The 137,810-nt window shown below is 53.8% G+C and overlaps 6 protein-coding genes and 1 long non-coding RNA gene across 12 annotated transcripts; 3 read left to right on the top strand and 4 right to left on the bottom strand.

Moving 5' to 3' along the window:
• Positions 1–8,020: 8,020 nt before the first annotated feature.
• ZC3H12A (zinc finger CCCH-type containing 12A) lies at positions 8,021–17,018 on the top strand. The gene is made up of 6 exons (XM_075773765.1): positions 8,021–8,159; positions 8,361–8,897; positions 12,082–12,221; positions 13,010–13,244; positions 13,795–13,901; positions 14,015–17,018. Exons 2-6 carry the CDS (start codon positions 8,404–8,406, stop codon positions 15,037–15,039), a joined length of 2,001 nt encoding a protein of 666 aa, XP_075629880.1. The 5' UTR covers positions 8,021–8,159; positions 8,361–8,403; the 3' UTR covers positions 15,040–17,018.
• A 10,076-nt stretch (positions 17,019–27,094) lies between these two features.
• Positions 27,095–34,454, bottom strand: MEAF6 (MYST/Esa1 associated factor 6). 4 transcript variants are annotated; one of them, XR_012838630.1, is made up of 8 exons: positions 34,295–34,454; positions 34,015–34,130; positions 33,856–33,943; positions 33,322–33,367; positions 32,447–32,639; positions 29,055–29,112; positions 28,386–28,419; positions 27,095–27,900 (listed from the first exon to the last, which is right to left on the bottom strand). XR_012838630.1 is itself a non-coding variant. In XM_075773808.1 (8 exons), the coding sequence occupies exons 1-8, from the start codon at positions 34,388–34,390 to the stop codon at positions 27,892–27,894; spliced, it is 612 nt and encodes a 203-aa protein (XP_075629923.1). In that variant the 5' UTR covers positions 34,391–34,454; the 3' UTR covers positions 27,095–27,891. The 4 variants fall into 4 exon arrangements, 3 of the variants coding, with proteins under 3 accessions (XP_075629923.1, XP_075629925.1, XP_075629926.1); XM_075773808.1 differs by lacking the exon at positions 29,055–29,112 and adding an exon at positions 29,216–29,245; XM_075773810.1 differs by lacking the exon at positions 29,055–29,112.
• An 800-nt stretch (positions 34,455–35,254) lies between these two features.
• Positions 35,255–39,035, bottom strand: SNIP1 (Smad nuclear interacting protein 1). Its single transcript, XM_075773835.1, has 4 exons — positions 38,809–39,035; positions 38,633–38,729; positions 37,503–38,092; positions 35,255–36,847 (listed from the first exon to the last, which is right to left on the bottom strand). Exons 1-4 carry the CDS (start codon positions 38,973–38,975, stop codon positions 36,583–36,585), a joined length of 1,119 nt encoding a protein of 372 aa, XP_075629950.1. The 5' UTR covers positions 38,976–39,035; the 3' UTR covers positions 35,255–36,582.
• Positions 39,036–39,126: 91 nt separating this feature from the next.
• Positions 39,127–42,972, top strand: DNALI1 (dynein axonemal light intermediate chain 1). The gene is made up of 6 exons (XM_075773721.1): positions 39,127–39,249; positions 39,324–39,460; positions 39,540–39,709; positions 40,412–40,590; positions 40,869–41,033; positions 42,550–42,972. The coding sequence occupies exons 1-6, from the start codon at positions 39,169–39,171 to the stop codon at positions 42,583–42,585; spliced, it is 768 nt and encodes a 255-aa protein (XP_075629836.1). The 5' UTR covers positions 39,127–39,168; the 3' UTR covers positions 42,586–42,972.
• A 535-nt stretch (positions 42,973–43,507) lies between these two features.
• On the bottom strand, positions 43,508–55,721 carry GNL2 (G protein nucleolar 2). Of its 2 annotated transcripts, XM_075773718.1 has the most exons (16): positions 55,527–55,721; positions 55,358–55,442; positions 54,054–54,148; positions 53,417–53,556; positions 52,121–52,305; positions 51,568–51,634; positions 49,846–50,004; positions 49,167–49,280; positions 48,254–48,382; positions 47,444–47,548; positions 47,175–47,333; positions 46,920–47,027; positions 46,143–46,573; positions 45,381–45,460; positions 44,562–44,662; positions 43,508–43,688 (listed from the first exon to the last, which is right to left on the bottom strand). In XM_075773718.1, the coding sequence occupies exons 1-16, from the start codon at positions 55,588–55,590 to the stop codon at positions 43,539–43,541; spliced, it is 2,172 nt and encodes a 723-aa protein (XP_075629833.1). In that variant the 5' UTR covers positions 55,591–55,721; the 3' UTR covers positions 43,508–43,538. The 2 variants fall into 2 exon arrangements, with proteins under 2 accessions (XP_075629833.1, XP_075629835.1); XM_075773720.1 differs by lacking the exon at positions 49,167–49,280.
• Positions 55,722–55,878: 157 nt separating this feature from the next.
• LOC142604838 (uncharacterized) lies at positions 55,879–58,042 on the top strand. Of its 2 annotated transcripts, XR_012838685.1 has the most exons (3): positions 55,879–55,999; positions 56,306–56,400; positions 57,789–58,042. It is a non-coding gene; the product is annotated as an uncharacterized LOC142604838 (long non-coding RNA). The 2 variants fall into 2 exon arrangements; XR_012838684.1 differs by having other exon boundaries at positions 56,306–58,042.
• Positions 58,043–62,297: 4,255 nt separating this feature from the next.
• RSPO1 (R-spondin 1) lies at positions 62,298–77,484 on the bottom strand. The gene is made up of 6 exons (XM_075773826.1): positions 77,153–77,484; positions 68,266–68,659; positions 65,849–66,040; positions 64,499–64,648; positions 63,891–64,079; positions 62,298–63,074 (listed from the first exon to the last, which is right to left on the bottom strand). Exons 2-6 carry the CDS (start codon positions 68,357–68,359, stop codon positions 62,917–62,919), a joined length of 783 nt encoding a protein of 260 aa, XP_075629941.1. The 5' UTR covers positions 68,360–68,659; positions 77,153–77,484; the 3' UTR covers positions 62,298–62,916.
• Between the last annotated feature and the right edge of the window lie 60,326 nt (positions 77,485–137,810).

Genomic DNA, 137,810 nt, shown 5'->3' with positions numbered 1-137,810 from the left:
CGGCTCTGCCGGCTGCCACGCTGACACAGGCTGAGTCATATCAGATCGGCAAACGGAGCAGCTCCTGCTGCCACTGACATCATGGGAGCCGCGAGGGGAGTCTGTTTGTCTTTCTGCGCCGGTGACACACATCCGTCTCATGGGAGGGCTTTGGGGCAGCCAGCGCTGTCCCACATTGCGCAGGCACGCTGGCAGCGGCACAGCCCCGATGGTGACGCCCAGCCTCCCTGTCTGGGGTCTGCGCTGACCCCGCCGTCCTGGCTGGGAGAAGGAGGAAATGAGAGTTTCCTGACCGGCAATGTGTGCTCAGCTCGGTGCCTGGCAAGCCGGGAATCCCATTTCACGCAGCTTTAAGAGGAGCACTGGGGAGACCCAGCCTGTGTCCGGAGGGGCTCACAATGAGCCCACTTAGCACAAGAGGTCCCAAAGCTGCTGTCAAGGAGTTGACCCCTTGGGCTCCTGGACTTCAGCGGGGCTTGTAAGGGAGGGACTGCGGAGATGTCCTTCCCCGACCTGCTGGGTGCCCAGAGCAGACACTCCAGCCTGGGGACATCTGGAGGTTATTCCCAGATGAACAGTCTTCTTCCCTGTAACACTCCTGCTGCACAGTGGCATCACCAGTGTGTGAAGTGACCAGTCTGTCAGAGAGCGGCTGCTGGCACCGGTGCTCTCGGCTGGGGGAATGAGGGCCCGGGCTGGCATGGCCGGCTGCCCCTCCGCTGCTCCCTCCTGCCGCGGGCACCGAGACCTGCCAGGTGAGAGCACGTCCTCCTGACTGGGAGATGCTCCTGCTCTCAGGGCTGGAAACACAGCAACAAACCACAGAGCAGACAGCACGGGGATGCGTGTCCCTTTGCTCAAGAAGCGTTTGACACTTCTGGCTTTTGCCACACGTCTCTATTCATCCTGGAGACATGCCTACAGATGACTAACAGCTACGAGCCACGACACTGCGCTGTCCCAGCGCCTTGCTGTGAAGCCAGCCTTGCTGACCCGGCTTCCTCCCAGCCCACGTGCCGAGGTGGGGCCCAATGTCACCATGTGCCCGCACGCCGGAGGCTCGCGATGGACACGCTGCCACGAGGCTGTGAGCAGGCACCGGGGGGGTCTCCCTCGGGAGCTGCAGGGATCTCAGCCCTGGGTGGTTTGGGAGGCTTCGTCCTCTGCCCCGACACGTGCAGGGCACAGGGAAGGAGCAAACACATCTCCGTTCTCCCCGCAGAGCGAGAGGCATCCCTGGCCAGCTCTTCTGGGGGCTGGGCTGTCTGCCCTCTGCGCGCCCAGAGCGAGAGCACGGTGAGCTCTGCATCTCCAGCCCCAAGGCGAGGTCCGCTCTGTAGGATTTTCCAGAGGGAAAGAGCAGGAGAGCTCCAGGCACTGCTGCCCTCGGCTCGCTTGTCTCAGGCGTGCTCTGCTTTCAGCTCCTTAGAACAAAACCTCTCTGCTTCCCAGATGGATGTGACTTCTCAAGAGGTATTTGCTCAGCAGTAGGCATAAATCCTCCACTCTTCACATTGCTCTGGATGGGATAAAATATTCTGTGCCTGTCTATTTAAACATCTTATGTTAATAGCATGAAATGTTTGTTCAACTTACATTATTCTTTTAGCTCTGAAGTAGTAAATGCTCCCAGGCATGTCAGAGTACAGCAAATCTGCGGCTACAGATGCTGCATCTAAACAAAACTCGGGCTGAGTGGGCAGGGATGTTTCTGGAGAAGGGAACAGCTGACATTTTCCGGCAGAGGGGCAGTGACTGGGAAGGGCTTAGCAAAACGGTAAATAGCTGTTGTCACAGACACTTGCGTAACTGCTTGGTTTTCCCCACCATTATTTATTAGTTGCGTCTGTTGCTTCTCTCTGCTCTTGATACTGCTGTGGTAAACCCGAGGTTATGCGGTAAGGCAGGAGCGCTGCTTCAGAAAGGAGACGGTGCTGCCTGAGCGCAAATGCTCTGGGTACTTCTGTTAAACACATCTGCTGGGACGAGGTGATCACAGTGAGGAGGAATCATCCAGATATTGAGTCACCGATGCATCCCGGGCAGGGGCAGAGGGACTTGGCTTTGGCGCAGGGATGTGGGAACCTCTTCCCAGGCCCAGCCAAGCCCTTTCCTTGCCGCCAGGATGGTCGGCGACAGGGTTTCTTGGGAGCTATCCTAACACCAGCCGCGGTTTGGCAGTGCCTTGCTGGTGTGCAGTTTTACCTTTCACAGAAGACTTCAGGAGACGCACCCCAAGCTGCACAGCCCTAGGGTGGGACAGATGGGGAGGATTCATTTTGCGGCTCCCTTGCAGGGTACCTGCCTGACCGTCCCTGGCTGGGCAGCCGAGACCTCGCGCAACACCGAATGCTGCTCCTGGGACAGCCCGGGTGACAGTAAGGCTTCTGCTGTCTGTCCCTTCAACTCTCAACAACAACAGATTTATAGTCAAAAAGACCTTGAAAGGATAGCTCTTTTCCTTGATGGAAGTGCAAGAGAAAAAAAATAGTCAGGGTGTGCCCGATCCATCTGTTGCTGAGGAAATAAGCCCGTCCTTCTATAACTTAATGCCATCATTCACTAAGACCAAAGGTAGAGATCAAGGCTGCTTACTCGGAGTAGTACCTAAGGACGTGTCTAGTCAGACAGTTGCAGTGACAGCCAAATAAATTACTCTGGCATGGTCCCTCGGGAGTGTGCGCTCTCCTCCGGAGCAAGCGATTGCCTCCTAAACACCGCTACTCTGCAGGGAGCCCCCGGGTACGCGGGGAGTAAGTTACTCCACAGATCACTTACAAAGATCTCCTTAAAAGCCAGGAAACAAGTTCAAGAGAGAGTATTTCAGAGAAAAATCAGTCTATTTGTCTGCAGCTGCAAAGGAATCCCATACTCATGGGTGAAGGTGGCACTGGGAAGACAGCTAGTAATGTGACAAGTACTTGGGCATACAGGCTCAAAACGGGAGTCAGAAAGTTCTGCAAATCCTTGGTTAGCTTCTCCTCTAGTTCTCCCTTGGTGCATTTGCCTTTGTCCTGAGAAGACTTGAGCCACCTTTTCTCCTCTTGAATCACTACGGCATGTAGCACCAGGGTCGGGAGGCCAGGAGCTCCTGCCCGATGTGTGCACAGGATCGGAGCCAGCCGGCGAGAGGGGAGTGACCTTCCCACTGGTGCCTCCGCTGGGCACGCTTCCAAACTGGAGCAATGCGTCAGCTGATGGGGTCTCACTCTGCAACCAGCGACGATGCTGCCATCAGAGACGTCTTTATTGAAGCAAGCACGAGAAGCAGATGGTCTCTCAGTCAGCATCTCCATAAATGTGAGTGGTTGCAGCTATAAAAGCAAACTGCTATAAAGGGATGTTGCTTTCCTTCTAGCATTATTGCTCGGCTTTCCTTCATGAGGCATGGTGACCCTCTTCCAAAGAAAGGGCATAAATCATCACTTGTTTTTTTCCTTAACTCCTGGATGTGCTGAGTACTGTGTGTAATAAATTATACTGCTCACTGTAGAAGAAAATGCAGGTGCAGCTCTGCCAGCCTTTTGAATCCCTCCGTTGCAGGTGATGGGGAAGATTCGGTTAATCTTCTGGTATTGTTCGTATCACCCAGGAGCACGTCGGTAAATGCTGTGAGAGGAGCCATTAGGTCACTCTGCAGATGAGCAGGGGATTTAGGACGCCAAAGCTGTCAGGAACACGCAGATCCCAAAGCAGCCTGCCCCAGCCCTGTCCCCTCCCAGAGAGGTTGTAGCCACAAGCTCGAACGCTGAGCAGTGTACCTGCCCTTCATTGCTCGGGGCTTGTCCACACAGGACTCTTCAGAAAGTTAAATTGAAGCAACTAATTCTGAAGTGGATTAAAGAGCATTAAAATTCTGCATAAAACTCTCATTCAGAATTAAAATGGCCTTAATTCAGTTTCATTTACTCCCAAATGCTACTAAATAAGGCCATTTAAATTGTCTTTAATTAACATAAGTGGTCCCATATAGGCATTTATAAATGAGGTTTAATTAGCCCATTTTTAAAAGCGAGTTAGCCGCCTTGAGCTTCCGTAGGTAGGCAAGCCAGGTCCACGGCCACTTTTCTGACACGGCTCCTGATTGAGGCTGGTTAGCAAGAGTTTTGTAGCGTTGGCATCTCTTCCCAAGGAACTGGCACGAGGCCAGCCTCTTCCCCGCCAGCAGATAATAAGATCCTTGAATACCACCTATTTTGACTGCGTTAAATGTACGAGTGGGAGATGAAAGGCTTTGCCAGAGGATGAGCTCTTCCTTTAAAATCTGGGACATGGGAGTGGTAATCCCTAGAAAAATCCCTAGAAAAATGTGATGTCAGGATTTTACGAGACTTGTTCATGAGCAAGGAACAGACTGGAGGAAAGCTTACGTTAGGTCAGCAGAGAACTGGAAGGAGAGGGAGCACTGGGAGGGACTGAGCCCATCCCCGGGACAGGGCTCCTGCTGCCACAGGCCACCCCGCTGTCACTACTGCCCCCGGATGCTTTTGTTCCTTTTTTCTTACTAGAAGGCCCAGTTCAGAAAGATAACCCTCCAGCGGCATGAGATGCGCTGCTGGCCGCCCTTGACACCCAGCCTGGTGTGGTTGGGCTCATCCTGTGGTCTCGCATCTGGCCTTGCCTGCCCGCTGCCCCCCCCCCCCACTCTCACAAGTTCCTCCTCAGGAAAGGCCCCGCGCATGGTGCGCTGCTGAGGGGATTTCCAGCCCTTTCCTGCGGGCACAGCTATCTTGCAGCGGGACGGAGGCACGAGCACCCTCGGCAGCCCAGCAACGCCAGCGGACAGCCCATCCCGTGGCAGAAAGGGGATGACGCAGCCGCCTAAGCGCTGACGCAGCGCTGCAGCCTGCTCAGCCCCACTGTCCCCAGCCGAGCCTCCCAAAAAGCCCCGCTGGGTGCCTCAGCCTGGGGACCAGGACCGTGTCCCCTGGCACGCCATCCAACCCTGCCAGCCCAGCAGAAAGAAAGTCAGATCGCTGTGAGATGAGGGCCTGACCTCTGGTGCACAACACAAAATCTGAGCTGTGCAAGGCACCTTTCCCACAACAAAGTGGTGTTTGTTGGTGTCTGGAAGTGGAAGTTGCAAGTGTGCAAGTTGGAAAGCACTCTGCAAAACACCACGGAGGTGCTCAGGACCCCTTACGAAATCCAAGAAATGGTTATTGGCATGTCTCTGGCAGACTTGGTGGCTCCTGGCAGACTATTTAGGCTCCTCTGAATATGGCTCCCTTCCCTCCCCTCAGCCTGATTCCCTGTTCTGCAGCTCCTCTGGCATTCCCCACTGCAGGACAACTCGCTGCTCCAAACTCGATGGCAGTGGGCTGCTGCGGACATGGTTTTGCGCAGGGTACTGTTCCCCAGGCAGTGGCTTTACTGGAGTCCTGCTGGATGTGACACCCTCGGGTGAGCAGAGAGGACAGAGACCTGCGGGAGCGTTTGGAGGAAGAGAACTGCAGCCGGTTCCTGGAAACCACTGGGAAGGCAGGCGGTACAGCAGCAGCCACGCAGCGTGAGGGCCGGGGGACAGCGGAGCAGAGGCGTGACTGTCCCTGAAGACACTCCAGGCTTGTTTGCACAAGGAATTTAACCGCAATACCTCCTCCTCTGTGCCGTGGAGTGGAATGGGTCAATACACTTCCAAATCACACCAATTAAGTGAGAGCCGGTTTCTTGCTTTGGGATGGAGCAGCCAGGAGCCTTTCTCCCCAGCCGGCAGAGGAGGCGGCACGGTGGGACAGCTCTGCTCTTCCAGCCCCTCTCCCGGTGCAGGGGACCCTTCGTACCCCTCAGTCTCCTGCCTTGTACGCGCAGTGAAGGGCCGCGATGCACCGGTGATCCTGGCAGAGGCTTCCTTCTGGAAATCTTCATATCCTCAGAAGCTGCAGCCTCCACAACAGCCCTTGCAATGCCAAACAACTGAAGCACTTTCTCTTCAAAGCAGTTTGCAAATGCGAAAAATAGTTTTGGGGAGCGGCAAGCATATGATCCCTAATGACTGTTAAGGTGGAGAAGCCAGGAGACCCTCTCTCTGTCCTGGCTTCTCTTTTTACCAAATCAAAACAGGCAGCATGCAGTTGCTGTCGCTGCTTTGCATGAATCAGAAGATCCAGCTTTGTGGGTCTTACTTGGGGTATTTCCTATAAAAAGCACATCTGTGGCCATACTTTTTTATGCAATAGACTTTAGCCTGGAAGCAAAATCACACAAACAATGCTGAATTCATGCTGACTGGAGTAGATTCCAAGGGAAAGAAGAGTTGGGAAAGCACCTACTTAAGTACTGACTAAGGATATTATCTCTGATCTGAATCTAGCCTCTGTGTGTGTGTTACTGTTGAGTACACAGTGTGGTTTCAGACATGGCCAGAGACAAGAAAAAATGATTGTTTCAGGGTAACCACAAGGAAGATGAATGCAAATGTATTCCTGTAACTGGGAGAGTTCCCTTGCTCTTAAGTTGGGCTCTGGTACATGGCCTCAGGGAAGCAAATTTGCAACTACCTTCATTAAATTGTTTAGAAATGATTAATCAGAAGTCAAAGACGTAAAATTTTTGCACATTGTGAAATGTTAGTTCAATTCCTGCAGTTACGTACAGCCTGTAAGGGCGGCTTCAGCGAACAGTCAGGGGACAGGTACTGGTGGTTGACAGATGCTTCCTGTCTGCTCTTATCTCCTCTAAAAGCCTGGGTTGATAAGCCTCCAGCGGTTGAATCACAGCCACTCGCATCACATCGGGATCAAAGTGGTGCAAGAGACGTGTGTCAGAGACTCCAACCTCCTGCGTGGTGCACGCCCGGCGTGCAGCCTGTGTGGGCACCCTCGGGCTGGTCACCGCTGGCGCAGGAGAGGCCACCGCGGCAGGAGACACTGCTGGCACTCCTGGCCACGCTCTGCCGTGTCTGTCAGGTCACTTCAGTGCCACCGTATGCTGCAGCCAAGCACCGGCTGCTGGAAGCACAGCTCATACAGAACGTAAAAAAAACCAGAGCACCTTTGCCGATGTGCCCGAAGCTTGTGGCTTTGCATTCAGGCATTCCTTCTGCCTGAAGCTGCCTACAGCTTAGGCTTGCCTTAAACAAGAGTGCTGCATTCTCAGCGACTCCTCGGTGACCGCAGGATTGTCCCTGCACCTGGTACAACCCACCGTCCCCTGCCCCGTTTCCCTCCCTTTCCAGTTTCAGCTTGCGGGTCCCCTCTGCTTTCCAAGTGGGTGTCGAGTGCGCCGGGGCTGGAGCGACGTTCTTCTGAGAGCTCGTAGGCCAAAGCCTGGTCTTTAACATGGCAAGGAGCAGCAGGCTGGTACCATCCCGCAGCCCGTACGGGTCAGGAGACACACTTTCTCAGGATCCAGCATGTTGCAGAGCTCGGGGACTCCTTACCATTTGACATCCACCTCTGATGGGGGGGGGGGGCGGGGGGGTGTAAAAAAGAGCCAGGACTGGAGTTTTAATGTTTTAAACCTCCGAGTAACAAGCTGGAAAACCCTCTGATGAACCAGCTTCTCTACTGCACCGACCTCTTTGATTCAGGATTTCCCTGCCTTTGCTAACTCGGGGTTTCACCCGGCCCTGGCCCCCTCGCACCCGCATGGGCCAGGCTGAGGGGCCGCTGTGCAGCGGGGAGCAGGGGCCGTCCCTGGGGACACCAGGAAGCAGGGGGGAAGCGTTTACCAAACGAGCAGCCTGTCGGGGCAAATCTGCCCTCATTGCAACACGATTTGCATAAAAACCAGGCGTTTGCAGCATGGACCTGTCTCTACATCTGCCGGGGTTATTCCGCAAGGAGGCAACGGCTGGGCTGGAAGTGGACCAAAGGGAACCGTGGGGGCCGGGGACGCGGCTAAGTCCCGGCTCCGCTCTGTTGGCCCGGCGGGGCAGGCCCGAGGCAGGGCCAGAGCTAAGGCCGCACGCCAGAGCCGAGCCGAGCCGAGCCACGCCGAGCCACGCCGAGCCAGGCCAGCTCCCCTCCCATTCCCTCCCCAGGGCAGCGGCCGGGCGGGGCGCGGGGCGGACCAGGAAGCAACCGCCGCTCCGCCCCCGCCCACTCTGCCCTTATGCGTTGGCGCGGCGCTGCCCCGGCCCCGGTATAAAGCGGCGACCTCGCCCGGCCTGCTCTGGCCCCATGGAGACGCCGCGGCGGCCCGTCGGCGGCAGGCCGGTAAGAGGGGGTGCGGACCGGCGGCTTCGGTGGCGGGGGGCCCGGCGCCGCCCGACGCGACATGCGGCGGCCTGGCCTGGCCTGGCCTGGTCTGGCCTGGCGGGGCCCCGCGGAGGCCGGGCCGGGAGCGGAGCGCGGGGGGGCCGGGGGCCGCGCGGAGGCGTGCCGGGGGCCGCTGCTAACGCCCGTCTTGGCCCGCAGGTCCGGGGCGTGAGCGGAGGCCGGGAGTCCCCCGCGGGGAGCCATGATCGCGGGCAGCGTCTCCTCCGTCCCGGGCTGGCCTGAGGCGCTCCCGGCCGCCAGGCCGCCGGCGTCCCGGCCCGGAGAGAGGATGAGCGTCAGAGACCCGTGCGAGAGCCGCTGCCCCGGCCCCGGCGGCCTGCCCGGCGCGGAGCCGCCCGAGGAGGCGGGGGGCCCTGGGCGGGAGCCCTGCGACAGTGCCGAGATGCAGCTGAAGGTGGACTTCTTCCGCAAGCTGGGCTACTCCTCGGAGGAGATCCACGTCGCGCTGCAGAAGCTCGGCCTGAACGCCGACACCAACACCGTGCTGGGGGAGCTGGTGAAGCACGGCCCGGCTGAGCGGGAGAGCGCCGAGGCCCCGCCAGAGGCCAAGGAGGCCCCGCTGGTCCCGAGGGGGGGGGCCACGAACAAGACCCCCGCACCCGTGCCAGCCCCGGAGGAGACGGAGAGTGAGAACCTGAAGCCCATCGTTATCGATGGCAGCAACGTGGCCATGAGGTGTGTTTGGGGCTCTGGGTGGGCACAGCGGTCTCTCTGGGGCTGTCGGTGCCGTGGCCCGGCGAGGTGGTGGCTGTGCGTGACTTCTGGCTGTGGGGTGTGCAGGCGCTAAGACTCTGAAAAACTGGGGGTTTCTCACTGCATACAGCTACCACTGGATGCCCTGGTAGTGGCTGGTAATATTTTCCGAGGCACCTCACCACTATGCGTAGCTCTCATGAGGATGAGCATCATATTTGCAGTCTACCTTGATGGTCTCTCCTGCCCATGGTCCGTGCCAGCTCATAACCAGTGGTCACAGGGCTCTGACGAGAGTGAGTGTGCTTCCTGGGAAACGCAGGCAGTTCCTCTATTTTCTTGCTTATGAGGAGAAGATACATTTTACTCTTGCCTAATGGCTTTATGTAAGTTTCTGTAGCAGGAAGTTGCTCAATAAGTAATTACAGGTTTAATTAGAGAAGGCTTTGTAATATGGAGCTGTCTCCTGCATTGGAGACCAGTCTCCAAATTGCAACTCTTGTATTTTGATTAAATTTTCATACGGTGTAGGGAAAGGATGGGGTGCCAAAGGGGCACTCAGTATATGGTGTCACCAAGGCCGGGCTACAACTCATCCACAGCATCTCGGGTGTTCTGGTGCTGATGGCGCGGGTTCTGTCAGGTACTACAACCAGAGGCTTGGCCTGGAACAGCAACTTGGGAGCGCAGGAGCCCTAATATCCACAGAGCACCCATAATCTCTGCGCTGAATATTTATTGGCCCGATGTCCCTATCTTTGCCCTGGCTTGTGCTCCTGACGATGCCGGGCGTTGCCTGCCCCCACCCGAATCCCCGATGCTGCACTCCTCATCTCTAGGCAGGGGTCTGGGCTCTGTTAACTTAATGCACCAGTATTCTGAATTGGGCTTTGTCGTTGCAGTTCAAAGGCAAGCCTCCTCCACTGTGTTTGAGCTTAATAGATTTTGTAATGTGTGTTTGTGTACAGGCTTTTTTATAAAAAAACAACCAGGAGGGTGCACACACATCTGCTGCATGCATTACTGTAGACTTTGTCTAAGGTGAAAGTGCTGAGTGGAGATATGCTCGCAGGTGTGGTTTTCTAAGCTGTGGTTGACAGCTCTGAGAACAGGACTGAGAAAAGATGGGGTGCAGTCTGCTATGTGATTGATGAACAGAGCCTGTAAGTCCCAGGGCAAAGACAAAATTCTGATGGCAACTGAGCAGGGCTGGAGAGTAAAAGATGTCACCTAGGTGTCTGCAGAAGAGCACAGTCCTGTTGCTGTGGTTCTCCAGCAGCTGTGCGGTCACTTGAGGAAAATGGCCTGTTGTGAAACCTGGGGCTGATAAGTGTGACTCTTGCTGTGAAGTTTACCTTAGATAAGTGCTTGGGCTTAAACATCAGAATTGGTTGTGTTTTGAATGAGGAGCCTCTTGCCTGTGAAAGTTATCCCAAAAAGCACAGGAGAGATCACAGCAAATGTGACTCAGGGCAGGCCAGGCAGCAATAACGTTGCTGATAGGACAGAGTTTGACATGAGAAAAGCAGTCTGGCTTTTTTAAGCAATTTGCTAGAAGGGGAATTCCATTCTGAAACTTCCTGTATTGATGGTGTGATGTTCCCTGCTGATTCATTTGCAGTGTGTACAGCAGCCTCCCTCAACAGCTCTTGACAAACATATGCAAATCATAGTGGAAATTAGCTTTTACTTCCTTCTAAGGGAATTTTTTCTTGGCTGCTGCCAAATCAGATCAGCCCAATTAGCTACCTTCTGTAGATTTGAGATTGGTAGCAGCAACTCAAAAAATCTCTGCTTTTCTCATCTCTAAAGGACTATAGTAACCCGTGTCTGGCTACCTATAGCAAAACCAATCTGACAATGGACACAACTTCTAGAGCATCTTTCTTCTGACTGTTAATGTCAGCCTCTCTCTGGTTTGGGAGTCATAATGAAGATGTGTTAGGTAGCTCTTTAGGTGTTAGTTTTGGTGTGAAATGTATAGTTCTTATAGAACAATTATTTTGGTCCAACTCTTCAATTTTCTTAATAGCTTCAGAGAAGGGTGAGGACAGGAGGAGAAATAAAGTTTCTTTCTTGTGGTATGGTTGTACTACAGTAATAATGCTTCTTAGCGACGCCTCTGCTGGGTATGCTCTTTGGTAATTACTTTATGGAGGAGTTCATTAGCATGCTAAGCGGTGGTGGGAGTTGAAGTGTCATTCAAGTGTAGATGGGAAGAGTAAGACTTGGGGCAGGTGGAGTAGTGCTCACGTGGGGAAAATCTTACTGAATTATGAGACCAGTTATCTTCAGTATAGTACATCTTACCAGAGTGTCATCCTGAAATGCCGGTTATTAGATCCCCAGAATGACAAATTGGGCTGTAATACAGAATTGTTGAAAGTTTGCCAGAACTGTTATCAGCAGAAGAGCTGATTGCACTGTAAATAGTGGCACTTGTAAAACAGGAGTGGTAGTTTCCTCTTAGAGGTTCTGGAAACTTATTGGTCTGACCTAATGAATAATTAAGCAGCAGCTTTTTGCATTGTTATGGAGCTTCTGATGCTGTTGTCAAACTTTGTTCTCAAACTGTCAAGTGCTGTTAAGATGTTCAGCACTGTTCCTGTTAACAGGAGATGTTGCTATTTTGTGAAAATAGTGTGTTTGGAACTGACTTTTTGGGCCATAATATAATGAAGAAGCATCTTTCATCAGTGCTGATGTCCTTGAGTGCATAAATGTCTTGTTTTCCTTAACTTTACAATCAAAACACCTAGTGAGGGTGCTGTTTACTCTGGCAGAGGTTAGCCACTGGTGTTAGCTGGCAGAATAGGACAAAGGGTGTTCAAGAGCACATTGTACTCAGGGCTAAAAATAAAGATGTAGAGTCTAGAGTTGAAGCAAGGGCTGTTTCAGAGCAGCTGCAACAGCTACGGCTGCTTTCTCCCTCCCACTGAGGATTTGGGTATTTATTGGTAAACTGAGGTGCTAAAAGCAATAGTAATTCTGTGTAGAACATCTTAGTGCTGTTATTTACACGAGATGAGCAATGTGTACTGATTGTGCTACTCTAACACTTCTTCACTAAAGGTTGTCTGAATTGCTGGATCTATTTGCTTAGTGTGTTACCTGACTAATCTGTACATAACCTGAATGCTGAAAATCTCAATTTTCTTCTTCGCAGCCATGGAAATAAAGAGGTGTTCTCCTGCCGAGGTATCCTTCTGGCTGTCCAGTGGTTTTGGGACAGGGGACACAAGGATATTACAGTCTTTGTGCCATCTTGGAGGAAGGAGCAGCCACGACCAGATGTACTTATAACAGGTGTGGAAATATGAAGACCAAAAGTAGCTTTTCAGGCTTACTGCTTTGTCAGTTAATGAGCTTGTGAAGTTCTGGCTAGTTAGTAATTAACTTAAGAATGGAAGATCTGAGTAGTAGGAGATCCAGTAAGCTGAGCTGACCAGTGGGAATTAGTCATTAACTTCTCCCCTAAGCAAGTTCTTGCCTGGGTCAGTTGGAATAATTCAGAGAACAGAATGTAGTACACCATGCTTCCTAAATTCTTGGGATTTTATTACTTGCATTTTTTCCCCTTTCAGGGACACATCTTCATGCTGTGTATTTGACTGTAACATATGTGACACTGTAGACTGTACAGAATTTCTACATGCTGAAAGTTAAAGCTTGATGGGAGTTTAGTGAGAATTACTTAAATTGAGGGGAATTTGCTCTGAATTTGCTAACAGCTGAGACTTCTAAGTGACTCTACTCAAATCTGTGTGGAGTATGGCATTACAAAAGCTACTAGCCTGTCAGTCTTAAATGCAAATTGCACATTGCTTACAAAGGATTATGTGGATGGGACTTGCTGTTGTTACATCAACCTCTGTGGTGTGCTCCAAGTGTTCTTGGGTACCACGCAGGCACCAGGGCTAGGGATCCATCTCTGACAGCCTGACGGATGGTGTAAGAAGAGATGAAAACACAGGCTGGGTTGCAAAGAGATGAAATGACTTTATAAATAAACGACAATGTTCATGTAATGTTACTTTATCTGTGGGGAAGGTCTCTGGGCTGTGTAAGTGTGTTCACAGTTGTGTTTGTTTTAGACCAGTACATTCTCCGTGACCTTGAAAAGAAGAAAATTCTGGTCTTCACTCCTTCCAGGCGGGTTGGAGGCAAGCGTGTTGTCTGTTATGATGATCGATTCATTGTGAAACTGGCACATGAGTCTGATGGCATTGTGGTTTCTAATGATACTTATCGAGACCTGCAGAACGAGCGTCCTGAGTGGAAGAAATTCATTGAGGAGCGTCTACTGATGTATTCCTTTGTTAACGACAAGTATGTTCCTAATCTTCCTTTCCTCTTAAAAAAGATCCATGTAAGCTTGCTGCCTTGTTTTAATGAAGCAATGGCAAGTGATGCATGAAAAAAACAAAATGCAGGTACAAAATGCAAAAAAAAATCCTTTAGAGATTTTTTGGTAGAAGGAAGTGTGGTGGGGAGAACTGTCCAACTGTGGTGAGGTACAAAGGCGTAAGGAATTGGAGCTGTCTTAATAGCTGCTCATGGTTTGGAGCTAAGAATTCTGCCATAGCGGAGTTGCTAAGAGAGCTTCAGGACTGGATTTCTTCACAGGACAATCATTACAGGCCCAGCAGCAAGTACTAATTCTGGTCAGCAACAGAGCACAAAACCTTTTGTGCTGGAAGTGAAGCACTTCATGCCAGTATTTACTAGGTGACAGAACAGTTGTCACTGCAGTGAAATAGGGAGGTTTTTTAGGGCTCGGATAGCTTTTAACCTTCAATGAAATCGGAGACTTCTAGAAGAAATGAAACCCTGGCCCAAGAAAGTGAACTGCTGCTGATTGAGATTTATTTTTCTTTAGGTTTATGCCTCCAGATGATCCATTAGGGCGACATGGCCCCAGCCTGGATAACTTTCTCAGAAAGAAACCTGTGGTGCCAGAACACAAGAAGCAGCAGTGCCCTTATGGTAAGACCTGACTTCTAAACATGAAGACTGAGGTGTCTGTGCAAGTGTGCAAGTGTAATTCATGTATTTAGTAAAATCCAGCTGGTCATTCCATGCTCTGTCTTTCCTTGCAGGGAAGAAATGCACTTACGGAATTAAATGTAAATTCTACCACCCTGAAAGGATCAATCAGCCCCAGCGCTCATTAGCTGATGAACTCCGAGCCAATGCAAGGTTGTCTCCTACCAGAAGTACCAGTGCCAAGGAGGAGAAAAAGGGCAGAAGAGGTTCCCAGGCAGAGCTCGTGTGCTCTGTGCCCACAGAGAGTGATAAAAGCTCTTTGCAGAAGGTCCCTGTGGAGAGGAAAAGCTTGACCCACAAAGCAAAGCCCAGTGATGTTCCGCTTCAGGTCAAAGGCTGTGTGTCAGGCAGTGTTCCTCCTAACAGTGGGAGCCACAGGTCCTCTGACAGGTACCAGCAGCCTCATATGGACTCTCTGTCTTATATCTCTCAGGAGCATCTTGACTCAGGCATCGGGTCTCTGGAGAACCAGCTGTCTGACATGTGGCCTTACAGATCTACCAGTCACTGTGACCATTCCCATGCAGATCAGGTGGCAGTCTGCACCTGTGGTAGGCAGAGACCTGTCTACTCGCATTCTCCCAGCTTGGAGCAGAATGGTCTGGTCTCTTACAAGCATGGTTCCCATAAGTCATCTTCCTCTGGTGCTAGCTTCTTGCAGTATAGCCCTGAGATATCTCACTCAGGACCACCTCACTCTTTCTCAGGCTATGGAGTACCTGTACACCCAGCTAATGCTGCGCAATACAGTCTGCCCAATGAGTATAACGCCCCTCCGCCCCATTCTCGTGAGTACTGGTCTGAACCGTACCAGATGGCACCTCCTCAAGTGAGATCTACCAGTGTGCGAGATCCTCGTTCAGTACAGAGAGCCCCAGGGCCAGCGTACGGGGAGTCTTGCCAGTGGGCTGTCTCTGACCAGTTTGCGGAGGAGCGGGCCAATGTGCACGTCAAGCTGTGTGGCATATTCCATCCCCATTTAGTTGATGCTGTGATGAGCCGTTTCCCTCGGCTTCTGGATCCCCAAAGGCTAGCTGCAGAGATACTAACGTACAAGTCTCAGAACCCAGGTATATAGGCAGATGCTGAGGGCAGCCAGGTGTGTGAAAAGCCGGAGGGGCAGTGTTTGCACTCTGTAGCTGCCATAGATGCCTTCTGAGGGCTCCTCCTTACTCCTTGGAAGTACCAGGCTCCAGCTGGAGGCTGGATACCAGATGTGGTATGCTCACAGCAAGTTCTGGTCTAGACATGACTGTGTGCCCCTCTTAAGGGCAGCCTTAGCGTCCTGTCTTCCCCAGGGAATGTTGAAGAGGCTCTGGGTGCTGAACAGGAGAAGAGGCTGCAGCTTCAGAGTAGGGCTCTTCCTTTGGTGTTGTATGGTGGGTCAGGCACACCCTAAATTCCTGCAGTTCAGAACTGAATGTGACCTTATTCTTCCTCTTAGCTTCAGTTTTTGAGATGGCTTAGTGCATTACCAGGCATAGGGAGGGAAGATGCTGGGGGGGCTTCTGAAAGATAAGGGGTACCTTTGCAGTGGTGTGAGACTTACTTGTGAAGACTGAAACGCATTGTCAAGGCTGCTCTTAGCCCTTTACTAAGCCTCTTTACTATATCCTACCATGCAGATCTGTGGAAAATGTTGCATTATAAATCTAGTATGATGCTAGGTTTAGCTGACTTTAATTTGGTTTTATTGGTGCACTTCTTTAATGATCCTTTCCGTGCCCCTCCTGCTTAAGCTTACCTTCCTGAGATGAGGTGATTCTCCAGTATGTGCCATAAGTGCTTAGCAAGCTGCTGAGCTCCAGAAATAAGGGGAGCTAGACTTGCAATACTTTCTCAGGGTGGGAAGCCTGACACTGTTCCAAAGCTACATTTGAGTTGTGTGTTCGGCATTTGCTGGAAAATGCAGTTGTCAGAACATGTGGATGACAACGCTGTTGATGCTGCTCGAAAACATTGACCTTGGCTGGTAACCTGTCTTAGGCTATCTTTGTACAACACTGACGACGGGGATTTATGACGTTGTGCCTTTTGTCTTCAGACAGCAATAGTTTTGAGCATTCAGTAAAACAGCTGTAGTCATGTCTGGACTGCTGCCAGTACTGTTCCTGAGGATTCCTTAATATTTTTCTCTGTAAAGCTGTTGCTTCATCTTCCTTCTTACTAATGTTTTCCTGTCCCCTTCAGCTTTATCAAACTAGCAGTATCCAAAAATGTAGAATAAGACTTATTTGGTAAGACTGTTCCCCTCTCATTCCCTCTTACTCTGTAAGATGTTTTTTACTGTAGATATCGTAGCAGATTTTAAATATGCAAAACCAATTGCTGTAGTAATTGGTTCTGGTCCTGGAATTTCATTGTGCTTAGGATGCAAAGATGTTTCTTGCACTTGCAGGCCAGAAGCAGTTGATTTGTTGATACACATTGTATCTGTGGTTTTGTTATGTTTTTAAATGTCCATCTTGTGGTTAAACCAAGGTCGTTGAGTGGCAAATTATGAAGGTGAGAGTGGAATACAGCTGTTTGAGAACCCTCTTCAGGAAGGGTTTTGTCTATTACTGTTCTTCCCTCTGACTGTCTGAGGCGTGACCTACCCGAATGGCACCATGTGCCGTAAAAACCACAGGGACACAGAAACCTGTATACCTGGTGAATTATGATACATTACAAATTAGTAATGTTTCATGTTAGTAAGCAAAATGCTTCTTAATTTTAAGTAACCTGATACTTTGCATATTTGTAAATTACAGGAAAAATGGTTTTTAATGTTATTGTCCAGCAACTTGCTGCTTGCTGCTGTTTTTAATTAGTACTATTCTCAACTCAGCCATTGTGTTACTTGGCGTGGTGTTTTTTGTTTTTCTGGTGGAATGCTGATATATGCTTCTTCTCTTGCAATCAGAAGATTAACGTTTTATACTCACAAGCTGACATTTTGCTGAACTTTCTGTATCATTATGCAGTATATAGTTTACGTACTGAATGGAGGCAGCCTTGTGAAAGCCATGGCGAAGTACGAACTTGTGTTATATAAATAAAAACTGCTGAGTTGAATTATTTGGTCTCTGGTGGCTTTTTGGAAGACCATTCAACATTTTGTCTGGCTTTCCAGGAAAGTCAGAAAAATTGTCCTTCTTCCCTGGGGTTCCTCTGACAATCTTAGATCTCTGTACGCAGTCCGATGGCAGCAGCAGCCTGATGGCAGGGTATCGGTAGGCTTGTTAATTGATGCAGTGTGGCAGGTCAAAAACAAAAAATCAAACTGCTGTAGCAGATAGCAGCGTGTCCAGTGTTTACTGTTTATTTGGCATTGCCCAGGTTAGCTTGCTCACAGGGCATGCAATGAGGCAGCAGTGTGCTGGCGTGTGGCTCTGCAGTGGAACCGCAGTGGTGTTGGAGGTCTCAGGTGCTAAAGAATGTACACTCCTAATTATTTTGGAATAAATAGTGTGGGCTGTGCTTCAGTTTTTAATGGCCAGTTCCACCGTACAGTCTGGAAATAAATGCGTATTTTACCCAGTTATGTAGCACATCTGTGCCAGATGTAGAGCATGATAATATATGCTAACTGTAACATGTCAAGACTTTGCTCTAAACTTTGTTATGACCTGGGAAGGAAATGCAGTAGGAATATGAATGCTCACATTTCTATGTAAGAATCTTCCCCTCCCACCTGCTGTGCTGCAGTACAGCATGTTCTTATCTGACTTGTTAAATAACTTTATTGTCTTATTCAAATTCGTGCTCTTAATATAGAGCAATGGCTATTTCTGGTTAATCAGAAACAAGGGAGGCAGGTGCTCCTGGAGATAGTGCTTTGTTTCACAAACCAAGTCTGAAGGGTCATTTACTGGCTGTGGGAGAGGAACCTTCCTGAGGGTGTCACCTGAAGTGACAACTCGTGTGGCTCTGTATGTGTATGATGGCTGGGGTCTTGGTGGGGAGGAGGTTAAGTGAAGAGTCTGATTTGATCACAACTTCTAGCCAAGTGAAGACTTTTCTGCTCTTTGTAGTTGAAAAATGCTACAGGATTTTAAGGCTGGTCTTCCAGTAAAATACCTTAATAGATAACTTCTAGTTTTGCAGGATGTGTAGATGTGGTGGTACAGGGATGTTTATTTTTATTTCTGTCAAAGGTAGACTGGTACAACTAAAGAACTTGGTACCATAACGAGGAAGGGGAGAGCTGGTGGCCACCTGCTTTGGTTCTGATAACTTTTGTACTGCAGCAACAGTCCTGGTGGTGCACAGAGCAATTTGAGGGGTCAGTCCCTAACACAAATCTGGTTAAAATTCTTCCTGCAAACTGTGTTGTGTCTGCTGCCATACCACCCAGAAAACCCTGTGGAAATCTAGCTCCTGTTTCTCTGATTTCTCTCATTCTCTTGCACAAGGCTTCTGTGTGAGTGAACCTGCTGACTCCTGCCCCTGGAACATCCTGTGTTTGAATGGAAGTACTGCTTTGTGTGCCCCGCATCCCGGTGACCTGTTCCCTGTGCTGCTCAGGAGCTTGGGAAATGTGGGGAACGCTGATCGGAACTGTCGCTGCAGATTTTTTTTCCCCCTGCACAATCGTCCACACAGAGTTGGAGGAGCTGCCTACCTGCTCACCGGGGACTGCTGCGCTCGGGCAGGCTCTTGCTGTGCTGTTGTGGAATTTTCAGGACGCATCCTGTGGTTTACCACTTCCTCAGGGTGCATCGACAGGGAGGACCTGTCATGATTGCTGTGTGCATGCATTGTGTTTCTTCTCCTTCTAAAATAGGTTAGATCTTCTTGTCTGCTGACTGAGTTAAGGAGGTCACACACAGGCATCCTGTTGAAAGCTGTGTCCTTCTCAACACACTGCACAACACGCAACTGCACAGCAAAAGGACAAACAGGCAGGGGAAGAGCCCTCCTTCAGAAGTCAGTGCTGCAGGATGTCTTGACTTTTGTTTTTTAAAAAGCAGTACTGAAAAGAGAGAAGGAAGAAAGGGGAAGCTGTGCTGTGGCAGAGGTCAGGGTAGAGTGTGCTGGATTCTCATTCCTCCTTCCCCTGGGCAGGGCGGTGACCCAGGAAGCGCCCTGGACAGCAGACGCAGCCCCCCGCTCCCAGCCCAGTGGGGATCGGGGTGTCTTGGGGCCTCAGCCTGCTCTCAGGGCTTGCTGGCCTCTCCCCTGCACCAGCTGCCTTGTGCCCTTCTTGCTTGCTGAACTCTTGTTTGAACCCATCTGGTTCACTCCCATCAGGGGATTTCCAGGATGTGGCTAGCTCAGCTCTAACATTTTAAGGCATTTCCAGAGGCAGGAATCTGACCCAAGGCTTCTGGCTGGGCCGTGGGAAAGGGGCTGCTGTGTAATGGAAGCACATGCGTGTGTGGTGTCACGTGGGGGCTGTGGCAATGCCACCCATCCGGGGCAGGCCACCTTACAAGGAAGCAGGTTTAGCATCAAACTGGTGTTTTGACCCAACTCTGAGGCCGCAGGGCTGTTTCTCTCCTTGCAGAGAGGAAGAGGTGTCCCAAGCACAGCAGCAGCTCTGCACTTTGTGTTTTGGAGGCGGTTTGGGGTATGGTCTTGCTGTAAGACAGAAATGTCAGAAGGGAGTAGTAAATGTTGCACCAAAGGGAACAAAATGTGCAACAGCTGGAGAGGGTCTGGGTCCAGCCAGAGGGAAGGGGAGCAGGCAGAGGTGGGGAGGTTGGGGTGTGCTGGGGGTGGCAGAGTGCAGGCACCCCTTGGTGCTCACCCTCCAGCCACACGTTTTTCAGGTCGCCTGTCACCAGCCTGCCCCAGTGCCTCGGGGTTTAGGCCCTGAATACCCCTGTGCTCCCTAAGGCCAGGGTTTGCCCAGGGAAAGTTTTCCCTTAGGGAGTTGCACAAGGGCAGCAGAAATGCCTTCTTGCTGTCTCAGTTCCTCCTTAAGCAGACTGCCCTGAGCAAAGCCAAACCCCTTGCTGCAGTGGTCCCTCTGGCTGGCAGCAGCCAGCTCAGCTCTCCTGGTGAAGCCGTGGGCCAGGAGCGAGAAGCTGCCCTGAGCTCCCCTGTGGCCCAGCGTGCCTCCCCTGTGGCCCTGAAGGCGTGCATTGCACAAATGCTTTGGAGTTAATACAGCATCTGGTTGAGCAATAGGTCAGGAGGATTTGCATGGTGCGTTGGCCTGGGGGAAAGGTTTCCGCAGCCCGTGAGCTATCGCCTTGTGCGGGGGTGGCGTGGTGAGAGTGCTGCAATGGGGTCTGCCCCCCCACGGGGGCTGTTCCAGTGGCCAGGAAATGCTGGTGAATGCAGCTAATGCTGCGTGATTTTTCACCCTCCACTTCCTGAACTCTGTCCACGGCAGAGGTGTCAAGCCACTGGCAGAGTGGGGCTGACGGGGATTTCCAGCACAGCCCCACGGATGCCTCTGGAGAGCTGAGCTGTGGCTGTAGCAGGGCTGGGACCTGTCACATCGCTGTCACCTGCCATTGCTGGTGCTCCTGGGATGTCTCTGCACGGATGCTGCTGTGATTCCTGTGGGAGAGGGGATGGCCAGTTTGGGGCTGGGGTTTTGCTGCAGCAGGAGTGGCTCATTTACAGGAGCTGATTTATTTTGGTAAAGCGTGGGGATGTCCCACCTCAAACACCACGCAGGAGCCAGGTTGGTGTAGGATGAGTCAGGCTGCTGTTATTTGCATTGCGTCAGTTCCCTGACGGTGTGAGGTGTTGCATGGACACGTTGGGAGGAATGATCCCTGCTCGCTGTAGGAGCCTGTCCCCAGTCTCTGCACCCAGCCAGCTCCCCAGGGTGGGTGCAGAGGCTGCAGTCAGGGCTTTGGGGACAGTTTTCATGTGCTCTCCAGGGCTTTGGGGACAGCAGCAGGCCCAGGGTCATGAACGCTGTTCCACAGCGTTGTGGGGTTAATTCCCAAGCAGCATCAGACAAGTCTGCCTGGTGCTGGCAATAAAACCAGAACAAAAGTATTCCCATAAAAACCTTAGGGCTGGAGGCAGGATGGTGAGGAGCAGGGTCACGGGTGGACCCTCAGCCGTGTGCCATGGGGAGCTCTTAGCACTCACCCTGAGGGAAAACCACAGCCCATAGTGAGCGCCAGCTGGAGAGAAGGCAGGAGAAACTGGAGTTGCCTCTGGCCTGTCCCCCAGGAAGATGCCTGCCTGCGTGGTGGATTGGGGGATCAGCCCTGCTTGGGGAGCAGGGACCCGGTTACGTGCACAAGTTTGTTCAGCGTTTTGTTCCCTGCCTAACACGCAGGCTGGGGCTCGGGGCGTGTGCGTGGTGGTGTCACCGGGCTCGCAGCGACCTGTGCCTGTAGTTTGTGCTGGCAGTGATGGCAGGAGCCTTGTGCAGGTACCCCAGGGTAGCGGCTGCCTTGTCTCAGGGGCAGCTGCAGCTTCTGCAATGGGCCCTTTGCCGGCAGGTAGCTCCATTCCCCCTTTACCTGCTGCTCGTTGGGACTTGTTAAGTGCCAGACACTTGTGGGGTCACCGCTGCCAAGGGTGTAGGTAGCTGACGGTGGCAGACAGCGTGGTGCCAAGGCCTGCGGGGAAGGGCTGTGCACACAGGGCTGGCGAGACATGTTTTGAGCGGTGGGAACAGTGGTGAAGAGAGTTTGTCCATCTCTTGGCAAGGAGCGGCTGGTTTGCATAGCTTTCTCGCAAGGCAGGATTATCTCCCAGGCAGGAAGTGCTGCTGCCACCCGCTCCCTCAGCAGCACCCTTCATGTTTGCAGCAGACACTTCCCTGACTGAATCACCCTTGTGGCACACAGCGCTCTGGGCCAGGCCCTCGGCTGCCATGGTGTGGGACCAGTCCCCTCGCTGCTCCAGCAAGAGCCCGTCTTAGCACCCCATCCCCAAAGAGCTGCGGGACCGGGGTCTTTGCAGCGCGGTGATGGCGCAGCCACGTGCCGTGGAGAGACCAAGCAAACACGACCAAGTGGAAAGTGGCCGCCTGTATTTCACAGCAGCGGAGGGGTGGCTGGCAGCCACAGGGTGGGGGGACCATGGCAGGGTGGGAGCCGCACGCAGCCCCCTGAGGCAGGACCAGGCCGTGGGCACGGGGTGGCCCTTTACCCCTGCGCCTCGTGCAGGAGGCTGAGGCTGATCCTGCTGCCCGTGGCCAGATCTGCTGCTCCTGGGGGTGAGCGGCTTGGAGCCCTCCTCCAGCCCCCAGGCTGCTGCCTCTCCCTTTGCTGGGCCAGGGGCTGATGGACCCAGCTTTGGGGGGAGCAGAGGTGGAGTTCCTCAGGTGTGTCCCAGGCAGTTGGTGCAGCTCAGAGCCTCCTCCACTCGGGACTGGCACTCCTGTGGCACAGCAGCCCTGGCTCAGCCTTTCTCTGGGGATGAGGGCTCCTCGGCCACCCCAGGAGAGCTGGGGGGTGTGTGTGTTTGTGGGTCCCCGGCCAAGTGCTGTCGCAAGGAGCCAGCTAATAATTGCAACATCTGCATGGAGCAGCTGGGGGAGAGGACTTATCCAGCCAACGAGGAAGTAAATGGGGCAGCACTTGAGTTTTGCAATTCATCCGTGGCCCCAGTGTCTCCAGCTTGTGCAAGGTGACTGGGAGCTGGCAGTGACCTTACACCTCGCTCCTGGAAGCTCCCAACAAGTTCCAGTGGATCAGGAAGATGCTTCTTGCCGGGCTCCACCAGAGACAACCTGCCCAGGGTGCAGTCAGCCCTGGGGGGTGGCCCTGGGCAGGGGGAGGCTGTGACCTGCCCTGGGCAGCGCAGGAGGCAGCAGCTCACCCCGAGCTGCCTTCCGGCGGGTTCCTGCTTCTGGGAAATGGCTGCAGCTCTGCTGAACGGGCAGGGCTGGGCCAGGCTGAGCAGGATGGGGCAGGACCCGGCTGGCACTGAGGGATGGAGGCACATACAGGGACACGAGAACAGAGCCGGGACCACGCCATCCTGGTGTGTGTCCTGTGGTGCCTGGGCAGGGAGGGACCTGTGGCTCCTTCCTGTCTCGCCATCACCCTGCTTACACTGTCACATTTTCTGCCTGTCACGGAGCTGCTGGCCCCAGAAGGCTGCTTGGGCATGGGGACGGCTGCCAGGGTGGCTCCATCCACTGGCGTCCTTTAACAGAGCAAACAGGCGAGAGGCAAAGTGATGGCTGGAGCTCTGCTGGGCGGTTGGTCACTGGTGCAGAGGACTGGGAGCTGTGCCGGGGCCATGACCCAGTGCTGGGGCAGCTCAGGGGGCAGCAGCAGACCCCAGGCAGCTGCTCTGTGCAGGGCCAGGAGCTGCCCCCGTGGAATCCCCCATGCTGCTCCTGCCCCAGGGTTGGGCAGCCAGCACCCTGACCCTTCCCCAGCACCCTCCCTTCCCAAGTACCTCCCAGGACAGCCCAGTGCCCACCAGTGCTGCCTCGTGGCCAGGTGGGAGCTGGTGGGCTCCCCATGCTGCTCACTGGCAGAGCTCAGCATGTTGCTCCATCCCTGGTCTGGCTGCAGGCAGCAGGTCCCCCCTCCCTGACCGCTGGCCCCCCCAAGTCCCCAGCTGCTACTTGCCGGGCTCTCTCCCTCGCTCGCACTGGCACTTCGGTCCTCGGCTTCTCCTGGCAGCTCAGGGCTGTCACCGCTGTCCCACCGCCATGGGCGTTCCTGCAGCTGGGATGGGGTGTGAGGGTCCGGGGTACCAGAGCAGACGGCGGGGGGCTGGGGGGGGGCCTTGGGGACTCACCCGCTGGCGAAGGCCTTGCTGCTCCTGCAGCAGCTCCAGGAACCGGCTGCTCCACAGCAGCTTCTCAGCGCCCAGCTCGGTGCAGAGGAAGCGGACATCAGCCTCCAGCGCCTCCAGCCTCTCCAGCACAGCCTCGCTGGCATCATCTCGCCGCTGCGGCTCTGCCACTGCCCTGGCACCAAGCTCTGCTCCTGCCAGTGCCCCACGACACCCGCCCCGCCCCAGGGACACCCCCCCACACACCATGCCAGGGACCCACCTGCCTGCCCTGACTCCAGCGCAGAAGTGGAGTCCCCGTCCTCCTCCTCGCTCCCCTCGCTGCCACTTTCCAGCCTCAACCGCAGCGCCGTGCCGAGCTGAAAGCCACCACGGAGAGCAGGGACTGACCTACATGGGCAGCTGAGCCTGGATGGCCCCTGGCATCGACCCTGACTGGGGAACCCTGCCGTGCCGTGCCCTGGGGACATACAGCCCCACTGGCACTGCAGAGCCACCCAACAGACCACCTCACTGGCCGTGTCCTGGGGGGGTTGGGGTGGGGGGGGTCAGTGCTCTCCACAGCCCCTGTGGCATGGGGAGGGGGGGGGGGCGGGGGGTTACCTCCTCAGTGATGTGGAAGGCACCGTCCCAGCAGCTCTTGTAGCAGATCAGCAGGTACTGGAGGAGAGGACGGGAGCCGCGCAGTGAGAGCGGTGAGCTCAAACCTGCCCCAGGGCTCAAACCCGCCCGAGGAGCGCAGAGCCCTGAGCAATGTCCCCAGGGCTGCTGGTGGGCAGAGCCATACGGTGCCCGGATGACAAGGGGGGGGGGGTGGGGGGGTGTCACACACACACACACACACACCCCCCCCCACACCCACCCCCCCCCCCCCCCCACCCCCCCCCCCCCCCAACCACCCACTGCCCTGGCTGCACCGAGCTGGAGCCCTGGAGCCCTGGCAGCACCCCGACCCCACGCCCTGGCCTCGGACACACGCCATGGCTGGAGCCAACACAAGTGCGTAAAGACCCTTGGGGAAGAGACAACCCCCCCCCCCCCATGGTACCGACCCACGCCAGCCTCCAGAGCCATCGCAGCCCCCGCAGCGCCGTCCCAGAGAGCGACACCAGCCACCAGCACCCGGCACGCAGGAGCTGCCCCCACCTCGGCACCGGCGGGCCGCGCTGCCGGCCCATGAGGAACCTGCAGACCAGGAGGTGGAGAGGTGATGTGCCTGTGCCCCCGGGAGCCGCTGCCTCGTTCACCCGCCATGCTCTGTGCCCCGCAGAGACACGTGGTGCACCACCGCGCGCCGGCATCCACCCCGGCTTGCCGAGTACCAGGCCAGCAAAAGGGAGGGCGAGATTTGCGGGGCCAGATCCCGGCACACGGGACATGCGCTCAAGGGGGACGCCTGCTCCCCCCTCCCCAGCTCTGCCCCTTACCTGGCGATGCACCACGCGCGGACCCCTCCCCGCCGTGGCTGCTGCCCCTCCTGCCCGATGTCAGCGCTCGGCTGCTGCTCGGCCACTTGCTGGGGCTCGATAAACTCCTGCCTAATCCTCTTGGTGACGAGGCTGTGCAGGGGATTAGCGTTTCTCCTGCCCTACCTTTGGTGGCCATAAGGACAGTTGCTGCTCTGCCACCCCTCCTTTGCTCTGCTCAGGATTCATCTTCTGCAAGCAAAGGACTTGTGATTTGTTTTTTAACTGCTAATTTGAATTTTCATTACCATTCAGGTAACAGCCTGTGCAGCTCTACTGGGGATCTTTAGTCACTCAGGCTGTTTAGGAAGAAAAGTAGAAGTCTTCAGAAATAAAAGGTATTTTAGGCAAAACTGCCTGAGTGGGACTCCAGCACCCATCTCACAACACTCTAGTAGGTGATAGTGCAGGGGATCGGAGACTTGCACGCTCTCCTGCCGGTCCTTACAGTAAGACCACGGGGAAGCTGGTGCTGCAGAGCCGTGGCTCTTGTGCTGGGACGAGGAACTGCTCTCTCTGCTGGGCCCGGTGGCCACTCAACCGCCCCGTCCTGCGGCAGCCAGAGGCCAGGCAGGAGAGTAGAGCCGTGGGCCAGCAGAACGGGGTCCTTTCACTGGGAAAGAGCCTTTGCCATTTAGCTTTCTGCTCTGATCAATGTGCTGCTGCCCCAGGGCTGCTGCCATCGGACACTGTCCTCATCAGAACAGGCTGTCCCCTTCCTTCAGTGACAGATGCTGCCGGAGGCCGGAAAGGTCGCATTTTTCCCCTTGTCCCCACAGCACCACTGAAGCGTTATCACAGGAAAAGCGAAGCTGACTGACACTTTGCCACAAAAACCACCTGTACACACAGGACTCCAAGCTGCACGAGCCCTTTGCTGTTTCTCTGCGGGTGAATGTTCTGGCCAGAAAGGCAGAGCAGCTTTCCTCGAGGTCACAGACGTGCAGCAAAGACTTTTACCCTCTGAAGTTCAGATGCTCTTGCCATTCCTGCTTTGGAACAGCAGCGGTAGTGGGAGAAAAGCTGCTTTTGTACCAAGGCCAAGAAATCAAAAACCATCAGCTACGACTTTTTTTTCCCAGAACTACGGAAACGGTCTTTTAGGAGTTTATGCTGTTTCCTAGAAACTCCACCCCCTGTATTTAACCTCTGTAACTTAAACCACAAGAAGTAGGGCAGCTTTGCAGCTCTCCCATTAAGCCGTTACATCCCCACACCCCCTGCGGATAAGCAGCCACCAGCCCCACCGCAGCGTGTAGCCGCTCACTCTGCTGCGGGATGAGCCAGCTCCCACTGCGAACAAACACGGAGCTGCCCTGATCCCTGAGCCAGGCAGCAGAACAAGGGAGAACTTTGCTTCTGCACATTTGCCTTTACTCTTTGGCGCTGCTCTGCACTGACCGGGCTGCCTGGAGGGAGCTGAAAAGACCCGACACCGGGAAAGCAGAGGTGTAAAGGAGACGAGCGCTCGGCTGCAGCAACCGCACGTGCAGGTACTGGGGGCTGTCAGCAATACAACTTCTCCCCCCCCACTCTCTCCCAGTCTGTTTAAGCAGACGCAAACGCATTACGGTGCCGGTAACAAAGGCAGGTTACCGCCTTGAGCAAAGCAAAGCCTGTTTCAACACCAGCACTGATATCTTGACCTGGCTACTGTGAAAAGCACCCAATGCCCGTCCTGCTGCGTCCTCTTCCTGTGGCAATCCAGACTGCTCATCCCTTATCTGCGGGCATCCTGCCAGTACCAGCAAGAACTGACTTACATCCAAGTCCTACCTTGAAGCAGGATTAGTTGAACACAGCTGGAGATTAGTGCCTGGCAATCCTTTCAAGTACTCAATGTTACGTCTACCAGACGGAAAGCAAGTGCAACGGAAACCTTCTAAGGGTCACGAGAGAAGGAGCAGCTACTGTACGAAAGTGGAAGAATTCCAGCAAAGTCCTCATAAAGCAGATGGCAAATAAAAAGCACTAGGAGTCAAATTTTGGACTGAACAAAACATGAGAAGAGAGACAAACATGTTAACTTTTATTGTTTATGTACAAATGACAGAAGTTTGTATTAAAAAGAGAACCCACCCAACCTCAAAGATAGCAAAGAGCAAGATGGCTTTGAGCTCCAGCCTTCCCTGCATCTAAAAGCACTGCCTAAATTTATGGGGATGGTGTCTAAAATCAGAATTAGAGAAAAGGGTCAACCACCTTCTTCTCTGCTTGGGTAAGAATCAAAATGAGCTGTTCCACAAAAATGAAGAACCTTCCACTCTACATGGATTAAAACAAAGAAACCAAAATTCGATTTGTTAACTATACACTTTGGTTTAAAAAAAAACAAACCACAACAAAACCAACAAAAAGAAAACAAAAACAAAACTACAAAGCTAAGTATCAGCAACAGAAGTAATCTAAGTCTTACAACATGGATGGGACATACTGAGTCACACCCCGGTTCCAGTGGAAAAAGAAATACCGCTCCGTGGGTTTGCAGACGACAGAGGTGGCAGCAGCAAGATCAGCCAATTTTAGGAAGTTCCTGACTGAGGTGGAAGCACAGAATAGTCAGGAATTCAGGACTACTACTACTACTACTACACCTTAGTCTTCCTGCAACTCAGGTGATTTAAAAATGATGCAAAGTACATGGTCCAAGATTTTCTCCCCCCATCTAAGTTCTTTAGAGTGAGCCACTCCCGTCTGCAGATGCTTGGCCAGAGAGCTGCCATCGTGCTCATTCAGTCGACTGGCAATTTTCTCAGTGCGGATTCACGTAGACCTAAATCCCAGAAGCATCAGCACTGATGAGTCTAGTAGTCCTGCAGAGAAAGGAAAGGACAGGCACATTAAGACCTTTCTACCTTCAATTCTGCTTCCAGAGCTGGGATTCTCAGTCTTCTCTCATTTCTACAGACCATTAGTTGCAGGCAAAACAGAAAAGAGGTATTTTCCTTGCAGCTAAACATTCAAAAGAAAGGACCCTTCAAAGTCTTAGTTGAAGAACGCATCAACTCAAACCAGATGCTTTTAAAGTTCCAGATCATGACAAGATAACAGGACGCAAAAGAGCTTTTTTCATAGAAAGTGCATAGGACTGAACTGTGACCTAGCTCCATATCAAGCCTACCTGGGCTTATTTACTGCCAAATCCACAAGACAATGCTTATTTCATACCATGATATTCCTCAGCCATGAAAACAAGATCTTAAATTACAGCAGGGGAGGCTTTTTAAGATGAGGAGTCAGTCAGCCACTCAAGTCTACAGACGAGCAATGAAAACAATGACAGAGCACTGATACTTACGGCTCTTGGCTTTTTGTTTAACTTGAGATCAATCCTGTGGTTGGAAAGATAAGAGAAACGTCCATTTCAATACATTAAACCAAGACTAGAGTTCAAAGAACCAGCTACTGCATATGGCACAGGCTACAACAAAGACTATTTGGTTAATTCAATCCACATTCTCAATTCGGCTGAGCCAAATCACTGTCCCAGTATTACTGGACAAGAGAGCAGCAAAGAGACGGAGAGTGGATTCTTTATTATTTGCCAAAATGCATATTTTGTCCACTCAAAAAAAAGGAGTTAATAAAGGTTCATAATAACAATCACAGGGAAGTTATGCAGCATAAAGAAATAAGGTTAAATACGCATGCTCTATGTTAATTTGTTAGATGTGTAACTATGCCACAGGTAATTATTCAGACATAGTGGTGATGGTTATTTCCTTGGAATAGAGATAGGAGTTTAAGATGACAGGGATTATTTGAGCCAAAGGTACTGAGTTTATTACATTTTTTCCAGAAGGAAATATCCAAGTCTACACTAATCTCCTTAAGAAGCAAAGCCAGAAGAATCAGTTTTTAAACTAAGTTTTTAAGTTAAAAAGTTTATCTATTTAAAAATGAAATAGAAAGGTAAAGAAGAGTGAAGTTAATATAATTTTGCTGAAGTTATTAAATAAAATGTTACCTCCATCACGCTTTTCTGTTTTTAAAAAAAACTTCCCAGCCTAACCTAATATACATACCTACAATTAAACAGATAAACTATGGGTTAGAAAGGTCTCAAAAGGCACATTGGTGTCTACACACTAACAACACAGCACAAGTACTAATTCAAGTCAAACTTACTCAAAGTCATAATCAAACATGCCAGACGGGCTGAGGGGCAGCATTTGAAAGGAAGAAAGCAATAGAAATTAATATACTAATGAATTAAATAAATTAGTTGATTAGCCACCCTAGCGAGATTACTAAAAAATAAAATAAAATTAAAAAATAATAAAGCCAGTGTTCAAATGCCATAAAGTTCTTAAGATATCTTAACCAGAACTGGGCACAAAAAGCACTCCAGATCTGGCAATCCAGAGTCCCCCTCCCCAACTGGATTTCTGGGAAAACAAGGTGTTATTGCAGAGCAGAATGGTTTTACGGAGGGAATTTCAGGTGCTGAGGAAGGAAGCTATCAGATACGTGAGAGTGCACACTAGCTCGCAGGCGGAGGGGAAAACTGATGCGCTTGCCAAACCAGAGGAGCGGGTGGTCAGAAAGCAGTGGCTTTGTCTAGATCATTACGGCAAAGCAAAGCTTGTTCAGGCAGAGGTGGAGAGGACACAGAACTAAGTGGCCGACGTTGCACTCGGTATTCCCACAACGCACACACTCGTCCTCTCGCACTCGCTCCCTTTAGCGTTCTAAAAAGAGAACGTGGTCAATTGGCCCAAGCTAACTACGGTTTGGTGACATTCCCCATCACCCCCCCCCCATCTCCGCACTCACACCAGCGCTCTCCAGAAACAGCTCTGCCCCAAAGCTAACAACTGTGTGTTGGAAAGGACTTAGCATCACATCGGCTGTAACTTAGTAGCTTTTCACAAAATTTCTAAGAGGAAACAGTATTGTTTTCTCCTGAAATACTTTTTAGCCATGAAAATTGCTGAGCACACAGAAAATAATCAGCTTGGCCTTCCGGGTGGTCTCTGAGGGAACAGAGGATAGCTTCAATAAAGACACTGTAACTTCCATCTGATTCCCTGCTTTTAACTGCTCCAAGTTAAACTGCCTAGTCACACCAGTTCTGCCCAGTCCGAGTCCAGCTTTCCACCCTGCTCGCGGTGCCAAAGCAGAAAATCCAGCGGAGTCAGTGCACCTCCAGGTGCCTGTTCCCAAAACCTCACTCTCCAGGAACGGCTGAGCAGGACTCAAACGTGTGCTGGCGACTGGAAGAGCTTCTGAACAAAAAGAAACGCCAATATTTCTTCTTCTTGGACTTTTTTTTTTTTTTTTTTCCCCAGTTCCATGACACTGAAGCAACACGCACAGGTCCCTTCCTAAAGAGCGCTCTGGGCTGCCAGCCATTTTAAAGCACTTCACTGTACTTTGAGTAGACTGGGACCGTTTGCTTGTTTGCTTTTTTATCCACCTAGATATACTTGAAAATTGTTTGGTCTTTTCTGCCAAAATTCAGGGGATAGTCAGTAACGGCATTCACAATTTTAACAGGGTTTCTATTACAGACGAACCTACTTATCTTCTTTTAATTATCTATCTGGCCATGTTAAGCATTACAAAATAGTCAATTACTAACTGCAAAAGCCTTTCCACAATGCAGACGTGCCTGACGTATCTCTTAGGATGATAAGAATTGCCATACCAGATCAGACCGGGGCTCCTCATGTCCAACATTCTGTCCCTGGCAGTAGCCAGCATCGGCTGCTTCAGCGGAAGGAATGTAGAAGAAACCCCAAAGCAACGCAACCTGTCAGTAGGGCAGTTTCTTCCTAACTCCTGTCGCTAAAGGTCAGGTTATGTAACGGAGCAAAAGAATTTATATTATTTACATCATTTGTATCACACCCCACTGCGTCTGCAGCGGATGGGTTTGCTGTCCATGTCTTCTTAGGAGTACATTTCATCATTTGTTTGAAATAGCGATTTTCTTAAGCTGTACTTCAGTTTTACAGATTGTTTCTCTGAACTTGTTTACAGATGTAATTTCTTGTGTTACTCCTGAGCTTCTTTCCAATCGTCTACAGGCAAAAAAAGAGTCTTGAACTGCTTTGGCTTCCCAGCTCATGAGGAACCAAAGGGACATCCAGTACTTCAGGATGTTTGCCCAATTAAGACTGCTGCATGAAGACAATTCTGCTCTAAGAATTAAAGACATGCTAATGACTCAAAACCTAATGAAGGAGAAAAAGCAGTTAAACGTTTCTCAAGCTCTATACCTACCTCCATATCTCCCAAACCAATCTTCCCCCAGCAATCTTTGTAAATTTTTGCCACTTTTCTTTAAAACATTTCTCTCTTGTAATTGCATGGGAAAGTCCTTTAACAAGGAAAGCCCATCCACACACAAAGCCAACAAGCTCAAAGTTAGCAGGAACACTTGATTTTTAAAAGCTCCTTTACTTCCAGTAATCTTTAAGCACGGGTTCCAGCAATCACTTTCAGAGAGGTGCAGTTCTGCAGTAAACGTCTCCTCTTTCCAAGAGCATGGATTTCCACGTTTTTTCCCATTAGTGCCTGACTCCAGAGTGCACTGTCATACTCTGTAGAAATCCCTGGGCTAGCTCTGCTGGGCGGCACCAAGACCCAGTTAAGGAGCAGGTTGTGCTGGCCATGGAGAGCAGCACCCTAAGGCAGGGAGTTTTATTTCGGAGCCACCAGCCCGCCACGCTGCATCACGCCTCAGCGGCAAACCTTAAGGGGCAGAACTAGTCATCTGAATTCAACCACAAAGAGTTCAGGAAATCTTTGTTTCACATGAGTTCCAGGTCAGTTTAATAACAAACACTTTTGAGGTTTATGTGACAAACCAACTCTTCTATGCCATAATCAAAAGAGACTCAGTTTGGGACATGTCAGCTGAAAGGGCTTGAAGTGGAAATCTCAGTGAAGATACTAGCAGTGTCCAACCCCCAAAACATTCCAATTTGCTTTTTCAACCTCCTTCTCCAAAGAAAGTGCTGACATTCCTATCTTTCTTGGTTCTGCAGAAACCAAGAAGCAAGCACAGGAGGCCAGGACTTCAGTCCTCCTCTACCGGAAGACAGCTCTATCGTCCTGGACAGACAGGAGAATTGAAAGAGCCTGGTGAAAAGCACGGCTGTACCCAAGCTGGAGTTAGTACCCCGCGCTGCTTGTTTAACTTCTCCAGCATGCTTTCCCCTCCTTGCTACAATGGGGTCCTGATGAATGCCACAGGATGCATACAACCAAAAACCAGAAAAATTACCAAAACAAATGACCTGAGCTGCTTGTTATTCGAACAAGTTACTAGTTCCTTTCACGTAATAAAGCAAATTCAACAACAGCTAACCATTCAGAAGGCATGACAAGAAGGCTGCTGGTACCACTAACCTGTGTCGATTTTTGTTCTTCCGTTTTTTGTGGCTGCTGTGGTGGCTCCCAGAAGAAGTAGAGGAAGCAGCTTTCTGGGGTTTCACCCCCTGCACAGACCCATCCAGCTCTTCAGCATCCTCCTGGCTGGGCTCATTCTCCTGATTGTGAAAGTCTGGAGAAGTGTCACTTTCTGTGCCGCTGCCCGGCTCCCCTAGAGCATGCAAAGACAGGCACAAGCGTTACCTCCCCGCAGCGGGTGACCTCCCCGCAGCTCATATCCCAGGCTGCCCCAGCACTGCCCCGCATGGGAGAAACAACCCCCAGCAACCGCACGTGGGGAAGCAGAGACACGCTGGGCCTTAGAGCACCAGGAAGTAAAGGAAAGAACCTGAGAAATATTTCTGAAGGACAGCAAGCTATCTCCTCAGCAACCAAAGCACATTAGAATTGCATCTGATTTGGTATTGATTACAAAAACATTTTTAAAAATCCTGAACGGACGTGGCTCCTCCCCACATCACTTGCAACAGGCTGGCACGCAAACAGAAACATGTTGCTTCAGCTCTTCTAGCCTCTTTCTCCAAAGAGCACCAAATCCATTTAAGTAAGTTTTATGCACAATAAACCCTTGCTGAGCATAAAAGTTTACTGAAGAAAGGAAGCTCAACTTCACTTCTGTTTCTCACAGTGCCACTTTGCTGACTTGAGTAGCCAGAAGTTGTGGTGGCAGTACGCAGGAGCCCGGCTACGAGGAGCAGCCGCAGGTCCCTGGACGAGGAGCGCTGCAGGGCAGCGACGAGTACAGCACGGATCCAGACAACTGGAGACAGAGCTGAGCTGTGGGGAGTAGTGTGGTTCCTTCCCAATTCCGAGAGAAATGAAGAGAGACTTACGCTTCTCAATGAGCTGGTCCTGAACTCCAGCTAACGCACTGACTGCCTAGAAAACCGAAAGGGGCGTTAATGAAAGTAGTAATTCACTTACCACTTTTCAAATGCTCAAAACCACAGACATCACCTCACAGAGAAAGACACATCAGGCCTTTGCTTGAAAGAGCTTATGACCTAGCACCATCATAGCACAGCAGAAGGGGGTTAGGAGCAAAAAGAAAAAGACACGGATGGCAGCGACCAGCGTGTGGCAGGGGTGGCTCTTGCCTGCTGTTCCCTTTCCTGGGCACAAGGAAAATGGTTTCTGAAAGAGGCTGCGACGGGCCAGTGAAGATGCTTGAGTCAGGGGAGAGAGAGCAGGTGCAGGAGCTTGAATGGAAAACTGGTTCTGCAGCAGCCCTGGCAACCACCATGGGACCAGCTGCTCTGAGGAGCACCAAGGGACAGGGACACGGATGGGGACAGGGACGAGGAGGGGGACAGGGACAGGGCCAGACACGTCTGCTCAGCCCCACCAGGGCCCGGCCCAGTACTCACCGCTGCCGAGGTGACCGAAGACTTGCTGAAGAGCCGCTCGGCCTCCTTGAACTTGCGGTTCCTCCGGTCGTTTTTGCTGTTGGAGTTCCTGAAACAGAGAGAAACAATATTGCGGGGGCCGGGCGGGGCGGGCAGGGCGGGCAGGGCCCCGGCACTCACTTCTGGTTGGTGAGGTAGCGGTCCCAGCCGCGGATGATGTTCCCGTACATCTGCGTGTCCTCCAGGTAGCTGCCCTCGAAGGCGTAGATCTGCCGCTCCAGGTTGGCCAGCGTCTCCTGCCGGGCACAGCGCAGCGCATGGAGCGGGCCCAGCCCCACGCCCGCCCCGCGGACCAGGCCCCGCCGCCCGCCCGGCCCCGCCGCCGCCCGCGGCCTAGGCCCTGCCGCCGCCCGCCCCAACCCCGGCCCCGGCCCCGCCACCGCCCGGCCCCGGCGCTCACCGCCAGCTCCTGCTTGCGCTTCACCAGCTCGGCCAGCTCCCGGCGGGTGTCGGGGATCTGCGGGGGGCCGCCGGCCTTGGCGTGCAGCGCGGCCATGGCGGCGGCGGCGGCCTGCGCGGGCCGAGCGGGGCGGGGCGCGGCGGCGGCTGCGCTGCCGAGAGGGGCCGCCGGGGGCAGCGCCGAGCCCGGCCCGGCCTCGCCGCTCCGCTCCGCCTCGCCCGCCCGGCCCCGCGGGGGGTGTCCGCTCCGCCGCGCCGCAGCATCGCTCGGTCACCCTGAGCCAGCGCCCCGATCGCGAAATCCGGCAACGGGACGGAACAGCGCGGCGAGACCCCACCGAGAGGCCGCACGGCCGCTGCGCCCGGCCGGCCCCGGCCCGCTCCCGCGCCAACCCCTTCCCCGCTGCCAGGCGGCTTGACGGCCGGCGGGGAGCGGGGCCGGCCCCGGGCCGTGGTGCTGCTGCGGGGGCAGCGGGCCGGGGGTGTCCCCCGCACCTCCCCTTCGCGGAAAGCTGGCCCGGGGGCGGCCGTGCCAGCCCGCGCTGGTGTGCCAGCTCTGCGCACCCTGCCTGGCGCGATCAGCTTTAGTCAGCGAGGCTCAAGCTTCTGTTCCATTCCGTTAGGCTAAAGCTCCGGAGCTCAGTGGGACCTGAGGGGCTGTCTGCCCTTCCAGGGACTGATCCTCTCTGGTTTCCACCACAACGCGATTTCCCGTTTCTGAGCACGAACCCGCTCGCTTGAGGGGCGAACAGCCGGGACGCAGAACGGGCACCCGGGGCCTCCGAGCAGAGGGGTGCGGTACGGCCCCCCGTCACAGCCTCTCAAGTATACAAATCATGCAATTTATTTATTTTTTTAAAACTTCATTGGTGTCCTTAAGTACTGAAAGTACATCTATTTCTAGGAACATAAAGAGAAAAAAAAAAAAGGGATACTAGAAAAATATTACATCTAAAAGTAATTAGGGCTAAATTTACAAAGTCTTTATTTAAAAACCCCTAGAGTATGTATAAAGGAGATCCTCCCAGTCAAAACTCATCCTACCTACTGCTTGAAAACCTACATCAATGCCCCATATTTACACCATAAATGTTCTAGCCCGTGTATACAATATGCAACATTTGTATACACAAAGTATATACACAGCAGGTATGAATAAGCTTGTGACCACAGAACAAACATCCAGGCAAATTAGTAAACAGTGTGGAAAATATACATTTCTTATACCATAAAGCAATGGGGAGAAGACATCCAAAAATATGCACGTACTTTCAGTGAGTGGAATTGGTTTGTCTCTTCCTAAAGCATTGTTTTCTTTTGCAGGGGAGAAGACTATATCAAACAAGTGACTTGTACAACTTTTTATAAAAAGAAAACTTAAATAGTGCAAACTCTGGTTAAAACAGGTCACCGCATAGAAGAGATTTATGCGTAATACAGACAAAACCCGGGAGGAGTTACTCGTGGGGTGGTATCAGAAATGAAGGTCCCAGCTTTCCACCCGGACACGCGACATCCAGCGGCAGCTTCAGCATCGTGTGCTGAGACACGTACCGGGCAGACGCTGAGCTAGACCTCGGTCCCTGAGCCGCAGTATCGTCACCTAAAATCCCAGGAACATTTAACTTCTACTTCAAATCACCTTGTAATTCTCTGGTAGCGTATTCCAGTGAAATGCCCGTCCCTGGCAGTTATCACAAGGCAAACTAACTACCCAAACCCTACAAACACAAGAGGGGCTTTGCAACATTTCCACCTTTTCAGTAGCGAGCCTGGTAAATTCTCCTGTCTAGAACTCCTAACAGGCAAAGGAATTTGGCAACCTCTACCAAACAAGACGTGCTACAAAATGCATCGGGTTACTTTCTAACTAATATTTCAGTTAAATAGCATTTCAAAGGGCTATGACAAAACAGTTAACAGAAATAATTTTAAATATGCCAGCTGTGTTTTACATAATTTCCTAGAAGAGGAGAGTCTTTCAACATTTGCTGAGTATTTCCAGCATCAGAGCTTTCACATCCAGGTGCTCTTTCGCTCGTTGGGAGAAAAAAAAAAAAAAAAGAAAAAAGAAAAAAAGCTCTATTTCCTGATATGCAGAACTACCAAAGATGAATAATCAGTGAAGTCCCCCAAAATAAACTACGAGAACAGACCAGCAACAGAAAAAGGACTTTAAGGCAATAAGAGGCATCAGTGCTGCGATGCTCCAATGTTTACATCCCAATGCGTGTTCAATTGCAAAGAATTCCTCTCCCCTGCCCCCACCCCCAATTTCCTCCTTGTCTGTTAACTGTCAGACTCTTCCTCCTTCTCCTCCTCATCATCATCGTCCTTTGTGTTGGCCTCAGATTTATCTGAAGATTCATGGAGAAGAACATATTCCCTGCTACTGAACCCAAACTTCAGCACATCCTTTTCCTTGAGTTCGTAATAACGCTGGGGTTCAATCCGCTGGTTATTGAGGAAAGTGCCGTTCCCAGAGCCCAGGTCGATGATATAGGGCCTTACTCTGCGGCCAACGGTACCATCGGCACGCGTGTACTCCACAAGCCTAGCAAAACAAAACACACAGTTTCAATCACAACAGTGAGGGACAGAAAACACACTCCAAAAGCAGACGGGTTTCCCAACACAAGCCCCGGTGCTGTTAACACTTTTCTGTACTTGCAGACATCTGATCAAGTCTGACGAGAGCAACGAGAAATCGTGCGAGACCGAAGCAGATTCTGACAGGCTGCATCACCTTCTAAAACTTCTGATGATATAATAGAGGAATTCCCACCACAGAACAGATGGCTGTTCCCTAAGAGAGCATCTTTGTCTCCAGCAGCACACAACCCCTGCTGCTTCAGAGGAGATCAGCAGACTTTGTTGTGAAAGACCAAGTGAATAAAACCTCTCCCTGAAAGACTTTTACTGCCAATGACACCTGCCGGTTTGTTCCAATTCAGATACACACAGTTCTGTGTCTGACCCTGCTGTGTTATTTGTCTTACTAAAAGGCTGCTTGCGGTTAAACGAGGGGAATTACAGGTATTTTTGGTTACTGCTAGGATGACAGTCGAACAGAAATCCCATCTCTAACGTACTTACACCAAAGCTGTACCTCTCAGCTCTGCACATCCAGGGTTTTTTTTGTTTGCTTGTTTTTTTCTTCCGAAGTTCCCGAACAATCCTGTTTCGCCAGCAGGCAGCAGAATACTTACCGGTACTGAAACACGGCGTGCTGCTTCGAGCAGGAGGGATGGTCAATTGGAATATCTGCGATCCTGCGGTGCCGGCCCAGAAGATAAGCACTCTGCCTGTGGATGTACATGACTGGGAGAAACTCATCGTTTTTGAAAGGATAGAGGCGCCATCGCTTCTTTGGAATCCGAGCTTCGGGGGGCTCGCTGTACTTAATCACAACACCTCGGAAAGTGTTGGTATCCTCTAGAAGCGCACCAGACAGTTCAAAGCTTGGCTTCTCTTTGTTTACAGCAGCTTTTTCTTTAGGTTTGTTATCGGATTGCCCGAGTTCTGGATTCTGGTCAACACCACTGCCTTCGTTATTTTGTCGATGCTCTCGTCTTCTCTCGTTATAAAACTCCCTCTCTGCTTGCTGCTCACGGATGTTCTGAACATCCCTCTCTCGCTCGTGGCCTCGAGCTCCAGGTCTTTCATTTGAGTTCTTCCTCCTGTCTGAGTGGTCTCGGTGTCTATCTCTGTCACCACTTCTGTCTCTCCTGTGTTCTTGTTCTGATGGGTATCTCTGCTTTCGCTCCTCGTTTCCTCTACGACAATGATCATCTCGCTCCTGTAACAAGGAATTGCGTAGAGTGATGCGTTCAGAATTAGACCGAAAGAGCAGCGAATCTACTTCAGCGTTTAAGAAAATCACAATCCTACGCAAGGAAAATGCGCACCGGGACGTGTGCGCAGGTGTAGCGCAAGGCAAGAAAAACTTCGTGCCTTGCCGAGCCGTTTGGATTCCTACAATTTGCACCGAATAAAGCAAGACGAAGAAACGGCACGACGCGTGACCTGCAGAAGCCGGCGGGGACAGCCTGCGCAAGCGGCCCGGGCCGGGTTCCACGCGTGTGAACGAACGCCCGGTGACTCTCGGTGAAGCCCCGGGTGGGTAGCACGGGCCGTTAGCGTCCCGAGACCCTCCCGTTCCTACCGCCGCGCTGCTCAAGGGCGAGAGGGAAAGAGCTCCAGCCGAGACGTCGCTTTTCGTACCTCGCCCGCCGGGTCTCCCAGGAACAGCTGTCGCTGCCGAGCCAGAGGCGCGTAAGGCCCCGCCAACACCTCCGCGGGCAGGACGGGCCTCGCCGCTACCGACAGCGCGATTTACCTGCTTCACCTTCACGGCGGCGTGGTGCGGGCTGCGGCTCCTCCTGCCGCGCGGGGACCGGCTCCGCCGCCCGGACTTGCTCTTCCTCTTGGGCGATCTTGAAAACAAGGAGAGGAGGGGTGAGCAGCGGAGCCGCGGCCGGGAGCGGGGCCCGCAGACCGCCGTGCCGGCCCTACCTGCTGCTCCTGCCGCGGCTGCCCTGGTGCGGCCCCGGGAGGGCCGGCGGCGACTGGCTGCCCCGCGCCGAGCGGGAGGCGGAGCGCCGGGGACTCCGCTTCTCGGCCTTCACCGCCACCTCTCGCCGCCGCCGCTGCTCCCGCCGCCGCTCGGCCGCCGCCTCCATGGCGCCGCCGGCCGCCACAAAGGGAAGTGCGCGCCGCTTCCGGCCCGCGCGTCCGCCACCCGGAAGCACTTCCGCCGGGACCCCCCCCCCCTACCCCGCCGCGGCGGCCGTCACCGCCCTCGGGCGCTTCTGCGCATGCGCCCTCCGCGCCGCGTCCGTCGCCGTCTCCTTGGCGACACCGGCCGCGTCCGCCATGATCCCGCCGCCGGACTCGCTGCTGCGGTACAACCCGCCGGTGCTCGTCAGCCGCCGCACGGAGAAACGCTCCCCCGGGGTGAGCGGGGCCGGGCGCCCGCGGGCTGCGCGCCGCCCGCCGCCCGCACCTACCGCGCTCCGCTCTCTCCGCAGGCCCGCCCGCTGAAGGGGACCCCGCCGCCGCCCGTCCCGACCGGGCCCGTCCCGCCGCCCCCGCCCCCCCGGACGGCGACCGCCACCGAGGCCGCAAAGCCGCCGCAGGAGCTCCTCAACGCCATCCTGCCGCCGCGGTGAGCGGGGCCGGGGCCGCCCGCGCCTGGCAGCCCCCCGGTCGGGCCCACCCGTAACGCCCGGTGCTTCTCGTGGCAGGGAGTGGGAGCAGGAGAACCAGCGGTGGGTGCAGGAGGTGTCCAGCGCGCCCAGCACCCGCCTGGACGTCGTGCACCTGCAGGAGCAGCTGGACCTGCGGCTGCGGCAGCGACAAGCGCGGGAGACCGGCATCTGCCCGGTGCGCAGGGAGCTCTACGCACAGTGCTTCGGTCAGTGCCCGAACCCGCCGACAGCTCGGCCCTCTCCCCAGCCCCCTGGCCCCAGGGCCGGTGGGGTGGCTCCTCCGGCTGCTGCAGTACTTCTGCCTCCCCCAGCCCTGCAGCGCTCGCAGACCGCAGACCCCCGCGGCTGTTAGAGCAGTTACAGGGGCCTGCTCTGCTCAAAGCCGACGCTCAAAAGGCACATTGTAAAGGTGCGCCTGCACAGACGTAAAAGATGCAAAGGAGCCTCAAATTCTTTTAGTTGTACTTAACCCCAACAGTTAACTCAAAATAACTTAACCCCCCGTATAACCGTTAAGCGCTCTTACACACTCTGATATTGGTCTTCCAAAGGCTGTTGGTTTGAGCACAATTCTTCCGGAGGCTCTTGGCTCTTCTAGAGGCTTCCCAATAACTGCAAAAAATCATTACAAATTTTTAAGTCTTGGCTGTTACAGCTTTAGTGGATGAGTACCACCATTACCATAGTTTCTATACCACCACTCCACTTTCATTTGCTAGCACTTGATGCTATAGCTGTCATGTAACAATAAGAAAAACAAAAAAAGAATTATGACTCTCTCCAGTAAATGCGTGGTGCGGAGAACGGGTAAGAGACAACAAGCTCTGGCTCCTGTGTGTATCCAGCATTCCCAGGTAAACACAGCACAGTAGCTGCTCTAACTAGATCGTTGTACCCTTTCGTTAAAGATGAACTGATCCGTGAAACTACAATTAACTGTGCAGAGCGAGGGCTGTTGCTGCTTCGAGTCAGGGATGAAATCCAAATGACAATTGCGGCTTATCAGACGTTGTACGAGAGCAGTGTTGCGTTTGGCATGCGGAAAGCACTACAAGCTGAGCAAGGCAAATCTGACATGGAAAAAAGGGTAAGTTGGGCTCTTAGCCCCATAATGTAGTTTTCTGCACAAGAATGTTACATATAAATTTCTGTATGAAATCAGTTATTTCTGTTTCCACTGGATGGCAGTAAAGATCATCAAAATACCTGTCTTACTGTTTTCCTAGGGCTTAATTGCACTTCATAAATGATCTACTATTATATCTGGAACACTCTAAAGGCTGTACAATGTACAGCTTTGTCCCATCTTAACTGAAAACTGATTATTAACAAACAAAACTTGGGAGATCTATACTCTTTTCCAAGATTGCAGAGCTGGAAGAGGAAAAGCGGGAGTTGGAAAGACAAGTGAGTGAACAGAAAGCTAAGTGTGAAGCTATTGAAAAACGTGAAAATGAGAAGCGACAGATCGAAGAGAAGAAACACACTGAAGAGGTTCAGTTCTTGAAGAGAACGAATCAACAGCTGAAGGTTAGTAAAAAAACCAAAACAAACCAAAACCAAACGCAATTCCAAACAGGAATGGTAAAATGTCTCAATTTATAATTAGAAAGATATGAAAATAACTTTCTCCTTATAGTTTTAGAAGTGTTACATTTATGATGCATTTGTACTCATGTTCCACTCTCTTTAAATTCTCAATGAAATGGGAAAACAGTGTTTTTGCATTTTCTACTTCCTCGCTCAGTAGTTGGTCATTACTAGTAAACCTGATAACGCAAACAGCAGGTCAGATTAGTTGAATTCTAGTCATATGCACATTTACCAGGGAGAGATCAGAATTTGTTCAGAAAATGATAAATTGTTATAGTCAGCTGGAGAGGAGCAGACGCGTGCAGCTGAGCCCCAACTGCAGAGGCTTCAAGACTTCACTGATATGCAGAAATAGCACCTCTTCCCAACTACTAAACAGAAAATCTAGAGAAGGCAAATTACAATGTTTTGTTTCTTTGCTGTTGGCCATTAAAGTTGACTCCCTGATAACAAGACACACCATTTAACATTAAATATTACCTAATAAAAACAATTGTGTACTTATGCAGAGGGACTGCATAATTGCAGGAGTAATTTTATGCATGCTGCTTTGGTAAAAACAGAGCTTCTGCTCATGACTTTGCTTTGGAAAGGAAAAACACCAACATCTTTTGAGTAAAGAAAAAAATGTTGCCGTAAACAACATTAAATGTAAATTCAGCTGTAGCCAGAAATATTTCCTTTACACTGAGGTGCTTTCCTTCTCTTCACTGTTCCTACAGTTTCTCCCTTCTAAACTATTAATGTCTTCGGGCCATCTTGAAGTGTTTTAGGGCACAAAATGGAATAACCGTTACATCAAACGTGTGTTGCCACTGAATCCGTGTTTCTCCCTTAAAGTACAAGTACTTTTGCAGCTGCGTATATACCACTGCTGTAGTTTATTTTGATGGCTGCTCTAGGAAGAGGACAAGCTGATGGCCCGGGAAGCTTCCTGCTCTACGTGGCCCCTAAGCACGGGTAGCTCTCTGATCAATCTACTAATTGGGCGTCAAGTTGTCTCGGTAACTGAAAAACTCCCTGTTCCCAGCTACTTTTGTCCCAGAGTCAGTTTCTGTTCCAAATGCTCGAGAGCCAAATATTTAATTTAGCTAACACAGTCCAGCCTGAAATCAGAGAATTCAGACCACTGTTTCAACAGCTTTTATTTAATTTCCTCTTCAATACTTTACATTATAAAACAAGTCTTTCATTGTATGGAACCAAGGCCAACTCTTTTCTTCTCAGAATGCAACAAGTGTGTATGCCAAGAATGAAAAGCTAATTTATAAAACATGTAGTAAGGAATGGGATAGCTAGGGAAAAAAAGCCCTGGCCTGCTTCTCTTGAAGTATTGCAGCATCCCTCAGCTCCTCGCTTTGAATATCTAACAGACAATTTATCACTTTACAGCAATGTGGGTTTATTTTTTAGGTTGAATCTAATTTGACTTACTGTCTCATTTGTTTTTCAGGCCCAACTTGAAAGCATCATTGCATCAAATAAGTAGATTTCTTGTTGTCCTCCAGGCAGCATTCAGAAGCGCTGTCAGAGCAAGAAGTTTGCAATTAGTGACAAAGATTTGTCTTCATAAAACAATCTTGAATCTTCACTTACCGGTAACTGAAGGCAGCATAATTGTATTATTTCTTTTTCTCTTGAAGAGTTGAAACTCAAGAGCTTCATTAATTACTTTCAATGCCATCTTAGCATTCAGCTCCCTGATTAGTGAACCTGTCTGGGACTTGCCTGTTGGTAGTGTGCTAGATGACCTTCAAAGCAATAAACTAACAAACATTGTTATATGCAAGCATCTCTAACATTATTACTTTGAAAATGTTGTAGAAAATTCAGAAACAATATACAAAGTGTCTACAATAAATATAAGGCACATTCACTAAGAATCAAATTGCAGGTAATTCTTGGACGAGTGTTTGGAGGGTAGTCCCTTGAGTACGTGCAAGTTGGTGTTAACTGTACATCAAAATCCCTTGTCGGAACCGTTAGCAGTAACCCAGAATGAGCTCTCTACGTGGTTATTTCTAATGAACCATTCCACGCATCACTTCTGAGTGGAAGCAAATGAAACCTTTGAGGTACCTGTGTAACCAGCTGGTCATACACAGCAAGCTGGCATGGGAAAGATAATCCACTGTAGTCATACGAGGAACTCCACAAAGCTAGTTTCCAGAAAAACCCCAACAAACCCCCACTACTGAGTAACACTTCGGGATATGATTTGCCAACCCAGTGTTTACTGGCCTTAGATGGTGATGTGGAAATACCATGATCTCCAGTTGCATAAAGAACTTTCAGATGATGCTGAAACAAAGAGTGAGATGCTACTCCTGGGAACAAGACAGACAAGTCAAACGAGGCTTTGAATGGGAACGACAAGTTTTATATTAAAAAAAGCCACTGCATACTAGAGCTGTTTTATGTAAAATTTAATAGAATAAGCAGTTATTGCTTATGTTTGTATTTTTTGTGCTTTGATCTTTGTCCCTCCAAGCCAGTTATTTTCTTGTTCTTATTCTTATTTTTCACGTTGTGAGTTTCATAATACCGGACTCCAACTTTCTTGGAGCGCTGCTGCCTCTCAGCTCGTCTTCTCTGCAAATACACACAAAACACATTAGCAAATCCACAGTGTCCTTAGCCTGAATTTGTTTGCATTCTTTCAAATGTTGTTCATTTTGCATTCCACATGTCTTAAGTAAAATAAATAATGTCAAACAAAACATTACTGGTGTGAGTATATGGACATCTCTATGGAATCCACCCACTCATGCTCTTAAAATGCTACAAAGGAAGACGCGCTTTCATCTTTACAATAGTAGTAAATGAGGTACAAGAAGCAACCTGACATGCACAGTGACCTAAGAGGTCATTAACAAAAGATGTGACAGAACATTCATAAAACAAATTCAGTTGTCGCTCCCCTCAGCACACAGCAAAGCTCCAAAAAGCCCTTGCTGCACAAGTTTGCTTACGAATCACTTTCAAAGCCCTATGAACAGACCATTTCACTCGGTAATTAAGTTGTTGTAGAACTGTTTAGACTTGACTAACATGAACAGAAAGCAGCAGCAGCTCTCTTTGAAGACAGACTAGGACAGCACTGACCCTTGCCCATCCAGCCCCAAATTCTCCCATCTTGCAGCATTTAGACCCCTGCTCTCAACAGCACCAGTGGGCAAGCTAAGGCTGCAAGCACAACAGTTACCCACAGACACTTCCTGTCGTGGTTACCTGCTGGACCCTGATACGGGTCACGCTCAGCTGTAACATGTCACGTCTGCAGCAAGTCACCCTGCCCTTGCATTCCCCCTACGGCAGCTACTTCCCTGCACTCTCCCCTTCCCACTAGTGCCCACTCTCAAAGCTCTGAAGTGATAATGGGCAATCTATGTATAAAAATGCCAGCTCTATACTCTATACTTTTGTTTCACTTAAAAAAAAAAAAAAAAAAAAAATCACACTTACTTCTTTGGATGTAAGTTTCTTGCAAGGCTGTTTATCCAAATGGTCATCATCCTCATCATCTTCCTCTTCTGCTTTCCGTTTTCTTTTCTTCTCTGTGCTGCCTGCAAACAGCAGAGATCACATACTCGGGCATTTTCCAAACCACCCATGTGTTTGCAGAACTTAAGACTGGGGTCACTGTCCCATCCACTTCAGCAAAGCGTTCCTTTGGCCATACTTTAACAGCTTCTACCAAAACAACATGCACGTTCCGTACCAGAAAATCACTTGCTGTTGCTATGAGGGCTGCTCCTCAGAAGCAGATTGCTTACAGCCCTGTGCAAGTCCAGAAGAATTTCATAGTCTTGTCAGAATAGTGTTCTCCCACATGATTTTGCCTTTAATCAAACTTACTATGCAAACTGAAGCCACAGACTCTGGAAGTCACCACAGTAAAACCTACGGCCTGAAGTAGCTCTGTGCTTTTATAATGTCATAAAACCCTTCCACTCCCTTCTGTGTAATATTACACCATGTGGAATGGAAGTTGCTCACACTGCAATCTGCCCATAGCACCCTTCTTTTGGAAACACAACATTTGTCTCCACTTTATCTTCATTCGCTAGTAGTAGTACGCATCTTACTATAGAGACAGGTGTTCCACAGAAAGGCTACAGCAAGGTGACCAGGCAGCCCTTTCCAGCTACGGAAAGATTTAAGTAGCTTTAGGGGAAAAAGAATTTGCAATCAGGAACTAACGACTGCTTCTCCCCCTAACTCCCTCTCTTTTCTTGCCTACAGGATTTCCAAATGTAGAATAAGAACATCTATCTGTTTTACCTTCGTCTCCAGTTTCTTTGGGTTCTTCAGACTTCTGCATGGATTTTGCAAACACTTTTTCACTCAGCTGCTTAGGGATTCTACAAAAGATAAAATAAGCATTGAGAGAACATCGTAAGACAAAACGTAACCATCTCTGGGAACAGATCAGTCTCCAGTAGATCCCAGTAGCCTTTCAGCAGCAAAGTCACAGCCTTTACACCTAAAAAACATATTACGGTAATCTTGTCTCTCAAGTTACTGGGCATGTGCGCTGCACAAAGAGACAGAATATAACACTTGACCTTGAAATCTCAGTTCTCACAAAGCTGGTGGATGAGCTTTGCTAAAACTGGACTTGCTGTATGAGCTAGGATACTCTTGTACACAGGTGAAGACCCAGCTGGCAGACCCAGGTAGGACATCAGCCTTGGTACTGCTCAAGAAAGAGCCCAACATCAAGGAGAGCTCCAAGGATGCAATATTGCTACCCAGAATACCAACAGATTTGTAGCCCGTAGCTTAAGAGGCAGCTTTCCAAAAGTGAGAACGTTTTTAGTTATGCTGGTAAATAGGACTTCTTGGAATAATCTTTCAAAAACAAACTGCTGCTTAGCCAAAGTTCAAATATTTATGGCTAAGCTAGCCACTCTGTGGCAACTTGTGTGCAGCAACACAGAGTAACCAGTTAAGCAAGTCACGAATGGAGTGAAAGTACAGCAGAATCACATTAACCCTTTTCCCCCCTGCAAAATATTTGAGGCACTAAACAGATTTAGATACCTGATTGCTGAGAATCTCTTGGCTTTGGCTTTATCCAGAAATTTTTTGTATTTTGCAATCTTGTCCTCCAAAGCCTTAAGAACTGCCTTGGAGCTCTCCCTGGCACCCGGTACAGCCAGCTGCGACTCCTCCTCTACTGAACCTTGCTGTTGCTCATTTTCTTCTTTCTCCTCTTCCTGCTCCTCCTCTCCAGAAGAATCACTCTCCTCACCAAAGCCTGGCACATCTACAGGAACCAGGTCTTCTTCTGAGAACTGAGGTGCCACATTAATCCTCCCAAAGTTCTGCCGAACGCGTGACATGAGTTGCTTAATTTCAGTGTCCATATTATTATTCTCTTCTGCTGGCTCCACACTTGATGCTACAGATTCAGAGATTTTTTCCTCATTATTATCTTGGCTTGATGTCACAGCTACTTCCAATGCAGGAGGCTACAAGAAAGAGCGTAAGGGATATATTATCCACAGTCTGGCCCACCAGCTCCAAGAGCAATTTCTGTTTCATCTCTTTTGAAAAAGCGGGAGATGACAGGCTAACGATGTGACAGTTACTGACATTTCTGGTAGTCAGGCGATTGTAAAATGGCCCAGATGTCTCTGTAAAGAACATTGCTACCTGGTCCTCACCAAATGCAAGTGAGTGTCACCTGAAGCAGCAGACTTGGGCAGAGCCCAAGACATGCACTGCCCAAGTTACGTGGCACTCTGCGAAAATCAACAGCGAATATCATTAGGAAAACTGAATATGTAAGAAGAGGCACGAGCATCACATTCTCACCTGGGGACCTGCTTCTGCATTCGGTGGCTTCACAAAGAATGGAATTCTGCCCCTCTGCCAGTCATTGAGAACCATCTTGCTCACAGTTTGCAAGTCAGGCTCACCACCCTGAAAGAACCCAGTAACAATTTATGCCGACATTTGCAGGACATGCCACCTTTCTATTACCTGTCAGCAACAGAAACATTCATATTTCCCATGTTCAGTAACAGGCCACATACTCTTCCCGCCTGCAAATGCAGGAAGTTGTCACACCTTTAGCAGTTTTCCAGTCCTAGAAGCAAGTTTCTCAAGGAAGTCTTCTGTATCCTCCCAGGAATCAATTTTGTATGTCTTTCTTATGTACTCTGGTTTGGCTCTTTCTAGCACGGCACTAATATGATCTTCAGGGCTCTTAATCTTTTCAACTTGAACCTGGAAACGAATGGCAGAATATCAATGCTTTGGAAAGTGTGCATTCATTTCTTTGAAGCCATCATTCTGACAACAGCAAAGATTTTCCAGCATTTAGTGCCGATACATACCACTCCCTTCAGCACAATGTCTGTTTCTGTGTCTCCTGATGGATAAACTACACCCGGGCAGTCGATGAGAAAAATCCGCCGCATCAAGGTAATGTATTGCCATACCTGAAAGAGATTGGTACTTCCCCATGTTACCTCCTTCCACAGACAGCCCTGTCTCCTGCTTTTTAAATGCACAGTTCTAACAAACAGCAGTCATCTTAGGAACTTGGTGTGAACACATAGAAACAGAATCTGACTTGACATAGTCAGCAGCTAGCAAGATGTATTGCACCTTGCTCCTTCTGCATCGGCCTATGCTACCCCTATGGCTTTGCATCAAACTGCTAACTCACAGGACTGAGGCGCGGAAACTATAATCATAACAAACCTCGATATTCTGTGGTTTTCCTCCTCCACGATCCTTAACTTCAGTGATATTTAGAGTAAAAGGAACAGGCTAGCAAAGAAGATTCCTGTTAACTTTGCCTTCTTGTTTACTGTCACATTCTTGAAGAAGGGAGTTAGAAAAACAGTACTAACAGAGCCTGACAGCACAAATATACCCAACCATTTGATTCGGGAAAGCACAGACATTGAGTCGGGGCAGCTGAGCATTCAGATCCAAGTGGGAACTCAGGAACGCGTCCAGCAGCAGTGCTTCAGAGCAATGACTCTCGATCAGCCACCCCTCAGACTCAGGGTCACACAGACTATACCACTCAAGTGCTAGACTTGAAAATGTCATTGAACTCATTTTACATTAATTCTGCCTTTGGCGATGCACTTACATAATTAATTTTTATCTTTAATGTAGGGATCTCTTCTTACCTTTGTTTCACCTGCAATAGGGGCTACATTGCAGACCTTCTTAGACCGTAATGTATTGATCACTGAGCTTTTGCCAACGTTTGGATAACCAATGAAACCCACACTGATCTGTTTCTTGTCAGAGTGTAACTGTTGAGAAATAATACATCTTTTTAACACCTCATAGAGAAAGACAGAATTATTACTACAGTTCTGACCATTTGAGCAGCTACTGTTCTCACTATACTGGAGGGAAAAGGGGAGTCCAAAGTACCAGATCAAAAAACAAGATCAGCTCTTTTCCATCAGGAGAAATGTGTAAGAGTGCAACCAACTTGCCATCCCAGAACTCTGGAGAAAAATATTCGCTACTTCAAAAGGAAGATGAACCCCTTGCGTTCCTGGTTGCTCTAAAATTACTTGTGAACACCTTATTTAGAAACCATTTAGGTTGAGAAACCAAGCCAATACAGACTGTACCTGGAGACAGAATACTGTCCCTTCAAGCCACATCTGTAACTAAAGACAACAGAAAGTGCCTTTCCTGGAAGAATGAAGACACTTGAAAGGGGAATACCCAAGTAGAATAGGCATACAGGCAGGACATGAACAGGTGTGAAATATGTTCTTTTCTTCTACACGTTCACATGAGACCTAGGAGTGTCAATGGGATACTCTGTCTACAAGAAATCTAGGCCAGGGACTGATGGTCAAACCCACTCCTTCCGGATCTCCTCAGTTTGACAAACGCTTTGAACGTATTTGAAGGAATATTTTCAATTTTCTCTCCAGAGAAGGGAGCTTTATTGATGGAGTTGTTTGCTGACAGAATGGCCAGAGGGAAGTGTCCTGAACCCCAAATGCTAACAAAAGACTCCACACTAAGCCCTCCACCTCCCAAACAACAATACAAATCCCCAAAACCGTTCTGTACCTTTCCAAACTGCCTTAAAAGCTGTATGAAAGCACCTTTGCCAAAAGGGTTTGTGAGGCTGGCATGAAAAGCAAGCGTCGGATACTCCTGGGAAAGGACAGCAACCCAGCGCTTCTACAGGGGAAAACATTACTCGGTTAGGGATCCTGTGCCGCGGAGGTGGTGAAAGAGTCTCCTTATGAGCAGAACTATGCAGCATCTTCACTTGGGTCACAGATGCAACTGTCTATGAAAATTGCTATGGAAGAACCTTTGAAGCATTTCACCAACCCAACAGCTAAAAGCACTGAGTATTGTTTTTATAAGAGAAACAATTTCCCAAAAACGCCTTCACTGCTAGCTAAAACTAATTAGTTTAACAATATAAAGCAAACCAGCTGTGGTGGATATGGATCTTAAGCGGACTAACATTTAGCAGACTCTGGAGACATCAGCTGAACTGTTAAATCCAGACAGAGGAAGTAGAGAATTTGTGGCTGGTGAGTGTTGCTCAACTCAGCCAAACTTGGACAGATTTACATCGTAATTGTTACTTTTATAGCAGGCAAGCAGAGAGTTCCCATTGACCCAGTTACATGATGCCCTTTGAGGCCAGCATGAGGACTGGCAACAGAATTAAAGCAGAGGCTACAAAAGGAACAAAGAAGGCCCAAGGAAGAACAGGCAGGACTGTGCTTACAGTAGCCCAGGTAGGAACGAGATCACATTTGTTCAGGACAAAAATGAGATGTTTCCAGTGCTTCTCCTTTTTAAGATAAGATTCCACGTGAGGGGAGCGAGTACCCATGGGATCCCTGGCATCCAGAACTTGAACGACAACATCTGATGAGTCTATCACCTGCCGGGCGGGGGGGAAATCACAGAAAAGGAAAGAATTTCACAAAAAGCAAGACACCTATACCTCCAAAGTGAAAACTAGTCATTTTCTAAACTGCATCATTAATTTTAAAACCTTGTATACTTCACGAACAGCTAGTACTTCCCCATAGACTAGTGAAGGTCAGACTAAAATCCATCGATCCCCCACTCTCTCTTCTCCTAAGTCCCATCCAGATTCAGGCTGGACAGCTGAATAGCTTTTACCTGTTCTTATGCACCAGGAAGATGCCTGCAGCACTTGGAAAAGAAAATACTGCACCTAAACGGGACAATTAACTGCTTCAGTAGACAATGTTTGCCATCCATTCTGCAGCAATTCAATTCTGCCATTTCATAAAGGATCAGAACATAAAGTATGTTTTCTGGATCAATATGAAACACACAACCAAGTAGGAACCTGCTGTTAGTCCACTAAGCATCTACAGCAGGGAGCTGTCATTTTATGACTTGCTTCAAGCCAAGTGAATTTGTTTCACAGCTATTTCCTGCATTTTTGGCAGTGTCTTACTGAAATCTGTTTTGCTCTATCATTCCCAGCACTTTTAGATCTAAATGAAAAGGTTTTAAGCTACATTCAGAAATTCAGAGCAAAAACTAAAGCATTTTCACACCTGACAGTCACTGAGAGCACACAACTGCTCTTACAACCCTAATTCACTCTCAGTCTCCACTCCTCTAGCAGTCAAGGTGACTCACAGGGAGCCGAGGGCCAGAGCCTTACAAAGACGACCCTATCAACAGGTCAGATGCTTTTAGCCTAAAGAACTTAATGGCCCCTGACTGTTTGGTTTGTGGTGAAGCCCCAGGAATCTAAGAGAAGCTAATACCAGTCACTCAGACAGTCCATCTCTAGCTCAAGGAGGGTCGATTTTAAGCTGAAGGAGGGTCGATTTAGATTAGATGTTAGAAAGAAATTCTTTACTGTTAGAGTGGTGAGGTACCGGAACAGGTTGCCCAGAGAAGCTGTGGATGCCCCATCCCTGGAAGTGTTTAAGACCAGGTTGGATGAGGCTTTGGGCAACGTGGTCTAGCGGAGGGTGTCCCTGCCCGCAGCAGGGGGGTTGGAACTAGATGATCTTTAAGGTCCCTTCCAACCCAAACCATTCTATGACTCTATGATCACGTATTTTAAGGACATTTGTTCCAGTGGGACAAGAGCTCAAGAATCAAGCTCACTCAGGCAGAGAACCTCTGCTCTCTTCTACAGCTGGCTTTTTCTGTTCATGGTACCAGAAAAAGGGTGTATGGTTTCAAGTCAGTCAGTTCAACTAGGCTGACAGGAAAGCAGACAAGGGAATGACAAACTCAGGAAAACTCTGCGTGAAGAAATTCACTGTCTTGATGTTTCTAAGAAACTTTACAGCAAATTCAGTTGTATCCAAGCTTCCCTAACAGAGGAATAAATGGTTTTCAGAGCTTTTCTGATTATTGCCGTATAGGATTTTCAATGCTGTGCTGAAGCACCTGCCTTCGTAAAGGCTGAAAGATAGGCATGACTGTTAAAACTATAAACATTGCTTACCTTGTAGAGCTCACCCCAGATTCTTTTGGACTGTCCCTTCTTATATATTTCCTCTTGTGCTTCATCCCTGGAAGTAGATCACCAGAGACATCAGCCACCACAATAACAGGTTACAGCGTTGTCTTCTCTAAAGCCATTCACAGAGAGAAGAGGAGATGAAGCCCAAGAAATAGACAGGTGGGATTTAGCTGTTCTCCCCATCCTCTGCCTTCAGTCTACTCATTTCAGAAAGATCCTACAAACATGCCCTCTTTCAAAAATTCCTACCTGCCCACTGCGCAGTTCCCTATCTAACCCAAAACGTGACTCTGGAGATGTTCTGACATGCAACAGAAAACGAATTATGAATAAAGACAGAGGGGTCTCATAGAAGTAACAGTTTGGTTAAATACATAGGGACAAAACAGGATTAACAAAATCCCAAATTCAGCTAATTTCACTTTCCTTCCTCCTCATACAGTAACAGCATCGATGGATGTACTAGGTACTTCTTTAAAAATAAAGCTGTCTTTTTAGAAATGTAAACAACGAATCATTTCTCCTTTCTATTTACCTTACACCAGTGTCTTCTGTCACCAGGTCTCGGTCCTTGCCCTGATCATAAGCCCCTGATGAGGCTTCAGCATTCTCCACCAGAGACTGCACATCACTTGCAGAAAGATTTGGTCTTTTCCTCTGTGATTTGGGGCCAAATGTTGTTTCAAACGTTTCTGTGTCAAGAATGTGAACTCTGGAGGTCTAAGGAAAAACAGGTTGGTAAAAAAACCACAAACATTGTTTTTTCTATCTCTCATGACACGCAGCAAACAAGACCTCAGTTCAACGCAACTCTGCAACCTGTGACAGGAGTCACAGGCACTTTCCTAACAATGTTTGAGTTTTCCAGCTTAATCTTTGCAAAACGTAAGAATGGATATTTAATAAGCAACAAAACACACTGCACTTGCCAAAGAACTATGCTTCAGTTCTTTCACCATAAATGATGTCAAATGTAATTAAAGATACAATGACGGAAATTTAGCTGCTATCTTTGATCACTTCTTATTTTTCTAACAAGTGCACAAATCTCGCCAAATTTGCAGAGTTTTTGTCAGGGATAATTACAATCAAAACTGTAGATTTTAAAGCCTGTAATGAATGCCAGCTTTTCTTGGACTGGCATACAATTCATTGCTGAAAGAAGTAATTTGGTTTTGTAATGCACATTTTAGTTCCTCATAACTTTTTCCTTAATTTAGGTAACATTTTTATGACATAAACTTGAAACATTTCCACATGAAAAAATAGCAAGAGTCCAAAACGGTAGTTCAGACGTCATGGAAGAAACCTGGTAATAACTAAAACTTGATGTACTAGAAATGAAGGCTGCACACACAAGAATTTCTGACCCAAGATAAAAAGCACACATTTGAGTTCAAACTGATCACATGAGAGTGTTTGCAGGGTGAAGCATCCTTAGAAAAGGTTCCTCTGTCACATGAGCTATTAGAAGCATTAGAACAGAAGGTGGCAAGCTGCTACGGTTATCCTAAGTTGCTACTCCAACCTGGGATATTTTAGGGTAAGTTTCCTATCAGAAAGTGAGAATTTCTAATAAATAATAGATCTTCTCACAAGCTATAGGGAAGTAATACACCGTTTCTTTGCCTTCACTTTCCATGTCCACAGTGAGGGGCTCTCAAAAACGTCCTTCCCCAAGTCATCAGCTCTAATTGCCCCTCCCAACGCTTCTAGAACACAATTCACCAAGCTGATCAGAGACAGCATGATCGCCCGCAGATAAATAACACTCATGACACCTCTGTGCACATAAGCCATCCTTCACCCTGCACAGATGAATCAAACTCACGTGTGGTTTAATCCGATCATAGAAAAGGGACATCGGCAACTTTCTTTGCTTCATGACCACTCTGTAAGGATCCTTCATGACAGTTTCCATCTCTTCTTGAAATTTCTGTAGGGATGATTGCTTGATCACACGAGTATTTCCTGCATATAAAAATAAATATTGCACCTGACCATTCCTCATCTCAACTGCTTCAAAGACCCCAGGTACGCTAACAAAATACGAACGCTCCATCTGGAATCAAAAATACCAGCGGCAAAAGTTACAGGATTTTACTTGAGACGAACCCCAAATTAGCATAAATAAGCCAATCCCTTTCTTTCCCATCATTTAAAGAAAATTTTAAAAGTATCCCCAGGACACTTTATGTACACGGGCTACAACATACATATGCATTGGCAAACCCCAGAAAACAACCAAAAGAGACAAAATAACCACACTTCAGAGGAGTGGGTAGAAAGCAAACAGCCAAAGCACAAGTACATGCAAAATGTGAGCCCACGGTGAGGGTCCTTCACCTCCAGTTCAGTGTCTGTCCCTCACAGCTCCGAGACCACAATTCTGAAATAAACACCCTCCAAACACGCAAAGTTCAACGGTTTTTAAGGTTGCCGAGTCTGAAAGTTGAAAAAACACTCACCAAACCATTTAATATTTGGTTCCACTCTTGCAACTGTGCCTGGTGCCACTGTTGACTGGTACTGTAGAGGCTTAATCACTTTACCGTGTTTGTTTCTAAGTGGAAGATAAGAATACGTGTAAATACACAAGGGCAGCACACACCGCTCCAGCACTTTTGTCCTCTAGACCAGAAGTACATCCACAAAATCCAGAAAGACCCTTCATCTAGAACTGGTGCCCTGAGACTGTTACCAGAGACAGTACTGCCTGTAAAGGGTAATAAACCCAAGCGCTGGAACAGAAGTGACGTCAGCCAGTGCACACGCTAAGTTTCACCCCAACTTGACCAGACTCTTCACTAGGGCTGCTCGTGTCAAAGCAGGAACGGCTGACCAGCGTGCAAAAAGCACCAAAGGACAATCTCCTACTCACCACCACTTCCTTCTCTCACGGGCTCACGTGGAAATTTTTTATCAGCTTTACCCATCAGCTGGTGCAGAACACTCATCGTAAGATAATTTCCAAGTTCAGACTTGGCTTACGTTTAGAAATGTTTAAAAATACATATTCCCCAGTCAGCTCTCAAAACAAAGAGAAAACTGGCAAAACAGAACAAAACTGCTAATCTGAACCAGGATTCTCAGAAACCCCCGCGGCATCTACAACGTGGCAGAGCCGCATGTTTACAAGGTGGAGGCTGCTCCACAGCCAGTCTCAGGCAGATGGACGCGGTGTCTCTCGGTGAAGGAGCCGTGTGGGAGTCATCAGGCATTTTGAGGGGAGTTTTTGAGTCCTGCTGTTGTTGGAAAAAAAAGGAATTCTGGGCATTTTGGGGTTCATGACACACTGGTGAGCTCACTGATCAGCTGTTCTGCATCACATCTTTTCCAGCCCTCTTCCCTGATACCCATGGCGGCCCGTTTGGAGCTCAGGATCAGGCTTCCCAGCTCCTGGTGGCACAGAGACACACCGGGGAGCGGCTCCGCACCGATCAACCGGCGTTTTGCCATCAGACGGAGCGACACCGGCTGCCCTCGGCGCGGCCCCGCTCCGCCACGCAGCTGAAGGCGCCGGCCCCGGAGGCCTCTCTGTTGCTCCGCACCAAGCGCTTCTCACGCCGCAAGGCCCCGGCGAGCCCCGGCAGCGTTACCCACCGCGCGTTTACCGGCGACCGCTCGCTGGCGTGCCCGGCGGGATCCCGGCCCCGCGGGAAACCACCCCAAGGCCTCCGCCCGGGCGGGCGCACGGAGCCGCCGGCGCCCCGCAGCACCGGTAACGGCGGCGCGGCCAGGCCGGGCCCTCCGCTGCCCGAGCCGCGCTCACCTCCGTTCCTTCTGCCGGTACATGTTGAGGCGCCGGATGGTGGCTCGGTCCCGCATGTTGTTTCCTCCCGCGCCCCCCACGCGATCTGCGGAGACAAGACAGCGTCAAGTCGGGCCCGGTACGGTACGGCACGGCCCGGGACAGCCTGGCCTGCGGCCCCCACACGTACCGGGATTGGTGCTGGCGCGGGAGGGGTTGATGGTGCTGCGACCCTTGTAGCGTGGCTTCACCATCCTGCTGAGCGGAGCCCCCTGCGCGGGGCGGGACAGAGCTCACGGCCGGACCGGGGACAGCCGAGAGGCCGCTCCGCCACACGCGCCGCACCGGGCAGGAAACGGCGACACAAGCACTTCCGGCGTGGGGGTCAGCGGCATGACGTATTGCCGGGTGAGTCACTCCTCCGGCTGCGCAGGCGCACCAGGTTCCTGTGACAAGCACGTGTGAGCTGCCTCCGGTCGCCATGGCAACGCGTGGGGCTGGCCCGGCCCCGCCGCCCCGGCCCCTCCACCGCCCACCCACCGCCGGTCCCTCCCGGTCCCTCCCGGTCCCTCCCGGTTCCTCCCGGCCCGCCGTGCCCGCGGGGCTTCGCGGGGCCTCCCCAGCTCGGGGTCACGCCGCGGCGTCCGCCATGACCCGTCCGCGGTGCGCGGCAAGAGGGGCGGCGGCCCGTGGGGCCCACCGGGGCGGGCTGTGCCAGGCCGGGCTTTGCGGGAGGGCTCCTGCCCCGGGGCGCGGCCTGAGGGCGGGCGAAGGGCGGGACGCTGCCGTCCCGGCCGGGGCTGTCGCGCTGGGCGGCGGGGGGACAGCGGGCCATGTGGAGGGAAGAGAAGGCCGAAATAAGGAGGGAGCTGGCAGAGGAGCCCTCATTGTTTGTGCAGCGTTGTTTGTTCACAGGAACATACTGGAATCATTTGGGAGCTTGGCATTAACGCGTATTTCCATTTGTAGATGAATGCGTGCGGTCAGCAAGCGGGCCGGTCGGTGAGGGGTGCTGGTGGAGCCCTGCACAGCACCCTTACGCGCGGTGGGGCAGCGTCGGTGAGGCGTTTCGAGGCACGCAGGGCTGGGCCTGCTGGGTTACTGGCAACGGCTCTTTAAAATTAGAAATAATAACACTGGCCTTTTTATATGAATGTAAAGAATTGCATGGACAGTGCGGAAACTTAAATCAAATTTAGGCAAATTATATGTCTAAAGACTAAGCCTACATTTGTGTTAGTGCCAGATTTTAATAGAAATTGGAAGGATCCTCACCTTGGGGGAATTAAGAAAGCTCCACTGAAACGGTGTTAATTTATACCAGAGGTTGGGCTGGGGCCAAACCGCTCAGCATGTTGGGGAATCATGCCCCAAAACGAAGGTCTGGCCCATCGTTTCTAAATACTCATTAGCAGCAGAGTATTCCCGGCTAGTTCAATTTCCTTCTAGTTCTGCTAATGCTCTTCTAAATCAGAACAATAACAGAGCTGCTGAGATTTTGTTCTTTTAATGATTTTCAACATTTTGCTGTTAGGTAGTGCATAGTCCCTGTTGTACAACAACGTCCTAATGAGTCAAGACTTGTGGGACGTTTTGTAAGATGGCGGTCTCGAATCTTCAGTCTGTTTTGGTTAAGCCTACGATTTCTGTTTCTTCTCTTAATAGAATTATCTATGCCTTGGGCATTTAAAAAATACACATTGATGTGGGTATAAAAAATTAATTCCAAATTGTAGATAATTGTTTAAGCTATCAGACTTGAGGCTCATGCAGAAGAGTTTTCCCAGGACAAGTGTGTTTTCTATTAGAGTTGATATGAATCTGTCAGAAGATCCTTTTGATTTTCAAATTTTTAGACTAAATAGTTGAGTAATACTTGCTCTGTTCTCCCCCACTCTTTCTTCCTTTTCCTTAAGAAAACACTCTTTTTATTGTTAGCAAGATAGCTTGGAGTGCATCCAGAAAATTGCTGTCTCTTTCTGTGAAAGAATAGAAATAGCTAGCTTTAGACATGAGGTTATGTCGTGGAGAACTTTTATTGGTAAAGCCTCCGAGTTAAGTTGTTGAATTCCCACGTTGAAAGCTGTAACGAGTGTCTCAGCACTCTCTCCCCAGCCTTGCTTACAGTGAGCCCTGTTGCCCAAATGGGAGTGGGCTACAATCCTCTATTTTCCATCATAAGAAGAGATTATACTGCTAACATATGGGAATTGCACCCAAACTGGAATAAATTAATCCTTTCAGCTGCGCTCCCCAACCTCAAGTTTTTCCTGACCAAAAGTACATTGCTGGGGCTAACAGTACTTACCTTGCAGTATCTCTCTAGCTGTGGTTGTTGCACTTGTGTATCAACACGTTTTACTCTACTAAACTCATTTTTCATTTGCTATCGATGCATCCTCCTGTTTCAATTTTTAACTTGTTTTTCTTCCTCTTTTTAAATCGGCTGCAGTGGGATGTTGTCCATTCTGCGTACCGGAGGGGAGTGAGAGCTGCCAGGCTGTCGGGTCTGCCAAATGGCCTCAGTTCATGGACACGACTGGCCTGACCATTGCTGAAATGAAATCATTTCAAATTTTATGTGGCCTCTTCCTTGTCAAAATCCCAGTGAATGTGGTTATGTGATGCCATCAGAATGACTCATTGGCGTAATTACATATGTTCTAAGGGGTTATTCCCGTTTTATTAAAAACTAGTGATGTTTGATTTTTGGCAGGGACTGTCTTCCTTGTACAATCTACAGATTTTGTCAATTAAATGAAGGAAAAATAGATTTCCAAGATTTCAGAACAAGACCGGACTTGTACTCAGAGCACTTTTTCAGTGTGGTATTGAGCTACTTTGTTTTATTTAATAGGATAAAAGCCACATCAGCCATCTTTCTCTCCTTGTTGCAGCGGTTCCCTGCAGAGCACAAGGACAGAAGTGGGTTTCGTAGCTAGCCTTCGAAATCATCCCAAGCACTGCCAGAAGATACTGCGGATGGTTTATCACTACAGTAGTTTTCCCAACTCAGTTCCTCAGGAACAGGTTTTCAGGGATACAGCTTACAAGAGTGGGAGGCAGGGCTCCTCGGAAAAGGCTTCAGGTTTGACGGCTCCTTAAGAGAAAAACCAGCAGCGATCCCGATCCCAGATATCAAGGCCTTGGACCCGGAGTTCCCAAAATGGCCACTGAAAGCACTAGGGGGAAGCCGGGGGGGGAGGAGAAAATTGAAGGCTATCAAAAAAGGCAAAAAGGTGAAAAGGGCTTTGAGAGCGCGGGCTGCGCTGTGCCCAGCAGGATGGAGCCCTCAGAGTCAGCGGCGTGCTCGGTCCCGCGCAGTTCTCGCAGGCGTGCAGAGCCTTCTGCTTTACACTTTGAAGTTACGCCAGCGCTGCAGATCTCCCTCGTCGGAATTAAGTGTTTACTAGCAATCTGGAAGCTAAAGCATTTACATAGAAACGTTTTACTTTTGTGATTTGATTTTGATAGTCATGAGAAGTGACTGCTTTTCTGGAAAGCTGCACGTGCTGCACCGTGTGCGTTAGCCTTGCGCGTCGCAGGATTTGCTGTGGCCTTTTGCAGGCTGTTTCGGTGGTGAATGACGAGGTTCTAACCAGGCGTTTTAGCTCGTGCCGTAAGTAACAACATGTTTTCTACCTGCTGCTAACAGATCCTGCTGCTTTTCAAATATCGTGGAGATTCTGGCAAGCAGCTCCATCTAAACTATGGTTTGGCATTCAGTTGGGTGTAATATATTATCGTGTATAAATGCCATTGGCGTGATTTATTTATGGCGACTGGTTAAATGCAGCTGATATTTCTGTCACTTTAATAGAGTTTTTTAAAAAATATTATACCTAACCTCTCTCTGTGAAGTCTATTGATTTAATAAAATCTCTAAATACATATAAAATACCCCTTTTAATGTTCGTAGACAATGTAATCCAAATAATAGTATTTGGGATAACCTGTTTCACCATCCTACTCTATTTCCTTTAATCAAAGCTAAGATTTCTTCTGAGTGAGAAATCATTTTAACATAAACATGAACTAAAAAGTATATACATTGCCTCCATCTCCATGGGGTAGAGAGCTAGTAAATTATTGTTTGAGGAGTATGTGTGCACACATTTAACTTGGCTGTAGCTGACGAAAAATACAGATTTATATTACACAGAGAGGATAAGAACATAATACAACCAACCTGTGTTTGGTGAAATTTGTCTGCTTTAGCTCCTAAATCTCAGCAAATGAGATAGATATTAAACAGTTCCAAACCCACGACTGTAAGCTGTTAATATGTTATTCCTTGCCCTTCGTTCCCCATTACATGGGATGAATTAACCAAAAGCTAAGCAAGCTGCCTGGAAACTGCAGGTTTCGAGTAGAATTCAGTCCAGTGAATAAACCCCAGTTTGTTCACCAGCAAAAATGAAGATGTTTTCTATGCAACGGAGTTTTGGACAAGGGTCTGTCTGTCTATAGGTCTAGCAACTATTTCTCCAGTTCAGCAACTAGGTGATGGAAGTTCAGTGCACAAATACGTGCAGAAGCTGGAGCAGCAACGTTTCCACGCTGTGATCCGCATAGCTACGTTTGGCTTTGGGACGGTAGGCAGAAGTTACTTGGGGGAGGCTCTTTCTTTCTAGACATTTTTGATCCGTTGGGATTTGACTCCAGTTTTGGTGAATAAAGCAAACAAAGCTTGTTCAGCAAACCCATTTATTTGTTTATTTGTTTAAAGAAGCATATTTTACAGTGATGCCACGGAGAACACCACAACAGATTTTATTTGGTGGGCCGAAAGCGTTCATGTGAGTTGAGATGACGTCAGCCTATCTAAGGAAATCTCTGCCTTGGACTGCTGAGCTCAGCGTGCAAATCACGTTGGTCAAACGCAAAATGTTTCTAAATTCATAAATTAACCAGCTCTCTGGGAGTGGGAATAAGCACAATTCTCGAGCTGATTAAAGAAAGAAATTTGATTTGTTTTTTATATTTTCCTCCTAATTTTTCTAAAACAATTTAATTTTAAAATCACTCATACTGAAAAATCTTGGATTTTCTTAATACGCATTTTAAACTTTCCTTTGCCTTTCTCCCTTTTTCTTCCCTTTTTGCTATGAAAAAGGCAGAAGAGAAAAGTCTCCAACAGAAAGCAGCTTGTCAGTTTTTCTAAAAAACTCTAGAAAGTTCTATAAAATAGGTTGTGTTGATTTATTATATGCAGTTTAGTTTGGAAATAGCTGTGCTAATATTGCCATGAGTTACTGTAGGGTATCCAGTCAGTTCACAGAGCCTCCGTGCGTAAAACCTTACTAACGCACACTCACGTCTCTAATCCTTGTTGAGAACTGGATTGAGATACTGCAGCAGGAGGGAGGGAGGAGTCGTTTAGGAGTTAGCAAGCTGAGGTTCATGAAAGGGTTACTGATTATTGCTGCTAAAAAGCGGAAGGGACAAATGGTTCTGCTTACATGCAACGCCATGGCACAAATGAAATACTTATCTCACAGGCTAGCTGAGGCTAGAAAATAAAGTGAGATCTGATCTTTCAACTGGGAGGCTTTCAGGAATCGTCTGAACATGATCCATAAACAACTCAAAGGATGACTTTCAAGAACCTCTTTCTCTCTCTGCTTGGTATGCTGGTCGTTCATCATTGTGCTGAAATGGAATCCCCTTTAAAAGATATAACGGCTTCTTGTTTACTTAAACACAAAGTGGATGATGGGCTGAAAGGTTTTGCTGCCAGCAGAGCAGTCACGGAGAGCTTGGTACAGCTCCGGAGCTGAAACAACTGCGCAGCTCCCACGTCCCGCACTGAGCCAAACCAGCCGTGAAGCGGACGGGTCGAAGGGAGAGTTTAGGTGTCCTCTGCCGGAGCTGAGTCCTCGGTGGGCGCCACGAGCTGCCGGCTCTTCGCAGGGGAGGACCAGGAGTGCTGGGCGTGGGCTGGCGACCCATCGGAGCGAGTGGGGGCTCTCCCGCAGGCATCCCCGCACACTCGCTGGCTCGCTCTGCCCGCCAGAACCGCAGAGCAGAGAGGGTGGTAGGAAAGAAAGCGCAGCAGAGACTGTATTCGCCAGGTTTAGCTTGGGGTGAGCGTTTCCCTGCCCATCGCCTTACTGGGGGAGCTAGGAGCTTCAGCAGCACGTCACTGATGCGCCTGGGCACATCTCTGGGAGCCACGGCACCTCCCCTGGCTCCGTCCCTCAGGACCAGCGGGCTTTTGCTGAACTCTAGAGGAATTAAATGTCTGCACGTATTTATATCGAGGAAACACATTTTAAAATATAAGGGAAACTGAGCGGTATGCCACCTTGTGACACTGCCGAGGGTAAAGCTCTCCGCACAGGGAAGGCAGCGTTCACGTCACCCCGCACGGGTCTCACCGGGTCTCTGTCCTGCATGGTCCTCGTCCCGGTTCCTCTGCCCAGGTGTGGGCTCTTGCAGAGCCGGAGCGCTTGTGCTGAATCCAGGGAATTCCAGTCGGTGGCATGCAGACCATCAAACTTAAAAGTTTGTTTCTCTTCTGCAGAGCCCGAGCTGTGCCTTCCCCCTCCCGCCTGCCTTCCCTCCTGCTACGTGCCTGGGTCGTGTCTGGGCAGACGGACGAGCGTGTCCCTCTCCCGGGATGGAGTCCCGCGGCTGTGACTGTACAAGCAGAGTCACAATGTTTCGGCAACCTGTGGTTTGTTGTAACCTCTCATTTTCTCAATCTGCCGCATGTTAACTGGATCCTTCAGTGGGAAATTCCTCAGGGGCTCCACGGAGCACAGCTGGGGTCCTGCGAGCGCAGGACGGCTGGGTTGTGGCTGCAGTGCAGCTGGCAGCACTTTCTGGGATTTTCTTAAAGCTTTGGTGAGTTTCCCTTCCACAAGTGAGTCTCTGTCCTGTGGGACACCAGCCTCCATAGGGGCCAAGGCATGAACCACACACTCAGGAAGCTGGTTGTCATTTTGTTTTTTGGTTTTTTTTTTGTTTGTTTTTTGTTTTTTTAATTTGAAATAACTCTTTGAAGCAGATTCAGGGCAGATACCACTGACCTCTTACCACAAACGTTTAACATGTATTCGCAATGATAAAGTCATACAGCTTAAAACACAAAATAAAGGGTGGGGGAAAGAGAAAGAGGCCGCTGCCTTCGTGTGAGTCCGGGTCCCAGGTCAGGGAGAGCGGCCGTGCGGGTCCAGTCTCGTCCCACTGCCTGCAGCCGTGCTACGCTGGGGCCAGGCACCCGGGCTCGAGGCGAGGCCCTTGGTCATGAAGTCTCGCGTCCGGGTCCTTCGCTGCGTCAGACTGCACCTCTCCTCCCTGCAGCATCCCCGCAGAGCCCCGGGGAGGTGGGCTTCCCTCCGCGTGTGCTCCCGCTCCTCGGCAGCGTCCTTCCGCGGTCCCGGGTGCTGTGTGTGTGTGTGCAGCCTCCTTAAATATTGTGTATGTGGTTTCTGTCGGGTCTGTGGGTCGGTCTGGGAGTATATGTCTGTCTTTCTGGACATGTGTACGTGTTGTGTAGCAGTGCTCTGGTTCAATAAAGCTTTCATATACATAGCAGCAATGAAGTCTTGCCGTCAGGTGACGTAAAGGACCAGCTACTGGGCAGGGCTAGCGGACGTTGTGGGGACCTCAGCCCCTCTCTGTTTGCTCTTCCTCTTCTTGGTGCCAGACTTAGCGTCTTTGGTGTCTTTCCGATTTCTGTTCCCATTCGCATTATCTTGCTTTCCTTGCTCTTCCTTTTTCTTCCTTTTCCCTGCAGTAAAGCAAAGGGGCACCGTGAGGCTCTCCAGCAGAGCGAGCTGGCCCGCGGCCCGTGGCTGCGGGGTGGCCCGAAGGGCCTGTGCCCTCCCCACGCACGGAGGTGCCCGAGAGCCGCCCTGTCTGCCGGGCTGTGCTCTGCATCGCCGGCTGTTGCCTAAATATAAACAGGGAAGAAGGATCAAATCTGGATTTAGCTTTGTATTTGTCGGTCTCCAGCAGAGGTGTTAACACTTGTGTTTCTCCACGGCTGCATACCAGGCCCCTTAGCTAACGCCCGCTGCTGTGTGCACCAGAGGGACGGATCGGCCTCCCCCTGCCCCGTTGTTAATCCCTGTGGTGTTAGTCTCTGCTTAGAACTGGTTTCCCTCAAAACACTCAACCCCGCTGCAATCCTCGTCCATCCCATAAGAGGATGACCAAACCACCATTCATCCTGAAGACACTCTAATTGCTGGGAAAAACGCAGACCTAAGCGTTCTGGTAGAGAAGAAGATGACTCTCGTCACTGCAGCGTGCAGGCCTGCACCTTTGGCCGCTCAGCTGCCTGGCTGATCTCTGCTTGGGGAAGAAGCTAAAATATCTGAAAGCCCGTGGGATGTGTGGCAAGCCATGCTGAGGATCGCCCACCCGAGGTCTGTGCCGGTTCCACCCAGGGGTCTTTCTGGCTGCTGTCACGTTGTGTTCCCTGTGCCGTAGAGGGGTACGAGATGCACAGCGCATTTATGATACCTGACAATTGGCTGAATACTTGTGCCTGACAAATAAAGGGTGCTGGGGAAGGATGGTGAGATATTCCACGTCTGCTCACCTTCGGGGCACTGGTTCTTCTGCACGGTGCACCTCCGCACCTCTGTGGTGGCAGGACACAGGGACACGTCTCCGGATGGAGCCTGCAGAATCCGCCGCGTTCGGTCTTCATTGCCCTTCTTGAAGCCGCAGAGCTTCCTCTTCTTGGAGCAGGGCCCCCAGGGCCCCCACTCACTCATTTCACATTGTGCTGCCAGATAACAAGAGAGGCCAGCAGTAACTCTCGTTTCTCCGTTGCTGCCTCGGGATTCCCGGAGCCCTCGCACACCACCGCACCACTCCCCCACTTGCAGGCTGGAAGGGTACGTGGGTTTCCCCAGCAGCTCTCAAGGCACCCCCTTCCTCGCCATACCGCACAAACTGAGTCACGCTGCACAAGCACGCCGCAGCAATGCCGGGGTGCTGCTCCCCGTCTAGGCTGGTTTTCGGAGGGCTCAGCCCTCTGCAGGGCTGCGTCTGGCCTGTGCCGTCACCCACTTGACACGGGTACGACAAGCCATCGTCTCTGAGGGGCTCGTTTTATCATCTAAACCAAAGTGTGGCAATTCATGCGACTGGGCCCGACAGAGGCACAGAAAGCTCAGCGAAAGGTGCCCGAGCATCACTTACCAGGACTGCTGCACTCCATGGTGCCGTTGGCAGCAGAGTAGCCTTCGGGGCATGTGACGTAACACCTCCCTTTGTGCAAATACAAACCTTCCTTACATTTTGTGCAAAAGTTTCGACTGAAACAGGACTCACAGTTCTCAATTTTGCATTCTGGGGAAAAAAAAAACCAACACAAAGCCGTCATGTAGTCTGATGTGAGCAAAAGACTTGGGAAGCTCTTGACTGGTAACTGGAGTTTGATCCTGCCTCCAAGGGGTCTGCCAACAGCCAGGACGAGCCTCTTAACGTCCTGCCAGGCCTGGTTGTGCTACTCGGATAGAATCAGTCTGCTTTGCACCATTCCCTGGTACAGGACAGAGCCGCTGTGCTGCAGCTCTCATAGCCAGCAGCAGCTGCTGCCAGATCAAAATCGGGCAGGGTGGAAAAGGTTGGGGCTGGTGTTCAGCTTGAGCATCAGTCAGCCAGAGCAGGACAGCACAAAGCATAAAGTCCTGTATCAATGGCTCCAGCTGCAGCTACAGTATGGGCTGCAGAGAAACGGAGTTAGATGGAAGTCTGGCCACGAGGGCGATTTGCATGAAACTGCCAGGGAAGTGATCACATTTTTCCATGTCCAGCTTCTTTCTGGTGCTCTGGCTGAAAGAGGGAGCCCCAGGCCAAGGATCTCATTCAGAGAGCTGCTTGGCTGTGGTGAACGGGCAGAGGAGAGAAGAAAAGGTACTTGTGCAAGTAGCACCTTAAAAACTGAAAGGATCTCCCTCCTCCTCCTCCTTCCTCCCAAAGAAAGAGGGTGCCAGTCCGGCAGCCCAGGTAACAGAGCTTCCCAAATGTCCTGCCGGATGCCACATCCACAGCATTACCTGGGCGGTGCTGAGCGTGCTGTGACGGGGTAACCCAGCCCTGAAGCGTTTGCTAGTGGCCCTCTACTCTAATGGACCACTGGTCCATTGACCACCGCCTGCCTACAGCACAGAGAGACCCGCAGAGGCTCTCAAAGACCAGGAAGGCCAAAACTCAAGTCTAACCCTGCATGGAAGGGCTGGTGTGGGGCAGTGGATGCTTGCCCAGCCTCTGAGGGCACAGCGTGGGCAGTGTCTAGTGGCTGCTCAAAGGGAAGGAGCAGCTCAGCCTGGTTGCATGCTGCACCAAGGTGCGTTAGCCAACATCGGCATAGATTACGGGGTTATTCCCTGAGTAGATCACTGCCCTGCTCAGCACCTCCTTCTCCCCTTCGATGCAGCCACAGCATCTCCTCTCCCCTGACTGGAGGTGGCATGATCCCCTGCAAAGCTCCGCAAAGCACCACCACCCTCCTGCGTTTCGCCCGTTCCCTCCCACCGCCGTACTCACTGATGCACTTGTTCATGTCTGTATTGCGAAGGCCAAAGTATCCCAGTGGACAAGATGGTAGGCAAATCCCAATTTGCCGGATGTCATTCCTCTCCAGAAGGATGAAGAGTTTGGGGGAACATCTCAGGCACCCATTGAACTCAGAGCACAGGTCGCAGCCTCTGGCACAGCCCTGACTCAGCTCGGTGCTAACTGGAAGAGCAGAGAGAGGGAGCGGTTAGCGCCCGCCTGCACGGCCAGGCTCCGCACGCACCAGCTTCGTCCCCAAAACACCGGCACCACGGGGCAGGAGGGGCAGGACCAAGGGCTGGGTCCTGCCGCACTGACGCCCTCACTGCGGCTCCTGGCACCGCTCCGGCCGGGTGTCACGGCCCGTGCCTGGCGCCCACAGGCAGCAGTGCCGCACCGAGCACAGGCGCGAGGGTCGTGCCAGCAGCAGCGGTGAGGAGCAGGACCAGCAGCAGCCGCCAACTCTGCACAGAGTCCCGGCACTCTGCCCAGCAGCCTCTGCCTCCTGCCCTGCCACTTGGCCCTGCCGCCTGCACCGGGCAGACACCCGCCAGGGACACGCACCCAGGGGGCCAGCGCCTCCCCCCACGTCCCCCCTTGGGGCTGGTGGTGCCGCCCCGCCGAGCTACGGGCACGCCGCAGGATGAGGGGACCAGAGCTGCGCAGGGCTGGAGCAAAACCGTCTGGCTAAGTCTGCGCTGCGCTGCGAGCCAGGCTGCGTCCCCAGCTAGATCTCGCCCTGACCCTGCTTTTGTTAACTGTATCTGGCAGTGCAGGAGATTTCACTGCCCTCAAAATAGAGATGTGCTCTCAGCTCCTAAGTTCAGTCCAAGAAAAATACTCAATCCCATGTCTTGAGAGTTTTCTGCTTTTAATTATCATACAAAATGCTGCTTGTTTTGAAACCAATAGCATTCTTTGCAGGCTAGAATGCAGGTTATTTTTATTAGTTTATTATGCAAGCAGCGTCCTTGTTTATAGAAAAGCTGTGTATTTAAGAAATGTTTTCTTTTAAATACTGTGTTTACCACACTTCAAAAGCGAGCGTGGAGCACCACAGTGTTCACATGCCAGACCGAGAGGTAAGAAAACTTTCCTCTCCCCCCACAGTGACCCGAGACCTCGGCAGCTCCCCTCTGCCTGTCCCAGCCCATCGCTGGTCCATGGCGCGGAGGCTGCCGCAGCCTGGGGAAGCGAAACAGAAAGCAGCCGGGGGTCCCCAGCCCCGCGGACCCTCCGTGACCAGCTGCCAGGAGGCTTTGCAGGTCTGGACTGAGACCTCCCCTTGGCATTATGGGCCTCCCGTACGCAGGGACCCCCGGGGATCCGGCCCCATCCCTCCCGCAGCGCTGGGCAGCTGTGCCAAGGTCTGCCTCTATGGCAAAGGTATAAACCAGCCCCTCGCTGGAAATTGCACTTCATAGCATTAGCCATGACATCAGGTTTTCCTTGTTCTCCCAGGACTCAGCAGTCCCAGTTTTAATATAAAATAATTTTTATATAATTTAATTTAAGATAGTTCTAATGTAAACCAGTTCTAAACCCAGCTTACGTAAATGAGGGCAAACCCATCTGGCAGCTCTTGTACCGATTCAGCCTGGTTGCCCTGCGTGAGCCCCGAGCTGGGACCAGCCAAGGACCATCCGGGCTGCAGGGATAATTACAACCCCGTGCACTGCGGGTCGCACCGCAGCCCGGCCACCCTGCGGCCCAGCACCCGGTAGCAGCTGAGTGGGCACCGTGCGTGGCTGCTGCCTGGGGCAGAGCCTGCCGGGTGGCTCCGGGTGGGACGGGGTGGCCGTGGGGGTAAAAGGACAGCGCGGGGCAGGAGCCTGCCAGCGGAGCAGCGTCTGGGAGGAGGGTGGGGAGCGATGCACGGCTCTGCTCACCCGCTCCCTTCCCTCTACAGCTCACTTCTCCTGGGGAGGCACCTGACAATGGTGGGGGACCCCGAGGCTGCCGGCCCGCTCAGTGCCTGCGGGGGCAAAAGTGGGGGCAGCCAAGGCGCTGCGGGAAGCGGGGAGGCTGACCCCGTCCTGCTCCACAGAGCGAACTCCTCTGGCCACGGGCGCTGCCGTGGGCACCAGCTCACCCGTGGGAGCAGCGCTGGCCGGTCCCTGCCCCGAGCCGCAGGCTGGGGGGCAGCTCCTCCCCGTGCCTGCCCGGCACTGCCTGCAGGGTTAGTGCAGGCAGCTGCTGGGGGGCACCTGCCTGCGGCTCGGGGCTGCGGCAGGTCCGGCAGGACAGGGTAGTGCACATCTCTGCACGGGAGTGGAACCTGGGGAGCTCCGAGGGCTTGCGGGGCACCCCAGGCTCTGCCCAGCTCTCTGTGTTAGGGAACGCATTCACCATCTGCACAAACCGTACAGCATCACGAGAAGAAGTAAAGAAAAGCGTTTCATACATACTTCGTCTTTGCCTCTTGCCCTTCACCACTTTGCTGCTGCCTGTTAGATCCATCGAGCTTAGAAAAACCACCACCACAAACAGTCCAAGCTGCATAGTAACTCTCCAGCGCTGCAGCCCCTCCGTCGCAGGGTGGTCGGAGGAGCCCGCTCCACAGCCGGGGATCTCTCTGCTGCCGCTAAAACGTCTCGGGCGGGATCAGAGCTGAGAGTCTGTGCACGAAGCCTGGTACGGGACCATATCCACAAACTACATCGGCCACAGCGAGCTTAGGTAGCAGGTAACATGGCTCTACCTTCATCCCCGTAAGGAGCGCAGGAGCTTGGCTCTAGTCCCATCTGGGGGCTCCGGCAGCGAGCGTTAGCTGCTTGCAGTTTCCAAGTGCACTCGCAGGAACTGCAAAGGAAGAAGAGAACAGATTAACTCAACAGTCGACATCGCTCCCATGACGGCTGGGCTCGGCACTGCGGCGGGCGAGCGCAGAAGCTGTGGGACAAACTGGGGGAGCAGAACACAGGGAGTGCAGGCAGACGGCGGCACCCGGAGTGGTGTGGGGCGAATCGCCCTCCAACCTCATCCACAAGTCACTGCGTTGCTTAATAACAGTTAGCACATGTAGGAACGCCTAATGCAGCTTTGCCATCTGCCAATGCTGCATACAGTTATAGCTGCAACTTGTTTAAAATAGTGCCAGTCCCCCTCGGCCGCCCCTCCTTGAGCAGCAGATGGCCTCTGCGGGCTGCCAAGCGCACAAGATGTTTCCCATCAAGTGGGCACCTCTGGGGCTGGTAGTCGAGCCGAGCAGAAAGCGAGCCTGCAGTCCCAAGCCGGAGACGGGGCTGTCTGGGGACGGGGCGGGATCGTCCCGCGAGCTACCCAAAACGCCGCGTTTCTGCTTGGAGGGAATTTCCAAACCTCCCAGCTCCCATTGCCCCGGAGCAGCAGGGAAGGGTCAGCACTGCCTGCGCAGGCAGAGGCAGTGCCGAGCGGGGCTGAGCACGGGAGCTGCTCTGCCCAGGGCTCACCGGCTCTGGCATGGCCCTGCCGATGGAGGAAGCCCGGCGTTCGGCAGCAAGTGTGGCTGTAAATGCCGTGCTGCCCTCGCCAAGCGGCGGTGATGAGTTGCCCAGCGTGCATGGCAGGACAGGGCGACGAGATGGCAATGCCGGGAGGGCAGGCTGGGCAACAAACCAATTCCTCTGCATGAACTTCTTGGAGAGCAAAGGGAAGCCCAGCGCAGCGGGAAGTTGCCGGATGGCAGCACAGCGCGCAGGGCTCCAGGCACAGCCAGACCGGGAGCTCCATGTGTCTTGTCCTCGCCCTGGAGTGGCCAAGACCCTGCTCCTGCGGCCGAGACCCTGTTCCTGCCGGCCGCGCTGCCCGAGGCCAGGGGAGAGGCAGCGCAGGCAGGGCTGCTGTGGAGCAGTGTGCTGCTTCCCCGGGAAATGACCCAGGAGGTGGTTTTCCGTGTGCCCTGCGGCTGGCGTGCAGGAAGGGCGACCTCCGGGCTGCACGGAGAGTGCTGGCACTGCCAGGCAGGGCCACGCTCTTCTCTCCGCAACTGGCAGAGCAAAGTTCCACCAACGGCTGCTATTGTGTGGAAATAAAGGCGACAACATTCACTCTGTGAAGTCAAATGAAACAGAAAATGGTTTTAATCCCTTTATAATAACTACGCAATCGTCGGTGCCCCAAATGGCCAGTGGCAATGGTGCTGGACTGAAGCCCGGCCGCAGCCCGCGCTGCCTGCGGGATGGACGCGGCCCCGGGGTGCCGGCCCCCTCCCACACCCACCGTGGGGTTGGGGACCTGCCAAGGGGCCACCGGCCGGAGCAGGTCCCCTGCCCCTTCCCAGCTGTAGGGTGGTGACAGCTACGGCAGCAAAACACCTGAACGGAGAGGGCTGCCCACAGCAGCGGCAGCGGGCTGGCAGCATCGTGAGCCAGCTGCTGCAGGGAGATGTGACCCGCGTACCGCTGAGCCTCGTAGCAGCACGTGTCCTGACACCGAGACGTGCCCCAGAGTGGGCACCTGATGGCGGCTTTGGCTCACGTGTGCCAGCGAGGCCTGGAGGCCATGGGGTGCTCAGAGCGCTGCCGTCGTCCTCCTGTCCCGGTGGCTTTGAACTTTTCACCGTGCCTCTGCCGCGACTCTGCCGAGCGCTGCTGGGGCAGGAGCACAGCGCTCCCCATGTGCTTGTCGTTACAGCCCACAGCTCATCCACAGGATTTTCAAATAAATAATTAGTTGCTTGTGTAAACACCAACTTGTTCTGCACTTCCAAGTCTGTTTGCTGCAAGCTGCTTTATAAACATTGTCAAGTGCTTAAGCTGAGCTGTTGGGAGTGTTTACCAGAGCGGAGAGCTGTGCGGAGAGGGGATCCCACCCCGGCCTCCCTCCGCATCGCGCTCACATGCAGGGACCTGGGCACGGCATGGGGCTCCCCTGCGCGGGGGTGAGGCAGCACGGGCAGCCGGGCGAGGAGGGACGCACGGCATGGCGCGGCACAGCCAGAGGACCCTGGGGATGCTAGCTGGTGTGAGCGGCGCAGTGTCCATACGGCGAGGCCCAGACTCTCCCCAAATTAGTTCTGAGCGCCAGCTGCGCTGGAGGGAGCACGGTGCCGCCGCCCTGCCCTGGCTGCCCCTTGGTTTTAATTACGGCGGGTTTGCAGGTGAAGCGCGTTCGCAGGAAGTACACGCTGAACCCGCTCCGCGTCCTGCACTGTTTACACAACACTCACAGTTTAGGCAAAATCCCCTCGGCGTGGGGACAGCAGCAGGGATGTTCCTAGGGAGCAAACACAGCCCCGGCGTGCCAAGACCCAGCGTGAAGCTTTTGCCGCTGCCATGTACCCCATCTCTCAAGGTTTGTTCAGCACAAGGGCAGGGAAGTGCCATAGGGAAGGAACCTTGAGGCCACGAGCACAAACCAGACAAGCACACGCTTTTTCCTCCTCGTTTCCTCGCTTTCTAGCCCAAAGAGAGCCTGGGCCTCTGGCCACAGCTGCCCACTCAGCACAGAAAAGCTGAACGATGCTGAACAGCCAGTGCCAAGGCGGGTCGCTGGGACGATCCCCATGTTTCAAAACCTCCCTTCAAGCACGGTGTCTGCGGTGTGCCTACCGGCAGAGCCCGCAGCAGAAGGGCTGGGCTCTCAGCTCTTCCCACCCTCACCTCGGGACACAAATTACGATTCTTTCTGCTATTGCAGCCATCAGTCAAGCTCGGGTTGCTGCAAACAATTTCCAGTCTAAACATTAGCAGAATTTATGCCGTTATCCCATCGACAGGCAGAAGTTGGGGTAACCTGAATTGCTCTGAATTCATTTATGGAGAGACCTGGCCCCTGCATCTGAGATGACAGTAAGCCTTGTTTGCAATTCAATGAGGATAAATTGGTCCTTGGGAGCTCCAATACAAACCAGAAAATGTAAACCATCCAGATAATTTACCATTAGTCCTCCTACACACAAGGTGAGAAAGACCAACATTATATCCCCAGGATATTCAAGACCTAATCCACAATAACTAAATTGCTGATATATTGCCTCTTGCTGAATGTATCAGGCTATCCGTAATGTAAACGGGCTCTCCAAAGGTTTACTGAGTCTGGGAGAGAAGGACCAGATGCTCGTGCGAGGGCTGGAGGCAGGACAAAGTCCGATTACAGCAGCAGCAGTAATGAACCCCCGGGAACTGCCAGGTCGGCTGCCAACAGCCGGCTGGACATCAGCTACGAGCGTGGGGGAATTTGGGTTTCTAGGTCCCGGAGCTAGATAGACAATTTGAATTTCACCTTGGCAATCTGTTTAGGGGGTGCAAATGCACAAGGAGAACAGGCTCCAGAAATGCCTTTGCCTGCAGGAAGAGTCGCGGTTTTGCAGGGGTTCACCCGGTTTTGTTTGGTCCCAGCAGACGCGCAGCCCCGCACCCGGCAGGCTCGGACATGGGGGACGGCACCCGGGACAAATCACCCCGAGCCCTCCCTGGGCAGAGTCTGGCCCCAGGGAGGTTTATGGCAGCAGCCAGCTCCACGCTGCCGGCAGATTCCCCAACCTGCCTTTGTGTAAATTTTCAACAAGCCCATTGAGTAACGACAGCGGCGCCCGGGTACCAGAGGTGCTGGGAGGGGAGCGGGAGGAGGAGGAGGAACGGGAGTGGGCTGCAAAGAAGAGCAGGGCCACATGCGAGGATGGGGTCCGTGGGGCACGCGGCGATCCTCGCTCCCAGCACGATGAGCTGCTGCCCGGCGTCTGAGCCAGCCAGAACAGGACAGATCCCAGCGGGTACCGGAGGGGAGATAAAGGAGACCACACAGGGGTGGGAGGAGCGGCACCGGGACCAGCCATCCTGTCTGAGGGCAGCACAGCTCCCCGGCATCTGCCGAAGCCCCCAGGCCAATATCGAGCAGCTGTAGGATGCGGCGATGCTGGCACGCACCCAGCACCCTGCATCAGGAGGTACTGCTGCCACCGTGAGCCTCCCCAGTCCGGCCCTGCCCGGAAAGCGGCCGAGCTGCTCTTGCCGCACGGCTGAACCTCAGCAGGTGGGATATAGCCAGCAGGAGAGGAGGCATCTTTCAAACAAGCAGAAGCCCACACACGCATTTATCTCGCTGCATGCCTTGCCCTTGCTTGGCAAAAGTCTCCGGCAGGCAAAGCTTCCCCAGACAGCTAAAGCCCCAGGTGCGGCGGTGTGGCTCCCCAGCCCGGCGAGGGAGTAGAGCCAGCGGGCTCCAAAGCACCCGTCTTCCCTCGTGCCCCGGTGCATGCCAGGAGACGCGGGTGTCAGGAACCAGCCCCGGGGAGGCGAGTGCCGGCAGCCGCGCAGAGCGGGAGCCTCATCCAGGCGAGGTCAGAGACTCTCACCAGAGCTGTTCCGTCGTGGCCGGAGCTCCCTGCCTGCTCTGCCAGCCCGGCAGCGGGAGGAAGGCAGCGCGGTGCCGCAGGTTTGGGGCCCTCGTTCCCTTTGGGAAAGTCTCACACTCTTTCTGAGAGGTGTTTCCCTGTCGACGAGGCAGAGATAGCGTGAACGCTGCGTGAGCAGCACCACGACTCTCCACGGAAGAAGGTCCCATGCATGCATGGCTCGGTCATCGCGACTGCCACAGGGTGTCTCACGCACCTCCAGCCGGCAAACATCTCTGCACATGCACATGCAGAGCCACTTTGTTCTGCTTAATCCTTGAAGCAATAAAAGAAGGCTGCATTAAGTCAAATTTCCGAACCAGAAGGTCTTCATTTGATATTATATCCGAGTGCCAAGATCTGCAAAATCCCTAACCCATAAACTTCACTGAAAAAATAAAATAATAAAAACCAATCTGGCAGCAGAGTTCTCCGCAGCATTGTTGAGGTCTGACTCCTTCCACCAGCTTCTGCACTGCATTCCCCGGATCTGCGGAGCCGTGCTGTGACCCGCTAATGGGGAATATGCCGAGGAGAGGCTCCTGCCCGCGGCCGCCCCTCTGTCCCAGCCCGGTGGCAGAGAGTCACTCCGGGGCTCTGCCGCAGCAGCCCCCCGGCCTCCCCGCTGGCTCCAGCCCCCCGCTCCACTCAGCGCCAGCTCCTCGCCCGCCTCGCGCCGTGCCCGGCACAGTAGCTGCTCCAAGTAATGCTGCGATTAATAGTGCCACAGGCCTCTCTCCGGGAGTGCTTGTGCTTCAGCATTGTAAAACAACAGGAAACTTTTTACTGGGGGATTTCCATTACCCTCTTGCTAGCGCAGAGGAGCGGCATACTGGTCTGGAGGAGAAGGAAGCAGCGAAGCCCTGAAGCAGGCTGCAGGCTCGGTGTGTGCTGCTTCTCCACAAAACCAGAGCAGCATCTGAAAAGGCGCTGGGGCCATCCCGGCAGGCACGGCTCCGGTACTGCGGACTGGGAAACTGCTTGGGGATCGAGCTGCGGTCACTGGAAAAGCAAACCTCTTTCTATATAGGTACAACTTCAGGTAGGTTTAAGCCTCACTCACCAAATGCCAACCAAGGACCAAATGCACTAGAACAGCAGCAACCAAAGCAAATTTCAGACCAGGAATTGCAAACCAGTCCATTTAAGAGCAATGCAGACCAGGGCACCGAAAACCTCGCTCTTCCATCTAAAGGGCTCCTCAACAACCCCACAGGCCCTATTGCTGCGCAGGGACATGCTCAGCAGGTTCCCCGGGAGGTGCAGAGCAGACACACGCCATGTTAGCCTACAGCCCCCGCTCCCGGAGCCCCTGAGTGTGCGGGGAGCAGGGGGCTGTAACGCAAAATGGGAAACACGGGCGCTCTCATCCTATGCTAGTGTGCACGCGTTCAGCTCAATACCCAATTCCCCTCTTATTTCAGTGTAAATGTGTCCAAACAAGGGCTTACAGCAACCTTCCTGAACTACCTCTAAATGCAGGCTTTTTAAAAGCAAATTTCCAGGGCTTACAGGAGCCCAGTGAGTCGCAAGCCGCTGTGCTAATCAGCTTCTCCAGGCAAAAGCAGAGACAAAGCCTGGGGCAAAGACCCTAAACAGCACCTGGGGCTTTCTGCTTGGCCATGTGCAAAGGAAGCATCTGCCAAGTGTGAGCTTCCTGCAGGGATTCCGGGTGCACCGGCTCTCGCACCGAAATGTCACTGCCTGGGAAACCTGAGCCCTGCGGAGCGGGAGCAGCACGGATTGCAGCAGCAGCAGAAAACACGACAGGGAAAAATAACCAGCAGCCTCAGCTTTGGGCATCGGGCAGGACAGGGCGTTCGGCTGGTGGGGGGGAGCGGGCCGGGCAGCCTGAGCTTTCTCCAGCCCAGCCATTGCTGCAAGCCTGGCCTGAGCACAGGCGAGTTCTGCCTTTTTTGTGGGGTGACAGCAACCCGCACCGCCAGCACGGGGGGACCCAGCTCGCTCTGCAGAGCCTGGCATCGTTCGGGGTGGTTTGCAACGAAGTTCATCCTGCAGCCAGGCCACGCCACCCGGTGCGCACGAGCGTGTGGGGAAGCTTCAATCCCAGAGGAGCATCCTCGGAGGCAGTTGTCGGTGGGTACGGCTGGAAAGCTGTGTCTGTGTTTGCCAAGGTCTCAGGCACGTCTGTCCTGGGGGGACACCAGGTCCCCCTCACACAGCCCCAGGGAAGGTGTCTCTGCTGGCCAGTCCCCACCTCGGCCATGTGGTCCCGGCTTTCCCACCCCAGTGCCATCCCCGCAGGTGGTGGGAGGCTGACCTGGCCCCAGCACTGGTGCTCACTGCAGTTTCATGGCCCCGTAGCACGGGCACAGAGGTGCTCTGGCAGCTCAGGTCTAGCTCGGATGATGGACACGTGGGGTTTATGCTCTGCTCTGCCGTTGCCTGCACATGCTGGCATGGCCAGCGTATTTTGGCTGTGTTCAGGGGGTCACATCCATGCCCCTGCGGCCCCGGAGTGAGTGCCCCTGCACCCCTGGCTCGCTCCCTGCCGTGTCCCTCAGGGTGGTGCTGCTGCTTTCGCAGCGGCCGCACCGGGGCCAGGGAGCTGATCCAGCTGAAACGAGCCTTTTTTCCAGGGTGGTTTCCAGGCATGTCGCAGCACTGGCATTCCCAGGCTCGCAGTTGCTGCCGCCGTCCTCCCATCCAGCCTCCATGGCCCCGGCCCCATGGCGAGGATGAGGTGATCGGGCAGTCAGGAGCTCGCCTGCTCCAGGGTCACGGATGGACTTCAGACAAAATCATTCAAAGTGGAGAACCCCTTGGGCAGATGTTTCACTGCAAGTGCTGGGTCTCCGTGGGATCTCAGCGTAAACCTGGCGACCACAAACAGCCACGGACCTTTGGGTAACAGGAATTTTGGCACTGGTACCCGCTGACCCCTGTGCAGCAGGGCGAAGGCTCCGTGCCTGCCATGCTGTGCAACATTTGCTTCTGCCGGTGTTACCCTATTTTAATGCCTTTTACTATAAGACACCCCTCTAAAACCAAACCAGATCACCTGAACACCGCTTCGTCCGTCTCCAGGGAACACACACGCCTGAGTCTACAAGAAACCCCAGCAGTCCAGGGGTGACCATTCCCCAGTCGCCCGCACCCTCGTCTCGCAGCACCCCAGCTCAGTGGGCACGGAGGACCAGAGGACGGAGGCTGAAACGTCACCTTGACCCGAGCCCTCGCTGGGGACCCGTGTCCCTGCCTGGCTGCGGGAGCACGCTGCAGCAAGCCCCGAGCCCTCGCTAACCCACAGGTTCGGCAGCCCAGCGCCGAGATCCAGCAGCACTTCCCCTGCACATCAGCATGGGGTGTTAACACGGACGTCTAATTATTACCATGATCGCTGTTAACCATTTCCCCGCTGATCCCCCATCTGAAAGCCCAGGGAGTACGTACTTACCCCGCACTCTCCGGGTGCCTGCCGTGCCCCCATGGGTGCCATCTTCTGCAGGAGGCTGTTAGGCGCAGCCACAACAATATTGAGACAGCAATCGCTTAACTGCCTCGTCCCCTCATTGCTCAGCTCGGGCACGCTCCCGTCTCTGGAAGTCAGTGGGAAAGCAGGCAGGGCACTGCAGCCCGCCGCGCAGCACTCAGCCTCTGCACCGCGGCCGGCGGGACCCTGGGGCTGGTCCAGTATCAGCAACGAGCTCCAGCAAACTGATCAATATTGCGACTAGCTCTCCGTGTCCCCTTCCCGGGTCTGGGAAGGTAAAACAGTGGCAGGGGACAGTGTGCGGCAGCCCAGCTTCCCTGCAAAGCCCCACGCACCTTGGGGGTGGGGGAGACGGGGATCCCAACAGATTGTGCTGTGATTTCTCACAGCTCTCATTGTCTGAACTCATTATCCACATTGCACAAGGCAAACCCGCAAGTCGGATGCTGACAAGGCTTGCGTTCCTCATTAGCAGCCCACATTGCAAAAGCTTCATCTAAACAAACATGCATTCTGAAACCCTTACCTCTGACTTGTCACTCCCTCATCACTGCTGAAAAGACTCTACTGGTTTCTCAGTTTTAAAATACTACAAGACCAACTAGAAAAATCCTCGGTTCCTCCAGAGAAAGTTACATGCACGTTTCTGTCAAAAAAAATGAAAAATATATTCATGGCGAGTTCATGGAGCAGTCTGGTGCATTTGGGTCTGGGGATTTTGTTCACTTGTTTTTTAAAGCAGGTTTCTAAAAGCTTCCCAGGTTTTGCGCAGAGAAACAAACCCTTCTGTGATGTGCAGGATTTCAGCTCGTAAAGATCGCCCAGGCTAGTTCATACTCCATCAGCCCACGCTGCTCCCTGCGTATGCAAAGCAGAAAGTATGTGATCATATCAGAGCAATTTGCACATTAATAAATCCTGGTCTCAATGCCGTAGACTCCATCCCCATCCACCGGGTAGGGGCTTTTTATTATTATTATTACCAGAGTATCCAGCTTTGTAAAGGCATCTAGTGCGAACTCCTGCATGAGGGAATTCCACCCCACTAGTACCACCTCCTAAGACAATATCCAGCCAAAATATTGTGACTGTTGCAAAACCCGGACTGGAGCTCCACAAAGGACCTTCCAGCGTTGCATCCAGAGCCAACGGGGTCTCAGTGAATTACTGCAGAGTGACACACCATCCAGTTGCCTTTGTAGTCTTTTTTATTTATGACAGTTAATTCCAAGTTATTACTAACATTTCAGTGGTAACTGGCATATGAAGTCATCAGCTGTCACAACTGCATCTGTTAATAAACATGTCAAATATTAAAAGCAGCTTATTATCCTCTGGAGGGGGGAAGGCACTAAGGCGAAGAGCTGGAAAGCCTGGCTATTTTTTGATCTCTGGCTGCGCAGCAGGAGGAAACGCTGACGCTCAGGAGAGCACAGCGTGACCGCGGTGAGGCTGTGCTGGGCTACCTGCCCTCCATCACACCTGAGCAGCCAGGAGCTCTGCTCCTCAGCTCCCCTTCCCTTCTCCGCCTCAACGGGGGCAGCCAGGAGGGACGCGGGACGGACCCCTGCTTGGCACAGGCGCACAGAGCAACATCGAGGCGCACCCAGCATCTCGCCCTCGCCACAGCCTTCTGGCGTGCGGTGCCATCCCGGCCCGGCTGCGCTCGGCAGCGGGCATCCCCCGCCTGCCAGTCGCCCGCGGAGGAGGCAGAAGTGCCCCAGCCCTGGGGGAGCCTGGGGAGAAGCGCAGGGTGCCCCCAGCCCCCCGTGTGCCCCCTGCGTTGGGGTGTTCCCGGGGCATGCAGCCCTGGAGCCGTGCTGGACCCTGCGCCCGTGTCTCTCTGTACGAGCCGTAAACAGGAGCTGATGTCTGCCTGCTTCCCGAGCGGCCATCAGTGCCGTGCGGCCGGCAGCAGCAGGTCCTCACGCGTGACCGACCCTCGTCCCTGGCTCTCGCAGAGCCGATGTGGTGCCTGTGGCCGTGGGGTTCTGCCGAGAGCCCTGGTGCCCTGGCAGGTGGTCCCAGGGGCACAGCTGTGTGACAAGCCACTGGCCAGCCCCTCGGCACACCGTGCCCACGGACCCCGGCAGTCTCCTGGGGAAGGATGTTGCTTCCCTTCAGTGCAGGAGGAGATGCACTGAACGCTCCATCTCTACCTTCCCCTTTTTCTGAGTCAACTTCTCCAACCCTCTGAACACGTTTCAGTATTTATTTTAGGTGTAAGATCCACTCGAGCAGATGTCATAATTCTGCTGTAATGAGTAAAATTCAGCCTTAGCGTCCAGGTGTTCCTAGGGACATCACAGGACAACGTGCTGATGGGTGAGACACCCATGCCAAGCAGGGTGACTCACCATGCAGTGCTTAGCAAAACTCTTGAAGCAACGAGGAGCAGCATCATGTTCACTTGATCCTCCCCAAGCTTGCAGGGCTCCCAGCTGGAAGCCGGAGGGAACAGGCTCCTCCAGAGGCTCCCGAACCCCCGCCCCGATCCCTCTCTGGGGGCCAGGGCAGGTCCCCTTCGATATCCCGCTGCCCACAAGCCACCACTGACGAGGGTCTCTGAGCATCCCCAGCAGTCGCTGGCATGAGCCCTGGGACTCAGTACGGAACTGGCAGCCCTGAGGAAGAGGAGGGCTGGGGTACGGGACGTGGCATGGAGCAGCTCCCAAACACACCAGCGTTAGAAGAGTCCCACGGATCTGTGTTCTTCACACACTTGCAATCGTCTCTGCTTTGCACAGCGCTTGTGCGGGGGCAGGTATGAACATAAAGATGCAAAATAACACAAAACAGGCAAGAAGGAAAATTCAGCCTTTACGCGGCTTTTCCTTTGCACTGTGTTTGTGTTAATGCACGTGTGTATGGAAGTTTTATTCATCCTGAATTTTCTTTGGTACCTTGTTAAATGTTTCCTCCCTGTAAACGATATCTTCTGAGATCATTGCTATCTCACAGGAGTGTTAGTGAATGTGTTTTGAATATTGGGCAGATGCAAAGTGGTCACTCTTGCAAGTCTCTGTATTAAAAACCTTTTCTATTTATATGTGGAGGGTTTTTTTCTATTCTAGGAAATTCTGAAGTGCCACCAAATGTTGCTGTGGGACAAAATCACTTAGTTGACTGTAAGAGTGAAAAATCTCATAAACCGAAGGTCCTGTATTTTATGCTTGCATTGAATAGCCAAAACCTTTTCTTTCTAAACTCTCTCAGAGCACTGAACTCCAGTTGACAGCTGTAGATCAAGTTTCGGTCTGGAGCAAATGTTTATAACTGAGCAATAAACCCCGAAGACAGAGATCTATAATGGAAATGCTGACAAACTCAGCTGCAGGAACAGGGCTACCAGACACGTCAATAATTAGCGAACAGAGCAGTTTATCTGACTGAAGGCAAAGGAGACATGCTTGCCAGCTCCCTGGCGTTAGAAGGTATCATTGCAGAGGACAGTAAATCACACTAAATCCTGCCTTAACACCCTCCACAATAAATCCAGCATCAAGTCCCACATTTTTTCCCCTTCTGACAGGCAGCTAATTTACCGTTTTGTTTTACTTTAGCTAATGGCTGTTGAGGCTGATCCTAAATTAATCCTAAACAGGCTGTTTCTTTCTTGTACAAAAGGACACGAAATTCCACATTTTAGCAGGGTAAAAACACCAAGCGGCTCCAGATTGAAAGCAGAGCTGCCGTCTTGGGAGATTTTCCCTGCCACCCACAGAAGTCCCCGCCGAGCAGGTGCCCGGCAGCCCTGGCTCCTCCGGCCGGGCCACGCCAGCGCAGCAGCACGGCAGGCGGTAGCGGCAATCCCAGCTCCCAGTGCCGGGGGAGCATCGTCCGCAGCCCGCAGCTCACCCTGGGGAACACGCCGTGCGGGGAAAGGTGCATCGGGATGTTCCCAGAGCAGACAAAGGCCGCCTGAATTCACCGGTTTCAGTCGCGTTAGGTGGAAAAGCGAGCGGCAGGTCTAATCCTCCTCTACAGGTATCACCAGCCCAGGCGACCCTGCCCGCTCGGCTCCAGCCGTTCCCTGGCCGGGCTCTGTGTCCCGCTCCGCGTGAAGCCAAGCGGAGACCCTCGCTCCCCCGTTTCTGCAGAGGGAGCGCTGACTCCCTCACATCCCCAGCTCACCGTTCAAGCATGTGGTTCCCCTCCCCATTAAAAACCTGCCACTTTTTAGCCTGAGTTCATCCCTCTCCAGTTCCTGCCCTGCGTCCCCCTCTGCCCCTCTTGGCCAGGGGAAAGGTCTCTCCTCCATGGAAAGCCCACCCTGCCTGGGGACCACCGGCACTGCCAGGATGGGGCCGAGCTGCCTCCTGCCAGGACCCGCATCCCTCAGCCTCTGGGCAGGGGGCCCTGGGTGCAGGCGGCGGCTCTGCACCCAGCAGCTCTGGCACTGAGCACCCCAGCTTCTGTCAGACCCAGGGCTCTGCGCCCTCGACGTTAACCCTGTGTGCAGAGGCAGGTACCAGTGCCTACAAGTTCTTGGCTGCCACAGAGGGTGCATTACTCATCCCTGGTGCCTCATCAGCCCTTGATAATATCTCAGCATAAGCGAAAAGCAAAAAAAGACGCTTGCCGAGAAAGCAGGAGGAAAGCAAGAATGTTCTGAAGTTGCCTCTGACACTCCTAGGCTCGACCTGTGGCGCGCTGCTTCTCTGTACCCCGCTTTGACACAGAGGTCTGCTTCTCTGAAGGCTTATCTCCTGCAGAATGATTGATAGCCTGGGCAATTGTTTTTAATAATATCTGAACACCTGCAGTCCTCAGTCCCCAGTAATACAGTTATCCCAAGCGCCTAACTTCTTGCATAAACAACTGCTCCGGTTGCAAAGACAACTATCAAGTTCCTGACACAGGCTGCACAAGCCGTGCTGGGGGGTCAGGCACGGGGGCACGCAGGATCATGCCTTCCACGGGGAGATGTGGGAGCGAGAGGAAGGGGAGCCGACTTTCTGATAGGATCACCCGGGCATGCCTCTTCTTCCCGGGCAGAGCAAGCAAGCCTGGGCTTTCGGCCGGGCAGCGCAGCTCACCGGCCCTGCTTGGAGGGAGCGGCACTGGCAGCCTGGCAGCACCCGTGCCGGGAAGCGTGTCTCCATCCGGGAGTGTCACCCCAGTTTGGTGCCGAGCAGCCGCGAGCTGCAGAGCCGTGAAAACGACTTCTGCGTGGGTGACGGAAGAGCACGAGCTGCATGCCCCATCGCACCCCAAGCGTGGTGCGGGCAGCCTGCCGGGTGCCTGCCTGCACCCCCTGCGCTGCCATGGGCAGATCAAGAGGGGTCCGGCAGGACCGACTTGCTTTGTGCTCGCCAGGCACGGGGCAGGGAGGTACCGTCCGAGTGGTGGACGTGTGCGCCCCGGCGAGCTGCCCTGCTTTTCAGGATCTCTCTTTCATGCCTGCCGGGCTTTCTGACACCGCGCCCCGTGCAGGCTGGACATTTCGCCTCTTTCCAAGGAGCGACGTTATGCGCATGTTGGGAAACGCTCCTTTCTCATTTGCTTCGAAGGCCCTTTTCCCCTGTTGTTTGAGGAATGCTGTTTGAATTAGCTCCACGGATTGCAAACAGACCCTGTTGTTTTCCTTTTCCAATGCAGGGAGGCTTCTGTTCTCTTTGGCCTGCTGGATTAACCGGGGGGCCTCACACGCTGACCCCTCTGCAGCTCAGGGAAGCTAATTTAATCCCAATATTGTTACAGATCACAGCAGGACGGATCTCACAGATTCCTTGAGGCAAACCAGCACTGAGCTCTGGCAGAGACAGCAGCGCACTGTATTTGTAGAGGCAGGAGCTGCTACAATTTTTTCTAGAAAATTTCCTCTACAAAACTTCTGAGGCTGGGGAGGAGGGCAGCACTGGTGAGACGGCGGGGGCACCCTGGGCTCTGGGGTCCCACTGAGGAGCAGCTCCACCTGCATCCCCCAGCATCCCCCAGCATCCCCTGGCACGCAGGAGGGTGGAGGGTCCCTCTGGATGCTGGCAGAAGAGAAGGAGATGCAGCCCGGCATCTCCTCACTATTTCTTTCTCCTCATTATTTTTTTTCCTTTGGTACTGTCCTGGCTAAACCACGTCAGGTACCCACTCCTGGGGCTGGATTTTCGAGGTGTGTTGTCATCAGGCCATACATGACAGCTGCAGCTGAGCCGTGCCTGCTCCCACGTGTCAGTCGGTGCCGGTCCCCGTGTGAGTCCCTGGGCAGGTCACCTTACTTCACATCTGCAAGGTGGAGCCATCCCCCCAGTGCCAGAGCACAAGCACCTCGCTGCTCTTCCCCCGCAGCGCTACCATCGCGAGGGACGGCAGAGTTATGGCAAGGGTGCCATGGCGCCCGCCCCAGCCCAGCTGGGGCTGCCCCACTCCTCACAGCAAGTGCCAAGCCCAGCAGGCAGGTGGGTTTGTAAGCACCTTTCTTGGACAACTCAGTCCTTCACCAGCTCAGCTCCTCCCTACCCCACACGTCAGCCAGACCCCTCTGAGGTTGGTCGTAACAAAACCAAACACAGACACTTCTGCCTGCAGCCTTTTCTGTCCCATAATGAGTCCTGTGGAAATGGTCTGCGATGTGATGCTGAGCCTGGAAAAAGGCATCCAGCACCTTCACAGTGGGGCAATCAATATAAACGTCACCTGTATTTTCATGGGGAAGATCTGCCTTCTCATCCTGCGTGCAGTGTCTCAGCTCTTCCTCCCCTTGCTCTCACAACCCCACCTGGATGCATTGCTCTCCCCAGGATGAAAACCCAGTTGAAGAAATCCAGCTGAAGCCCCGATCCATCATACAGTGCTATGCATCTCCAAAGCACATCACACTCCTCCTCCCTGGGGCTGGAGCAGGGGCTGCTCATGGGACAACCAGCCCGGGCGGCTGCAGCCAAGGAGGGCATCCAGCCCCCTGGGATCGGGGCAGGGCAGGGGGCGCGGGAGCCACCGGGATTCGGGGGGGAAGCCCTGCCTCTCCCAGTATTGCTCTGGGGGCTTTGATGTTCGGGAAAAGTAAATGGCTTTGGGATGCTATTAAAGACAAGTTTAAATGATGACACACCACAGGGCTGGGACTTCCAGCATTTCTTGTAACTCCATCCAGAGCTGGAAGTGGAAGATGCCACTGGCACAGCCAAGAGGACATGAAACTGAGAGCCCCTGCAGCAGGAGCGGCTCCGTGAACAGCTTGTCCCTCTCCAGGCTTCTGTCCCCTCCCTTCTGCCTCCACTGCCGTTGTGCCCAGCAGCAGTGGGGCAGGAGCTGGTGCTGCCGTGGGGCTGGGTTGGCCCCGCTTCCCCAGGAGCGTGGAGCAGAGTTTGGGGAGCGGGGATGGGGTGCCCAGGGCAGGTCCCGAGAGGCTGGGCACAGGGATGGGAGCTGGGCATGTGGGCCCCTGCTTGAGCCCGTCCTCCTCTCCGCCATGAGCAACTCTTGGGAACATTCCTGCTGGATGACATTTCCCAAGGCATTGAGAAAAGAAAAAAAAAGGCACTTTTTTCCCAATATAAATTCTTGCAACATTAAAAAAACCACACAATAGCTGTAAGCCCTGAAACGGCTGGGGGTAAAAAAGCTACAGCTTGGCATGGAAATAGCACTACCATCCCCACCAACTGGTTGAATCCCAGATGTGAGACATCATGTGTGACAAAACCCCAGAGGAAGGACATGCAGGAAGCTTGTAATTGTTGTGGGCTCCCATCGCTGCATGGAGACACGGGCTGGCCACCTTGGGAGTCCCGAGCCCCCCCGTCAGTAACCTGCAGCAGCGGAGCGGAAAGCCGCGGCCACCTGGGCTGGCTGGGGACAAACATGGGGCCCCGGCGTCATCCTGGTCCGGCTCCTCACCGCTGTGCCCTCATGGAGAGCAGGCTGCCGGCAGGACGGACCCTGGGGCTCTTTTGGGACCCTCAGATGGTTTTGGGACCCTGGGGCAGTTTGGGAGCCCCGCAGGCATGAAGCGGAGGTTCCCACTGACCAGGCCGGCACTGGTGCTCCGGGTTGTGGTGAAGCGGTGCTGAGGGGTGAACAGTGCCCATCCCCGTGTCCCCACCATGCCCCACGGAGCAGCCGTTCTGGCCCGCCCAGGCCCACACAGGCCTCTGTACTGATACCAGCATAAATAAATCAGCTGAAAAAATACGTTGAGGGGATCCTCGTGCAGAAAAAATGTAGAAATGTGCTTGCTCCGCTGTGTTCTCTGGGACATTTGCAGTACACCTGTAATTATTTTAATTACAATTAAAGACCATGTCCTGTGACTATGCTGAGGAGCCCCGTGAGGGCTGTGCATACAGCCTGCCTTCTGCTGCACTGCGGCTTTTCAGGATTTCCAGCGGAGCCAAAAGCTTTGCTGGTGTGGATGGGATATGTCTACGTATTGTGTTTTAAACTATATAATTAATTGAATGCAGTGCTCTGCAAGGAGCTAATTCTGCCGAGGGATTCTGGTAATTGTACAGCCATTGAGAGGAGCAGGGCCCGGCCCCGCGCGCTGCAGGGAGCTGCAGGGAGGAGGCCGGCAGCAGGGTCGGGGTCCTGCTTTTGGGGATGGGGGAGGCAGGGCAGAAAGCTCAGGGGGCTGCGGCAAGGGGAAGGGGGAGGCTGAGATGGGGAGGATGAGGGGAGAATGAGGAAGAGAAGGGCAGGACGGTCCACAGCTCGACAGGAGGGATGAGCAGAATTGCTGCAGCAGCTCTTCTCTCTCTCTCTCGCTGTCTTTTTCCCCCTTTCTCTCAGTTTTCATGAGTGTTCATCACACAGGACCTTGAGGTGAGGCTGGCCCAGACCGCTGGCCCTGCCCGCATCACCCCACATCACCGGCCATCACCCCGCATCACCCCACATATTGCTCCACATCGCCCTGCATTGCCCCACATTGCCCTGCATCACCCCACATCACCCCACGTTGCCCCAAGCTGCAGCACTTATTGCACACACCGTCCACTTTAAATACCCTTATCTGCACGGGAAGCGTTTGTACGTATTTAAAATACCTTCAAGATGACAGCGTGAAGAAGAGAACGGATTGAGCCTGGCTTTAAAAGATGGCAGAGCGGAAAGCAATGGCCCGAGGCCAAGGCCAGAACGCTTCGGGCAGGCTGTGACTGGAGCGCCGGGCTGGGCGGCAGAGCGGCAGCTGCCGAAGCCCATTGTGGGGCTCTGGAGTGCGCGAAGGGTGTGCGGGAACGCGGTGCTTCTCCTCGCTTTGCATCTTTGCTCCCCGAGGAAGGGCTGAGGTGATACTGGACATAACTGTCTGTGGCCAGCCGCTTCCAGATGCCGTTCAGCAAATACGCGTTAGATGCTATTTCTTGGAGATGCCTTTTCATTTACAAGGGGGGAGAATAATAATGCTGTGGTGGCTGCAGTGTCGGCAAGGGAGCTACCACAGCCACGACAGCCTCTCATAGTGCCGCTGCCCTGGGAGCTTCGGGGTTTCATTTCCAATCAAGTTTTTCATATGGTAACATTCAGAATTTTGATGGGAGATGAGGCTACTTTTGTCTAAGAGAGAACATACTTTCACTGTTGCGCCCGGCCCAGGAATGAGTTCTCCACTATTGAAATGTAATTTAATTTATCTCCATGGATTTTGTGATGACTAGGATTTGTTCTAAGGAGACCTTTAAAGGAGAACTTTTGCATTATTAAATGTATGTGCTAGGAAGTTGAGTTCTGGCATCCTCTGATAACCAAATTTATTTTCTATCCTCCACTATATCCATCATGATAAAAGCCCCTGCCAAAGCCCTAACTCAAGCCATGCTTCTGGCATATTGTGAAACGAATCAGGGAAAAAAAAAAAAAAAAAGAAACCCACAAGATGCTCTAGTCCAGTGGTTTTTTTAATCAAAGTTTCAAGGATATTGATGGTTTACCTCATAAGGTAAACATTTGTAGCCCAGTTGCTTTCCCAGGGTTGAACCAGAAACAAGTGGCTAGCTGAAACTGCAACTAATTTGCTCTGACAGACTCCAGTCAGCTTCAAAATCAGTTTTCTTAAAAATCACAGGCCCTTTTTACGCACGGAGCAATGGCACTGGTACCTTCCCACAGAGGGCTGCAGGATGATCCTGTTTTCCAGGGACGAGCCCGACGGACACCTGGCTCCTGCACCCTCTGCCCGCGGGGACACGTTCTGGGGAGACACTATGGCGCACACTCGGGAGCACGGGGACAACTGGGACATGCCAGGTCCCTGCTTGGCCGCTGGCATCTGGGGTGACCTGGGGCAGGCCCCTTTTTGCTGCAGAGCTGGTCCCTCGGCTACGTGCCCCCCTCCCCAGCCCTTGCCATTCCCAGATACAGCCCAAGAGGCGATAGAGGGGGCAGCGCTTGTGCCAGCTGCACCTCGGGGTCATGGGCACCGCCCTGGGACCTCAATCCCAAACCCAGGATGGGGGAACCCCAGCGATGGGCATGGCACACACGGCTCTGCCGGCAGTTTTAACCTGCCAGCTTCCGCATGGTGTGCGAAGAGGAGAGCCCAGGGCAGGCAGCGCAGTCTGGGCCGTCCCGTCAGAGCGGGACTTCAGCAAAGAGGCGCTGAAGTTTTCGGGGTGCCACGCAGTGTCTGCGACGGCACCACTTGTGCTGCCCTCCTGCAGCACCAGTCACGGCTAACCCCCAGCCGAGCTGCAGTGGCGCTGGCGGGGATCGGGAGCAAGTGGGTGCAGGACAGCTGGGCTCGGGCTGGAGGGAACCAGCCAGTCTGGGGGGACACTGGTGTCTGCCTGGGCAGCCAGTGGTTAACAGCAGCATCCTGCTGCGCTGCCTCCCCCAACTTGCATGCAGCAGCCTGGGGTGCAGCACAGCTCTCAGGGCTGTATTTATTCTCCACTGACAGCTGGCTCGCTGGGGATGTCACCGTGCCAGCCTTTCTCCTTGGCAGACCCAGGATTAGTGCGCAATGGTTCCAGCTCCACGTTCGCTACCTGCTCACCGATGGGAAAGATCCGGGGTTTGACCCCGCCAGCACCTATCTACGTACCAACCCCTGGCCCCAGTGAAATCTCAGCACCTTGGAGATCCGAATCCTCCCTGTTCTCCCAAACCTCCTTCGAGCAAGGCAGTGTGTGTGTCTCCCCGTTCCTAATGTTCTCTCTGGTGCTTGTCCAGCATGGCCGTGGAGCCCGCTGCTCACCGAGCCAGCACGCCGAGGCTCAGGAGATGGCACAAGTGATCTCTAACTCACCTCAAGGCTCACGGTGCTGCTGTGCTTTCTGTTAAAAGCTTCATGCAGAGCGTGAGGTTTCCTGCACACAAAGAGGAAGGTACCTTGTTTTAGAGTCTAATTTTATTGCTTCCCCAAAGCATTAGCTTGTGGACTGGAGCCACAGCAAACCGTGCCGTGGAAAGAGCTCCCTTCCCTAAGAGCGTCTCCAGGGCATAACAACGGCTCCGAAGCCAGGAGAGAGCCAAGATGATTTCACCACCAAGGCTGGCATTGCCCCCGGCACTCGGCGTGGCACGCAGCACCTTGTTGGCGCAGCTGGCGTGCCCGCGCTGCGCTGGCGCGGGAGGACGACGTGCCTGTGCAGTCCCGGCTGCCGACTGCAGAAAGCTGTTGCTCTGTTTTGCATATAAGTCAAAACCTGTAAGCTACTGGTTACAGAGACGCTCGCTGTTTTAGCAGACTGAAGTGGGAGAAGGGAGAGAGCTGCCAGTTCCCAGCTGGTCTCTGCTCCGGGAGCTGATGGAGGATTAGCCCCGCAGCATGTCTTTACAAATTGTTGGTTCACAGAGAACACAAAACAAAGCTCTGCAGACTGAGCGTCTCAACACAGAGGCAAAGGCAGATACTTTGGGAACCTGACAGCGCTTTCCACCCAGGCACACAGATACGGGGACCCTGGCTTCCTGCGGTCCCACGGAGCACTGCCTGTCCGTGGAGCTGCAGTCTCAGCAGATCCAGCGTTGGGGCCAGTGGCTCGGAGCAGACCCCTCCTCCCTACAGCCCTGCGGCTGCCAGCCAAGCCTCTTCCTCCCCAGGCTGATGCCCCACAAACCAGAGAGGGTTTGCAAAGCAACTGTGGGTCCCTCCTGGCACGTCCTGGTGTGAGGAACCCATCTGACCTGGAGCATGGGGAGGCTGCTGGAGTCGCTTCTCTGCCCCACACAGCCTTGACCTTTTCTGCAAGGCGTCAGCCCCGGGGCTGGGGGTGGACTGACGCCCCTGCAGAGAGCCCACAGACAGGCCCAGGACGGCACCGACCACGAACGGCGCCGGGAGAAGCTGCTATGACGCGACTTCTACAGCCCTCCCAGCCCAACATCATGTGCTGCCCCAGACGGGGAGGGAGATGCTGCGTGGGCTTGTGGCAGAGCTGCCTGTCCCCATTGCCCCCGGCTGACACCGCGGCACGTCCTGGTCCCTGTCCCAGCTCCTTGCCTGGACAGTGCTGGGAGGCTGTGGCATGTGCCAGGCCTGAGCCGACCCTGTCCCTGTGCCTGCTGCTGCCCGTGGGCACCAGGACGTGCGAGACACTTGCCCCTGCCCTTCCTTCAGCCATCCCTCCCGTCAAACCCCTGCCCTAACTGCACGATTGCAGTTGTGCTGCTGGAAAGCAAATGCGTGCCAGGCTGGGGCAGGCATGGGGAGAAGCACGCTGCCCGCTGCCCGCTGCCTGCTGCCTGCTGCCTGCTGCCCGCTGCCCACTGCCCGCTGCCTGCTGCCCGCTGCCCGCTGCCGCCCTCCTGCGTGGGGCCGGGGCCTCCCCGCCGGTCGCCCTGTCGCACGCGGCAGCGGAGCTGGAAGCTCTCGCTACTTGTTTCACGGGAACTTCTGACATTTCAAAAATTGTTTTCATTCTGGCTTGGAATGAAGACAAATATTTCAGAAATTTCCTGGATAACATAAAGTTTAAAATATCCTCCAAACTAAAATAGAAGTAGTAGGCTATCTCAGCTCTTGCATTATGTCATATCATGCCAGCTCATGGTACACTGTGCAGAATTACAGATGACTTGTCATGAGGAGATGTAAACAAAAATACAAATAATGTCAACAAGAGAGGAGAAATTAAATGCTGAAATGAGAAATTCTCTACAATGATTTTTTTCCCCCTTGTACAAATTAATTCTCCATGGGAAATTGCTTGGATTTTATAAAAGAGCACAGTCTGGCCAAAGCAGCTCTTTCATTCTCCGGAGAAGGAGGAACACCCTGCCGGCACTCCCCACCAGCCCCATCCAGCCGTGCAGCCCAGCGGCGATGCCGCCGCAGCCGAGCTGTCCCCGTGCCCCTTGCCTGCCTGCCCCTGCCCTCCTGCCCCCTGCTCCTGCCCGCGCTCAACCCTGTATCTTGTTTCTGGCAAGCCAAGGGCAGGCAGAGATAACGCCAAGATAGATAACGCCGGGCGCCGGGGCGAACGGCATGAAGCGGCGTCTGTGGGGAGCAGAGGAGGAGGTCGTGTGGTCCCGTTCTGCCCGGTGCCGGCAGCGGTGGGGCCGCGGCCGGGGACGGCACTTACCTTGGCTCAGCTCTGCCCGGCCGGGGCTGGCTCCTGCCCTCCCTGTGCCCGGCTCATCGCCCACCCGGGCTGCCGCTCAGCGCCGGCGTGGCTGCCCCTCGCCGGGGCTCTGTGCCGGGCGGACCTCCGGGCGCCGGCTGGCACCCATCCCCCTGTCTGCCCCGTGCCTCTCCAGAAAGGCACTGCTGGGAAGGAGCGCCGAAGCTCATGTCCCCGGCGCTGTATCCACCCCTTCCCACCCTCTTGGGGTTCGGTCCTGCCAGTTCCACTTGTGGGCTGTCCTCACCACTTTGGGCCTTTCTACCGCTCCCCTTCTTGTGGCTCCGGATGTCACCACAGACACGCTTTTATGAGAGTGGGCTTGTGCAAGGCTTGTATAAAGTGTTCTCAGAAATACGAGGTCCTGTCATTTGTAAAACTAATAAAAATGTCCAATCATTTTTACAAGGGAAAAATGAGTCATTGGATGGCACATTTCTCATTACTGGCATTTTACAATTAAAATGAGCATCTATTGAATCAATCCAAAGCTCTTATTGTTAGCAGACACTAATAACTTCCTGAGCTATTGAAGATACTTTTTTTCTGAAGAAACATGACCCCTGACCACGGCATTTCTCGTCGAGAGCGGTATCCAGCTGAGACCAGCTCTGCTCAGCTCCTGCTGGAGAGGTTTCAAACACATCCTGATGAGACTGGTGGCTACGACTGGGTGGGAAATTGTTTTTAAGCCCTCAAAAATGTTCAAGATTTCAAAATTTTTCCCGCTCCACATGGGGATGAATCCAGAATTGTTCAACATTTTTACGAAAAAAAAAAAAAAACCAGCCCTCATGGAAACCAGCTCCGGAATAGCCAATAGCCATCGGTCACGCTGAGCCGAAGCGGGGACTCCCGCCTGTCCCGGCCCGCCGGCGGCTCGGACCGCCGCGCTGGTGGCTGCGCTGGCATGAGCCGACTTCTCCTCCCAGCGTGGGATGCCCATCCTGGACCTCATGACCTTCTCTGGTGAAAAATGAATCCAGTGAAACTTTCCCGGTTTCACTGCGGCAGCTGCGCGTGCGTGGCCGAGCGTTGGTCTGTGCTGGCTCTGCCCTATGCCGGAGCCAGACCAGCAAAGCGGGGTCATCACCACCTTCTGCCTTTGGAAGACGGAGACTTTTGCAGCTGCTTGTATTTTCAAAACCCACTAGAAACTTCAGGACGCTATATAAAGGGCCTAATTTTCCACAGGCACCAAGCCCATCTGCTGCTGTCTCCTGAAAATCAGCCTCCCTCCAGATGTCTCAGGATGGATCCTGGTAACCAGAGTCACCACCTGCTTTTGAAAATGGACTCCCTGATAGAAAATGAGGGATGGTCTGAGAAGAGTTCAATGAGAGGCAGTCCCGCAGCGGCACAGGATGAGGCTCTGAATCCTCCTCTGCTCATTTCAGCCTCACGGGAACAGTCCGAGAAGAGCCGGCTTGACTGCGGGACTCATTTCTCAGGGCTTCTCCAGATGAAGTAAAATGGATTAAAATGCAAAGCCCACGTAACGCCTACAGCAGACCAGGGAAAGCTCCTCCTGCTTTGGTTCCAGCCAAACCCTCAGCATGTGCCCCAAGGTGCAACCCCTTGGAGACGATGCTGAGGACAGTGCCACCGGTACGGCCCCGGGGGGTCCCAGGGCCACCCGCACCACTTCCCAGGACACTCGCTCCAACCTGCCAGCAAAGCCCAATGAAAAGGCAATTCACCTGGGCTTTGGGTGACCTGCTCCTTCTCTTTATGTGCATGCTGGCATCACATTTGCTCTGAACTTCTTTGCGGAAGGCATGTTTCAGGAGTGCTCTTTTCCCATGTGTGGCCACCTGCATGTTCCCAAGGCAGAGGGAGAAGCTGTTTCCCTGCCACGATGCCAGAAAAGACAAGCCAAATTCTCCCCACGTGCATGAAGAATACAGTGAATTTCTGGATGAGAATGGGCATCTTTCCTCCAAAACCCCAACAGACACTGGGCAGCCAGGCTGCTGTCACTTGTGGGGAGGTTCAGTCCCTATTCATATGATCAAACACGTGCAAAGCTGATGAAAAACTACCACGAAATCCCATTGCACAGCAGTAACAATAAGCAAGCGCTGGCGTCCAAATACTGAGTGCCCTGCCAAAGAGCAAGCAAGTACAAATCCTGCGGGGCTGCAGGGGTCTCCAGATTCTGCTTTTGCTATTGCAGATCCTCTTCATGCAGGTCTGCAAGAGACAAGCCCCGATCCAGCCACCTCTCCGAGAGCCTGCTCAAGCCCTTTGCTTGAATCCCAAAGCCTAATACCCATCCATGATGGAGGCTTCACTCTGTCCTTGCTAGAAGAGCCCTTATTGGTGCTGAGCAGAGGACTGGAGCAGGCGCTTGCTGTTTGCTGGTTGAGCAGTCCAAACTGGGCACATCAGGAGGGTGCTGGGCTCTGCTCCCTGTGCACCACACCTTCTCTGGACTCGCCTCTCTCCATCCTCCCCATTTCTCTCTGGAGGGGATGGTTCTTTCTCTTGGGAAAGGGCTGTGGGAGTGGGGATGCTGATACAGGGCCCAGATGTTGGGGACAAGCAGATGAGGTTGTTTTCCATTCTCTGTCATTGTGCAATGGCTCCAGAGCTGGAGACACTTCCCACTTCTTTTCCTTTGCTACTGAACACGGGGGTTGGGATGACAATATGTATTGTCATTTATAAGCACTGTAAGACCCTCCTGGGACCTACGTGCATAAATCTTGTATTCGCTTTGGCATTCTTTTTCTCTTGCATCCTTGCAACACAGCTTCTGCCTGTGCTGTATGTCTGTGAGACTGAGCTCTGCAGAAACCAAAGTCCTGCTCCCGAGAGCATCAGTCTGTGCTGCTGCCATACTCCTCTCCTCCAGCTCCGAAGGGAGGGCCGTGGGAACGAGCAGCTAATCCAGTCGGTCCTGGCCAAGGTCCCGCTGCGGCTGCCAGGTGCCTGAGTGCAGCGCGCGCAGCGGGCATTGCCGACAGCCGGCAAGAAATGCCAAGAGCTTCCCTTTATGGCTCCGTATTTCCTGTTAAATTTTTATGGGATTTCCTCAGCATTTAGATTTATGAATGTGCTTGCCTGGCTCAGGAGGCCCAGGAGCCCAGTGCGGGCAGTGGCCGGACACTGGCAGAGCCGAGCGGGGAGCCCCGCTGCCAGGAGGGGATGGGGCTGGAGGTCCAACTGGCTCCCTGGTGCCCACAGTAGTGGTTGCCCATGCTGGGAGGGCAGCCCCGAGCATGGGTGCCACCAGCCCGGCCGCGGTCCCAGCTGCCCACCCCAGCCCACCCCAGCTGCAGGGACAGCTCCCGGGTGCCACCGCAGGCGCTTGCCCCCCACTCCCGCGCTCAGCCCCCGGCTCCTGTGTTCGGTCCCCGGCTCCCGCATTCAGCCCCCAGCTGCCTGCCTTGTGCCTGGCCCTGCCGTGCATTTGGCGTCCTGCTCCAGGGACTTATCGGCTGATGTCGCAGGATTTCCTCACCCCGCCGGGAGCACACAATAGCGAGGACAGGCTGCTCCGCAGACACCCTAATCCCTTGGCGATTGTGCTGCGTTTCGGGGGGTGACAATATTTCAATGAAGGTTTGCAAGGTTAGCAGGAACGTTAATCCTTACAGAAATAAAATGCGACAATTATTTAATGCCACGGCTGGGAGCTTTTGTGCTGCTCTTAGTACAATGCATTTGTACTGGGCAATGTCTCATCTAATGTATTGCCGAGGGCAAACGCTGCACAGGCTACCTGGGTGCTGGCTGTGCGGCTGCCAGGGCTGTGGGGTGCGGGGTACGGGTGCTGTACGGGAGGCTGCGGTCGGTGCTGCCAGATGTCTGTGCAGCCTGGCCCCGCTTCTGCTCCATCCCTTTGAATTTTCATACGAGCAAGGGAGTTTCTGTCATCATCCAATGAAAGCAGAAACATGTACACAGCCAGAGCACACAGGGACAGCTCTTGGGAGCAGCAGAGCTTTTTATTGTCTGAATTCAATTTCCAGAAAATTGGGTGTCTCTTACAACTCAGAGATACTGCAGAAGAAATGCAGCTGACGAGCTCCTGCTCTCCCAGTGTACGCTGCAGTGCCGTGAACTGCGGGAGGAGAGCACACGCCTGCTGATCTGCTCCGGGGAGCACGGTGGGGAACGTGCTCCAAAGGGGGCCCGGAGACCTGCAGAGGAGGGGCTGGGTGGCGTGGGGGGGGCCAGGCAGAGGGAGCACTGAGGACCCTCAGTCACTGGATGGTGATTCCCAGGGCAGGCAGTGAGACCGTCCGAGCGGAGAGCAGGGAGGTTGCCCCTTCCCTGCAGAGCAGACCTGGCCCGGGATCCCAGCACCCCAGGGGCAGCTCAGCAGGGTGGGCAGAACCCTCTGTGAGAGCCTGCAACAGCTGCCGGGGTCTGGAGGAGCCGTGCGAGTGCAATTGTGTCAGTGCAAAGCCTTGGCTGCTTCCCGCAGGACAGCGCTTCTGGCATTAGCGAGTCTCTGGAAGGTGGAGGAATGAAACACCCTCGACGCTGCCAGCCGGTTTGTGTGCAGAGAGCCGTGACAGCCATCCGGGGATTTCTCTGGCTGCAGGGACTGAGGGAAGGGAAGAAAGGGAGAAAGGATTGACATCACAGGCGGGATCCTGCCTGCTCGCCGGAGGCAGGCGCAGCACCAAGCACGCCCCTCCAACCTGCTCCCGGCAGCGCGGGTGAAAGTGCCGACGTGCTGTCCCCGTCTGACCCCGCACACGTCCCCGCGGCACACCGATAGCCAAAGGCAGCAGGAGCAGCCAGGTCTGGTGGCACTGCGATGGCCCAGGCACAGCCGGCGAGACGGGGGGGACGCCGCAGCGGCGCCTGGTGCTCCAGCCAGGCTGGGGCAGCATCTCAGCCTGGCCAGAGGCAAACACCTCCCCAGACGTCCTCTGCCTGAGACCCGGCTCCCTTTGCTGCCCATGTGGCTGGGACATCAAACCGGCCACTCCGGAGAGACAGGAGCTGCCTGAAGGTGGCCCCCAGCACCCCGCAGGCTCCCGAGGGGCTTGGGGCAGCCCCCCCGCTCCTGCCCACCTGCCCCTTCCCTCCCTGCAGCTCCTGGCCATGACGGTGCCCTGGGCACGCCAGGCAGGGCGAGAGGCCACCGAGCACGGGGCGGCGGGGGCAGGATGTCTCAGGGGGCTGGCGCCGTCCGTGGTGGGCGAGCAGCCGCAGCCCAGGTTAGCCGCGCAGCCCCGTTCGCATGGCGGTGTGCATGTGTGTGCGCCCGTATGTGCGTGTCTAAGTCATTACGGCTCCGTGGATTTTAGGCACTGCAGGCAGAAAGTACAAATCTGCGTCTGATTAAAATGGCCCTTTGTAATATAACCTATATGAGCCTGCACTTAACACCCATCATCCTGAGGAAAGCCCAGGCACTCTTCCAGCCAGTTGGGCTGCGTGCCTCCAGGGCAGATCTCCCAGGGACATGAGACTGCCGGGGCAGGAACTTGGATGCGTTTCTGTGCGTATTCTTCCCCCTTCTAGAGAGGCACAATGGGGCTTTGCATGAGTGATACAAACATGCCAGTTGTACTTAAGGTTGACAAATAATGTAAACCACACAATCTGGTTTGAGGGAAACGACTTCACCACAATTTATTTTAGTGCTTTAAACATCACGCCAAACTCTGTAGTGAATTGCTAAATTAATGCCGGGCTGCCATCTAAATAGACATCTTCAGATCACAAGCATGTTATAGGGGGAATGGTTTCCTTTGAAATGGTTCCCACAGCTTAAAGGCTGTGCAGAGAAAAAATGTGCCCAGGATTCAATTGCTGCCAACATGTGGTGGCCACATTTCTCTGCCGCTATTGGCCAAGATGCGCAGTAAAGCCGAGGAAGCATCATTTGAGGTGGATAGATAAACCGGTGATTGCAGAGAGGCAGGGAATGTCATAAGCAGCTCACTCTGAGGAAAGGGATAAAGCAAAATAGCCTCAGTTCCAAGCTTTTAGCCTGGAAAAATGTGCCCTGCCCAGGAAGGCATCTGGTTGTCCCCATCACGCACTTTCTCGGCTGCTTGTGATGCAGCAGAGAAGCCCAGCAAAAGCACAGTGAATGCTGGGCTTCCATCGGCGTCTTGGCTGATGTAATCAGCATTGCTGCACTCCTCTGCTCCCCGGGCTGCAGGCGGCCGCGGGCAATTTCCACCCGCTCACAGCAGTGTCCCAGATCTCTGGAGAGAAAAGCCCGTCAGATCCACTTGGCAGGGGAAGCCCGGCTCCTGGGGGACAGAGCCCACTCGCTGGCGCTGGGAGACCCCACATGAGAACCGCAGGGAACGAGAAGCTGGTTTAACACCTTCCTTATGCACAAGTCCAGTTACGGTGCGGTTTGGAGAGCTGCAAAGCACGGGCAGGTGTGTTTGAGCAGAGGCTGCAGAGGATGCCCTGCAGCAGTGTGTGGTAAAGAAATCAGAGGCGACCCTGCCCGCCCCGGCCGGGGGGAGGACAGAGCTGGGTGCAGGAGCAGGGCCATGCCGAGGGAGGTGCTGGCAGTGCAGACCCTGCCTGCATCCTCGCTAGCTCTGGGTGGCTCCAGCTGCCGGGTGCCAGCGGCTCATGGGACCGAGCCCTCACCCCAAAGCCCCGCCGGGCACCGCCCGTGCTGCGTGCTGCTGGCGGCGGGGCAGTGGGACCACGAGAGCCACCCCCTCCTGCCCGAAGGAGCCGGGGAGGCTCGTGGTGGGCACTCACCCCACATATGTACTTCACTTACGCACTTCAAATGCTGGAGATACCCTGGCATCCAGCGGCCAGGCTCTAGCAAGCAGCCTGGAGAGAAAGGATGAGAAGACAAAGGAGAGAGAAGGGAGCTGTCACTTGGCCACCGTTCCCACCCAGGCAAGTTGGGTTTTGTTTCCCCATCACCAGCCCGAAATCCATCTTCCATGCTTTCGTGGCTCAGTCGCTCTTTCCCCTTATGGTTTCCTTCAGCTGAGCTGGAGAAAGAATAAAGAAATGTCTGTCCGGGCCCCAGCCTCTTACAAGGCTCATAAATATGTCTCTGCTTAAAAACTCAAGGATTAATTAACTCATGAGTATCTCCTAACCAAAGTTCTGGGAAAGAGCATCCTCCTGCGCAGGAGGCAGCACGGCTGCAGGAGGTTTCCCCAGGCCTCTCCCCTGCCCACAGATGCCTGACCGGGAAGGATCGGGGCTGGGCAGCGCCCAGCGAACGGGACCCCAGCCCCGCACAACCAGCGCGCACCAGCTGCGCCGTGCCTGGGCTCCGGTGCCATGGGGCACCCGGGTGGCCATCAGCATCGGGCTCCCAGGCCACGTCGTCATGTTGCCTTTACAGTGTTTTTAATTAGACGCTTGACAATGGCCAGGCTCAGTGGTCCGTTGTAAGTTTTGAGGGCTGACAGCACCACGGGAAAGTTTGGACCAAGGGGGCTGGCGCCTCGGGGTGCATCTTGGGGCCCAGCTTTCAGGACGTACCAGCTGCCTTCCCCGGCACTACCCAGCCCCAACCCTGTGCCACTTTCAAGCCCCTCGCCAGAGCGGCTGCCCCGGTGCGGCAGGGCTGCTCCACACCGGGCGCCCGCACACCGACAGCCCCCGTGCTGCTGGCGGGGTGGGTGGGCTCTGCCAACGGCTTCCCCCTCATCCACACACCCCGTCCTGCCTCGGGACGTGCAGGCTCATTGGCGGGTGCCTCTTCTCTGCACTGCACTCCCTGCACCACCCTTGCCCCGTGCCGGGTCCAGAGGGGTGCTGAGCCTTGCTGCAGGAACGGGGTAAAACAGACCAAGGGTGCTGCTGGAGGGTGTGCAGGAGCGTGCCCTTCCCTTACAGCTCCCTCCGACTTCATCGCTCACTCGGGCTCCCTGAAGCCTGGATCCTCTCTGCACGACAGCGGGTCTGCAGCCCCCGCGGGCACAGGCACCCTTGCTGGGGCGATGGCCCGCTCTGAGGCTCGGCCATGCCCAGCACAGCCCCTGGGGAGGGAGGGTGTCTCCAGCAGCCGTCTGGTCCTTGGCACAGCGTGTCGGCTCAGTAATCGCTGGTCTCCGAAGAGCGGGAGCTGCCAGGAGCCACTCCTTCCTCAGTGGGTCTGTGCAGAGCTGGTACGAAACAAACAACTTTTGCAACATGTTTTGTTTTCCATCATTACATTTAAAAAGTAAATAAATTAAATCCATTTTGCTGCCACTTCACTATGTCAAGTGTAACCTGAGCGGGGCTCGCAGGGGAGGCAGTGCACGGGGAGAGGCCTCCCCCAGCTCGTGGCATGGCCACCGGGCTCTGCCGGCTCCTGGGAGCGGCGTGGGGACAGGCTCGGACAAGCTGTGCCGGACCTGTGCCCGTCACCCGCACCGCTCTGCTCGTTCCCAGGAGGGGTGTCCCTATCCTGCCATCACCCGAGGCAGGCAGGGCTCGAAGGGTGGGTGCTGAAACAGAGACGGGCGCGGGAAGCTGACAGGCCAAGGCTGAGCAGGGACCGTCCCGGACACACACCTGCAGCTGGGGAAGGCTGCAGTGTCCCCCAGATCTGGCACCGGGTCGCTCCTCCCTCTGCTCCTGCGCCGCTTCGCCCCACACTCGCAGGGCCAGCGCTGCCCAGCTCAGCGTGGGAAGGAGCGAGCTGCACGCCTCCATCCTGGGCTGCTCTGCGTCACGGGGGGGGCTGCACGCACGGAGCATCGCCCAGTGCCCCCAAGGAGCTCTTTACCGTAAAGAAATGGTTTCAGTCCCGTCCTCAGTCCGGGCGGAGGAGAGGCCGGGGGACAGCTCTCTGCCAGTCCCCGTCCGCAGACCACAGGGCTGAGGGCACCTCGCGTGGCCGTTCTCGCCCTGGCCCAAGGGCAAGCGGACTTTGCACACTCGGTTGCCCGCTCGGGCAGCCCCCGCCACCTGCCCAGCCCCTCAGGGCTGCCACCCCCGGCAGCACGCAGAAAAGGCAGGAGGACGCCCCGTCCCAACCCGGCTCCCCCTCGCCAGGCTCTGCGGGCGGTGGGGCTGCAAAGGCAGCATGGCTCCCCTGGGAGCGGCTAGGGGGACGCTGCGTGCGTGCCGGGGGCAGAGCCTGCCTGAACTGCAGCACAGGGTGACGCACTCCAAATCCTCTCGCCAATGCAGAGCAGGGAGGGGACTGTTTGCGCTGGGAGCACCGTCCAGAGGCCTGAATTTTCTCCTCTCCGTGAAGGCAGCTGTCTGCACCCGGGACAGACCCTGATTACATTGGCATCCCAGTCAAAGCGCCCACTGATGTCATGTGAAGTGTAACTTGGCCCTCGGTGCGAGAGGACTCAGCGCTGCTTCCAGCTGGCCTCCTCGCTGCTTCTCGCACTGTCTTTGGGACATAATTAATTTGCTCTGTTGGAGGGGTAGTTTCCAGCTGAGAAGCAGGGATCCTCTGAGTTTACCAGTCGGTGAAAGTGGTTTCCAAAGCACAGGCCACCCTTTCTTCCCAAGAACTGGCTTGGAGAGGCAGCGGCAACACCCCCGGGTTCCTGCCCATCACGACACCATGCTTCTTTTTTGGACAAGCCCAACCGTTTAGCTTTATCAGATACCTCTAGACACACCACATTTTCTCTGCAGCACTCCGGCAGCTTTGCCGTTTGTCACAAAGCTGGTGTTCCCCGCGCAGGCTGGCTGGCATGAGAGCAGCGCGTGGGCTGGTCGCTGCGGGGACCTGGCTGCCCCAGGCTTTGAGTCGAGCTCCCCGGTGCCGCCTTTGCCCACAGCAGCCGTCGCGAACACAGACGGGCTGAGCTTCGCCCTGCCCTGCGGGAGCAGCCGTACCGGCCGTGCGGTGCTGAGCTCCCCAGGCGGGTGGCCCACCCCCGATGGCACCCTGAGCAGCGGGAGCGGCTGCGGGCTGAGCCAGCCGCTTGAGCTTCTCCTTCTTCTGCAAAACTGCTTTTCTCTGCCTCTGCGCTGCCTGGAGCCAGGCTGCACAGAGTGGGAAACCCAGCCCTGCCCTTTGCGAGCTGCAGCCCCAGCTGTGGGAGCGGGAGGGTCGGGCAGCCCAGGGGCACCCAGCCCCGGCAGCGCCTTGGTGCCCGGTTACTTGCAGGGGTCTTTGCTGAGCCGACTGCGCTTCCATCCCATCTCGTCCCTTGCCCACGTGCAAGGTCAGGCCCCGTGTGTGCTCCCGTCGGTTTCTGGTCTGAGCTGGAGGAGAAGTGAAAACATTTCAGCAAACTGTTTTACCAGAAAACATGCAAGTGACTTTTTAAATAACAACATCCAAATGAAAACAATGTGGGCTTCAAAGTCCGTCCTCAGGATGCTTTGTGGTTCACGGGCTTTCAGACAGCAATACTCCTTTCCATCCCGGGAAACGCACCCAGAAATACCAGCCCCTTCCTGGGGTGCCCGGGGTGCCCCTCGCTGCTGAGATCCGGGGCGCGGGTCCCGGCAGGGCTGCCAGCTGGCGGCACCTACACTGGGACGCCTGGGATTCTGTCGCCGCGCAAATTGGCCGTTCAGCGGCTTCCTCTCTCCTGCTCTTTGCCAGTAACGCAGGCAAGAGCCCTGCCGGTCAGCGTGGCCACGGCTGTGGCTGCTCTAAAGGTGGTCTCCTGTTACCGAAACATAAATGTTGATGTTTGAGGCGGGGAGATGCTGATGGAAATGGAGCCGGCCCTGTTTGTTTGTTAAAGCAGCTATTTTAAACAAGTTCTGTTCACACAGCTTGCAGTTCGGAAGGAAGTTTTCCCAGCCATAATATCCTAGCTCAGCGCTGGGCAGACAATGGTTCAGCAGTTGCCCGGGATTAGCGTGGTGAAATCACCCTGCGCAGCCTGGGAAGGGCGTCTGGGAAAGGGCAGCGGTGGATTTTGTGCCGGAGAGGCCGGGCAGGGTAGGAGCTGCCTGGGAGCCCGGGTGCGGACGTGGCGGTGGCAGCCTGGCTCGGAGCAGGGCACCGCGCAGCCACCCCGGCTGTGGGGTCCCGGCCGAGCGCTCCGGGACAGCCCTCCCCAGGTGCTCAGCATCTCTGCACTCTGCTTTTTTCCCCAGGAAAATGGTTAAATGCAAAACATGTTTTTTGTTAAAATACTTCCCAAAGCAGTAAACCTGAAAACGGGGCACCTTGACCCCTTTGCCCTTCGGCGGCGCTGCCGCTGCGAGCACAGCCAGGCTGTGCTGGGGTGATCAGCAGAGGTGCCCCCCAACCCCGCTGCCCAGGCCGGGGTGTGGGCGGGTGTACGATCATCCCGGAGCCACCTCTGCCCACACCCTGAGCACGGCCGTGCACCGAACCCCATGCCATGGCCGGCCGGGCGCCGAGGGCCTGGCGTCACGGCCGCTGCTCCCTGGTGCGTTTACTTTGGGAAAGCAGACAGGGCTCTTGGAGGGTGGCGGAGGCGGCAATGCCAATTCTTTTATTCATTACAGCCTCGTATACAAATAAAATCTTTACAAGCTTGCCTTGAGCTTTTAAAAATGCCGTTTAGGACGTGTCATTTGTATTGTCTGACTTCGGCTTCCTTGCACCATGGCTGATCTCAGAGGCAGTAAAACACTGCTTCCACGTAAAACCCAAATGAGTTTATTTTATTTGCTGGGGCGGGGCGAGGGAAGCACTTACCAAGCAGCTTCCTTGGCTCAGACGTGACACCCTGCTGCCCTGGGCAGGGTCACCCTGCCCGCTGGGGACGTCTCACCTCCTGTGAGCACCCGGGGGGTCTCAGGGATGGGGGGGCGCAGGGTCCCGCCAGGGCCTCCGCAGATGCTGCTCCCACTGACACGGGTGCCCGGCCACAGTGCTGGTCTGGCCACGTTCCTGCTCACTTCTGCCCACAGCAGGATTTCCCAGACGTCGATGGCTGGCATGTGTCAGCACCCCATTTCTGGGGGCCCTAGCCCCCTGAGGCGTCCCCGCCGCTCGCAGCCCCGTGCCCAGGGTGTTTGTGCAGAGGGCCATGGAGCAGAGCCTCCCGCCACCTCACATGTTTCCACTTGGGACGTCCCAGTGAGTGGCCATGGCAATGTCAGCGATGCCACAAACATCAGAAGAAGATGCAGAAGATTAAAGCGAATAAATCTCTGCCATCGCCTCGGTTGCTCTGCCAATGCCAAGGCGTGAAAGCTCTGACTCCGGAGGTGCACATGGAAACGCTCCACTGAGGGGAATTAATTGCAGGAGCACTGGCCCGTAGCATGAAGATTTTTTTGTTAAGGGCTCAGATGAAGCTTTCTGTTTCTTCCTTCTCTTCGTGAATCTTATTGTGATTAAATTAAAGGAATTCTCGTTAAAATGTTAATATCCTTTTAAGACTGTTTGTTGTTTTTCTCAGCTGCCTCTGGTCTCTTTAGAGCCTTTGCTGCCTTTTCCGAACGTTTTCCAGCTCTTCCTCCCTCTTCACACTGCCCTCCCCCCTTTTTCCGAAGCAAACTGGAAAGTTACAGTTGTGGTTGACTCGTGGCTGCAGGCGGTGAGTCACGCCGAGGATCCCCACTCGCAGCTCGTAAACAGGAGGGATAAACACACGCTTCACCCCGGGGCCCGGGGCTGCACCCGGGGGCCTCGCAACGGGACGGGGACGGGGATGGGGATGGGGATGGGGATGAGGATGGGGATGGGGATGGGGATGGGGATGGGGACTGGGATGGGGACGGGGATGGGGATGGGGACCAGGATGGGGATGGGGACGGGGATGAGGATGGGGATGGGGACCGGGATGGGGATGGGGACGGGGATGGGGATGGGGATGGGGATGGGGACTGGGATGGGGACGGGGACGGGGATGGGGACCAGGATGGGGATGGGGACGGGGATGAGGATGGGGATGGGGACTGGGATGGGGATGGGGATGGGGACTGGGATGGGGACGGGGACGGGGATGGGGCATGCTTCCCCACTGCCGCCCGTGCCTCTCTCTCCCAGCACGCAGGGCAAAGCCAAGGCAAAGCCCGTATCCTCGTGGCCATGACGGAGCCACGGGTCAGAGCAGAGCCTGGGCGAGGAGCTGGGGACCCTGCCCGCCCCGGCCCCTGCCTGTGCCCCTCCAGCAGCACGGGGTGTGCGGGGGACAGCAGCCCCCGTCCGTGTTGCTCCTGCTGCCAGGTGTGTGGCCACCCCCGACACGACACGTGTCCCCTGCTCCCATGTCCCCAGGCCACCAGCCACCGCGTGGGGTGAATGCAGAGGCAGCTTCCAGTGACTCGGCAGCAGTGCCCAAAACTTACTACAAAGTTACTGAAAAGTAGAGGAACGATAGGTTTTTTCCACAGCTAAGGAAAAAAAATGCTTATTTGCGGGCATTTTCCATTCAGGAGCATCCAACGCAAATACATTGTTCCTCTGTGAATTCCTAAGCATATGGTATTTTGTGCTGTTAAAGTTTAATATTCTTTTCATTACTGATATCTAATACAGACAAGTCTTGAGGGTTACACAAAACATATGCGAACCTAATTTGTTTTTACTGCACCACATGTTTTTACTCCCTGCATCATTCAATTAGCTTTTTTTTTTTTGATCATGTGATCAGCAAAAACTTAATGCTATTTTTAAGCATGGTAAGAAAGTGAAAAACACATTTACTGTGACTGCAGAGTAAGAGGAGTGTAGATCCCCCTCTACAAAAGCAACTGTTACAGCGTGATAGCAAAATGCGATCCTGCTGCTGTGAAACTGGCATTTCTTTAGCAGTTTAACTTGTCAAAATACTGCCCTGCTTGTGAGACAAATTCCTAAGAATTCTGGTTTTGGAGTAATTTATCTGATTGACAGAGATGAGAATGGGCTTTGCAAATATGTAGATCTGTGGCCAGCAAGCCACCACCTTCTCGTGTGCCGCGAGGAACTCACCATCTTCCTGCCCTTCATCCTTCGGAGACTTCTTCACCTTCTCTTCTGACATCTCTCTGGAGAGGTGGACATTAATTTATTGAATAAATCATCTTTAATGCTCCTTTTTTTTCCCCTTAAATTAGCCAGGTGTTCACATGGGATCCATAATTGTACAGGAGATCTAGAAGGAGGAGTTAGTTGTGGTCACCACGCCAATGCGCATGAATCGGTGCTTTATTCTCTGCTCTGCGGTTGCATCCCCAGTCAGTCGCTCAAGTTGGAGTTGAGTTTATTTGGGCATTTTGGAGCCTGGATATGAGGGGATCAGGGAAAACAGGAGAGGTTGGGTTGCTGCGTGCAGGGCAGCTCTCTGCTGCTGGAAGAGAAAGCATGTGGACATGTCGGCTGTGTGGGCAGGCTCCAGAGATGCTCATTGCCAGGCAAGACAGGTTCCTGGACACAAGTCCCTGTAATGCGAATAACCAGTGTGATATCACAACCAGCCTTAGATGTAGATGGGACTTTAGTCAAAATCTGAGCTCTCTGACCTTGATTGCTGGAGATCCGTGGCAAAAGGGAGGACATTTGCCTACCCACTGGTGGGCAGAGGGAGGGAACTGTTGCCCACCCACCTGATTCCCTTTTGAACGCTCATGACTGTACAAGCCTCCTCCACGCCAGAACGGGTGTTCATTGCCCAGCTCCTCGCAGGCGGCAGAGGAGAAGCAGGGCTCTCGGTTGGGATGGCGGTGCCGTCCCGCCGCCGGCTGAGGCTGTGTGCCGGGTATGTGCCCCAGCAGGTCGAGGAAACCTGAGTCCCGGTGGCTCGTCATGCCGGAGAGCTTCAGACAACCCCGAACGCAGGAAATCCTGGTGCTGCCACATGCTGTATTCCCCGTTCACACACATGTGCCTTATTAGCAGTGTCAGAAGCCTGCAGCTTGTGGGTGACTGCTAACCACAACCACCAGCATTAACCTCCTGCTTGGGGGTCATTTGCAACAACCCACAGAAATGCCTCAGAATTGGGCCGTGTTGAACGAAGCTGGTGGGTTCCTAAAAAAAAAAAAAAAAAAAGAAAAAAGTGCTTTATTATTTATTTATTTGCGCCTTTGAGAATTCTGGAGGACAGTAATAAAAGCGCAGTGGTCATCTGGAGCCTTCCAGGCCGGGAATCCCAACATGGCCGTAGTGCAGGACAGCTCCATTCATGGGCTGAGGCCATGGTCACCGGGCTCTGCCTGCTGTATCGCAGACGTACGTGGGTCCTTGCCGACCTTCTGACGACCAAGTGATCTGGTGTCAAAACCATCCAGCCATCCCGGGATGAGCCTGGCCGCAAGCCGTGACAAACCCAGTCGCTGCAGAGCGTGCTAAGCACGTTGGGTACCAGCCCGAGGCGTTCGGGGCAGTAACGTGTAGGGACATTGGCAGCGGGAGACCAAAACTGCACAGACCGGAGAGGGACAGCGGAGAGGCCAGGAGACGGCGTGTGGTGGGTCTGCAGAGCTTCGGGCTGCTAAAGCAGAACTCCAGAAGGAGGAGACAACTGCTCCTTGGACAGTGCTGCTTCCGTGGGAAACCACAGCGCAGACCTCGCCTCGGCGATGGACCTGCAAGTCTGCAGCGATTCTTTGGGGCAGCGGCACGGCCAGCAGCCCCATGGGACAGGCGTGTGCCACGGCGCAGGGAACCGCAGACTCAGGGCAGCGTGTCACCAGCGCTCGGGGCACTGCCAGCTGCCTGCTAACTCTGCTGGTGGCTCACCACGTCCTGGATCGTGGGTTTGCATGCTGTTCTGGAGAACATTAGCAATGCTCCACCTGCCCGCCCAGCGGGACCCCTGCGGTCTGTGGGAGCCGTGCCATGAGAAATGCACGGGAGAGTGCTCCCCCCCACGATGAACTGGAGCAATATAGCAGGAGCAGCTTGCCTAAGCCAAGGAGAAATTAAATCTTACATTACGTAACGTTGCATTGCACGATGGAAGGGGAAAACAGGATGACCCAGCAGCTTTCTCAACGCAAACCTATCTGCTCCCTCCGGCAGGAAAACTCTAGAAACTGAAGTCAGGTGTCACCGTGGGACCCCCAGCTTGCACAGCAAAGCCGAGGCCAGGTTTGCCGCGCACAGAACGGAGAGATTGGATGCCATGCGAACCAGGGGGTGCTGCACCATACATCTGTGTCAGATACTCCCAGCATAAATAATCCATTGTGCTCGGGAGCCTGAGTCAGGCGTGCAGCTGGGTTCTCCTGCAGGTCAGGACTCATTTGGCCAAGATGCTGCATCTGTGTCACAGAGCACATCGAACCTGAGCCTCTTTGTTGTGGGCAAGGCCTGGTCTTCCAAGGGTTAAGGGTAATTTGAATGATTCCTTTTGTTTAGATTCATTTCAGGTTTCGTGATTTCTGTTATTACTGCATAAAATCACTTGCAGGCGCTCGAGGTGGGGGCTGGAGGGAAGGATAGCTGTAACAGATGTGAGCTAATTGGAAGCACAGCAGCAGCAACAGCAAGTGCTGCACGGCTCTTTGGGGGCTGAGTGCCGCCACAAAGGCTTCGTCACACCCTGTTTGTGATTGCACTGGCCGTGTGGAGAGACTGGGAACGGGAGGACACTCCAGGGTGGGATGAGGATGCTGAACAGCGAGGCTCTGCACTTCAGTGAACGTCGGAGCTCTGCTCATCCCGGGCCACCGTCGGCCGGGGTAGGAGCACCAGGTGGTGCCCAGCTCCCAGCGCCATGGCTCAGCTTTGAAGTTGGATCATTCTGATTTCCATTTGGTTTACAAATAAAGCTGGCTGAGCAAAGGCAAATATGATAATTACTGCAAAAAGCAGACTGTTCTGATTGTGGCGGCTGCCTGGGATGTGGATAAGAAACGGACCCAGAAGCCTCTTCACCAGCGCTTCAGTGGATGGGCCGTGTGCTGCTGGACGGGGACAGCCCCAGCACAGCCGCCCGGGACGGGATGGGATGGGACGGGATGGGATGGGACAGGATGGGATGGGATGGGATGGGACGGGATGGAATGGGATGAGATGGAATGGGATGGAATGGGATGGGACGGGATGGGATGGGACAGCAGGCATGCCCAGCTGGGAGCCTGCCTCCAGCGTGAGTCATTGCTTCTAACACGGGAGGCCACAAAAGGATTTCACGGAAAGAATCAGGGATAGGCACAGACCCTCTTTTCCCTCACTCCTGCAAAGCTGGTGTCTGCAGCAAGGGCAGCACCTCTCCATCCCGTAACGCTGCTCACAGCGTGCGGCTGCTTGGTCTGCGTCCCCTTTGTGCCATTGCACGTCATTTCACCAGTGGGTCCCGCTCCAGCTCCCCAGGGTGTAACTGGCCCCGTGTTCATATTCAACTGGCGGGGCAGCAATCTGCCTTTCACCAGGAGTGCGGGCAGCAGCGCCAGGAGCCGTTAGACGACCTGGCCTCTCCCGTCCCTTCCGGAGGCGGCTGTGAGATACTCAGCTGTTCCTGGGCTGAGGGCAGGATCCGCATCCTGCCCTCCGCAGAGGGGTGCTGTGTTAACAGACATAACTTATCCATGCCAGGCACGAGCTGGCTAGAACCTGCCTCATTTCCAGAGATCAGAGCAGAAGCTGTTGTTCCTCTGATACCCGCAGAAAGGGTCCCATCACGCTGGGAGATGTGCCGGTGCTGATCAGAGTGGGGATGCCCGCGACCTGCCACAAACCTGTGCCTCGTACTGCGAGAGGGGTGAGAACCTAAGGAGACCATACAATAAAAATTCAAAGCATCCCAATCCAATAACCAGATGGAGCTGCAGGTGCTAATGAGATTGTGCATTGTCTGTTGTTCCCCAGCTTGCATCTGTCAAGAGCTTTCTATGCCCCACCATGGCAACATTTGCTTTAATTAAAGAATCTCCGTGCGGCACCAGAGGGCAGATTCACCCGGCCGGGATTTGCTGCATTCACCGAGTCGCTAGACAGTCTGTCTCTCGCCGGGGATTAGGCTCCGGGAAACTCTCAGGCTGCTTGGCATAGAAAAACAGGAGAGCTTCTGTGTGACTTTGAAGAACGTAGTTCAATTAACTTTTCTCACTCTCCCCTTGGGCCAGACACAGAGTGTGTCTGGGGGTTCACACCCCAGGCAGGTGACAAGGCTCAGGATTAATTAAGGAGCTGACATTCCCAGAGTCCCACTCTCCCGGGAAAGCAGCCCAGTGCTGGGAGCCGGTGGTTCCCAGAGCTGCCAGCACTGCCCAGGGGGTCCCCAGCCCCCTGCCCTGGGTTGGGGGGGTGGCATGGCAGGCAGCGCCTCGCTCCTCGCTGTCCATGGCTGTACTGGAAAGTCACATCCCTCACCAAACGCGTTGGTGTGGCTGGAGAAACCGGACACGCTGCAGGTCGAATGGGGACTGCTGCCCCAGGCCTCCATCACCAGACGGGTGCAGCTGCCCGCCCAGACCCCAGACATGGGGACAGGGGCCGGCCCTGGCACAGACACGTGGGTAGGGATCCCCCGTGTCCCCCCAAACCTACAGCTTATCCATTAGACAGTGTCCAAAGCTGTCGCCTGCTTGCAGCTGAGGCACTGCCCTGCCAGGGCTCTGTCCCTCCTGGACAGCCAGGACCTCATTAAATGCCGAGAAATGCCAGGACCTCATTAAATGCTGAGGGGAAGGACTGAAGAGAGACAGGGAGAGCCTGGGGCCAGGGTCAAATGCACCCTGCTCACCCCGGCCCAGCCTTACCCGCCTGAGCGGCGTCTGGGGGCAATTGGCTGCAGGGTTGCAGGCGATGGATCCATCCTCGGGTACCTTCAGAGCATCTCTCCTTCTCTTTGGCTGGAGCATGAGAAGCTTTCTCTGCTCCATCAGGACAAAATTCCCGCAGTTCATCATTTTCAGTTGTTCCCGCGCTAATTGGCCTTGTACCAACAGGACACAGCTTTTACTGCCTGCTGGAAACAAGCCCTCAGCTCATCCCTCATCCCTCCTGGGCAGATCTGCTCGGCGAGCGTCTCCGCAGGCAAACGGCATCCGCGGCGAGGACCGAGCCTCCGCGCCCTGCACCCGCGCTGCCAAGGGCTCTTAACCACCTCTCGGGGTGTCCCCGCTGCCGCTCAGCAGCACCCTGGCTGGGGGCTCTCCTCGCCCCCCGGCACAGCGGGTTCCAGCGCTGCTGCTGTGCACGGTGCAGCTCGGGACGGGGGATAACGGGGGTGAAGCAGGAGCCTTGACTGCCCGGGAGCTGCTGGGGTTTGGGGGTGCGTGTGCATCTTGCTTGGATTTGGGGGTTTATTTCTGCAAAGCACGAAGAGTGAATGCCTTCAGCTTGGCCTCATGACTCAGCTTTCGGGATGTGAGCTGTTGGGATTCGTTGCAGTCACAGTCCTCTTAGCAGCCGGTATTAACGAGTGCTTGAAGAAAACTTTACACCAGCGATAGGAGAGGGAGATGAGTCTGCCCGTGTCCTGTCAGAGCATGTGGTTCTTCTAAAGTCACAGCACCTCCTGCAACCTGGTCAATTTAACCAAAATATCTTTCGAAAGAAATCTGGAAATAGACTGCTGACACTATCAAAACATCCTGTTTTGACATTTTCTGAATGAATCATTTTGATTTTTTTATTTGGAATGACCTCACTGCCTTTTTTGGTAGAGTGAAATAGATTATATTTATTGAAAAGTTGTAACCAAAACAAAGTGATTGATTTTTGCCTCAGTGACACATTTCAGTCCCCCTCCCTCAAAATTTGCTTTGAGTTTTTATTTTCTGTAGTGGAGAATTTCTAAATATTTTAGTTTTGTTCTGACTTAAAGCCAGATTTTGCAATCCCAAGAGATGCCCGCTGGACCAGCCCCTCACGCGGCGGCACCGGGGGTCTCTCCCCTCCGGCCTCGGCGGGCGCGCAGCCCCGGGGTGCAGCCCCCCCGCGGGGAGGGGGTGACGGGGGGGAGGCATCACCGGGCCCCCAGAGCCGAATGGCCAAGGCGGGTCCTACCAGGCAACCCGGGGATGCCGGGGGCTGCGGGTGACCTGGCTATTAGCACTATTTGACAACTTGTTAGGATTAGAAAGCTCATCATAAAAATCTCCAAAATGAGCGCTTTTTGTGTGTGTGTGCAAGTTAAGCTTCTCTGCCCCAACCAGGAACAGATGTCTGAACTGGTTGATGAATTGGAAACATCTGAAACAACTTTCCAAGCTGAAGTACAATAAATATACCTTTCATCACGATCCCTGCAAGAGGGTTTTAGAGGCAAAAATCACTGAAGTGTTTAATATGGCCCACGGTGAAGAATCATTACAACAAATGAACCAAATTAAATGAGAATTTCTCCCCATTTTAGTGACTTTGCTGGGACTCCAGGTGTCACCTTTTGAGCTCGCAGCGGGAGTTTGTCCTGCCAGCCTTCCCAGATCGCTCTTCCTTGGCTCCATACCATCCTCTCCCGTAGGCACGGGGAGGACGGACGGGGAAGCCGGGCCGGCCCCGGCAGCGCAGAGCCCCGAGGTGCACCCAGGGTCTGCCCTGGCTGCGCGGGCAGGAGCCGAGCAGCTCTCGTCTGCCGGGACGTGGGGATCCGCATCCACGGACAGCGCAAAGGGAGGTGGGTGCAGACACCCCCACACCCCCCCCCACCTCACCCCCCCCCGGTGCCTCCAGAGCCCTTCGCAATGCTTCGACATCTGCAGAGGCTGCTGGTGAAGCCTGAGCCCTTTGCCCGCTGTCCCCACCGCCCGCCTTAACCCCTGAGCCACCAGTGCTGCCAGAGCTGCCACCCCACGGGACGGGATGCGGGGGGGCGGGGGGGCTGCAGCATTTCCCCCCCCAGTGATGCCCAGCACCGGGCTCTCTGGGAGCGCATTGCCTGCCAAACCCAGCAGCGTTCCCGGGACTGCGCCATCCCAGCGCGGCACAGGGGGGCTCTGTGGCCGCCCAGCAGCCAGCCTTGTCCGGACCAGAAGCAATCAGCAAAGCATCCTTGTGCTGTAGTGCCAGGAACATCTGTCAAAGCCACGGAGGGCTGCCTGCCAGAGTTCAAGTGGCTGCCATTCTTGCCGTTGATCCCATGACCTGGATAGATGAGAATCTTTCAGCAGGAGTTGTCAGAAAGAGTTTATTTTTCCATGTCTCCACTTGGCTTATTCCACTGAGCAAAGTCATGTTCTATTGATTTATTCTGAAATCACATTTATTTTCCTTTAAGAAATAAAACCCAATATTTCTTCCTTCAAAATTCGTGCGCATTGCACAGGATTTGAGGGTCAAATTTTCAAGCGTGAGTACATCCGTAAGAAGCTCCTGCCCTGGCAGGCACCGTCATTTACACTTGGGAACCCGATACCAGAACACGTGCTGGCGCTCAGCAAGCAAAGCGAGTTGCAGCCTTGCAGCAGGTCTGCTGCTTGGGTGGAAATTCGCTCCCGTTCCCGTTCTGCAGCAGCTCAGGGCTCCGCACCGGTGTCCTCGCCGAGGGACAAGTATCACAACCGGACAGGCATGAAGGATTTCGGATTCTGCACTGGTGAGGGCTGTAAATTGATGTGAATAGAAGAAAACAGAACAGAGACTGACTCCGGTTCGGTTTGTTTGGCTCGGGCTGCCCGCTCCGGGCTGGCTGCAGCCACTGACCCCCCCTGGTCCGGATGGAGCTGCCAGTGCCCCCCAGCCCTGCAGCCCTGGCTGCCGCTGTGCCACCGCCCTGCCGGGAAGGGGTGGCAACGGTCCCGTGGGACTTGCTGGGGACACACACTGGCACGGGCACACCCCAGGGACAGGCATACCCCCACCTCCTGCCAGGGACCCTCCTGCCCTGGAGAGCGCGGCGGGCCGCGGCATCCCCGCGGTGACACCGTCCCCGTCCCGTGAGACCGGGGAATGCGCGGTGTTATGCAACAGCTGGGTACTGGTCTCATACAAATACGTTATCAGAACGGCTAAAACATCCCCCAACACATGCTTTGACCAGAATGAGTCACTAGAACATGACTCATAAATAAAGCAGACACCTTTGATGTCTCCATTTTCAAACGCTCAGCGAGGCGGCCGGCGTGGCGAGGGCTGGGGAGCGCTCGGGCTATCGCACAGATGTCTCTAATGGGATACTTATGCTCGCATTTCGCTTCCACGCCATCAAGTGATGGTGCCCCATCTCAAATGGAAGCATGTGTCCAACTTGCCTGGCTAAAACTTCCCCGGGGCCTGTTCGCTAATCCCCACCCGTGTTAATGGAGCGGCTTTAGCTGACGGGGTGGATCAGGGAGCCCGTCCCTGCTGGTGGATGGGGACGGCAGACCTGGACCTGCACCTGCAGGTGCTGCCTCTGGCCTCGCTCCCCGCATCCCCTCTGCGCTGCACGGCCACGGCCCGGCAGCACAAATCCCTGGAGCTCGGGAGAAGCGACCAGCAGCTCGGGGGGGTCCCACGCACCCCTCGCAGCCCCCACCCCGAGCCCCCTGAGCCCCCCCAGGCGGGGGGCTGGCCCCGGGGCAGATTCCGTCTTGTTCTCACACCCCGGGCTCAGCTCTGCAGCCCCTTTGTGCCGAGCCACACGTTGCTGGGGCTCCGTTCCCAAACATCCGTGGAGTGACCCAGCAGCAGCGTCGCTAACAACCTGCCAGCTCCCCAGCTGCCACGTCTGGCAGTTTTCATTTAATGAGCCGCATGTCCCTCCCGTCCAGCTGATGCAAACCGGCACCTTCCTCTGTGCCAGGAGACGCTGGGGACAGGGCAGTGACAATGCAGAGTCCGTTGTGGTGCTGATTGAAAACTAAATTTATTTCTTTTCAATTTTTCCTCTATTCTGTATTCTTTTTTTTTTTTTTTAAATTCTATTTCTACAACTAAAAAATTCAAAATCCCTCCCTGGCGCTTGTAATAAAGAGCCTGCTGCAGATAGGCCATTGCTAAGGCTGCCTCGTATTATGAGCACCTACATGCAGTTGCTATTAAATCTGCAAAACACAAGTCAACTGGGTTGACATTTTCTCGACTGCGTGCCTTCCTCAGGATGCATTTTATTTCATTGCATTTTGTTTTCTTTTCTGGAAAGTTTCATCTGAAATGGTTCGGTTGCATCTGAGAATGAGACTAAGGGAAAAATTTTTATGATGTCTAAAAAAAACATTCCAGCAAACCCTTTCTTTGAGAATCCCTCATACTTTCATGCCCTGAACCAGAGGATTGAAATTTGGCAGAGAGCGGGCTTCATGTGAGGGATGCCGTTTTTGCTGTCCTTTTGAAAGAAAAATACCCACCCATATTTCGCCAAGCTGCACAAATACACTGAAAATATTTGCTCACATGCTCGTCTTAGAGACATGATCGCTGCTCCCCAAACCTCTATGAGCTCTACCTCTGCTGTGTTGGGCGTCGAAAGCATCTCGCAGCTCCTCTTGGTAGGCGGGGGGGGGCAGCCCCTGCTCCCGCCCGCATCTGCAAAGTACCTGGGTGCTCCGTCAGCAGAGGCTGGGCAGTGACCCTGCACCCAGCACCCTGCACCCAGCACCCTGCACCCAGCACCCAGCATATCACACCCTGCCCCCTGCACCCCACACCCTGCACCCAACACCCTGCACCCAGCACCCAGCACCCAGCACCCTGCATGCAGCACCCTGCACCCAGCATACCACACCCAGCACCCTGCACCCTGCACCCCCATCCTGCCCCTGCCCAGCGGGACGCGGCTGCAGCCCTGCGGAGGGGAGCGAGGCCTCTGCGGTGGCAGTAATTGGATCAAGGTGCAGCCGGGGTTTGTTTTCCGGCGGCCGCCTGGGTTCAGGCGCGGGGGCTCGGCCTCGTCCAAGCGCCCGCATGAGAACCGGCGCGATCTGAAGCAACTTTCTCATTTAAGAAAAAATATTTTGGAAGCTGCCACCTCCCTCCCCTCGCCAGCAAGTTTAGGGTTTCATAAAGCCGGCCTGGTAATGGGTTACAAATGTACCTATCAGTTTTACATTTGTTTTCATTCAGGCTCAGTGAACTCCACCGAACCTGGCGGTGGGCAGGGAAAGGCCCCCCCGGCCCCCGCCCCGCGCCCGCTCCCCTCCCAGCACACCCACAAGTGAATTGTTCTTCCATAATCTAAACCAACACTCCTCTCCGGCAAATTGGATTTCGGTTAAACCCTGTGACTTATGTGCAAATCCTCACAGCAGATCGCCTTGCGCAAAGCTCCCCGCGGGGCGCGGAGCCACCATGGACACGCGGAGCCGGAGCCTCCGCAGCTGGTGTCAATCGGCTCAGCCCGGCGGCGGCAGCGGGGCCGCGGCATCACACCCCCGCGTGCTGGGCATCACACCCCAGTCCTGGGCATTGCACCCCCATGTGCTGGGCATCACACCCCTGGGTGCTGGGCGTCACACCCCTGGGTGCTGGGCATCACACCCCTGGGTCCTGGGCGTCACACCCCTGGGTGCTGGGCATCACACCCCTGGGTGCTGGGCGTTGCACCCCAGTCCTGGGCATCGCACCCTGGCGTCCTTGGTATTGCAGCCATGGGTCCTGGACATTGCACCTCCAGTTAAACAGCAGAAAAATAATCCCAGCAATGAGAAAAATAGCAAAGTCTGAGTTCAAAGAGCCTCATTTTGATGTCAGAAATTCAGAATGTAAAAGTTATTGTGGTAAAATCAGTTCTAGGCATGGCAGGCACTAGCTAGATATCATAAAAGATATCTTTTTTCTGCACGTTATTGAACTTTTGAAGATGTAATAAAGTACAGTTCCCAGATGAGTCAATCAAACTGGTCTTGTTTGGATCATGTGAAACTGAAACTAAGCAAAGTCACCCATTTCTAATTTAGTTACATGGTGATTACATGGGTTCTCAGCTGAAAAGCAACAAGGATTTTTATTTTCTATGATGAATGAACATTTTTGGTGTCTGGAGGAGCAGCTGTCACATAGCTTGGGTTTTTGCCAAGAAACCATCTCAGAGGAGAGAGCTAAATCTTAGCTCAACTTTTTTTCCAATTTTGAGATTTCGAACCCAAAGGTGACCGAGAAGCCCCCGCGTCCTTGGGAGCGCAGACGGGGGTGCAGAGCAGGCAGTAGCTGCCGAGCCTCCCCCCGGGACTCGCGGGCACGCGGCGGGACCGAAGCCATTTCGCCTGCCAGCCTGCTCCGCGCTGCAGCACGGCCCGGGCACCTTCGGGCTGTTCATCCATCCTGCACGCGCGGGAGCAGCGGCTGAAGGATAATTAACCGTTTTGGAGCAGGGTCTTTGGGCAGGTCAAACGTGACCCGAGGTAACGCAGCCCCAGCACTGGCAGCCCCCTGAGGTGGGGTGACGCTGTCCCAGCCCTCCCCTAGCAGCGTTTCAAAATGCCACCTCCGTAAGGTGACAGCAGACGTCAGAGCGTTGGACACGCCACGGCTCCGGGGGTTTCGTTTGCCGTAGCTCCCCGATGTCCGAGCAAAAGCTGCAATGATCTGTAAGATCCACTTCCCGCACAATCATTCAGATATTATTGGGTCCTTCATGATCAACTCTGCTGCGGAAAGTTCTCAGATGGAAAAAATCTATTTAATTTTGTGGTCTGTTAGCAATTTAAGTTGAAGAAGTGGTGTTCAGTTCTATTGTTTTCAGATCGTGATGTTCGTGTGAAAGATTTCTTTGATTCAGGATGCTGCAATATATGAAGGAACTGCAGGCACTATACGATAACAGCTCGTTTGTGAAAACATAGATAATTGATCAGGAGCTGACTGCTAGCGAGATACCGATGTTGTTTATTTAAAGGAATGTTGTCAACTTAAAATTAATGTTTAATTTAACAGTTAATTTATATGCTAAGATTGGAGAGATCTTGCACCGACTCCAAATGAATGAGATCAGGGATGGGTGTTTCTCCCTGTATCACCCATCTTCTTCACTTTGAGCTTTTTGCCACGTCACGGCCGTACCCCGCGCTCCCTTAGTGCACAGACCCGGGTGGAAATACTTGCTGTAGTAAAACCAAACACATGGTGATGTCCCTGCCAGCCAGGCGCACGGTCCGTGTTCATGGCTGCCCCGGCGCCGGCCGTTGCCCTCACCGTGTGCCGCACCGGGCACCGGCGCAGGAACGCTCAGCGGGAGGAGGATGTGGCTCCGCGACTCCCCGACTTCCCCGGCGATGCAGGGGGGGCACGCAGTTTTCATCCTCCCCTCCTCTTCTCTTTCTGAATTTCATATCTGGTTTGCATTAATCAGCTCCATTGTTCTAATCAGAATATCTAGAAGACGAGCAGTAGCGAGGGTGGTTGTTTCTCTGGAGCTGATTCCTGGGTGTGGGAGAGCGGGTGCCGGGCTGGCGTGGGGCTGCAGACCCCGTCCCCTGCATCCAGCCGGCGACCCGCACACCGGCGTGGTGGGACAACCCGCGCCAAGCTGACCCGGCCGGGAGCATTTGCGAGGCAGCGTCCCGCTGTTGGCAGGAACCTCGGTGACTCCCGGTGCATCCGCACAGAAACATCCGTGCCGGAGAGCTGGGGGCGGGTGAGCCCCGGGACCCACGGGAAAGCGGGCAGGGAAACTGGGGGTCAGCGGCGCCTGTGCTGGCCTGGCCCCGGTCCGGGGAGCTGGGGACAGGGGGGTCTGCGGGCCCCATCCCAGCGCACCGGGGGTGTCCCCGGCTGCCGTGCGCCAGCCCTGCTCCGTGGCCCTGCGGAGAGGCACCGATGGCCCCACACAGAGCCTGGCCCCCCAACACCGACTGAGGGGTCTTGGTCTTTCATCTCCCTGGGCCGGATCCAGCAATACATTTAAACTTTTTTTAAGGCTCTGTGGGACTTCTCACATTGTACAGGCTGGGAAAATGCAAAATTTTTGTGTGGACTGAACCCTCTGTTGCAGAGCAGCCCAGCGCCCTCATTGCCTAGAAGAAATAACGAATTTATCACTGTCCCTGCAGCCCCCTCACGGGGAGGGGGGGGTTTGCTGGTGGGACCCGCGGACACCCAGCCTGTTCCTGGAGGTGCTGGATTTGAGCACTACGGTCACATCCATCTCCCTTGGTCCTTGCACCCCCAGACTAAACAAATCCAGTCCTGCCCATGCTTTCCCTCAGACCGTGGTTTCATGACCTCGGACCATCCTCCCTCTCCTCCAGAGCATCCCACCCTGGTCCGTACCCTCCGTCCCCGGGACGCAGCACCCCAGCAGCGACGGGGGAGATGTGCACCGGGCGCCACAGCTGCCGCAGCCGGGCCGGGCCGTACGCTGGGTGAGCCGGGGTTGTGTGAGGCGATCGGCCGCTGCGGCAGGGCTGAGCCCCGTTCCCGGCCAGGGCTGCAGGCACAGCGCTCTCCTTGTGTGATTTCAGTTGAGCAGAGAAAGATCTCACTTCATTCACCCCCGCTGGATTGCTAGCAGCCGTCCTGAGGCTCTACTTTCAGAAATGAAATACATGCTGTGATGGCTGCTCCCTTTGCCAAGGGACCGTTAATGGGTGACCCAGCGCAGCGCTCCTAATCCAGTGTTTTCCTGATTTCACCAACCTCCTCCAGTAGTTTATTGACACCAAGCGGCACCAGAGCAGCCACAGGACGGAGGAGGGGGTTAACCTTGCTGCTGGCACATGGTAAACACAAAGAGGCTTTTTTTGTGTACAGGCAAGCTCAGCTCTCATATATTGCACGTTGCCTGGTTTGGCTGCTCACAGATCCCCTCGTAGAAACACAACAAGACGTGTACCTGCTTCCTCAGACACAGACGCCAGCAACGCCGCAGCACGCAGGGAGCGACGGGCTCCTGCACCGGTCGGGTCGGAGACCCGGGGGAAGGATGCTCCGACAGTGTCGTGTCCACCACAGGCAACGGCTGTCGTTATTCATCATGCTTTGAGTGTTAGCATAGACATTGATCTACCACTTAACAAGCCAAGCTGAACTTGGCCCACTAACTCCACAGTGACATTAAGCAAATCTGCTTTTTATTATTATTTATCTGTTTAATGAAGCAGCAGGGACAGCTCCATAATTAAGGTCAAGCTGAGTTTTGCACTCAAAGTAAAACTCTCATTGCAAACTCTCCCTGAAATGCCATCATTTTCAAAAGAATGCCTCTTCTGAAATTTTACAAGAAAACTTCTTATTTAGGTTAGTACTTTGAGTGGGAATTTTCCTGAAGGGGAAGATTTTATATCCGAGGATCAAACAAAAGAAATCCTCCCAAATTATGAAAAATAATGACTAAAAATGTCTATTAATCCCGAATAAAAAAATCCTGGGTTTTTTTAAACTAGCCGTCCAGCTAGTTCTGGGAAGGCAGAGCAGGGGGGCGGAGGCGAGGGGCACATTCACGCAGGGGCACGTGGAAGCAGAAAGGAGTCGCCGGCGTGGGCAGAGCTGAGGCGCGGGGGGATGCGGACCCGGGCAGGCTGGGTGCCGGGAGATGGCCCTGCGCAGTGAGATGGGGCTGGGGACGGACGGGCAGCGGGAGCACCGGGATCCCGCCCTGGGCACTGCCGCCAGCGGGAGTGACCCCGTCCATCTGCCTGCTCAGGCGCTGTGACGGTGCCACGGGCTGCCCTGTGCCACGGGCTGCCGCAGCACCATGAGCTTTGCTGGTGCCCAGCTCCATCCCAGCCCCTCGTGCCCTGGCTGCTGGCTTCCCCTCTGTCTCCAGCACCTCCACAAATGTTCCTTTTTGCAGCTTCATCTGGAACCGGCTGCAGGAAGAGACAAAACCGAACTGGCCTCTCACCAGGCTGGCGCTGGCTGGGGGCTTGCGGCACCGCTCGGGGAGGGCAGGGATGCGGCTCTTCGGCTGCAGCCCGGTGCAAGGATGTGCCAGCGCTGTGCCAGGGAGCTGAGCTGGGCTACCGGCCCCCCCTCCTGAGCGGCCCAAGGACGGGTGGGTACAGACACCATCCGTCAGGGCTTCGCGGGGCGAGGGCTTTGCCCCGTTCTCACCTGGGAGGTCAGGTGTCATCTCAGCTTTTAGAAAAGGTCAGATGAGTACAGGAGGATGGTCCTCACCGAGTCCTGCTGCCCATCACCCGCGTGTCCTGGGGTCTGGGGCAGCTCTTGCTGCCGGGCCGGGGGTCTCCGGTGGGACCCCCATGGCTGTGGCTGGGCAGCAGCGGGGAGCGGTGGCACAAACACACAACTGTATGTCCTGAACTGATTCCTAGCCTGGAGGCAGGCAGCGCAGGCAGGGCAGGCAGCACAGGCAGCAGCGCGGCAGCCACGTGATGGGGCTCCCTCTCGCAGAGCAGCGCGAGTGTCCCACGCACCGGGGACTGTGGGGTTTCCCTGGCTGGGAGTGACATGATTAATAGTCTCATTACTGCAGCTTTCACTGCGCTGCCTGACACACGCTCCCTTGCTTGTACACAACTGTTGAGTCCTCGCTCTCGGTGCCAGCTCTGATTCATATGTCAATAAACACAGTGAAAGAAAAGTGGATTTCCTTGCCAAACTAAACAAACATTATCTTCTTGGTTAGGGCTACAGCATCCCTGTGAAATCAGAGCGCAGGGGCATCGCGCTGCCATCATTCCCCGCTCCACCGATGCTCCCCGTGCCGTGCCGATGCGCCAGCAGCCCTCGGTGGGTACAGGGCATCCTGGGCCACCCCCCTGGCTCGCTAAGGGACCAGCGCGCTCCTCTGCCCATCCACTGCCAGGCACCTTACAGCGAAACGTGGCGAGGGATGGGGGAATGCAATGTTTAACAACACTTTTATTAATAAAAAGGAGAGTTATATTGGCCCGTATCCCTCCTGAAACTTTAATAAAAGTCGAATGATAGTTTTTTCTTCTCTCCTTTTTCATTTATTGCTAACACAGACCTGCATTGGGGCCAGATCAAGAATGCTTTTAACCTTTCAAACAGGCCTGGCGGAGGCATGTCGGGAGCAGGGCGGGCAGGAGGAGCTCTCCCGCAGGCACGCCGTCTCGGCATGGGCAGCCCGGGCTCCCCAGGCCGCAGTGGCCGGCACGGGCGGTGTGTGCAGCAGCCTCGCCACGAGCTGCCTTTGCGACCCCGCGGCTGCCCCTCGTGCAGGGACATCCCTGGGGCTGCAGCCGTCCCAGCACCAGGCTCTGGCAGGCAGCGATGTCCCCAAGAGGTCCCACCAGCCCCGGGAGGTCCCACCAGCCCCAGGAGGTCCCACCAGCTCCCGGAGATCCCGCCACGCTTTCCTCATGCTGCCCCTTTCAGCGTGCAGGGATGTAGCAATCAGGACACCCCTGTGCAAACTGGGTTGGTTTTTTTTTTTCCTGGAATTTAGATTAGCAGTACTTGGTAAAGAAAGATGATGAGATTTAACAAAATGTAGTTTTGTAATTTTAATGAACTACAAAGATCTACCAGAACTTTGGAAATAGATATCCAGAAACGGGCTCAGACACTTTCACCAAGCTTGAGGAGCAGGACATGCACCCCCGAGGCTCTCACAGCTCTGCCTGAGGTCTAGTGCTAATTCTCCTGGTTTTCATCAAACCCTTTTGCAACACCAAGATATTTTCCCTGCCTCATTCCCCACGTGGAGTTCGCAGACTCGCTCCCTGCTAATGCGAGTCCCAGCCCCGCACAGTTCCGTCCTGCTCCCGAGCAGGCAGAGCGCTGCCAGGAAACAATTGCATGGCAGCTCCAGACGGGATTAATCGTAATCTGTTTGCATTGGCTTTACATTCTCTGGAGGAGCTTTTAGCCTTAAACACAACCGGCGGGGGCCGTGCGGCACAGTCAGGCAGGGACAGCTCTGCTGTCAGCCTGGAGCCGGGAGTCTGGAATTACCAGGATGCCAGCGCGGTGAGAAGGCACAAGGAGAGGCATGCTTTGAGCTTGAAATGACCTGCAACCGTTTGTGACTTAGTTTCTTAAAATTCAAGCATGCAGCTGAACATTCAGCCGTCTCTCCTGCACCCTGGGAAATGTTCTGCACCTCTTTTTGCCTGCCTTATAGCTCTCTCATTTATCTGACATGAAAAAATTTTGAGCCGTCGTATTAAGATAAAGAGATTTATTTGTTCCTCCTATCACTTGCCCCTCTGCATTTTTTCTCCCTCTGACAGAGGATTTCTCTCCCCCTCTGCCTGCATGTGCTAAGTCTCCTCTCGTACTCGGGTTCCCACTCTGCGCAGCCACCGGGGCCAGAGCCGGAGCTGGCACGGTTGTGTCCTACAATCTGGAATTTCCATTTGTGGGAAACCTCTGCTTTCCATAGTGTGCGTACTAAGAGCAGGGGGCAGCACTGCTGGCTGAGCTGGCATCACATTTGAATCCAGCTTTCAGAGTGGTATTATTTTCATATAAAAATGTCAAGAAAATGGGACAGTAATTATTCAGCAGGATGTAAAGACACTCAGGTTTTGCTTTTCACATTCTTCTCATCCACTTTGCAGTGAAAAACTGAAAACAACGTGTCATTTGCAATCATAATATCTTTTCCCAAGTACTGGGCACTTCTCAGATTAGCCAGCCCTTCAGCTGGACCTAAAGGTGCTGTTCGTATAAGACCGAGCTACACGTTGACTCATATCAGCCAAGAATACGGCTCAAAATTTGGGTCCGTACACCTTGCAAAAACCCGATAGCGCTAATCAGGAGAGCGGAGGGACAGACGCTGGGGGTGCTGGATGAGCCTGCGATTAGTGCGCTGCTTGGTGCTCTGTTCTTTTTAACACTTCCCGCCCTCAAAGCCTGGCCTTGCCGACTCTTCCAGATCAAATTCCACTCTTCCTTGGTGGAAACAGCTGGGTTTGCCAAAGGATAAAGGAAAATGTTTTCCATTAACACATCTAACACCCCCATTAGTGCATTCTCAGTTGTACGCAAGTGCTAATGAGACTTCACTCTGACACCATAGGAGGAGAGACAGTAATTGGGCACGTTTCATTTTCGCGGCTGGAGTGGCTGAATTAACTGACTGAGATGAACCGTCCTGCAGGAGACAGCAGCTGTCCGAGGAGGGAGCAAGGAGGAAAGGAGTTAATACTTGAGTAGTGGGTGGCTGATGACAGGTGCAAAAGCAGGTGAAAATGAGCAGTTCTGCGGCGGCGCTGGTCCGGGTGTCCTTGCTGGAAAGCAGAGGTACGTGTGGGTACACTAATGCTCATGCCCTAATTCCCTAAAGCTTGTGCTCCTGCCCTGCCCTTTACCCACGGCGTACCCAGCTGGCCAGAGACAGCTCGGGAGGAGAAAGTCCCGGGCAGGGCAGGTCCCCCGAGGGGCACTAAGGGTTCCACAGCTCCCACTTTCCCTTTGCAACGCTGCTTTGACGCGCGCGCGTTGCGCCTGCAGAGACGGAGCGGCGCAGGGCCGCATCCTGGCTTCGGCCAGCCCCAGCAGCCTGGGTGACCTCGCCGGTGTCTCAACACCCGTCGTGGGGGGCTTCCCTCCTGCAGCGCAGGGGTGCTGGTCGTGCTGCCGCCACAGCTGGCACCCCGGATTGATCCCACGGGAACTCCACCGAGCAGCTCCATGCTCCCCCCGCGAGAGCTCGTATCCCACAGGAGCCGCCCAGCGCTGCCCAGGGATGTGCCGGGAAGCCTTCCTGGTGGAATGCAGCTACGGAGAGAAATATTTCTCATGTTAGCAAATGAGAAAAGGGAAAAATAAGGTGAGTGAATGTTTTATTTAATGGACAATTTAATTGCTGACATCTGTGATAAAAGCTGTTTTTTTCCAAACTGGAATTTGTTTCTGTCTCAGGATGGAGCAAGGATGTGGGGGCAAATTCTTTGGAGAGTCCCTTTGAGTCACATCCAAGGAGGATAGGGAATGAAATGTGGCACATGTTAAACATGTAAATGAGGTACTGATTTACTGATTTATCTGTTTCTCGCATGAGATCTTCTTTGGCTGCATCAGAATTACTGTATTATTTATAAGCCTTAAACATTTAAAATTAGATGTGTGGTTTTAAAACAAAACATCAAAACCTTCATGCAAACCACATTGTTTCAATAAGAAATTAGATTAAAAAAAGCAAATTCAAAATGTTTCTGTGCTGGATCAAACCTGCACCTCATGTGGTTCACATCCACATTGGATCCATTCTGTAGGACTGGGTTCTCTTTGCAATGATTTGCAACAGTGAACTCAAAATAAACAGATCTGGTTTCATTCAGGGAGTATTTCCTTGTTATTGAAAAGCATCATTTTCTGCACTGTCCCTTGACATTTCTTGGGGAAATCCTGGAGACTCGCAGCTCGTCTGAGACACCAGGACATCCTGCCGGAGCCAGCAACGCACGATGCGCAGAGGCAGCTGCTCTCCCCGACACGTTGCCGAGCGCTCGGGAGCCGCCGTTTGCTCTCTGCGGGCTGTGACCATCTCTCGAATGGCAAAGCACGTTCCTCAAGGTAGCTGCTCCTCGCTGGCCCCTTTGACAAAGCCAGGAGGAATCTGCGGGAGGAATCTGCGGGAATCTGGCTTACTGTCGTTTCCATTTCATCCCACTGAGACGGCGTTGACCAAAGCCGTGCTCTTCCTCCCTCTCCACAGACGCCGCTCTGGGCTAACGGCCCCGGCGCGAGGGGTGTGTGCTGCAGCACGTACCCAACAGAGACCCTGCCTCGTCCTCCGCGTTGTGCAAACAGCCGCTTTGACACATACACTACGGTTGAAATTCTTCACAAGAAATGCAGTAAGCCTGCCCTGGAAGCATAAATCACCAAATCACACGCTGCAGCTTGAATATTGGGAACCTCTGGGCCCTTCTGCAAACCCCTGCGTCTGGAGAAGACACGTGGATGCCCGCAGTGCACCCACCCCACCGTCACCCGCTCCCTTGCCAAAAGCAAGATACGAGAACGACTGCAAGCAGCACCCTGCTGATTTGCTCACTTGCGAGGACTTGGCCTGCTTTTCCAAAGCCAGGCTAGAGCTGCACCTTGCTGACACGAAGAAAAGGTCAGAGGCTGCTGCGGTCGCTATTTGTGTGAAGCAGCGTGAATCACGCCTCGGAGCACCACGGAGTCCTGGATTTAATTGTACCACCGCTTCCAGCTTCTGGCTATTCGCGCAACTTGTGCGTTCTTCAAACGGGAAAAAAAAATGCTGCTGTCTCTCACTTACCCACAGGGACCGTTGCCCCAACATCATCACCCCATAAACATGTGAAGAGCGAAATGCGAACCAAATTGCAGAAGAGAAATGCAAGTGTAGTCAGAACAGCATCAGCCGGTTTGCTGCTTAATCTGTAACTGCAATTGCAACAAGAAGTTGTGAGAGGAGGAAGGACTCCAGGGCTCCACATCATGGGACAAGGCTCGACTCGGCGAGATGTGCTGTGAGCCACGCCGCGCCTGTTCTGGGTCACATCGCAGCAGTTAAGGTTCTCAAAATCGGTCGTGTTCTCCCCACGAGGTTGGGAAGAACCAACACCCCACCTGCCCCGGAGGTCGAGGGATTTGCCCGCTGCCGGGCACACGCATGCTGTGCAGTCCGCATCCCGGTGCAAGAGGGAGCTAACAGGCGGAGCAGCAGCGCTGAGCCGTCCCGCTGCAGCGGTGCAAACAGCAAGACGAGCTATCAACCCGTAGAACACACAGCAGAGCAAAGAGCCACCCGCCGCTCCCCAAGCTGCCGAGCTGCCCTCGGTGCACCTCGTGCACGCTGGCGGGTCACAGATGTCACTGCCTGTTGTCATCGCAGGGTCCCCTGTCATCCTTTTCCCACTGCTTCGATGTATTTTTTCACTCCCTGCTTTGTGGTGTCTGTTGGTATGAGTCAGCGTTACCCGCAACGGCTCTTCCCCTCCATCCTTCTCAGCACCCACTCCGCGCTCAGAAAGCCGGGAATTTACTGGAGGACAGGAAGCATTTGCTAACACCCCATTTAATGCACATTTTTCTAAGAGCAATGGAGGAGTTGAGGGGAAAAGCAAGAATTGCAGGAATTGCTCATTTCATTTCCTGTGGTTTCATAATTTTGTTGCTTACCAATTCTGAATTTCACGAAGCTTGTGGTTTCCCAACAGCCTTCGTCTGTGGGGAGGATACATTTCAGTAGCATACTGAACTGACATGAAATCCCAAACAAAAATAATATGACAGAAATTGGCATTCTAAGCTATGTGAGAAAGAAATACAAATATCCCGCTGGCTGCCTTTGGCCCAGACAAGGAAGCAAAGCGAAACATCCCAGTGCCAGCAGGTCAGCGCCGCGTGTCAGAAACGGAGATCACCTGGGATCGGGGTCTCCATCTCCGTGCAAAATGGACCAAGCGTGGGCCAGGGCCCCGCAGCCCCACCAGTCTGCGACTGATCGCCGGCTTTGGCGAGCGGAAAACGCCCAATTGCACGTTTGAAAACCATCCTGCGTTTCCATTGACTTTGGGTGCTGGCAAGGACGGCGCTGCAGCGGGTGGCAGGAGGGGAGCAGAGGGGGCTCTGGTGGTTTTCCGTCTACAATCCCCGGGTTTTGCACGGCACCCCTCGGTTTGTGTCTCTGCCTCCTGGCCCCGCTCAGCCTGGAGCATCGCCCCGCTCCCCCAGCAGCACGCAGCACGTCACCCGCGCCAGGGCTGCCCCCTCATGCCGCGCGTCCCCGGCGATCGCAGGGATAAAGAGAGGGAGAAAAGAGGAAAACGCTTTCCTGGCCAGATGAGCAGGACGCCTCTGGCGTGAGCCCTGCTCAGATGGCAGTTTGCACCCGTGTGAGCAGAGGCAGGAACGTGCAGACAAGGAGAAGGCTCCTGGCAGGGCAGGCTCGCCGAACGGCCCGAGGGACGAGCGATCGCTCTCTGCAGAGGGGACGAGCAGCCCGCCGCTGCCGAAGGCCGAGCACGCGCGGGCGAAGGGACAGTGGTGGCGTGGGGAGGGGAGCGGGGTGCCTCTCCCCTTCCTCCGAGCAAACCTCCGGGGCGCGGGTGGCCGGGCCGGTGCGGCTGGTGCTGCTGGAGCTCGGGGTGGGTGCGGGCTCCGCTCGCAGCCCCGGCCGGCCCGTTCCCACGGACTCGGAGCTTGACCTGTGTCAGAGGAGTTCAGTGGGTGCACCAAGGAGATATTTGTCCTGTTGCAGCTTAATGGAAAGCCCAGGGATGTTGACGGAACGAGTCCTGTTGCCGGCGGTGGCCTCGGATCAGGTCTGTCATGGACGAGCCGGTCGCGACGCTCCCCCTGACCTCGGCAGCGGGAGGTGAGCCTTGTGCAATAGCGCAGGGACGGCAGGAAAACGTGTCTCCGAGCGTCCTGCTGGAACGATTCGTGGATCGCAGTTGATTAGATGCAGTAATAGCTGCTAACATCCTCCTCTGGAAACTGTTGGGGAGTTAGCTTGTGTTTATTGAAAATAAACTTTCAGAGGTGAAGAGAAGCCTATTGGTGAAGAAAATACGTTTGTGAGCTCAGAATTTATAGCCTGCCTCTATAAAGCTGTCCAGAATCCGTGGAGCTTTGCTTCAGATACTCATGTTAAAATAATTTTCATTCTGTTAAATGAAAAGTGCTTTAAGTTTGGCAGGGCTGTGCTGCTCATGCTCTCACCACTTCATAAATAATACTTTATAATAACAGCTCAGAATAAAACAAAAAAAAAAGGGGGGGGGGGGGGGGGGCCAAGGTCCGGGCCGAGCTCTCCTTGTCGGCTGTAAATACCTCTCGCCATGATGTCAGCCGCTCTGACAGAGGATCTGCCCAAATCACTACCACATGTGTAGCCGGGGATGGGCTTTACCTGGACTTTCCACTTATTGAGTCATGTGGCTCGCAGTCTTGGCAGTGCTCTCGCACGGCTCATGGTTGCAGGCTCCTCTGTATTTTCCTGTTAATCAGTTACTAATACTGGACAGCACAATTTCATCAAATAATCTTATTTTTATTTCCCCCACACTTTTTTATCCTCTAAATAAAAATTACTTCACGCTTTCCTGAACGTCTCCAATATGATTTAATTGAAAACATGCAGTTATGGGAACGGGAAGAAGATGAACTCTTCATTCGGACAGAAACCAGAGCCCTCATAAGGATACAGCGAGACGGTCCCGTCTCTGGGCAGGCAATGAAGTAAGTGTCAAGAAACAAACTTGTCGCTGCAGAAGATGCACCCGACTGTTTGAGGCTTTACTGCAACATTGCAAAATTGGATCAGCGGCCTGAGAAGCCCCGCAGACTGCTAGCAGGCACCCGGAGCGGTTTGCCAAGGCTGGGGATGCTCCGTCCTTCCCCTTTCGGTCTGCGGCAGAAGCAGCGTCCTCGTGTTCGGGAACGCGGAGGAGCTGGGTGGAAACTGGGGGGCAGCTGCAGCCTCCCGCCGTCCCGCCATGCCCGTCCTGCTCTGCCGCACGCCCCGGCTCACCGCAGCCGCCGTGCGCCGGTCCTACTGGGAACACGGGGCTTTTAGGACCGTTAATACTTCTAATGACCCCTGAAAATTGTTTACCAGCCCTTGAAGGGGCTGAATTAATGAAATCTGCCCAGACTTGGCCTGGGTGTGCCGGAGCCCAGGGAGGGATCTGCCACTCACCCTGCAGAGGAGCCTGGGGGCTGGACGTGCCCCCCCGCCCCTCTCTGGATGGCTTAAAGAGGGTTTTTTCTCCCTGCGTGGCTTTGTACCCATGATTTTAATTAGTCTGCTCTGTGAAGTGGTTTGGGGATGCAGCTCGTATGAAAGGCGCGGTAAAAAAGAGCACAGTCAAGCACTAAATAGCAGGAGGACGTGTCCACATGTGGCAGATGTTCGTCACATTGCCGAGCCCTTTGTCTGGAAGGACTCGGCCACATACGAGGAAAGTGCGGGGAACGGCTCGGGAGCTGAGCAGGTGCTAGAAAACAGTGTATTTTGGCCAAAACCTTGAGAAATATGTGTATAATAACCCTTCACTAACGTCTAACTGCAGCAAAGCATTTCTAGCACGTATTTGACTCGAAGCACGGGCTTTAACCTGTACCTGCTAGCTCCAGCGGAGCTGATGCTCCGGCTCGTGAGCTCCCCGAGGTTTATGCGGGTGCTCGAAGCTACTGATGCTCGGGTGGGTGTTTCCTGCATCCCGGCCAGGAGACCTCGGGCTCGTGGAAAGGTGGCAGCTCGTCACCCAGCCTCAGGCTGCGTTACCCAGCCCTGGCCCCAGCCTTTGTGTTAGTGGGAGGGAGATCTCTGAGGATTTGGCTCAGCGCAGACAATGATGCCATGAGCGCAGAGTTTTTCTCAGTGCCAACGAGTCTAACCTAATAAAAGGGGGAAATTTCCACTGACCACAGGGGAGCGGGTTGGTTGAGACAGAAAAAAGAGGTGGAAAATGATTTATGACAGTGTAATTGCATTTGAGACAACTTGTATCCAGCCAAGATTCCACAAGAAATTTAGGAAAGAACAACTTTAGGTCAATCTGATTTGTTGTCCTGTGTGTGTAGGGGGGGAAATTTCCCTTGTAAAAATTGGACTTTGCAACCATATAAGAACTCATAATCAAAATTAATGTGGAAAATAAATTGCTGGCTGGCATCCCTGTCAGCAACGGACACTCGCTGTAACTCTGCCGTCCTGAGACAGCTGCACGTCCCAGCCTGCCCAGCCCCGCGGAGCTATCATTTTCCTCTGATTCCTTTAAAAACTGGTTTTATTGTACCCGGGGCTGGAGGGAAGAACAAAAGAATGCCAGAGCTCTGGGCAGGGTGGCAGAGGCTGCTTGACTCCAGCTGGGCAAGGAGGGGTCCGCTCGCACCCCAGTCGGAGGGCAGGACCCCGCTCCCTGCTCTCGCAGGGCGATGCCTCGTCCCGGTGCCCCCCCGGGGCCGGGAGCTGCCCGTCGTGCTGCGCTCTGGGGATCCACTCTCTCCAGCCGGGGCTCCCCGGCCGCCCCGCGATGCACCGGCTGTCACCGTCTCCCCCGCGCCCAGGCTGTGCCCCTGCCCGTCCCCCCTCGCCCCCTGTTAGCTATTTTGGGGGCAGCTCTGCGAAAGTGGAGTTTCACCCCCCGGCAGACAGCGGCCGGGTCACTTCTTCCCCAACCACTCTGCAGCTCTCCCCGTGGCTTCTCGAAGCTCTCAGGGACCGGCTTCTCGAAGCTCTCTGGCTCCCTGGCCAGCACAAGTGCTCAAATCTTGAAAAAATGATGATGTGCTTCTAACTCCAGCTGCACTCTTAGGCATCACACTTTCAAGCTTTGCTCTGCCACCAAGGAAGCTAGAAACCTTCTGTTTCTCAAATAAAGGTGAGAGTTTCATGAACTCCTGCGAGAGCCTCCAGGCTCATTCCCTGGAGTCCAAAAGTTGGAGCTTTAAGGAAAAGCACCGGTTACTGCAAAAAGTTGCATCCTTGTAAGACCAAAGGCTGTTTGCTCTCTCCAACAGAAAACCAGGACTGCAAGGTCGTGCCGATGGGGAGCAGCTCGTGGGCTCTGGATGTGCCATCTCTGCGGGGAGAGGTTACTGGATTTTAACCTGGCTCCGTTAGAGAATGTGCTGCTAATTCCAGTGGTTAATTTTATTATGTGTCATTTCCCTCCATTATTTGGTTCAAAAGATGAAGACTAAACGTAGATTTTAAAATTATCCAGATTTCAGATATTGCCCTTGGGAAAGCTTCAATCTCATCTTTTGTTTTCATTTAGTTTTTTTGCAGGTCTGCAAATGTGTTTGTTTTAATAATGCAGCTGCAGGACAGATTAAAAAAGCAAGTATCGCTGGCATTTAATATCTCTAATCCAGCAATAAGACAAGCCTGCTGACTGTTTGCTTAATGTTCAACATCCTTTTCTGATTAAGCAAAAGGTTTGAAGTGATTATAGTTTATTTACAACAAAAGTGGACTTAAATGAGAGTTAATTCCTCCCCCTCCTCCCTCATTGGGCCAGTTGCCAGTTACCATGTGTCTGCTCAGCTCCCTCTTCGAGAGCATCCACAGAAGCCACGGGCAGATGTTCCCACCAGAGCTCTCCAAGAAGAAGTTCTCCTCCAGGAGCCTCTGGGGATGGGGGTGAATCCTGGGAGTCCCGGCTCACTCGGCAACGTGGCGGCCGTCCCACGGCACCTCCCGTGGGGGCTCGGTCCTGGCACCGCTGGCCGTCTACGGTGGGTGCCCTGTTCTGTTTCCCTGCAGAAGGTCCAGCACTTCTTCAGTTAATATTGCACGAGAAAGTTTTCATTTCAAGCACCAATATGCTTGATTTTTGTTATTGTTCGTCAAATAGGCTTGAAAAAGCAAGTTGTCACTTCGGCGAGCGGTAGCAGCAGACCCTGCAGCCGGGGCGCTGGGCTGGAGCGTGCTTCGCGTCCCCCCACCGCCCCGTAATCCAGGGAGACAGCAAGGAGGGAGGGGAAAAAAACAGAAAGAAGAGGTGAGAGGGATGGAAAAGAGGAGGCAAAATCCAGTCCCTAAGAGACAAAAAACCTAAGTGGATTTTATCAAAAAACTAAGTGGATTTTGATTTGCATTCTAGTCAAAATTAAAATATTCCCAATGGTAGTTTGCAGATGGGGAGGATTTTTTTTCATCAGACGTCAACATTTGCCAGCATATGAAAACCCAAAAGCCGGAGGGGCGGCATCCAGGGGCTCTTCCCAGTGACGCTCCTGGGACTCCCTAACAGCGCCCGGCCCTGCTGGGCAGATGACAGCCGGCTCCTCGTTCTACACCCCGCAGAGGTTGTCGCAGGTGCAAGGCACAGCCACAGGGCTGCAATGAGATCATTGTTCAGAAATGTAATTGCATCTGCTGGGCAGGGAGTTCTGGGCTAATAACCGGGTTGCTGCTAAGGCACTTTTCCGGTGAGCTCCGCAGCCTCCGGTACGGGTGCAGTGGGGGGCGATGCTCGCTGGGCACCGACCGCGCGGGCGACCAAGGGATGGTGGCAACACCCAGGGACCCTCCTTTCCAAAAGCGCTTTCCTCCCCGACGGGCAGGTGCAATTTCTGGTTGGGAACGTGGCGGGTCTCAGACCTCCCTGGGGCAACTGCAGAAAGTGAAGGGGGGCACAGGGAGACACAGGGACCCCTGACTGCCCGGGGCCAAAAGGCTCCGGCTTCTTCCGCGGTTGCACGAGCGTGGCTGCAGACCTTTATGGTCCCCGTTGGACAGCTCGTCATCCCTGCGTGCAGAGAGCCTATTTGCGACTTCCAAGGCATCATTTCTCTGTTAATTGGAAGTAATTTTCCTATAAAAATGTAAAATTGCTTCTCCAAACAAAACGTTGAGCGCACGCCGCACGCCGACGTGGTGAAATGCCACGAGCGCGGCTCTGCGTCTGAGCCGGCGGAGGGGTCACCCCGCTGCTGGGCAGGGCTCTGGCTCGGGCGGGATTTGGCATTTCCCAGCAGCGACGGCAGCTCAATGGACACAATAAGGCTGGCAGGACCCCGAGGGGCGGCACGCCGGCGTTGCCCGTATTACTACCTAGCGGATCAATGGAGGCCCCGGCTCTCACCGGCGGGGAGTGCGAGAAAGAAAGACACAAAAGCTGCAGAGAGTGAATAAACTCAATTAGATCGCTGTAATTGCAACAAGAATTAGTGTGGGGGTCGGGCACATGTGCCGTCTCGGAGCAGTAATTAAAAGTGCAGTGTTTGCCATGCTGGGGAGGTGGCCTGCTGGGTCCCAGCAGTGCCCTTTGAAAAGCTCCATGATGGAGCTTCTAGCCTGGATAAATACAAATGTCAGTGCCTCGCAGCCCGTGGGGGGACTCTCAATCCACAGCCCAGTGGGAGAATCCCCTGCTTTACATTCCCAACACTTGGGCTAATTTCAGAGTCAGGCTTTGATGTGCTTTGGGGAGCCCTGTGTGCTACACACTTTCCCAGCGAGGCGCTCCCTCCCTTTCTCAAATGCTTTATTAATTTTCTCCTGTGGTTTTTTTTATCCTCCCTTTCTCTTGGGCCCGCCTGCAACTTCTCTTTTGTGCTCACACAGTGGGGTTCATAGCGGAGAATTTATATCATTCTGAAATATATATAAAGAAGGGATAAAAGAGGAGATGTAGGAACCTGCAGAGACTATAGCAACCATCAGTCCTGGGAGCCAGGGTCCTCTTCCTCCAGCCACCGGCCCCATGTGCCCCCAGCGCTGATAACACCAGTTTCCCGGCTGCGACCAGGGCTGCTCCTCCCCATCTCCGCCATCAGCACGGAGACAGGGATAACCGATCCCCCAAGGGACAGCAGAGGTGACGCTGGGCTGTTAATAACCAGGGCCGTTAGCACCCCGCAACAGCCGTGCAGTGGGCAGGGTGAGCAGCCAGGCTTCCCAGCCTGGTTTCTGCAAAGGCCAGGGGTCCCACGGGGACCAGCCCTTGCCACCTGCCTGCGGCCGGTAGCCACCGTGAAGGGCTGCAGTGCCAGCACCGCGAGCACAGCATCCGCCGGCTGCTGGCAGGGCAGGCTGCGGGTGTGCAGGCAGCGGCACCGCCACGGCACGGGATGCTCACGGCTCTGCTGGGGCGCAGGATGCTCCCAACCCCCGGCACGCCTCCCGATGCACAAAGGCAGCACCTGAGTGTGCCCAGCACCGGGCCCTGCCCACGCTGCCGTGGTGCCCGGTGGTCCCCTTGCCCCCACACCATCCCCGGTGCTCACCGGGAGCAGCAAGCACCGACCGGGTGCTGCAGCTGGGTGCGGTGGGGAGCATCGCTGCCGGCATGCGTGGACTCATGGGGTTTGACTTTGCCAGAACCGAAGCCCCTCCGTGAAACTTCAGCTTCTTCCACCCCATCCCTCTCCCCTCGCCTCCCCCCCATCCCACCCCGCTGCTGGGCGATGGCGACATCCTCAAGCCGCAGCGAGCAGACCAGGGCTGCTGAGCTCCTTCTAAGCTGGCATCGAGCTCCTTTCCTGTTTTTTATTATCAACTGAATTTGGCATGGAGGGGATTCTCTCCCCACATCCCGTTGGCACACAAAAGGCTCAAAAACCAGCAAAACCATTGTTTGTGCTTGAAGGGCGGGGACCAGGGTGAAAAGAACAGCATGTTTTAGAGCCCAGAGCTAGGAACCATTAGAGCATCTGGAACAGTTAGTGGGACAGGGGCGTTACAATTAAATAAAAATGGGTGATTACAGAACCGTTCCCTGGCTCTGACATACACAAGGGCAGTCACTGCACATGCCTGAGCACGCAGTTAAGGGATTCCTCTCCTACAGGCCCGGAATAAATGGGGTTTTCATCGGGAAAGTCTGAGGTCAGTGCGACTGCCTTGCGCGGGATGGAGGAGCACGGCTGCCCTTTGCAGGACACAGTGCAGAGGCATCTCCCACCCGAGATGACGAGCGGCTCCGGTGAAAGGAGCTGCATTCCTCGGGGCCAGAGAGGCACCGGGGCCCCCGGAGGAGCCAGGACGCGGCAGCGGCGGTTCCCGTTCAGCCATAGCCGAGCCTGTGCCGCCCCGGCCGCCGCCGCAGCCCGCTCCCTGCGCGCACCGCGGGGAGGCTCCCGTGCCTGCCAAGCTCCCCGACCCCTCCGAGGGTGCGGGGTGTTCAGCCTTGGCTGTCAGTGTGCAGCTGGGATGGAGATTCTGAGCCAGCTTTCTCTTTTAACAAGTCCCTTAGGAGCGTTCCTGCCCCGTCCCTCCAATTCCTGCTATTCAGAGGGAGCTGGCAGGACTGGACAGCGCAGCTTTTGCGGAGATATACAAGTCCTGCAGAAAAAATCCTACTGTTCAAGGACCTCAGCCCTGTCCCCTGAAATATGCTGTTTTCATTAAAGCAGTGAAATCGGATTTCAAAAAAACCCAGGCTTTGGATAGCGGCCCTTGATTTGGGCCTGATGAACAAGATCCAGAAGCAAAACAAAGGCTGTTTCCACAATGGTTGGAGGGAAAGGGAACCGGTCCAATTGCAAAACTTGGATCCTGGCACCGAGGGAGTCTTTGTGTGTGAGACCTGTGGCAGGGGATGGCAATGACTTTGGGAAATTCAATACTCGCCCAGCTCATAAACAGAAAACAAGGAAAATAAACTTGGGCAGATGGGAGGAAGCAGAGAGCCAAGCCGTGGATTTCTGCTCGCTGGAAAAGAGCCTGTCTGTCCCAGGCTGCGGGTCCCGGGCTCGGCGGCTGTCGAGGCCATGCTCGGGGTGCTCGGGGTGCTCGGGGTGCTGGGCACTGGGCGCCGGGCTGGGCAGCTGCGGATGGCGGGAGGCAGCAGCCACGGGCACCGGGCTGGCGGAGAGGCCGTGGGGAGCCAGGGCAGGAGGGGCACGGCGGGGGGGGGCACGGCAGGAGCCCCTGTGCCGCAAGATGGGAGCAGGGATGGCGGCAGTGCCGGTGCCCGCTGCAGCTCGCCCCGGGGGCACGGTGGAGGGGAAGGCGGCAGATTGCCTTGTGCCATTTCATGTGGGAGCTGGAAACGCTTGGCTGCAGTGGTGACAGGGGCGGGATGGCAATTTGAATAGAAAAGAAAAGAAGTTTCTCTGCCAGCCTCCTCCCGGCGCGCGTTGGTGCGTGGTGCAGCCGGATCCCTCCTGTAAAGCCTCGAGGTTGTGCGACGTCGCGGGGCAGCTCCTCGTCTCGGTGTTGCCACCTCCTCCTGCCTGCTCACGGGGAGGGGAGCCGGGATCTGCGTGCACGGTGCCCGGGGACGGCAGCGGAGCCTGTTCAGGTGAAGCCATTCACCGTGTGTGCTGCGCGGCAGAAGAGCAGCCCCGCGACGTGTCAGACAAGGAGGTGACGGCTGGGGATGCGACGAGAGCAGGGAAGGGCTGCAACGGGACAAGGGCAGCGATTAAACGTTCAGTGAAAGAAATTACTTTGGAAAAAAGCTTTTGAGAAACAGAGACGATGACTCCATAAAGCCTCAAATCCGCTGCCAGATGATGCCGCCTTGTTCAAAAACACAAGAACTAACTGTTCCCTCTTGGCCACAGACAAGAGGAATCAGTATTTAGATCATTTATGGGCCACAGAGGGTCAGTGGAGATATGAAATCTGTGGATTCATTGAATTCCCTCAGTACCGCAGCCCTACATTGGCAATTACAGATTCATGAAGCTCAGCATCCCGCCTGCCACCGAGCGCTGCCTGTAAACCTGTGGCATGCACTGCTCCAGAGTGGAGCCGGCTGCCCCTGTGCCACGCCAGGCACCGGCCTCGGGTGCACCCTGGGGTGACAACGTGACACGAGAGGTTCCCCAAAATCTGGTACCGGGCCGCTGCAGTGTCCCAAGCCGCCCGGCTGGCCGCCGCGGGAGCAGCCTGCGGGTAGGGAAAGCCTACGGTATTTTTATGTTCTGACAAATTGTCGTTCCTTTGGCTCAGGAAGAGAAGCAGCGTTCTCCCCTCAAATCAGGAAATTATCGTTGTTTATTTCAAGTTTTAAACTACTGGCTCATTTTAAAAAAAAAAAAAAAAAAGCAACCAAGAGCGGAGAAGCACATCTGAGCTGCGCACGCTGGAAAGCGGTGCCAACCCCTGCGCGGCACCAGCCTGGCACTGTCAAACCCACCATCGGGACGGGGTCCCCCCGGAGCCGGGGAGCGGGGGGCCGGGCAGCGCACCCCACGGCCAGCACCGCTGCCCAGGACCCCGACCTGCTCCTGTCCGTGTGTCTGCAGCCACGCGGGCTTCAGCACTGGGGTCAGGGGGCAGAACCTGGCCGGCTCTAGATGTCCAACAGTCCCCGCCGTGGCGAAGCCTTCGCCTGTTTAAACCAGCAAAGACAGACTAAAGAAATCCAAGCCAGCCACCTACTGCTCCTCCTTGGAAATTCATAGAAGCATCGTTGGCCTGACCTTCCTTTCTGACAAAGAATGGCATGAGAAATACTAGTGATAAAATACAGTGGACACTTTGTTGGAGAAAAAAATCATAAATCAGTATGAGAAGCACACTTGAAACAGTATTTTAGAGGAATATGTCAGATACACTGGCCAGCCATTAAATTTCACAGGTTCGGTTTAAGAACTTCAGGAGATTGCTGGCATTGCCTGAAAGGGAGAGGAAAATTATAAACACATGTTGGGGGCTCTGAGTGAGATGCAGAAATCTGTAGGATAATCCTTATTGCTATTCAAGATAAAACCGAATAGCCACAATAAAGAATTCCATTCACCTGCCTGGAGAATGACTGACTGTAACCTTTAATGCCAGCAAGATTAAAAACATTTCTTTAGGGTGAGCAGATCAGATACTTTATGATGACCGCAGGTTTGCTCAGACCTCATCTGGACTTCTTCAGCCCCCCCTCCACCCTCCAGCTGATCTGCTGTCGTGCCACTAGTCTGCAATGTTGCATAGGTGATCCCGCAGCTGCAGGGACAGAGCTCGCCCCCGCGCCAGGCGGGACCCCCGGACTGGGACGGGAGGTGGGCACCGAGGGCAGAGACACCGTCGCCCACCGCCGCTTGCTTGGCTCCCCCTGCCCCGCAGCCGCCGCTCCCCCGGGCTCCCCGACTTGCGCCTTCCTCCTCGCAATGCTCCAGCAGCTTCCCCAGGGAGGCAGAGCCAGCCCCGGCACAGGCATCTTCCTCATCCTCGCTTAGGAAATAAGTCAGTGCACGCCATGCACCCGGAGCGTGTCCGGAGCAGAGGCCAGCCGCGGCGCTGCCGAGCTCCGCTCCACCCTAACGGCCGTCGTCACACGCTCGCCGTCGTCGCACGGACACCTGCGAGGGCTCGCTGCCAGCTGAGCAGAGCCCGGCACCACCGGCCGCTGGTTTCTGGAGGAAGGCACCGAGTCTCCAGCCGGGGTTATTCTCCACCTGCCTGGCACCTCCTTGGAGAGATGAGGCGTGCTGCGGTGCTGGCTCCCGTGGGCCGGGGCAGGGGGTCCCGCACCCCATCTGCCCCAGGGGATGCGGACACGGGGTCCAGTGGTGCCCACGGGGGCGAGGGCGTGCGGGAAACAGAACATCACTTTTGTGGGGCTGCTTTGGGAGGCAGCAGAGGAGATGCTGGCTGTCATGGGGCACAGAGGAAGAGAGGGGGCAGAGTCACAGCGCTTTTGGACATCCCTAGACATGCAATCAGGCCTTTGGGAAGGCAGAGGGAGGTGAGAACCAGGGAGGATGGCGTCCCGCTGGCTCCTGGACACCGAGTCCTTCAGCCATTGTCACAAAACCTGCTCAGCTCCAGGGTGCAGGTGATGCTGAACAACCACAGGGCCAGGGGAGCACCAGGACACGGGATGCCGTACCAGGGGAGCACCAGGACACGGGATGCTGTACCAGGGGAGCACCAGGACACGGGATGCTGTACGAGAGGAGCACCAGGACACGGGATGCTGTACGAGAGGAGCACCAGGACACGGGATGCTGTACCAGGGGAGCACCAGGACACGGGATGCTGTACGAGAGGAGCACCAGGACACGGGATGCTGTACCAGGGGAGCACCAGGACACGGGATGCCGTACCAGGGGAGCACCAGGACACGGGATGCTGTACGAGAGGAGCACCAGGACACGGGATGCTGTACCAGGGGAGCACCAGGACGCAGCTCTGGAAACACCCCCAGGAGCCCTGCGGGTCTGAGCTCCCTCCTGGGAATAAAGGTCTTGACCGAGCGGTGATGTGCGGAAGCGAAGTGCTTGGAGCTCAGGGGTGTCCGTGTAGACCCAGTGGGAAAGCCAAGGAGCACCGTCTGCAGGGGCTGCAGAGCTGGGAGCCTCTGGATCCAAGGAGATTGTTACTATACTTCAGATTATATAAATAACTCACTGAATAAAACCACATGTGGCCACATTCTGTTCTCCATCCCTCAGTGCTCCGCCGACAGCACACAGGCTCTTGCAACACTTGTTTACTAGGGAGACTGTATATAAAGCGAAAATAATTTGCTAGGTCTTATGTTTCCACTTTAATTCTCAGTGTATAAAAAAAACCTGTGAATTTGCTAATGGGCTTTGAAAATGTATTTTTAAAGCTAGGGCAGCATGAGTCGGTGAGTTGTTACAAAGGATTACAGAAGGAACAAGGTTTGCTAGAAAAATTATTCCCTCGAGAAAATCTGTAACAGCTGAGAGGCCAGGGCCTGTTTCTTTCCAAGAAAATAAACACATTTCTGCATCCAAAATCAAGCTTCATTTCAGGTATGAAGCGAGCTCGTTTGTTCTCTGGTGTTTATGTACTTCCCATAGGC

Source organism: Balearica regulorum, chromosome 22 (assembly GCF_011004875.1).
Source record: "Balearica regulorum gibbericeps isolate bBalReg1 chromosome 22, bBalReg1.pri, whole genome shotgun sequence".
NCBI classification, from domain to species: Eukaryota; Metazoa; Chordata; class Aves; order Gruiformes; family Gruidae; genus Balearica; species Balearica regulorum.
This window is presented reverse-complemented; position numbering and strand designations above follow the sequence as displayed.

Excerpts from the sequence above, each read along its gene's own strand:
- ZC3H12A (XM_075773765.1), top strand. The coding sequence starts at position 8,404 with ATGATCGCGGGCAGCGTCTCCTCCGTCCCGGGCTGGCCTGAGGCGCTC. Across the intron at positions 12,222-13,009 it reads ACCAGATGTACTTATAACAG|ACCAGTACATTCTCCGTGAC; the intron begins GTGTGGAAATAT and ends TGTTTGTTTTAG. Across the intron at positions 13,902-14,014 it reads GAAGCAGCAGTGCCCTTATG|GGAAGAAATGCACTTACGGA; the intron begins GTAAGACCTGAC and ends CTTTCCTTGCAG.
- MEAF6 (XM_075773808.1), bottom strand. The coding sequence starts at position 34,390 with ATGGCCGCGCTGCACGCCAAGGCCGGCGGCCCCCCGCAGATCCCCGAC. Across the intron at positions 34,131-34,294 it reads AGCGCAAGCAGGAGCTGGCG|GAGACGCTGGCCAACCTGGA; the intron begins GTGAGCGCCGGG and ends TGTGCCCGGCAG. Across the intron at positions 33,944-34,014 it reads CGCTACCTCACCAACCAGAA|GAACTCCAACAGCAAAAACG; the intron begins GTGAGTGCCGGG and ends TCTCTGTTTCAG.
- SNIP1 (XM_075773835.1), bottom strand. The coding sequence starts at position 38,975 with ATGGAGGCGGCGGCCGAGCGGCGGCGGGAGCAGCGGCGGCGGCGAGAG. Across the intron at positions 38,730-38,808 it reads AGCCGCGGCAGGAGCAGCAG|ATCGCCCAAGAGGAAGAGCA; the intron begins GTAGGGCCGGCA and ends CTTGTTTTCAAG. Across the intron at positions 36,848-37,502 it reads CACGCCGTGTTTCAGTACCG|GCTTGTGGAGTACACGCGTG; the intron begins GTAAGTATTCTG and ends TTGTTTTGCTAG.
- DNALI1 (XM_075773721.1), top strand. The coding sequence starts at position 39,169 with ATGATCCCGCCGCCGGACTCGCTGCTGCGGTACAACCCGCCGGTGCTC. Across the intron at positions 39,250-39,323 it reads CGGAGAAACGCTCCCCCGGG|GCCCGCCCGCTGAAGGGGAC; the intron begins GTGAGCGGGGCC and ends CTCTCTCCGCAG. Across the intron at positions 39,461-39,539 it reads AACGCCATCCTGCCGCCGCG|GGAGTGGGAGCAGGAGAACC; the intron begins GTGAGCGGGGCC and ends TTCTCGTGGCAG.
- GNL2 (XM_075773718.1), bottom strand. The coding sequence starts at position 55,590 with ATGGTGAAGCCACGCTACAAGGGTCGCAGCACCATCAACCCCTCCCGC. Across the intron at positions 51,635-52,120 it reads ACAGAAGACACTGGTGTAAG|GGATGAAGCACAAGAGGAAA; the intron begins GTAAATAGAAAG and ends ATCTACTTCCAG. Across the intron at positions 47,028-47,174 it reads GGACTGGAAAACTGCTAAAG|GGTGGTGAGCCTGACTTGCA; the intron begins GTGTGACAACTT and ends GGGTTCTTTCAG.
- RSPO1 (XM_075773826.1), bottom strand. The coding sequence starts at position 68,359 with ATGCAGCTTGGACTGTTTGTGGTGGTGGTTTTTCTAAGCTCGATGGAT. Across the intron at positions 66,041-68,265 it reads GGGCAAGAGGCAAAGACGAA|TTAGCACCGAGCTGAGTCAG; the intron begins GTATGTATGAAA and ends CTGCTCTTCCAG. Across the intron at positions 64,080-64,498 it reads CATGGAGTGCAGCAGTCCTG|CACAATGTGAAATGAGTGAG; the intron begins GTAAGTGATGCT and ends GTTATCTGGCAG.